At 41.9% G+C, this 144179-nt stretch overlaps 1 protein-coding gene and 1 non-coding gene across 2 annotated transcripts; one reads left to right on the top strand and one right to left on the bottom strand.

Annotated features, from left to right (window-relative positions):
* Positions 1-35841: 35841 nt before the first annotated feature.
* On the bottom strand, positions 35842-115630 carry LOC136885780 (protein takeout). Its single transcript, XM_067158517.2, has 6 exons — positions 115358-115630; positions 51880-51972; positions 45162-45309; positions 44568-44701; positions 43447-43596; positions 35842-37384 (listed from the first exon to the last, which is right to left on the bottom strand). Exons 1-6 carry the CDS (start codon positions 115476-115478, stop codon positions 37233-37235), a joined length of 798 nt encoding a protein of 265 aa, XP_067014618.1. The 5' UTR covers positions 115479-115630; the 3' UTR covers positions 35842-37232.
* LOC136885813 (5S ribosomal RNA) lies at positions 78592-78710 on the top strand. The gene has a single exon (XR_011019008.1). It is a non-coding gene; the product is annotated as a 5S ribosomal RNA (ribosomal RNA).
* Positions 115631-144179: the final 28549 nt, after the last annotated feature.

Raw genomic sequence — 144179 nt, 5'->3', positions numbered from 1 at the left:
ACTAGTTGTACATCCCTAGTCATACACATAATTCATGCACAAATTAACCGTAAAATATATATTTTAATACCCCCAGTCTTTTGCCCTATAAAGGGTTAATAGAGGATGGTTGCCCAGTTGTACTTCCTGTTAAAACAACAATCACCACCACGGAATGGTCAGCGTACAGGCTGTCGTTTCAGAGGAACCTGCGTCGCAGATTTTAATCGCGTCCGTTAATTCTTGTAGGTCGGGGGCTACGTCATCTTCAAATATATACAACACATCAGACGAGAAACACGCAATAGTAAATATATTCCTCCACATAGGTTTGGTGTTAGGAAGGGCATCCGGCCGCAAAACTAGACTTAGCCCATACAAAGTTCAGCGCCAGGTTATTGCGAAAAGGCTATAAAGAAGAGAATTTGTTAAATATTCCTCCTAGAGGCAAGGGTGGATCCTCAAACAAATTCTGCTTTTAATTTTTAAGACAGTGAAAGGCACGGCCAACATAATGCTCGTTTGGAGGTTTATGAACGAGTCATTTCATATTTTAATATTTCATTCTTAATTATTATGATTGTTCAATTATTTTAACGAAAATATTTCCAGTGAGTCCGACTCTGTGGTAGCTACCACCCCTGGAGGACCGGGTTCGATTCCCGGCTCTGTCACGAGATTTGAAAAGTGGTACGAGGGCTGAAACGCGGTCCACTCAGCCTCCGGAGGTCAACTGAGTAGTTTCCCACCTCAGTCATCGTGGAAGTGGTTTTTCCGTAGTTTCCCACTTCTCCTCTAGGCAAATGTCGGGATGGTACCTAACTTAAGGACACGGCCGCTTCCTTCTCTCTTCCTTGTCTACCCCATCAAATCTTCCCATCCCCCACCAAGGGACCTGTTCAGCATAGCAAGTGAGGCCGCCTGAGCGAGGTACTGGTCATCCTCGCCAGTTGTATCCCCCACCCAATGTCTCACGTTCCAGGACACTGCCCTTGAGGCGGTAGTGGTGGGATCTCTCGCTGAGTCCGAGGGAAAAACCAACCCTGGAGGGTAAGCAGAATAATAATAAGATATTTCCAATGAGTGTATTATCTGCGCACTTTTTAGTGATAGATTTACACCCTAGTGCTGAAGTGGTCGACTTCGGTTATCTTCGAGATTCGTATTGGCAACCTTTGAAACACAAACTAAGAATCGCTGTGCGACATCTGGCGTACACTTTAAGTACTCGTACTGTTGTTGTTTACACAGCAAAGCCAAACTATAGAATTCATGCTAGGAACACGTTTCGCAATGGGAAATGTTATATAGTATTATATATTGTGTGTGTGACACAGTTGTTTGCTTAAAATAATAAAGGTTTATAAAATTCATATCGATCGATCATATTATCGATTCAATTCAGATTTCATTTCCATTCCGTTGGCAGTATTAACGGAAGCCTTCTTACTTCTCCAACGAGTACAAAAATCTATCACTAAAAAGTGCGCAGATAATAGATGTATTCCTGTCATCTGTAGCATAGACCGATATCTCGTAGGCCCAGGTTTCAGTATGGTACACCTACCTCGAGAGATAGGTGTTTGTGTTATGCCGATACCGGTGTCTCTTCGAGACTCCTCTGTCGGCCTTTAATGTCAGTAATGCAGTTGTGTGTTACACTAATACAATAATTCATCGGTTGTGTGTTGATTCTTGTATATTGGTGATATCGTGTTGTAGTGGTTTAGGTACGTGTGAGTGTTGTGGTCACCCATCCAGTCGGTGACCACTCCCGATGTTGCTTAACTGTGTGTGTGTGTGTGTGTGTGTGTGTGTGTGTGTGTGTGTGTGTGTGTGTGTGTGTGTGTGTGTGTGTGTGTGTGTGTGTGTGGTACGTCTGAGTGGTAATGTTGTAAGTGTGTTGGTTGCCTGGCAAATCTCACATTCAGTGATCATGGCTAGCACAGTTATTGTGTGTACGATGTTGCTCACCCTATTAGTTTAGGGCTTGCGTAGCTGGTGTTGCTTTCGGAGATCTGCAACGCTACATCGTATTTACGTTCGCAGCGTACTATTTTGTATAATAAAATAGTAGCTATTATGGATGTTAAGTGAAGAAACAGCATTCAGGTGTTAAATTTTGAAAAGTAATTAGCATCTGATATGTGCAGTTATTGGCACACCGCCTCGGCTGTACCCGAGTTCCAGTGCTTAGGAAGTGAGGACTAGTACTTGGCATGGTTCTTCTTGGTGGGAGGGGGGGGGGATTAATTAACGATGAGCTGTCTAGTGGGCATGGGATTTGTAATTTGATTCTGAGTTGAAAGGAGTTTGAGAAGTAAAAGGTTGATTAAGGTTGAGATGTCCTGGTTTGACTGGATGGGTTGTTCTGGAGTGTTGGGTCCTGGGTTCGAGGGAGGAGGGACTGGTGTGCTGTGAGTGAATAAGTGTCGTGAGTGTCTGTGGTGTGCCTTAACTGCCCTTTTGATGAAGGGGCATCCAGGGAATGAGGCGGCGTGGCTGCCTTGGCAGTTCGCACACCTCGCCTGGTCCCGTGGTACCGTGCAAGTAGTGTGGCGGTGAGAACCACCACATCTATTAGAGCGGGTAGATTCAGTGCAATTGGCAGCTGAGTGGTGAAGTTTGAGGCAGTTAAAGCACTGAGTTACAAGTGTGGGTCTGGGGGGTGACGGGTTCGAGTTCCTGTAGTTGAGTGAGGTACTGGTGTTTAATTGGACTTGGGAGCAGGTTTTTTACGCCTGCTCTTAGTCTGAGTGTATTTGTGCTGTGTTTCCGTGCTCGGTGGTGGGGCTGATGAGATCCCACGCCCGTGCTCGGTGGTTGTTTGAGGGGGGAGGGGGGGGGGTATGTTGTGTGTCAGTGCATGCGGGTAGCTTAGAGGCTGTTTCCAGGGTAGTTTCTGCCTCTGTCCCGTCTGTCTGCGTGTTCTTGGTGGACGTGGATGGAGGAGGGAGAGGGGGGGGGGGAAGGGGAGGGAACGTTTGAGAGGATGATTCTGTTGTTTCAGTGGTTACTGGATGGATTTTGATTGGAGTTGGGATACCTGCCTTTTGTAGGGTGTTGAGAATATCAGGGATGAATCTATTTTTGATTGAGGTGATGAGGAGATGACAGTTATGTGTCTCCTCGATAACTGCAATATACCGGCTGATGATGGGCTGAATAGTTTCAATTATGGTCTTGCGGGTGAGTGGAATGCTAATGAGGGAACTGAATGGAGTGAAAAAGGAAGCAAAAGAGAATTATATGAATGGCATACATCAAGAGGGTAATGACCACAAAGGGAAATGGAAAAAAGCTGTATTCATATATCAGGAATCAAAAAGGAAAAGGAATCCAAATTCCTACAATGGTGGGAGAAGGGGGTGAACACTATTTAACAGATACTGAGAAAGCAAACCTATTTAGTACGGAATTTAGAGATTCAGTAGATGATTGTCAAGAGTTGGAAACCGAAACAGAAGATAGAGAGGGAGAGAGAGACAGAGGGAAACAAGAAGCTTCTCATTCACAAACGAAGATATTTTCAGAGAAATCCAACTGCTTCAGCAAGGAAAAGCAGCAGGAAGTGATCAAATTACTGGGGAGGTATTAAAGACAATGGGGTGGTACATAGTGCCTTATTTAAAATTTCTCTTTGACTATGTCATAAATAATAGTGTAATACCAAAGGAATGGAAGGAATCTATAATAATACCAATTTATAAAGGAAAGGGTGATAAAAGGAAACCAGAGAACTACAGACCAATCAGCCTGACCAGTATAGTTTGTAAAATTCTGGAGAGTTTAATATCGAAGTACATCAGAGGGATATGTGATGATAAAAATTGGTTCATGAGGAGCCAGTATGGATTTAGAAAGAAATTTTCTTGTGAGGCACAACTGGTGGGATTTCAGCAGGACATATCAGATCAGTTGGATTCAGGAGGTCAGTTAGATTGCCTAGCCGTAGATCTTTCCAAAGCCTTTGATAGAGTGGAACATGGAATATTATTAAAGAAATTGGAGGGAATAGGATTGGACGTAAGGGTTACACGTTGGATAAAAGCATTTCTAAATTCAAGGGTTCAGAAAGTCAAAGTAGGAAATAATGTATCTCAGGAAGAGAAAGTTTGGAAGGGAATTGCACAGGGTAGTATAATCGGTCCGTTACTTTTCTTAATATACGCAAATGATTTAGGGAACAATATAACATAAAAAATAAGATTGTATGCAGATGACATAATTGTTTATAGGGAAATAAACAACATTGAGGATTGTTCAGAATTACAAAGGGACCTTGAAAGTATCCAACAATGGGTTGAAGAAAATAATATGAAGGTTAATGGAGGCAAATCAACTGTTACAACTTTTACAAACAGGAGCTTTAAAACTGAATTTGAATATACTTTGGATGAGGTAGTTATCCCAAAAGATGGCAAGTGCAAATACTTAGGTGTGAGATTTGAAAATAATTTGCACTGGAAGGGTCATATTGATGACATTGTTGGGAAAGCATACAGATCATTACATGTCATAATGAGGCTACTTAAAGGATGCAACAAAGAATTAAAAGAAAAAAGTTACTTGAGTATGGTTCGTCCATTATTGGAATATGCAAACAGTGTTTGGGATCCTCACCAAGAATACCTAATAAAAGAAATAGATAGTGTGCAAAGGAAAGCAGCAAGATTTGTAACAGGGGATTTCAGGAGAAAGAGTAGTGTATCAGAAATGTTAAAGGAACTTGGGTGGGAAACTTTAAGTAAGAGAAGGGAGAAAACTAGACTTATAGGATTATATAGAGCCTATACAGGAGAAGAAGCATGGGGAGATATCCGTGAGAGGCTTCAGTTGGAAAATAATTATATCGGCAGGACTGACCACAAATATAAAATTAGAAGGAATTTTAGCAGAAGCGATTGGGGTAAATTTCCATTCATTGGGAAGGGTGTGAAGGAGTGTAACAGTTTACCAGGGGTAGTGTTTGATCCTTTTCCAAAATCTGTACAGATATTCAAGAAGAGAATAAACAGCAACAGAGAAAATAAATGAAGTGTTAGAGGGCATTCGACCAGTGCAGGTTATTGTAAATAAAAAAATGTGTGTGAATAAATTAATTCCATCCCCTGGTCTAAGGAGTTTGGACAGCCAAAGTAGGGGACTGCCTGTAGGGGTGAAGTACAGTGGGGACTTCGAGGGCCCTGGGACCGCTACGGTAGCTGTGAAGGCCCTTCAGGAACTCTGAAAAGTGGTGGCAAAAGGGGCTCTGGTTAAGACGCAGCAGGTCGTTATGCTACTTAGGATCCAGAACGGGTAAAAAAAAAAAAAAAAAAAAAAAAAAAAAAAATGCAATGTAAATATTAATGTTATACCAGTTGTATAGTATCATTTGAAGTAATTCCACATACTGTATATCAGTTGACTATATTTGTAAGTAGTACAGGAGATATTATAAGTAGAATTTTGTAAACAATATAAATTTATTAAGGATGAGCTGTGTGTTTAATAGAAAACATTGTTAGCGTAAATTGTATAATATTGTATTATAGGAAAAATTTTCTTCTCATACATACATACATACATTATCATTATAGACTGTTATGCCTTTCAGCGTTCAGTCTGCAAGCCTCTGAGAATTTACTAAACGTCGCCACAATCCTCGATTTGCAACTAGTGTTGTGGCCTCATTTAGTTCTATACCTCTTATCTTTAAATCGTTAGAAACAGAGTCTAACCATCGTCGTCTTGGTCTCCCTCTACTTCTCTTACCCTCCACAACAGAGTCCATTATTCTCCTAGGTAACCTATCCTCCATTCGCCTCACATGACCCCACCACCGAAGCCGGTTTATGCGTACAGCTTCATCCATCGAGTTCATTCCTAAATTAGCCTTTATCTCCTCATTCCGAGTTCCCTCCTGCCACTGTTCCCACCTGTTTGTACCAGCAATCATTCTTGCTACTTTCATGTCTGTTACTTCTAACTTATGAATAAGATATCCTGAGTCCACCCAGCTTTCGCTCCCATAAAGCAAAGTTGGTCTGAAAACAGACCGATGTAAAGATAGTTTCGTCTGGGAGCTGACTTCCTTCTTACAGAATACTGCTGATCGCAACTGCGAGCTCACTGCATTAGCTTTACTACACCTTGATTCAATCTCACTTACTATATTACCATCCTGGGAAAACACACAACCTAAATACTTGAAATTATCGACCTGTTCTAGCTTTGTATCACCAATCTGACATTCAATTCTGTTGGATTTCTTACCTACTGACATCAATTTAGTCTTCGAGAGGCTAATTTTCATACCATACTCATTGCACCTATTTTCAAGTTCCAAGATGTTAGACTGCAGGCTTTCGGCACAGTCTGCCATTAAGACCAAGTCGTCAGCATAGGCCAGGCTGCTTACTACATTTCCACCTAACTGAATCCCTCCCTGCCATTTTATACCTTTCAGCATATGATCCATGTACACTACAAACAGCAAAGGTGAAAGATTACAGCCTTGTCTAACTCCTGTAAGTACCCTGAACCAAGAACTCATTCTACCATCAATTCTCACTGAAGCCCAATTGTCAACATAAATGCCTTTGATTGATTTTAATAATCTACCTTTAATTCCACAGTCCCCCAGTATAGCGAACATATTTTCCCTCGGTACCCTGTCATATGCTTTCTCTAGATCTACGAAACATAAACACAACTGCCTATTCCTCTCGTAGCATTTTTCAATTACCTGGCGCATACTGAAAATCTGATCCTGACAGCCTCTCTGTGGTCTGAAACCACACTGGTTTTCATCCAACTTCCTCTCAACGACTGATCGCACCCTCCCTTCCAAGATGCCTGTGAATACTTTGCCTGGTATACTAATCAATGAGATACCTCGATAGTTGTTGCAATCCTTCCTGTTCCCTTGCTTATAGATAGGTGCAATTACTGCTTTTGTCCAATCTGAAGGTACCTTACCAACACTCCACGCTAATTTGACTACTCTATGAAGCCATTTCATCCCTGCCTTCCCACTATACTTCACCATTTCAGGTCTAATTTCATCTATTCCTGCTGCCTTATGACAATGGAGTTTATTTACTATCCTTTCCACTTCCTCAAGCATAATTTCACCAACATCATTTTCTTCCTCCCCATGAGCTTGACTGTTTGCAACACCACCATGATGATTTCCTTTTACATTGAGAAGATGTTCAAAATATTCCCTCCACCTCTCCAGTGATTCCCTGGGATCTGTTATGAGTTCACCTGAATTACTCAAAACACTGTTCATTTCCTTTTTCCCTCCCTTCCTAAGATTCTTTATTACTGTCCAGAAAGGTTTCCCTGCTGCTTGACCTAGCCTTTCCAGGTTATTACCAAAATCTTCCCATGACTTCTTTTTGGATTCAACAACTATTTGTTTCGCTCTGTTTCTTTCATCTACGTAGAAATCCCTGTCTGCCTCGGCCCTTGTTTGGAGCCATTTCTGATAAGCCTCCTTTTTACGTTTACAGGCTGCTCTCACTTCATCATTCCACCAAGATGTTCGCCTTTTCCCATCTTTACACACAGTTGTTCCTAGGCATTCCCTTGCTGTTTCTACTACAGCATCCCTGTATGCCACCCATTCACTTTCTATATCCTGAACCTGCTTACTGTCTACTGTTCGAAACTTCTCACTAATCATATCCATGTACTTCTGTCTAATTTCCTCATCCTGGAGATTTTTTGTTAATTTAATATTTAGTGCTTGACAATAATGTATTTTAGTGTACCATTTGCCACCGAGGTTGACACCTCATTTGCAAATAAAGAGATTTTTATTTTTTTTATTTTGAATGGGACCTGGAGTTGTTAGGGGTAGCAGAAGGATGTCACATTTCTGAGATGTAGGAAAGGGTGTATTATGCCTGGTGTAGTGGAAGGGGTGTTCAAAGTCGTGTTGTTCCTCCTCTTCTGCCTCTTCCTCAGATGTTTCTTCTGCCTCTTCCTCAGGTGTTTCTTCTTGCACTGGGGTTTGGTTTTCGCGAAATTGGAAGCTGAATTTGTTGCTGGTTAGGATGTTGTCAATTTCTTGATTGTAGGTTGGGTGATAGGTAAAAAGGAAGTAGAATACTCCATGTTTTTGGATGCGGTGGATGAGGTGGGTTTGTTCTCGGATGCTGTGGATGAGGTGGGTGTGGGTTCGGAATTTGGTGGCGAACATTTTTCTGAAACGTGGTAAGTCATTTTCAGAAGCTGGGCAGCCTATTACAAAGTAATTGGTTTCGTCGTGTTTTAGGTTTTGATTGAAAGTAACGGTCATAGGTTGGGTGAAATCAGAATATGGGCCCCAGCTACTCAATCCACCAGGGTTGTCCATATTCCTTTGTTGTGCTGGCTGGTTTGGCAGGTAGGTTGGGATGAGAAGCACTGGAATGGTCAAACTCCGTAGAGGACCAGTCGCCTATTTAGGTGCACGCAGCAGGTACCAGTCGTGCCAGGTATAGTTTTGCCGGATTACGCCGGGACAAGTCACGAACAGGCAGCCAGACTGTGCGCTAGACAAATGCTCTTTTCCTGTCTTCTTTAGTGTGCTCGCACAAGGCAGGCGGACTGCAATGGTCTGTAGTGGCTGGGTGATTGGCGGTGACCGCACCCTGATCACCAAATATCCTGTGATTTACTTATTGTCCCAGTGCCGGTTTCGCTATTGCGATCCTTATCTGGGCTGCAGTGGAAAATAAGTATAAGAATGATAAATATTGTTTTTGTTGATATTAATAATAATAATAATAATAATCGGTGTAATTGTTGTACTGGCATTTCTATGGCGGTATTATTATTGTTGTGTATTTGGGGAGCGTGATTGAATTTTAGGACTATGGCTGTTCTATTAATTTTCCTATGTATTAGGTTTCAGTGACAGGTGAGGTCAGGATGGTTGCCTGTCCATGACTGTACGTGCCCAGTGTTGCTTAACGGAAATTTTTGACGTTCAGCATACAACTGGCCTTGTCACTGTTGTGTGCACGGGATTTAAGGTAATCCCGTGTGTCAGGTGGTCTTGACACTGTAGTTGTGTGGAAAATGTTCTAGTGTAAAAGTGCATCTGAGTGTGATTCCCACCTCGTCTCAGGCTGTGTACTTGGTTTGGAGGAAAAACGGTCCTTATCCTTCGTGAATTTGTTCTGTTTAGGGTTATTTATTTTCCTGTGTCGGGATGTGTCTTGTTATGGGAGGATTATTTTATGGTATTTAGTAGCTATTAGTTACAGGTCTGGATTTTGTAGAATGTCTTTTATAATAAGAATGTATTTTGGTAGACGGTTGCGCTTGTCTAGGCGATTTGGTTCATATTGCCCAAGTGAATGTATGAGCGGGTTAGTGTGTGTTTGTGCTTGATTGTAGAGGTTAATAGTTTGTTTTACGGCAAAATCTAAAATGTACGGGATTTTAGTAATGGAATGTGCAGTGGTGATTGTAGTTTTGTAGTCTTTTACGGCGAGTTTTAGAGCCCAGTTCTGTATGTACTGTAGTTTTCTAATGTTGGTTATTGATTGAAAGCCGATAGCTGGGAGGGCGTATGTTAATATGGGTCGGATAAATGTTGTGTATATGAGCTGGACGTTTTTGGTGTTGAGTGAGCTGCGGCAGTGTATTAATGGGTATAAGATTTTCATTTGTGTTTTTGCTTTGTTTATAGTCTGTTGTGTGTGTTCTTGTAAGTTCAGTCGCTTGTCGAGTTCTATTCCCAAGTATTTGTGGCTTGTTACCCATTCAGTGTTCTGATTATGTAATGTGAGGTGCAGGTCTGGAAGGTGGTGTCTGCGGGTAAATAATACTGCCTTGGTTTTCTGTATGTTTACTTCTATTTTCCATTTTATTAGGCAGGGTTCGAGTTTTTGTAAGTGTGTTTGTAGGTGTTGGGTGGCTAGATCAGGGTTTCTGCTTCTGGCTAGAATGGCCGTGTCGTCTGCGTATATTGCTGTTAATGTGCGTGTAGTGAGTGGCATGTCATTTGTATAAAGTAAAAAGAGAATGGGGCCTAAAATACTGCCTTGGGGCACGCCTGCATGTATGTTTTTAGTGCTTGAGTTAGTACCGTTTAAGTGGGTGTAGTATTTTCTGTTCGTAAGATATTGGTTTATTATTTTGACGTATGTAGAATGTAAGTTGAGTTTAATCAGTTTATAAAGAAGATTTAGGTGGTGGACTCTGTCAAATGCTTGGGTATAATCTAGGAATATTGCAGCTGTGCCTTGATGATGTTGGAAACCTTGTGTAATGTGCTCTGTTACTCGGAGTAGTTGGTGTGTTGTAGAGTGTTGCGGTCTGAAGCCGAATTGTTCATTAGGGAGACTATTGTGAATTGGGTCTTTTATGCGGTTGTAAAGTAACTTTTCAAGTATTTTAGATATTATGCTTAGGAGACTTATTGGGCGATAATTAGCTGGGTTTTTAGTATTTTTATTAGGTTTAGGGAAACATATTATCTTGGCTATTTTCCATTGTTGTGGGAAGTATTCTAGGTTTACAATTGCGTTAAAGATATCTGTTAGTCGTGTTATTATATTTATCGAGAGATGTTTTAGTAGGAGGGATGGGATTCCATCCTCCCCAGGGGCTTTATTATTATTAAGGGTTTTAATAATGTTCTTAATTTCTGTTGGTTTAAATGGTGTTACTGCTGAGTTATTCGGGGTGGTTAGGAAATTTTTAACTGTGGTTTTAACTTTTTCGTCATGTGTTTGATTTACTAGATGATTGTTAGGTGTAAAGTTATTTTTAAGGGTGTTGGCCAAAAGTTCTGCTTTGTCTTTATCCGAGGTGGCTGGGGGGCCATTGGGGGTGTTTAGAGGGGGTATCTGTCGTTCTGTTTTTGTGAATATTCTAACTGTTTTCCATAGGTTTATATTATTATTATTATTATTATTATTATTATTATTATTATTATTATTATTATTATTATTATTATTATTTTTTTTTATTATTTGGTTGTAAGTTTTGAAGTTTAGTAGTCCATTGTTGATTTCTGTATTTTGTAATTTCACGTTTGGTTTTAGCGTGTAGTCTGTAATACTCAATTTTAGCTTGGACAGTTCTGGTATGTTGGTAGGTTGTACGGGCTCTGTTTTTGTCGCGTATCAGTTGTATTATTTCATCGGGGAGTGCATTGTGTAGTGTTGTTGTTTTGGGTAGTGTACTCGCGTGGGCGGCAGTGAGTAGTATGTTTGTGAATGTAGTGATTGCTGCGTCTATGTCTGCAGTGGTGGTGAGGGGCGGTTGTGGGTGTAGTTCATGTAAGTATTCAAGTTGTTCGTTGTATTTTAGCCAGTCAATGCGGTGTGTTTGTACTTTCTTGTGTGTATTTCTGTAATAAGGTTCGACTCCTATTTGTAGTAAAACTGGTCTGTGGTCCGATCGTAGTGCCTGCATGGTGTCAATTGTTGTGTTGAGTGGGACGTTGTGTATTAAAGCAATGTATTTGTGTCTGAGAGAAGTGTGTTGTTGTGCCAGTAGTAGAATGTGGGTTCAAGGGGTGCAATTATGAAGTAGTCTTTGATCTGTTGATGTCTTCGGAGTTCATAGTCGTGTGTATTGTTGTTCTGGCTGTTCCAGTCGGAGTGTTTACAGTTAAGGTCTCCAGCAAGTATTACGTGATCGTAGTTGAGTAGGACTTCAATATCATTGGTGACTAGTTTTTTGTTGGGTGGAAGATACGCTGATATGAGGGTTAGTGTCTCCGGTCCGTAGTTTAGTTGAATTCCTGTTGCTTCAATGGTCTGTGTCTCTGGTAGTAAGATGTGATTGTGTGAAATGCGTCTTTTAATTGCGATTAGTGTACCACCGCCGTCGTTTTCTCTGTCTGTTCTGTAGATGATATAGTTTTGTAATGTAAAACGTTTGGAAGGTTTGAATTTTGTTTCTTGAATTAGAAATATGTCAATGTCGTGTTCAGAGGCATACTGGAGTAGTTCGTCTTTCTTTGCCGGGTCATTAAGACCATTGGCATTCCAGTATGTAACTTGGAGTGGCTGTTTACCCATGATTGGTGGAGGTTATTTGTATTGCCAATTGTACAAGTGAGTGACTGAATTCTGCTAGACTATGGTACAGGTTTTCCACAAATTTTTTCATTTGGTGCTGAAGGCTTTCTATTAACAGTTTTATGTGTTGTGGTGAGTTGTCAGGGATAGGATATTTAACGAAGTCTATTGTTGAGTGTGATTGCGGCATGTAGTCGGAGTGCGTAATGTTTACGGTGGATGAAGGGCGGTTTAGTGTGTGAGTGGCTGGTGTTAGGGGGGGTTTTTGTGTTTGGCGCGTGGTGAGAGGGGTAGATGTAGATTGGGGTGCATTTATCGGGGTGGTGGGCCTTGCTTCTTGGAGGGGTGGGAATTCTTCACGGTTCAGTCGTGTTCGGAATTTACTTGGATTGTGAATGTTAGTGTACGCATCATGTGCTGTTGGCTGCTTGACTGGGGTGTTTTTCTGCTGTGTCCACGGTTCGGTTTCAGAGTCTTCATCCTCTAGATGGGGGCTAAATGCATCAAAGCGATTTTTAGTGCTAATTTGGGGAGGAGTAAGTTGTTTTAGGCTTGGTTGATTTGCTGGTTGAGTGAGTGCTGGTCTGTTACATTGTTGCTCGTTTGGGGCGGTCGTTTCTGTTGGAACTGCCTGTGTTCTTGTTTTTTGCTTTTTCTGGACGTATGCTGTGTAGGCGGGGCATGTTTTTGACGAGGCAACATGTGCCTCTCCACAGTTTGCGCATTTTATGCCTTCGGGCCCTTTGATTGGGCAGCTCGCTGGTTTATGGGGGCCAGCACATTTGACGCATTTGGTTTTGAGGTGACAATGCGTTCGTAAGTGGCCGAAGGCCTGGCAGTTAAAGCATTGTAAGGGTCGGTAGTCCTCTGTGTCAGGTTTCCTTGGTTCGGTTCTAATGGGAATGTTGTGAATGCTGTCCAGTGATGGGAGGTTCTTATTGGTGGGAGTGTCATCATAGGTGATTATAAACAGCGGCATGGGGGCCTCGCGGATAGTGTTGTCCGGTTGCGGAATGTTTCTATGCATTTGAATAACTGAGGTTGAACTATACCCGTTGGTTGTGAGGTAATCCCTAATTTCTGAGGTTTCCTTATCTGAGGGTAGACCCCGTATCACTACTTGCTTTTTCATAGTTTTGCCCAGGGCATGAGTGAAATACGTGATCTCCTTCTGTCTGAGTGCGTTAGTGAGTTTTTCATGATCTTCATTAGACGTTACTCGAACGTTTCCTCCCTCTTTGCTTGGTTGCAGGTGGTACTTTCTGATCCACCAGTTTGCTTATATCTCTCCAGTGGAGAGCTGTTCTGATGTGTATGAGAGGGGGCGGTCTTTGGGTGGTTTGGTTTTGAGTGTTCGTCATGGTGGCGTTTACAGTGCTGTGTATGTAGAGCTGTTAGAGGTTGCGAGTAAGGGCTACTCTGTTTTTCGGCAGCGTCTGCACCCGTTTGAAAGTAGAGGTCCCTAAGCCACGTGCTGGACACTGGTTCGGGCCAGGTATCGTTTTTAGAGTGGTGTCCCCACGACAAGGCCCGAAGCAGTGTTCCGCGTGGATGGAAGATAATATAGAAACTTAAATGCTGTAAGAAGCTTCTTTAGTGAGGGAAGAGCCAGAACGAGATGAATCTTCCCGCGCTGTTGATTGTTGGAGCCGGTCCAGTCAAGAATGTAAGATGTGCAGGTTGCGGCTGTGGCAGGGGTAACGGTGAATCAAGGCGCTCCAAAAAGCCAATTAGTCACTGGAGCAGTGACACATTATCTCTGGACCGTCACACCTCTACTGCAAGCCACATCGCATAAATTTTGTGAGTGACCCTGACCGCCGTGCGCTCCAGTATAACAGGTAGTGACACTAGTATGCTTAGACCCGAGTCTAACCATACCCCAGCCAAATACTTTAATACACCAATACCGGACAGCTCTATCTCAACAGCATTGAGTCGTGTGCGAACAGCGATGGTGGTGACATCTAGCGTGTTGGTGTGAATTGCATACTCGTCTATGCTACAGTTGAGAGGAATGCACACTTCACTCATTGGAAATATTTTTGTTAAAATAATAAATTGAATAATCATAATAATTAAGAATGACATTTTAAAATATGAAATGCCTCTTTCATAAACCTCCAAACGAGCATTATGTTAGCCGTCCCTTTCGCTATGTCTTGAAAATTAAAAGCAGCATTTGTTTGAGGATCCAACCATCCTCTGGTGGAAATATTTAACAACTACCTACTCTCTCCAGTTTTTTCTAGCCTCGCGAAGGACGTTGTATGGACTTAGCCTAGTTTTGCGACCGGATGCCTTTCCTACCACCAACCGTATGTGGAGGGATATATATTCACTACCTCGTGTTTCTGTGGTTGTTTCTCGTATGATGTGTTGTATATATTTGAAGATGCGTATGAATACGAACACAAACCCGTAGCCCCCGATCTACAGGAATTAACAGACGCGAATAATCTCCGACTCAGTCGGGAATCGTACCAGGGTCCTCTGAACCGAAGGCCAGTACGCTGACCTTTCCGTGGTGGTTATTTTTTTAAGAGGAAGTACAACTGGCCAGCCATCCTCTATTAACACTAATCAGAAGGGAAATGGAAGAGATCCAACACTCCGAAGAATGAACGGGGGGCACGAAGCGCTAACCATTCGGCCAAAGCGCCAGAGCGGGTAGATAACTTAACAACATCCATGATTTATTACAATTTTGGAAAAGAGAAGCTGTAATTAAGGAACAGGAGTCCTGATCCATTATTTTTACTTCTTTTTCTTCTTCTCCTTCTTCTTCGATACGGCCGATCTTCCCGAATGCTACAGGAGAACTCAGCTCACGCTGCTCTCTCGTTTTTGCTGTACTTTGAATTTTCTGTTTTACCTCTGAAGACAGAAATACATAATATGTATAATACATTGGGGTTACGGTGAATGAACTAGGATGTTCTTGACAAGGAAGAAGTGTTCAGAATTTCCTAAAGTCTCTTTCACAAATTTATGCATGAAGCATTACCATACACACGTATTAAATTAGTTGGACTGGTGCTCAAGCCTATGCCTGTAATACACTGAAATAATTGTCTTGCCCGCTTCTGTGGTGTAGTGGTTCATGTCATTAGCTAATACCCCCGGAGGCCCGGGTTCGATTCCAGGCTCTGCCACGAAAATGAAAAGTGGCACGAGGGCTGGAACGGGGTCCTCTCAGTCTCGGGAGGCCAACTGAATAGAGGTGAGTTCGATTCCCACCTCAGCCATCCTGGAAGTGGCCATCCTTCTCCAGGCAAATGCCGGTATGGTACCTAACTTAAGGCCACGGCCGCTTCCTTCCCTCTTCCTTGTCTATCCCTTCCAATCTTCCTATGTCCCCGCAAGGCCCCTGTTCAGCATAACAGGTGAGGCTACCTGGGCGAGGTACTGGTCATCCTCCCTAGTTATATCCCCAGACCCAGATTCTGAAGCTCCAGGACACTGCCCTTGAGGCGGTAGAGGTAGGATCCATGGCTGAGTCCGAGGGAAAAACCGACCCTGGAGGGTAAACAGATAAAGAAGAAGAATTTTCATACGCCGGGCTGAGTGGCTCAGACGGTTGATGCGATGGCCTTCTGATCCAAATTTGGCAGGTTCGATCCTGGCTCAGTCCGGAGGTATTAGAAGGTGCTCAAATACCTCAGCCTCATGTAGGTAGATTTACTGGTATGTAAAAGAATTCTTGGGGGACTATATTCCGGCACCTCGGCGTCTCCGAAAACTGCAAAAGTACTTAGTGGGACGTAATGAAAATTATTATTATTATTATTATTATTATTATTATTTTCTTACAGTAAAAAAATGACTGAATTCGAAACTCATGGCCTTCAATTTTCAATTTCAAGACTACCACGATAACCATTACGCTACAGGCCCACAAGTTTTCGTTTGTGAAATTTATGGTACTGTTTAACAATGTGGACCCTCAAGTTTGAGTATACTAGAGTTCCATATATGTTAATATTATTGTTTTTACGTCCCACTAACATTTCAGTAGAGTATTTGATTGATTTTCTTAATATAAGGGTCATAGAATGTAACCTCAACATAGATGCGAGGTCATAACTTTTTTAATATTTGCTGTCCTTATCAGTTCCCATGCCCATTACCTTGTGGGTAATTTGTTCAGCGCATAACACTTTTCTTGGAATATAACTGCAGTGTAAGATTATTTAGTGACAAACACTGATACATTATACACAACACGGCAGTGCGCCAAGAATCATACAGTTGACAATATGTTATTGAAGAGTTGGTCTCACCATCGCCCTCTACTATGACTGCGCTAATACGCCTTCCCAATACAGCAATATGAGCGATATGGGCCTAGTTCCCATTTTTTCCACCGAGCGCTGCTTCGCTGGCATTGAAACACGATTGTTCATTACAGCACACGTTAAGTGTTTAGTATATTTCTGTTCAAATATATAGCCAATCACCCAAAAAACATATATGAATCACACCTTACACCTTAATAAAGAAATTCAGTGAAGAACGTACCCCTGCGCAGCGGAAAAGCTGTACAAAATAATGTTAACGGTTGGTAGTAAATACTGTAGAGAATTATATTCACACAATTTTCTGTTGAAGTGTTTCGCGTTCTCGCGTTCATATCTTTCAAAGATCTCTGTTATTTATGAGACTATGTTATTTAAGAATACAGGAATAGCACCCTCGCAAATAACTTCGCTACTGGGCGAGTTGGCCGTGCGGTTAGGAACGCACAGCTGTGTGTTCGCATCCGGGAGATAGTGGGTTCGAACCCCACTGTCGGCAGTCCTGAAGATGGTTTTCCGTGGTTTCCGATTTTCACACCAGACAAATGCTGGGGCTGTACCTTAATTAAGGCCACGGCCGCTTCCTTCCCATTCCTAGGCCTTTCCTGTCCCATCGTGTTAACCTATCTGCGTTGGTGCGACGTAGGCCTAAAGCAACTAGCAAAAAAAAAAAAAAAACTTCACTCAATAACTATGAATGTCCGATTTCAGAACAACTGAAGTGAGGAAAATCACGCAACACAGGCACTAAATAGTCACTCATAGATGCAAGAGGATTTTTATGCACAAATGGTTGTTCTTTCAATACAAAATCATGAATAACTTTCAAAATCCACAGTGGCAAATCAGATGGGTACTGCAGCCTGCTGTTTTAATCTCTTTTATAAATCAAGTCCATTAGCACTGTTGAACACCTTGGTCTTGTCAAAAGAATCAAGCATCTTGTCCGGATGCAATGTTGCTACATTTGTGCTACGGACACGTATGTCGAATCAATTTTTTATCGATAACTTGTATTTGACAGTAGTACCTGTATTAAAAATAGTGAATATATGTATGCGAATGGTCTTTTAAATATTATAAGGGTGTTATTACTTCAGTCGCGAAAATATCTTTCGGGCGCAGCACATTCATTTTCTTAAACGTAGGCGGCTCGATGTTTTTGCATGTAAGAAAAATGAACCTGTTTCACAGTTTAATTTGATTGCATCTGATATAGTTTCTTGATAAAATCACCATTTATATCCTGGGAAACATCAAACATAGATTTTTTTTGTGTGTGGGGGATTTCTTACTTTTCAGAATGTGCCATTTGTCAAAAGCAACCTTTATTTTGTAGTCACAGCAGAAATTATAAAACAGAAAAGGTTATTGACTAGGGTAATTCGATATCTACTTTCGCTTGCACGTCAATCATCTTGAGTAGTATTTATTCGCTCAACATGGAATGAAGTGTCTTGCTGTTGAAAGAAGGTGTCGAGTTTCTTGTCATATAACAACTGCTGTTTGATGGACTACCAACAAACACAATCTCTCTGCTTCATTTAGGCGCTGACTTTCTGCTAAGAGGCGCTCCTTTACTGAGTGTTATTCCAGTCTCGCAGTTTATATCTCCTACGTAGCGTGAAAGTGTGGATTTATTCGGTGTGCCAAACATATCGTTTCGGTGATCTTGAATTGAAATTCGACGAGAAATTATGTTTTGAAGTAACATTTAGCCATTTATGACGTTACTCATTGAAAGTAAATTCGTGAAACCAAATCCCACTTGCCGATCTGCTTTTCATCTTACATTAAGGCACACAGTAGTAAATATTATGAACATAAACATTAAAACGGTTCACGACCAAAGAAACAAGCCAAATAAGGAAAACACTGGCTCAAATTACACCAGCACTATTAGCAATGATCACTGAGTGTGTCTCGTCAAGCAGACTAATGCCAGCTTCTCAGCGCTCCTAGCGCCTGAACTTGTAACTACGCCGTGTTCGCTCGTTTACATGTGTGACTGGGCGAATGAGAAGGCGTATTAGCGCAGTCATAGTAGAGGGCGATGGTCTCACCAAGCCATGTAGGAAGCAGCACTATCGACTTTCTCACTGAAAATAGCAAGCTGTCCGGTATTATCATATTAAATTATTTGCCCCAGCCAAGAAAACTAGGGCATCCAAAAATTGAAACTTAAGAGTTGATCGAGAGGTTTCTAGATGTCTGCCAACTTCAAGATATAAATTTAGAACGGAATGTTTACCATCTATGAGTACTTTTTACAAATTAAGCATAATCCGTCTTTTCAAGAAACATATTCTAACTGGGTGTACACCTCGATAATGAAAATATTGATATTCACCAAACAAATAGCATAATTTTAACAGGAATGAGTAAGTGATCCAGTATTGAAGAGTAGAATTTGAAAAGTATACAGATCCATTCACACTGTTCATTTTAAGTAATCGACTTTGAAGTGTAAGTTACACCTGTTACATTGTGTTCTTTCACAATTTGGCACATATTTGGAAGAGACAGCAGTGTTGAGATACGGCTTAACGGTGAAGGAATTTCTGCTTCAATAAAATCAGCATTATTTTAATACAGAAAGCTTTGACAAGGAGGCTCACGCCTGACATACGTTGGTGCTGGTGTCTAGCGGTGAATGTTGGAATTGACTGGAACGTTGCGCTGCGTGTCGGCTGCAAGGCGAAGCGAATGCAGTTTTTATACAATAAGACTATACTAAGCAAACGTTTGCAGCCAGATAGCACGAGTGTACTACTTGGACTAGAATGGGAGGCTTTTAAGCCCGTGGCAAAATATATCAAATAAAAGATTAGTGGCAGGTACATTTCTCTGCATTCTACAGGATTCTAATAAAGTATTGATAAAAAGGACTGAAAGCTGTTATGAACATCAATTTGAATTCATAATTTGAAGGTGCTACAATCAACAGTGGAAATACATTTATTTAGGCCTACAGGTTTCTGGACATTGGTGACTCATACAGATTTAGGATTGCTCACAATAGATCAGTGGATTTGTTCCTATTATATGTGATGCCATTCATAGAGCATTACAGCCAGAATTTTTGACAGGGTGAAAATTCCAACAAAAGCCTCACAACAGTGGCTCATTGTACTTCAAATATAAGACTAATACCATTTATGCTTATTTGTTTTAATGATGCTGGATCTTGGGTCATAATTACTGTCTTTTAAAATGATATTTTGAGGTGTTTTTTTTTTTTTTTTTCATACCTCTTGGTGAGATCCCATCTACCAAAATAATAGACATATCAAGAAATGCTTCCAGTCAAAATTTACATTACCTAATGTAGAAATAGTGTGTCAAGTTTCGTTACAATCCTGTAAATAATTTTGAAAGAAAAATGCACATATGCTCTGAATATTGTGAAAATGAGAAAAGCAATGGAGTTCCTTACACTGTTTCTCTCCCTCATGATCCTCTGCAAATCTCTTGTTGCCTCTCCTCTTCTGCGTTATTGTGTCATGTTCAGAATAGTATCATATTGCTTTCATGACAAGCTTGTTGCTGAATTTCTGTAGGCCTACTGTGTTTTGTGCAAATAATTCAGGTCCATATCCAAACTTTGCAAGAATGACAATCCTGTCTTAATTTATATCATTGAAGACTACAGCAGCTTCAAAAGCAGCTAATTTTACCAAATGGCTGTGAAGAAAGGTTGTCTATGGACATCTCTTTCAAAGTAAATTCTCTTTAGGGTTCTGTGTATTCACATATGTGTACATTTCTCAGGTGAGGCTAGTGCTCTGTACACTAGCTTAATAACTATAGGAAAAGCTTCTGGAACATTGTTCTAATAAGTAAGTTGGCAGTGTAATAGACTGATACTCACAATTACATTTAAATTACACACAAGGTCTTGTTTACACTGACTGACAGAGCAAATGCAACACCAAGAAGGAGTGGTTCGAAAGGGATGAAAGTTGGGGAAAAAACAGAGACGGCACGGACGAATAATTGATGTTTATTTCAAACCGATATGCAGGTTACACAATGCGCACGGCATCGACTCAGTAGGATGTAGGACCACCGCGAGCGGTGATGCACGCAGAAACACGTCGAGGTACAGAGTCAATAAGAGTGCGGATGGTGTCCTGATGGATGGTTCTCCATTCTCTGTCAACCATTTGCCACAGTTGGTCGTCCGTACGAGGCTGGGGCAGAGTTTGCAAACGGCGTTCAATGAGATCCAACACGTGTTCGATTGGTGAGAGATCCGGAGAGTACGCTGGCCACGGAAGCATCTGTACACCTCGTAGAGCCTGTTGGGAGATGCGAGCAGTGTGTGGGCGGGCATTATCCTGCTGAAACAGAGCATTGGGCAGCCCCTGAAGGTACGGGAGTGCCACCGGCCGCAGCACATGCTACACGTAGCGGTGGGCATTTAATGTGCCTTGAATACGCACTAGAGGTGACGTGGAATCATACGCAATAGCGCCCCAAACCATGATGCCGCGTTGTCTAGCGGTAGGGCGCTCCACAGTTACTGCCGGATTTGACCTTTCTCCACGCCGACGCCACACTCGTCTGCGGTGAATATCACTGACAGAACGGAAGCGTGACTCATCGGAGAACACGACGTTCCGCCATTCCCTCATCCAAGTCGCTCTAGCCCGGCACCATGCCAGGCGTGCACGTCTATGCTGTGGAGTCAATGGTAGTCTTCTGAGCGGACGCCGCGAGTGCAGGCCTCCTTCAACCAATCGACGGAAATTGTTCTGGTCGATATTGGAACAGCCAGGGTGTCTTGCACATGCTGAAGAATGGCGGTTGACGTGGCGTGCGGGGCTGCCACCGCTTGGCGGCGGATGCGCCGATCCTCGCGTGCTGACGTCACTCGGGCTGCGCCTGGACCCCTCGCACGTGGCACATGTCCCTGCGCTAACCATCTTCGCCACAGGCGCTGCACCGTGGACACATCCCTATGGGTATCGGCTGCGATTTGACGAAGCGACCAACCTGCCCTTCTCAGCCCGATCACCATACCCCTCGTAAAGTCGTCTGTCTGCTGGAAATGCCTCCGTTGACGGCGGCCTGGCATTCTTAGCTATACACGTGTCCTGTGGCACACGACAACACGTTCTACAATGACTGTCGGCTGAGAAATCACGGTACGAAGTGGGCCATTCGCCTGGGCCTAGGAGGATGTTTTCATTCCCCTTCCCGAAGTGAAGGGGCGGGCCACCTAGAAGGTTACGCCTTCTCTCTGGCCAGGAGATTTGGCGGGGTTCGGGGATTTGGTGTGGTTTGAAGAAGAAAGGAGGGAGCTTTGGGTTTGTTGGAGTGGGGGTGTTTGACCTCTTGGCTAAGAGTGCAGTATCCGTTCTTGTGCTTTTTATTGAGATTTGCCGTGGTTACATTTTGATTTACAACTAGGGTTTGCAATTAGTTACATATAGGGTTTACAATACAGATTTACAGTACATATGGGGTTTACAGTACAGTTTTACAAATATATAGTTACTAGAATAGGTGAGTTGATAAGCCTGGAATTAGGTATGAGGTTAGGAAGTAGAGAGTGGTTGTGCATTGTTGGAGATAAGTGATGAGGATGCGGAGAAGGTCGGGTGTGGGGGGTCGTGAGGTGATGTATGCATTGGTAGGAGGGGGGAAATAGACTGGTGGGTATGCTGGGATTGGATTGGGGGGTGGTTGGGTGCGGGGTTGTGCGTGGTCAGGGGTACGACGGTTGGGCTGGGAGTAGGAAGGTTCTACTCTGTGATGTTGACCGAATACTTGAACTCCTGAGCTGATGAGTTGTTGAACGTGGGTTTCGGATGGTAGCTGTAGTCGGACCATGTAAGTGGGTCCGTGGTTGTTGCGTATCCTTATGACCCGTTGTGCTGGGATGCCTGCAGTTCGGAGTTCTTGGAGAATTTGCGGCTCTGCGATGTTCGGTGAGATTCCTCGTAGCACACAGCTGGGTCTGGCCTGGGGCGGCGGTGACTGTTGGATCGATGTTGGCAGGTTCGAATTGTTGACTGACGGCGATGGTGGAGCTTGTTTCTGCGGAGTGGTGGGGGGTTGCTGGGGAGGGAGAGATGATGACATGACAGGGGAGGGGTGGCAGGTTACACTGGTGGTGATTACGGTTGATACCGGATTGCAGGGAGAGGTAGTAGTCGTGGTGGTGGTGGTGGTGGTGGTGGTGATGGTTGTTATTGCCGGGGGTGGGGGTTCCTGGAAGAAGGGTATGAGGCCCGGGTTTCGTTGTAGTTGGTTCAGTATTGTCTGAGGAGGTGGTATCACAGAATAGTTCTTGCCTCGGAATGTTGCTCCGGGGGTGTACAGGCGGCGCTCTGCTTCTTCTCCCCTGGTTTGTATTATTATGTGTGCTGTAGGTTTCCTGGTGCGGTAATCGTCTGGTCTGAATACATTAACCACCTGGGGGTCTGCTGCATTGAGTTCTTCGAAGATGTCACCTTCTGGGATAGTGAGGTCTACTCCTGGTATGAATACGTAGGGCATGGTGGATGGGGGAGGCGACAGCCAACTAGGCGTCTGCCTATTTATGCTTGGTTGCGGTCGGCTGAGCTGCGATTAAAGTTGAAGGCTGCTCAGCCGAAAAAAATCTAGGAGTAGAGATATGTGATGTGACGTGGTGTGGGCGTCGCGACGCCAAAAGCGTTTGATGTGTATACATCCAAGGACCAAGGGGGAAGTTTTCATTCCTCTTCCCGAAGGGAAGGGGCGGGCCACCTAGAAGGTTACGCCTTCTCTCTGGCCAGGAGATTTGGCGGGGTTCAGGGATTTGGAGTTGTTTATAGTTAAAAGAAAGGAGCTTTGGGTTTGGTGAAGTGGGGGTGTTTGGCCTCTTGGCTAAGGGTGCAGTACCTGCTCTTTTGCTTTTTATTGAGTTTTGCTAGAGATACATTGGGTTACAATACATGTTTGGTTTACAATACATATGAGATTAATTTTACAAATACATATAGAGATTACAATACTGTTTTACATATAGTGATGGTATAGTTGCGGGTTGGACGGGGTGCTGAGGTAGAGTTGGGATGTTAGGAAGTGGAGGGTTGTTGTGATGTTTGTGATGGAAGTGGCTAATAGTCGGAGAAGGTCTAGTATTGGGGGGGGTGGTATAAGGTAATTGGTTTGAGGAATAGGTGGATGGATGACTGGTGGAGGTGTTGGGGGTGGAGGTGGGCGTGGGCGGCGGTGGGAGTTGTTGGAAGGTATGCGTGTGGTTGGGGGTGGGGAGCGGGATTGCTCTACTCGGTGGTACTGAGAGTGGATTCAGACGCCGGTGGTGATGAGGTGGTGTACATCTTCTTCAGATGGGAGTTGAATGCGGACCATGAATGTTGGGCCGTTCCTGTTGTATATTCTGTATGCTCTGAGGGCTGGGATGCCTGCTGATTTAAGTTTCTCGAGGATGTCACTTGTGGTTATGGTTGGGTCAATACCCCGTATGACACAACTCGGTGCTGGTGGCTGCTGAGGTGCTGGTGATTTGGCAGTTGCTTCTTCTTGTGTGGCTGGCGGAGTTGTGCGGGTTGCTTCTACTCGGTTGGCAGTTGCTTCTTCTTGATTGGCTGGCTGAGCTGTGGTGGTTGCGTCTTCTCTGTTGGCTGGCGGTTGCTGGGTACTAGGTTGTGAGGGGCTAAGGGGGGTGATGGGTATTGACATTATGGGAGATGGGTGCGTTGTAGTGGTGGTGATGATAGAGGTGTAGGTAGGAGTGATGGCCGAGGTAGTGATGGTAGTAGTGGTAGTAGTTATTGATATGGACGATATGGCGGAGGGAGGTGGTGGGGGTTCCTGGATTGTGGGTTGATTTTCAATAACAGTTGGGAGAGTGTTGGGGTTTTCATCCATTTGCTGCAGAATGTAGTCTGGGGTTGGCACCACTGTATATATCCTGTTGTTGATTTTTGCTCCGTCGACTTCCAGGACTGCTACATCGACGTCGTTTCGAAGGTAGACCAAGACTTGCGTGGAAGGTTGAGAAGTTGCGCGGTCCAGGAGTCTGCGGACATCGTAGACTCGGAGGCCGGCTTTTCGTAGCTGGGTCCGGATGACATGTTCTGAAAGACTGGTGTCTACACCTGTGATGAGGCAGGGATAATACATGTTCTTATGGGGAGGCGACAACCAACTAGGAGTCTGCCTATTTATGCTTGTGTGGGCCGACTGAGTTGCGATTTAGAGTTGAGAGCACCCCAGCCGAAAAAATACAGGTGTATAAGTTGATCTCGAGTATGGAGAGGAGATGGTGTATATATCTTACCCTTGGTATTCGTCATCATAATCCCCTTGTTGAAGAAGCTCTCCCACTTTCCCCTCTCGCTACAGCTATTCTCCGCGACACTCATTCCCATCAGAACTCTTACCTCTTCCCCACCCCATCTCCTTCCCTACCGGTCTTGCATTTATAATTACACATATTTATATTAACCTTATTGTGATCCTGGCTGCGGTGGAACATTGCCTTCTCCATAGACATGCCGTAACGGCACCACCAGTGCCATCTGTGCAGTGTTCGTGTACTCAGTGTAGTGAAGTGTTGCCCCCAGGCTTCTTTTTTTTTTCTGTTTTTCATTCTTTTCGTTATATCCAGTGTATTAAATGTTTCGTTTTTCATTGCATTCTTTGCTGTTCTTACTTAGTGCCCTAGAAGAGGCACGTGAACATTTTTCTTCGGTGCTTTATTGTATATTTATTTTTGTTAATTTACAGAATTGTGCCCAGAGTGGCACGGAAGGCGTTCATTTATATTTGCGCTTCCTTTTGTTTATTTCATTTCCGCCATTCTCTACAGGCAAAGACATGGCAAGAAGACATTGTTTTGTTATCTCTTGTGCATATTTCATTTCTTATTTCATTGTGCCTAGTGGTGACACTGATGGTTTTTCATTTCTTTTGTGATTTATTTTTTCTGTATGTATTTTACATTTCTCAAGCCACAGATGAGGAACACCATATATTCTTATTTAGTGATCTAATGTATTTGTTTACTTTCGTTTTATTACTCTGCCGCAGAAGTGGCACGAACACCAGTGTGTGAGATCTTGTGTATATATATATCTTTGCGCTATTTTTTCTGCCAAAGAAGCAGCAAAATACTTACTTTGGACTCAAATTTCTCGTTTTTCTGTCAGTGCCGTAGAAGAGGCACCATCATGTCTCATTTGTAAAATTATTTCCTTGTATTTCTCTGTATACAAATGTATCTCTCTTTGGAATATAAACGAGGTCTAGTAGGGGGTGCGATGCAGGCGCGCTCTGGGGGCTCACTTGGCGGTTGCGGTGGATCCTGCGCCAGAAAACCTCTCTCACCTACTCCCCTTACGTATGTACGAACATACTTCCCTGCATAATCAATACGCAATATACTTAGTAGTAGTAGTATTTATTCATTCATCATGTCGTTTACATATTTACAGGACTCTGTTTTATATATACATAACTCTTCTAATAACATTATTACTTGAGAAATATTAATCTTATAACTAAACCACATATATTACAGAAGTAGTAGGACATATTATCAACATATTAATACTTAAAATAAATTGAACTACTAACTATCTCTTGCACACATTAAATAAATTATTATTATTATTATTATTATTATTATTATTATTATTATTATTATTATTATTATAATACAAAATCACACCAACCTCATCAGAGTCGAGTAGATATCAGTAAAATACCACGTAAGGTGAAACCTTGTGTGTGGTAATTTAGAATATTAATTACATAGTGAGAAATATATTTTAAATGATGCCTGAAATACGAGTATGGGTATGAGTGAATGACGGATATGATCAACAGCACATGGTGGAGCATTGAATAGAAATTGGATATGGTGACGTGATATTCTCATTTAGTTATTTCTTCCATAACAGTTTTATTATCCCTGACAAAGGATTTAAGACACTTCAGACTCATTTTCTGACCTAATAAAGTAGTTTGTAAAGAACCGGGAAGGACATTAAAGAATTTTGGAATGAAGTACTCCTAATACGTTCGCAAACTTCGTGGAGTGTGACTCATCCATAACCTAGTGTTTCAATCGTACGGCTTTCAGTGTTCTTGTAGAATATTTACTGTCTTTGAACTGCAGCTAACATTATCAGCTGCCCGATACGGGGCAGATTATTCATTCTGCTATATAGACTTGTTACGCAGATCCAGCTACAACACCTTTACGAATAAATCCTCTTAATTTTAAGTCAGATCTTCAAGATCAACAGCAATCAGCCCTCCCAGTGGAGCAACATCACCCTTTACGTACTAGACATCATGAAGCGAGCAACGTCAGCACCGGCAACATAGCAACAGAACGAGAAACATGTACAGGTACCCATAGTCATAATAGTTCTAATATGTAGTGTAATTTAGACCCTAAAACTAAGCGTTTTCGTGCCGATCCCAATTTACATATAGAACATTTAATAGATATGGATACTGAGTGTGATAATGACTCTTCCGACACAACTAATGACACAAATGCATCAAATCAACTTTCTGTTAAAACCCCATTAGCTGCCCCAGCAACTTCTACCGGGGGTACACCGCTGACATCCCGTCACAGTCAAAATACTAATAATTTACCGTTCCTTGTTGTTGTTGAAGGGACTAAGGATAATATAGGGAACTTACATCCGATGTCAATAGGACGACTGACCTTTAATGAAAATATAATTCCCCGTCAACAAGTTCTGGACATTAAACCTTCGGGTAAGAATAGACTTCGTATCGAGACTTTGTCCGGAATGGCAGCAAACACGCTAGTTGAATCAAACTTTTCGAAGGAAAAGGACCTTGATGTCTATATTCCAAGTAGTGTTGTGCATAGGCTAGGGATTATAAATGTTGACACGACATTTAGTGAAAATGAAATTCTAAAGGAAATTCAGAGTGCTGTTCCCGTTTCCCAAGTGAAACGATTTCCAAAGAAGCTTCCCAATGGAGACACGCGACCAATTCCAGTCTGCCTCATAACACCTACCTCAACATATTTATATCCTAGGAACACGCTGCGAAGTTCAACCTTACATCTTTCCAGTAATGCAATGTCACCGATGTTTAAGATATAACCATTCAGTATCTCAATGTAGAGGACAACAACGCTGCAGTAGGTGTGCGGGTTCCCATGACGTAAGAACTTGTACTGACACTGCACCACCAACATGCATGTATTGCCACGGTCCACACTTGGCCACAGATAGGGAGTGTCCCGAGTACAAGAAGTGGTCCGAAATCAAATACCTTATGGCTCAGAATAATGTATCTCAAGTAGTAGCAATCCATACATCCCATAACAGGAATTATTCTACTGCTGTAATGGCCCCGTCTTTCAATTGGCAAAGCAGGGAAGAATTTCCTCCTCTCTCACAATCAGCGGTCCTGCCTCAAGCTGACTTTCAGCCACATGTACCACGCACGGATATCTCGCCGGCTAACATGTAGCCTCGGCATTCAGAACAGGTTTCTCAGCAAGTAAACAACCTGACCAACACGCCGTTAATCTCACAGCACCATACACAACAAATAATGCCTCCTCAAAGACAACAAACGCCGATGAGAGTGCATCCTCGCACACCACAGCAATTGCATCGGCCCCAGAGACCTCCTCCCCCATCTACACTGAAACCGAATTATCCATCGATTCAACAACGTCAGTACATTCCCCCACATTTGCCTGTAACACCAATTTCCCACAATCCCTACACCCCCAACCACATAACATCATGACAACCGCCTCCCAAAATTATGAGCATCTGATCGGAAAGATATTTCACCTTATCGTGCTCCTCATTACTCAAGCTCAATCTACAACGCCTGCGGTCTTTAACTCAGCTATAATACATAACATGATCGCAAGTATATTTACTTCAGGTAATGAATACAATACTGCAATGGGACGCACGATCCGTACTTGCAAATAACGAGATTTTACGGGGAGTTTTATACACTAAAGGTATTGATTTAGCAACCTTGAGTGAAACTTGGCTTAAGAACGATTCCAATCTAACCATTCCTGGCTATATCGCCATCCGACAGGACCGATAAGACGGTTATGGAGGGGTAGCGATATTAATAAAGAATACAATTCCATACGTTGAAGCAGTAATTTATCACTCACAGATTGCAAGTTTTCAGGCCGTTGCCACAAGAGTTCGCATCAACAACCAGGATATTACATTGGTCTCATTATATAGCCCACCACGAACAAAAATTAATCTTCAAGAATGGCATCGGCTTCCGCAACAGATAGAACCACCTTTCCTCTTTTGTGGTGATTATAACGCACATAGCACAACATGGGGTTGCAAGATAAATGATACATATGGCGAGGCTGTCTTACAAATAGTAGATGAGTTCAATTTATTTGTGTTAAACGATGGATTGGCTACCCTGTTACCAGTACCGGGACAACGTCCCTCCGCTGTCGACCTATCCATTTGTACTTCTAATATCTCATCTGATTTTCATTGGAAAATCTGGCCTATTCAATGGGTTTTAATCATTATGCTATTATCATTTCGCCTGTTTTACCATTTCTTCCTGCACCGGTCAAACCCACTATTAAATTGAACGTTCAAAACGCTGACTGGGTCTAATACAGAAGGGTGATAGACGCAAATATACACTCTGTGTTACATCGAAAAACCACGCTTGACAAATACAACGCCTTCGTACACACTATTATTTTAGCTGTCGCCATATCCATTCCTGAACGAAAACAATCCAACGTCTCCAAAAGATTCCCTATCCCATGGAGGAATTCCGAATGCAGTCGACAGATAGCGAAGAGAAATCAGGCCCTCAGCAAGTTAAAACGAGCAACTGCAATGGGAAATTTCCTCAATTACAAGAATATAGATGCGGCAATCAAACGCATTCTGAAAAGGGTAAATAAGAATAGCTGGAGATCTTACTGAAAAACTGATTGACACATCCCTATCGCAAATATGGTCAATGGTTAACAAAATGAAGAAAAACCGCCAGCCCCTAAAGCACTTCAATGTTGGACAGAAGAGTTTTCAGACCTTATTGCTCCACCTACGACCTCGCTTCCCCCAAAACAGCGTCCACAGTTGGAACTTTGCCGACCTACGCAAGATATTCTTACATCACCTTTCACGTTACATGAATTAGAACAAGTTTTAAAAACTACTGCTAACTCTGCGTCTGGATATAACCACATACATCATTGCATCTCGCAACGCTAAGGAAATATTGCTATTACTTTTCACATATATTTGGAATGAAAACAATTTTCCCGACGACTGGAAGACGCAGATTAATGTCCCAATTTTAAAACAAGGTAAAGATCCGAACGAAACTTCTTCTTACAGACCCATCGCTCTATCTTCATGCATAGCTAAAACTTTTGAACGGCTGTTTAAACTTAAACTGGAGTGGTGGTTAGAGTTTCACAAATTTATTGCCTCGCTCTCAGTATTGGTTCCGGAAAAGTCGATCTACTTATGACCATCTCAGCATTCTGACTACGGACATCGAACGTACATTTCTGTCGCTAAAGTACCGGAATTTAGCCCCGCAGTAGTTCTATTTTAGTTCAGAATCGATCTCCGTTTTAAAACTTCAACGAGACTTCCCGATATTACGCCCCCTATAAATAAAGCATTTGTATTACACCTTACACCATACCCCTAGTCTTATGTGTGTAGCCGTCAGCTACCCCCCCACCAATCTCAGCATCAAAGTCCCTGGATCATGTCTCATCTCGTCTAGTTAGGTTGGGCCTGAAACTTTAGATCATAACGCTCTTGTAAAGTTAATCCTGGCGTCAAATGCATGGGTTAACCTAGCACTCTTGACCATAATCACGTTAGTAGTTGGGTTAAGCTAGCATTCTTGGGTCTGTAATGCTAACGCCCTTAGGCCCAGTGTCGAATCCAGGACATGTGAGGTTAAACTTGGCGTCAAATCCGTGCCTGTAAGGTTACGCTTACACTATAATCACGTTAGCCGTTGAGTCAAGATTTTTTGGCATCGAATTTAGGATTTAAGCCTAGTGTCGAACCCGGGGTCTGTCAGATTAAGCGTGTAGTGGAATCGGTACTTAATAGGTTACGCTTACACTATAAGGACGTTAGCCGTTGAGTCAAGATTATTTTGGCATCGAATTTAGTACTTAGGTCCTTAGGCCTTGGGTCGAACCAGGGGTCTGATGGCGTCGGGAAGGGCATCTGGCCGTAAAACTGAGGTTGGCGCCTCCAAGATAGCGACTGTAAGGTTAGGTATGCTCTCTATTGAAAAATCGGTGTCGGGAAGGGCATCTGGCAAGATGGCGTCGGGAAGAACATCTCGTCGAAAAACTGAGGTTAGGCTTGCTCTCTTGCGCGTATGAAGTAAGGTTAAACCCCTCCAAGGTGGCGTCTGTGAGGTTAAGCGTGGAGTCTTAGTTAGCATAGTCACATCGGCGGAGGCCCCTCCAGAGGGCCTGCGGTGGCGGTGGTACCAGAACCCATAAAAATATAACTAGTTAAATTGATGGAGTAATGATGCTCTTCCTGTTGATATCATCAACTGGGAGATCAGTCTCCTTGACCATTGATTTAAAGGAGCAGTAGTACTCATGTGAAAAATTGTAACTGAGAGCTTCAAGCTCTCGTCGTAAAATTGTTATCTGATTAATATACACCTCTCTAAAAGTGTTTTTAAAGTTTAACAACTAACTTCTGTAATTGTTAATTACTTGGCAGATTTGTAGAGAAAAATGTGGGGAAGGTTAAGAGATGAAATAAAACTGCCAATTTTAAAGTTTTAAATCTATCTTTCTATTTTTGTATATGCACCCATTTATGCCCGCACCTTCTTTCACCTCTATGATCCACAATATTTGCGAAACAACAACAACAACAACAATAATAATGGCGAATGGACTCCGAGCTGCGCGATGTCAGGATGGAGCAGTGCCAAAGATGAAATCTAATAGTAAAAATGGCACAATCACCCTGTCCTTGAGCCAAAGGAATTAACGAAGGAAGATTAAATTTCTCCGACTCGGCTGGGACTCAAACCCAGGACCTTTTGTCCAGAGGCTTGGACGCTAACCATTAAGCCACGGGGTTGGGCAGTGCCCTGTGAACATCACGGTTGATTCAATCATCACAATACAATGTTCTTACCATCCTTTTATCCCTTGTGTTCAACGTTGACTGCTGTCTTCCTACATCTCTTTACCCAGGTGTAAAGAAAGCCTAAATTGTCGGGAATAATTGAAATTGAGGCTTTTATTACAATCGTGAGGATGGGTCTGAAGTGAAGAAATGTGTGGAAAATAATCGCACAGTTGTTCAGTTCCGGTGAAAGAGGAGGCAAGAGTTAACAGATGTTAATGTTTTCCTTCCATGATATTTCAGTAACTTTGTAAATATTTTAATATGCTTTTCAACTACATACTCCATTTCAGATATTTCTAAAACATCCAGAAAAGCCCCGGATGGGCATGCATGAGGCTGTATAAAACTTGGTATCGATAAGGTTCAAAAACGAGATTTCCGCTTCCAAATGTGCACATGGCCCCGAGGTTCACTCAGACTACACCAAAAATGAGTACCAGGTTAATTCCTTGGGACAAAGGCGGCCGGGAGTAGAAGTAACAAGTCTGCCTCACCAAGTACACATGTTACGGATACCGGAAGCCTTTAGCTTCTGTCACGCCAAGGGCCTTCGTTACCTGTACGGAGATGTCTTTGATTTATACTTACCCTTAAAGGAACAACAACCATCACCATCCTTCCTTGATAACAGTAAAATCATTACAACAACTACAGCAAATCAAATTGTTTCAGAAGTTTATTTCATTGTAGCATCATGGGTAAACATATTTATTGTTACAGTTTATATAATTTCTGCAATTGCTGCTGACTTGTCGTTTGATGTCTTACTCCAGAGCGAGAATGTGGCAAATATCTAGAATATACAACTATAACGAAAATAATTCAGATTGATGTTTTCACGTCACATAATTTTGTAGACGTGATAATACGCTTTTGGCGTGTCGAGAACACAAGGTGAAATTCTTTATGTTTCACAGAGAATCCTGTTCCGCGTGTTCAGGAGGAAATCTCGTCTCTTCACAAGCAAGACTTCTCTAATAATGGAGGTTTGAGTTTACTGATTACTACCTGTCAAGCTAGAAAGTATACACTTGCTCTCATCACGGAAGAATATTATTTCCCAGCTTCCAAATATATTAAACAGAATGCATAGGTTTCCATGCTGCTAAGAGAAAATGTCTACATTATCTGGAACAGCTATCGAAAGATAATGTAACTACTTAGCAGCCCGCTAAGTATTATGCTACCGAATGTATTGAGGGCTAGGATAAGGATTCGCCTGCAATTAATGGAGTCATTTAGTGATTTTATTTTAGGACTAGTGAAAGTTGCTAAATTGAAAAACTTCCCTGAAGAAAAACCCGCTCATTTGACACTAACCTATGATCTTGCAAGTGAACTATTCTTTATAGAAGAATTGCGATTAATTGCCATTGCCTTCTACAACACAATACCAAGCTTTGCATCGAGAACTGCAGTATAAAAAAGAGAATATATGAATAGATTTTAAAATATGGCATGGTGATGTTACACTGGATGAATTCTGACTGCGAATTGCGGCATACCAAAGGCGCTTCTTATTAAATAGTCATTATACCATTGAAAACGAAGGGGACAGAATATCACTACGACAGGCATATCAAGACAAAATATCCGACCTAATTTTAACGAATGCTGCAGAGCACCATGGTGCCTCTAGTCTATATATTAAAAAAGTTTGCTAAAACAAGCTTTGACCAGTACATCCGACCGTTCTACTGGACAGATTATCATTATTCTTCTTTTATTATCTTCGGAATTTCCTTCTGGTGAATCATCAAACATTGACAGGCCTCTAAGTTAAGTCAACTTTCACTAGTCCTAACATCAAGTCACTAAATGACCACTCCAATAATTGCAGGCGAATGCTTATCCTAGCCCGCAACACAATGTGAACTTAGCGGGTTTCTAAGTGCCTAATGCTTTCGTTAATATTCTGATATATCTGACTGTATGCAGCCTTGTTTGGTTACCACCTGTCAAGCCGGAGTGTGTTCACTTCCTCTGATCGTGGAACAATACTATTCTCTTAGAGATACTCTTTGATCCTCTGACCTTCCCCAGTTTCTAAATATACTCAACAGATGGAAGAACTGTCCCAATAACGTACATGCTGCCAAGAGAAAGCACAGAAGGGAATGTATCAAGTCGATTAGCCTTCTGTACGACCGTTAATAAAGCGCAGGGACGAACACTTGATAAAGTGGGAGTGTACTTACCCGCACCAGTATTCAGCAATTATATGTTGCACTATCTCGGGCAAGCTCGTTGGAAAATGTTAAGATTCATATACGCCCGATTGATCGACACGCAGTGAATATGATATGGCCAGACGTGTTATAAACTATATAAAGAATGCATCAATAATTATTATGTACTAGAATTAAATATTCATGAAACTGTTGACAATGGCAGGGAAAAGAATATGACAGTTTTATCAAGATGAGTTATCTGACCTGTGGAACAGTTCGGGTCCACTGGTTATTAGAGAAGACATCCTCGAGAACATACGAGATTTCCTTCTGAAGGCGCAGAGCAGCTCGGGTCCACTAGTTATTGGAGAAGACGTTCTCGAGAACAGACGAGATTTCCTTCTGAAGGCGCAGAGCAGCTCGGGTCCGCTGGTTATTAGAGAAGACATCCTCGAGAACAGACGAGATTTCCTTGCGGAGCAGCTCGGGTCCACTGGTTATTAGAGAAGACATCCTCGAGAACAGACGAGATTTCCTTCTGAAGGCGCAGAGCAGCTCGGGTCCACCTGTTATTAGAAAAGACATCCTCGAAAACATACGAGATTTCCTTGCGGAGCAGCTCGAGTCCACTGATTATTAGAGAAGACATCCTCGAGAACATACGAGATTTCCTTGCGGAGCAGCTCGGGTCCACTGGTTATTAGAGAAGACATCCTCGAGAACAGACGAGATTTCCTTGCGGAGCAGCTCGAGTCCACTGGTTATTAGAAAAGACATCCTCGAGAATAGACGAGATTTCCTTGCGGAGCAGCTCGAGTCCACTGATTATTAGAGAAGACATCCTCGAGAACAGACGAGATTTCCTTCTGAAGGCGCAGAGCAGCTCGGGTCCACCTGTTATTAGAAAAGACATCCTCGAGAATAGACGAGATTTCCTTGCGGAGCAGCTCGAGTCCACTGGTTATTAGAGAAGACATCCTCGAGAACAGACGAGATTTCCTTCTGAAGGCGCAGAGCAGCTCGGGTCCACCTGTTATTAGAAAAGACATCCTCGAGAATAGACGAGATTTCCTTGCGGAGCAGCTCGAGTCCACTGGTTATTAGAAAAGACATCCTCGAGAATAGACGAGATTTCCTTGCGGAGCAGCTCGAGTCCACTGGTTATTAGAGAAGACATCCTCGAGCATAGACGAGATTTCCTTGCGGAGCAGCTCGAGTCCACTGATTATTAGAGAAGACATCCTCGAGAACATACGAGATTTCCTTGCGGAGCAGCTCGAGTCCACTGATTATTAGAGAAGACATCCTCGAGAATAGACGAGATTTCCTTGCGGAGCAGCTCGAGTCCACTGATTATTAGAGAAGACATCCTCGAGAACATACGAGATTTCCTTGCGGAGCAGCTCGGGTCCACTGGTTATTAGAAAAGACATCCTCGAGAACAGACGAGATTTCCTTCTGAAGGCGCAGAGCAGCTCGGGTCCACCTGTTATTAGAGAAGACATCCTCGAGAACAGACGAGATTTCCTTGCGGAGCAGCTCGAGTCCACTGGTTATTACAGAAGAAATCCTCGAGAACAGACGAGATTTCCTTCTGAAGGCGCAGAGCAGCTCGGGTCCACCTGTTATTAGAAAAGACATCCTCGAGAACAGACGAGATTTCCTTCTGAAGGCGCAGAGCAGCTCGGGTCCACCTGTTATTAGAAAAGACATCCTCGAGAACAGACGAGATTTCCTTCTGAAGGCGCAGAGCAGCTCGGGTCCACCTGTTATTAGAAAAGACATCCTCGAGAACAGACGAGATTTCCTTGCGGACCAGCTCGAGTCCACTGGTTATTAGAGAAGACATCCTCGAGAACAGACGAGATTTCCTTGCGGAGCAGCTCGAGTCCACTGGTTATTAGAGAAGACATCCTCGAGAACATACGAGATTTCCTTGCGGAGCAGCTCGAGTCCACTGGTTATTAGAGAAGACATCCTCGAGAACAGACGAGATTTCCTTGCGGAGCAGCTCGAGTCCACTGGTTATTAGAGAAGACATCCTCGAGAACAGACGAGATTTCCTTGCGGAGCAGCTCGAGTCCACTGGTTATTAGAGAAGACATCCTCGAGAACAGACGAGAGATATTCTTCTGAAGGAGTGGAGCAAAGTTCCCTGTGAAGCGTAAAGAAAATCACCTTGCTTTCTGAAGAGAAGCATAATATCTTGTCTAAAATGGGACGTGTTTGTTTGATTTAAGTGAGAAGTTATGTTCGACCAAGCGGGATATTTTCATATTCTCACACACATTTGGTCACTGAACTGCTTCGCTTCTGTTTGTCTTCAGATCTTGCTCCAAAGTCAAAATTTTCCAACACAATATCTCACTAAGCAAAGGGCTCAAGCAGTGAAATATTCATACAAGAATTGTGAGCTATTCAAATGTAACAGTATTCAAATACGACTTATACTTCGAGGAAATTGTACCGACAACGTGGAGGAGTTTCTACTTGTTGAAGCGCTTGAAGCATAGCAAGTAGAATACGGAAGAGTGGATACGATCTCGCAGGCCGAGCACTAGTACAATACACAATCACTAACAAATCATAATATATTACGACCAGCCCTGTGGTGTAGCCTATCTCTTATTCCAAGGCCCTGTGTTCGTTTTCCAGCCAGATCAAGGATTTGATTTGCAGACTGAGAAGTAGAACGGGGTTCACTTGCCTTTTCAAAACTACATTTCCCCTTTTAGATTGTTATTTTATTTCAAGAATTCATGAAACCTCCATAAATTACTTGTCTGTAATGTTAAAAATGCCATTGTGATTTGTCATTCGCTTGTTGTTTTTTCCTCGCGGACAGTGATTATAATGTCTGTTTCGACGTGTAAACGGTTCGCGTGCTGGCCTTAGGTCACGGTTCGATTCCCAGCAAAGTCGGGAATTTGAAACATTATTGGTTGGTTGCGGTAGCACAGGGGGTGGATTTGTGTGTTCTTCATCATTTTATCCTCATCTCGACGCGCGGGTCACCTACGGGCTTCAAATCAAAAGACCTGTATCTGGCGAGCCTTGTCCTCGGACACTCCCGACATAAAAAGACAAACGCCATTTAATTTTCAGTGAGTATAATTTGCTCAGTAATCCATGGCATATCATCTACATGTTTACATCAGTGCATCCGGCAACAGTCGGATGTAATCACCACAATCGGGCGAGGTAATGACAGTTTCTAGACAACCCCACGTGGCTCTTGCCATGTGCTCCGAAGTAACCCGGTGATTCTCCAATCAACGTGGAGACCGCCAGTGGATATATGACGTTCTTTGTTTACATCATTTTCGGTTCCCTTGATGACGCGAAACATGTGAGCTCCGAATGGTAGATGAATCTTTATCTGCATTACCATCATGCATAGTGGCCGACGGAAGAAGTAGGCACGCTTCCGTATTCTACTGGTTATCCTTGAGGCGTCCGCCTGCTTGTTATAGTCCATCTCAGTGCTAGAGTATCTTTGGCGCTTAACACTCGCACAGCAACACTTCTGTTGCCAACAAAAAGTGGAACACACAAACACACACTCATAAACACAGACACCCAGATTTTAACAGTTTAACACTAAAGTCTGTAACTTCAGTCTCTGAGCCATAAGGCGATAGGAACTTTGAGGAAGGCGTTGTTCAAGAAGGACTTGAAGTGGCGAGCAATGCTCTGGGTTGCTGCGGGCTTCATCTCCTGAATAATCTCCTGGGCATTCTGGTTCAGGAACTGGTTCATGGCTTCGCCTGAAAAGAAACAGAAAATACGTGTATTTTTATTTATTTTTAAAAATTTGCTTTCCGTTGTACCGACACAATCAGGTCTTTTTGGCGATGATGGGATAAAAGGGGCTAGGTGTGGGAAGGCGCTACCGTGGCACTGATTGAGGTATAACCTGGTGTGTAAACGGAAAACCATATTCAGGGCTGCCGACCTTTGATTTCGAACCCACCTTTTCCCGAATCCAAGCCCACAGCTATGTAACCCGAACCGCGTGGCCAGATCGTTCAATTTTAGGAAGTATGATGCTAGGGTAGCGAGGATGCCTCTTACCCAGAGGATCAAAGCTCGATACCTTCCCAAGTCGTCAGGGGTATTTACCCGGGTCTGAAAGCTGGTTCGAGGTCCATACAGCCTACGTGAGAAAAGTTGACCAGTTATCTGATACTGAGACACTGACATCGGTCAAGAAATAAAAAATGAACGGCACAGAAGATTTGTCGGGCTGACGACGCGTCACGTCGTGATCTATAGGCCTTCAGCCTGAGCAGTGGTTGTAGCGACTCTAGTAGGGAAGGAGAATGAAGAGGCAGAGGAGGATCGAAGGATCGGAGTAGGAAAGCTTTCCGAAAGGATGGAGAGAAATAAAATAAGATGTTTTGGTCGTGTTTAGGTAATGGAAGAAGGAAGGATACAGTAGACCAGAGTTGCTCAGCTGGGCGTCCGTTGAGTCTCGCTTGTCTGAAATGCGGGCAGCTTACGTACCAGGCGCTCGTCACAGTCAAGTGAAGAGCGAACACACTCGGCACGGTACTGGAGCAGTGACGTTCGATTGTGACTACGAAGCTCTCCTCACGCCACTCAACGGAACGTTAATATAAAATGCCACTATAATCGCAAGAAAAATCAACCTTTAAAACTATTCGGCTCGATATTAATAGACATGGGTTATTTTCCTGTATTTACAGATTCAAAGAAAACTGATACGTTAAAATTGTATGTGTTACAATGTTCAAACATAGGGGACTGAAGCGTGCAAAAGCGATTTACGATGGGTTTTCGTGGTTTCCCAATTTCACACCAGGCAAATTCTGGGCCAGTACCTTAATCAAGGTCACGGTCGATTCGTTCTTGAATGAAAATTTTCCAACACGTTGTGATTCACGTACGCGCGCCACTATTAACTACGGTGATTAAAAGATGGAAAATATTAAAATTATATAATTTTATTTAAACCACCTATTCAAAAAGCACATACCAGCAATACCGACTAAGGTGCCTTTTGACTGGTCGAACTTAGACTAGCGATGATTTAACGAACCCGATTTTAAATTATGATTTTATTTAATTTAAAGTAATTCCAACCTTACAGTTTTTAATTTAATCCACGCTTCACAATGTCCACAATGTATATTGTCATACTTTAACAACCTCATGATTGTTTTTAATTTACAGATGTTTTATTGTTAATGCATTTCACGATAAATGTTTTGTTTTAATTTGCACATATTTTGTTACAATAGCAAGGCTATTGTTTATATTGTGTTGATCGTTGATGGTCACTCTTTTTTTTACGACACGGTTACTCTTTTGATATGAGGATACTATTTTGATCATTTTTTAGACTCAGGGCCCTGACCTTGTCTTTGTGCATTAATGGCTCATGATATTTGCTATGCGGAACGAAACATGTCCCATTATTTAAGATACTGCATGTTTATACTATAATCCAATGAGTATATTGTAATGTATTGAATACGTGGTTGTAAATTTAAAAAAATATTTTAATATATATAATTACATGGAACATGGAAAATAATCAAAGAAGCACCTTGCATAAATAACAGGACGTCCAGCGAATGAGAAGTCAAATATATGTGTGGTGCTATTTCCATTCAATGTAACAATGGAAATTTACATGTTTGATTGTTTTCTTTGGTTCAGAATGGAAGTCACGTAATGAATACAAATCGAAATCTATGTAGAGCAAGTGCAGGTGCAGAGTAGGCGGTCAATGGGTGCTTCCCGTTGTTTTCCAATCTCTTGCACTAAGGCGAATGCTGAGACCGTTTCTAGTAAATGCGACGACCATTAACCCCTTCACCTTCACCAATTTATTTCTCGTTTTCCTGAGAGACGGCTTCACCTTCCAAGCGGTTCACCATACCTCTTCATGGTAGTAGTAGGTATCATCTTGGGTGGATTTCATATTAGAAAATAGGTATATAAGGACAATTCGAACTCCTTACAGGACATACTCCCAGAATGTTTATATCTTTTGTCTGAGATTTAGTTCTCTGATTACATACTCAACCCATGACCTTTGAGTCATAAGGAGACAGAGTCTTAAATTCATTACATAAGGCACCATATATATTACAAGTCATGAGGAGCCCTAGTTGCATTTTTATTTTTGACCAGAGACGGCACGTAGAGTGAACTCATTCTCAGGGTACAGAAATTACGTCAACCACACGTGTAGAATTTGCAGAGATACGAAGTAATTTGGCGGAACCAATTTTTGTTAAATATCCTTTTTAAGAAGAAATGCATTTGTTTATTTCATTATGTCACCATTTTATTTGTGTTTCTGTGACGCATTTTGGTCACCCTTTTTATTTCATGAAAATGTCAGACGAATACGACGAAAGGTCATTTTATGTTTCTTGGATAATCGGTAGAGCCACGAAACAAGCGTGTGAAATGTTGTACAGTGGTAGTTCTGATGGCTGTAAAACGAATATAATGTCTAGAGCGAAGAATCATTTCCGTACGTTTATTTCCTATATTTGTTGTTTGCCGAGGATAAGATATTAATTTACCACGAAATTCTGTTCAGTGTAAAGATGAAATTTCAGTAAGTGTAATCCGTGTTTTACCACTTAGAGGGAGAGCGTGGTAATGATGGAATGTCAGCTGTTGCGGAAAGCACACCATCCTGCGTTCGGAGCTGTAAATTTGTCAAGGGAAAGCACGAGGCTAAAATGGTGAGTGATTTGTGGAAGGGAAGTGTTATTCCAAAGGTCTGTTAAAATCTGTGCAGAACTGATGAGAGGAAAATAGCGGTAACATTATTGTAAGTCAAGTTATGAGTTTCGGTTTTGGAAATATTGTGTTGTCAAATTCAAATGTGCGAGGAGAGATGGTTAGTTTGTCACAGATTGTTTCATGTAACATAGTGGACCACGTAACTCTCGTGTAAGAATTTGTGGTAGCAAGTGGTTCAAGTCTTGCAGAGATAGGAAGGAATGTGGATCAGGTTGCTGAAATCCTGTAGTGTCGAAGAGCCTTTGTGCTGGGATTTTCATTGTAGGGACTTCGAGGATTCATTTTGTGTAATTTAATGATATGGGAATAGGGTCGTTCCATAGTTAGGACTCCACATGAAACCGTAGGACCATGGGCGATAAGAGTATTTTCAGTGACGTTTTAAATTAAATCTTTTCATATATTCTGTGTTGGTCATGAATTTTATTTCACGCGAGTTGTCAGCGAGGTGAGATTTCCATTTGATACAGTTCAAGATAACGTGTGTGTGTTTTAAGAGATAGCGAGGAGGGGTCTTCTTTCCAGGTAAAAAGTCACCTGTGTTTGTCGGCGGTCGAGCCAGATCGTTGTCAAAAAGAAACTGTAACTGAGGTTTGTCTTTTAAAATAAGTGTTTAGAATTAGATTTCATTATTCAAGAAGAGATTTGTTTAGTAGAGAACTTAAGATTAATTATCGGTGTGACGGAAATTACATGATGTTTAATTATGCTGTGAATAACCATTTTCAGGGGTCTCAAAATTTGAGAATCCGTAGTGATTTGGCTTCGTGTTGTTGAGGGTTGTCCAAAGTGTGAACATTTCATTTGGATGTCACGTTAGCTTGTCAATCCATATAGTTTGTGATAGATGACTGTGGTGTTGTTGTTGGTTTCCAAGGCACAAATGCAGGTTCATGTGATATAAGGTCATGCTTGTGGAGCGCATGGGGTGCAGTAGTCCATCCACCCTAGTGTTGGGTGATGTGCATTACGATACGTGGGTCTGATCGGCCTGAAATCATATCGGAGGAGATGCCGGAATTTGTCCAAGGGATAACCGTAAGCGTTATAAGCGACTGACATGGGTTGTTTTATTTTGCATCGTGTGTAAATTTATGCAGATTATAGGATTTAAGGTTAGGATTATCGAAGCTAGTTTCTTAATAATTAATAGTGTTATAATGTTAACTTGCTGAGTGACATCATGAAATAAATAAATGGTATCGGTAGTTATGAAAATATATTTCGCATTCCAGCTGCGGAACAAGAAAACTATGAGCATAAACCAATAGTAAATTAAATATTTTCTTCAAAGGAATGTTTCTGGTAAACATGTCCAAATGAAAACGAAAAGTTAATTGAAACAGTTAGTGAGTTTAAAGAAACCACTTCGTCCGGAATATATAAATTTGTTGTTAATTATGATCATGCGTTTGCTTCGTTTATTAATTTATTAACTTCAATAGAACCGTATTTTGACAACTAGCTTAAAACTAAGTGACTAACTTGTAAATGTATTCTGGAAATCTTAGTTTTATTTCTTGGGAAATTTCAACTTATTTACGTAACGACTAAGGGATTATGTCCGATGGCAAGGGACTTTACTGTCACAAGTGTTGTGAGCGTTTGTTCTTGTTATTGTTGTTAATTTGAATTTTATTTGTTGAGCATCAGACATGCTGGATATTTATTAATGTGGAAACCTTGGTCATCAACTACTGTAACTTAATTGTGTTAAGTTTTCAGCTTTGAGGTTTGGATGATCATGAGATCATCAACCGCAGTGACCTAGATTAGGGCCATCTGTCAGTATAGCATCATTTTTCTTGCGGTCATCATCCACAATGACTATAATGCAAATCACATAGCTAGATGTCGTTACATGACATAGTCGCAGGTCATTTCGACTCAATCCTGGTTCCATGCCATACAGCCACTGTGTGGCAGATACCGACTGAACTGTCTTAATTATACCAAGAGTCCAGGGGGGGGGGCTGGATCATCACGAATCATTATGGTGGTACATGTGGTCTCACATGGAAACCGATTTTAGAGATCTCCAGACTTTCTTTATTTCATTCTTACATTGAGACAGTGGTTTCTAGTAAGGATGCGCCTCAGGCAATTGAGTTAACGTCTCCAAAGCCACCACCTCTCATTATCGTTATTATTATTATTATTATTATTATTATTATTATTATTATTATTCCTTGTTTAAACCGAACAGGATTTAGTTCACTTAATAGAGCTTGTGAAAGGTCACAAGTTGTCAGATTTCGTCTCGATGGCAAATAAAACATCCAGTTCTTTTAACTTGAGTCCTGTCATACTAGACATTAGTTTAAAATTACTGAAACCAGCCTCGAACCTAAGCAAGTGACGAAGAACACATCAACGACCCAAGAGAAAGATCTAATGCCGATTTGCTGATAGGTAAGGAAGGTAGGTATGCTTCGAAGGGCCTTAAAGTGTTCAATACAAAGAAATAGGTCGACCGGGCGAGTTGGCCGTGCGCGTAGAGCCGAGCGGCTGTGAGCTTGCATGTGGGAGATCGTGGGTTCGACCCCCACTGTCGACAGCCCTGAAGATGGTTTTCCGTGGTTTCCCATTTTCACACCAGGCAAATGCTGGGGATTTACCTTAATTAAGGCCATGGCCGCTTCCTTCCAACTCCTAGGCCTTTCCTATCCCATCGTCGCCATAAAACCTATCCGTGTCGGTGCGACGTAAAGCAACTAGAAAAAATGAAATAGTTCGAACTAATTAGGATGGCCCTTTCATGTCCGGATTTATAGCTGGTGGTCAATATCAGTCTCAGTAACACTATATCAACGATGTCCAACATATTAATATGTAGAATGAATGATATGAAGAGGATTGGAACCAACTCAGTTCCTTGTGGAAACCCACTGAAACAGAGATATCGATAAAAAACATAATCCATCTGTTGCATGTCCTCGATTCTTTAGACCGTGAGAGCCATATTAACTGTTCGTTTTGTCCATGTTGGTTATGAGAGTTAAGAGAATGGTCAGGTTAACATTAATTTCAATTTCCTTACCTAACACATTACCGCCATTCAGATGATCACGAATCCTAAATCGAGATTTTCCCAGGGAAAAGTCAACCAGCAACTTATCCACCTTCATGTAGTTGGTACCATTGTTGACAACTTCTTTACCGTGTATCTTGGCTAGAGCGGCGACGTCGTCTGAAACGGAAGAGGAACAGCATCAACAGTATTCACGTTTGTTCAGAATAATATCTCCTGGATGAAAGTAGGTAAAATGAGAGAAAACAAGATAATAAATGTACATAGTTCCTGGCGAGTTCAAAGAGGATCAAGAGGAGACTCCACACAAAAACTTTAAATTTTCAAAATAATTTAAATGGTTATTTCAGATCTATAGCAGTTGTGTTATGTTAATATAAATGACTCCCAATATAAGTGTTTGTAGTTATATTGGTTGTTAAGATGGAATAAGTGCCTGCAAGAGAGCGACATAAGGTCCCATTGTGTAAAGATAAACTGCTGTTAGTGTAAATACTGTGGAATGAGGGATACCATAGTCTTCAAATTACAAGAAGAAGATGAATCCCTACAGAAGCAGGAACGAGAAATATATGTTATTGGAGAATTATTCACTTTACTGAAAGTTTATTTAAAACCCATTTCCTCGTAGGTTTGTTTTCCTCACTTCACTAGCAACATTTTATCCTAAATATTAACTAATCACAGGAAGATGCTATAAGGTGTCTGTTTTTCTATACATGAATATTATAGGAAACGTAGATTCTCTATTTTACTATGATATTATTTACAGTTGATAAAAGAAAATTTTTAAGTTCAGAATTTGAAATACCTGAACATAAACGCATACAATTTCTAATAAAATGTTCCATTATGTCTTGCCAATGTATTGTACCTAAAAAATCTGTAATGAAAAAATTGAGGTTTGAGTACCGAAAGTTCGTTTTTAAAAATACCATTAAAAATCCTATTAAAAATTAAAAAATAACGAATCAAATAAATTTCTGGACTTCAACATTTGGAAAATATTCAATATTTCAAAATTTGGTTGAAAACGATCTAATTTTTTGGGTGAAGTCTCTCCTTGAAGGCTGAAATCTACAACCATAGGAACTGTATATTTTAATACGTATCTGCTGAAGGATTCTTACAAAACACAGCGTAGAATTCTCCGCGACTTCGGACGGGGAAGAGCAATACATTCCCAGTAACTTCATACGAGCCACTCGCTTCTATTCGAGGAATAGTCAGCCCCATGTCGATACGATAAGCGGCGACGTCAGATCTAAGACACAGAACAATATAATGTTAAAGGATACATTCCCCTTCTTCACATTTGACAATGTATTTTAATACTTTTTTGCAGCCTTTAGATGTTACGTAGTAAATGGATAGATTCGAATAGAATAAGCAAACAAAGAAAAATCTTGATATTAATTTATTATAAACATTCCACATTTTCAATACTTCTTGTGGCCATCCTCAGGTAGATTATATTATATATCTTAATCACATACAGTGACGAGTTAAAAACATGATATTACATATTGTAACGATGTTGTACAAATTAAAATAATTAGGATCATCAAAATAATTATTGCCTAACATAATTCAGTGGCAGGGTGGGCTTTGTCCTGGATGCCAAACAAAAAGCAGCAGAGCCACAGATGTGAATGTGAGGACCTGAGTGCTCTTGCTCCCTGAGTCACGTTTTATGCATCTCTCTTTCTAATAACTGTACTCACTTGACCGCAGCTACGGTATAGTTGCTGGCACCGTGGATGTTCATGTTGGAGAAGACTGCTCGGACTCTCACTGCTCCATTACCGTTCTCCATCGCGAGTTTCGGAATTAGAAGCGGCTCTATGGCGGGAAGGTCGATTTCCGCAATTCCTGAAACACAGAAGACATCACAGTGAGGCTCTTGAAAGGAAGTCAAACTGGATGACCATCCCCTGATCACATTAATTGGAGGGAAAAGCTTGGAAAGGGTAGAACACTCCGAAAAATGTAGGTATCGGCCAACGAAAGACAAGTGCTACGAAGGGCGTGACAATAAAGACGTGAGGTCTCAAATGTTCTAATATGAAGGTGGACAAAAAATAAAAGAATAGTTTTTTAAATCGGACTCGGAACTTTTCGTAAAACGAAGAATAAGCCGCAACATCGTGCTCTGAAATAACAGTGTTCAATATCGCCTGCACTCAAACGGGATTGGTCTAGCAACATTCTGTTCAGAAGTAACAGTGTTCTGTGTCGCCTGCACTCAAACGGGATTGGTCTAACAACGTTCTGTTCAGAAATAACAGTGTTCCGTACCACCTGCACTCCACCGGGATTGGTCTAACAACGTTCTGTTCAGAAATAACAGTGTTCTGTGTCGCCTGCACTCAAACGGGATTGGTCTAGCAACATTCTGTTCAGAAATAACAGTGTTCCGTACCACCTGCACTCCACCGTATTGGTCTAACAACGTTCTGTTCATAAATAACAGTGTTCTGTGTCGCCTGCACTCCACCGGGATTGGTCTAACAACGTTCTGTTCAGAAATAACAGTGTTCTGTGTCGCCTGCACTGCAACGGGGTTGGTCTAGCAACATTCTGTTCAGAAATAACAGTGTTCCGTACCACCTGCTCTCCACCGGGATTGGTCTAGCAACATTCTGTTCAGAAATAACAGTGTTCAATATCGCCTGCACTCAAACGGGATTGGTCTAGCAACATTCTGTTCAGAAATAACAGTGTTCTGTGTCGCCTGCACTCAAGCGGGACTGGTCTAGCAACATCTGTTCAAAAATAACAGTGTTCAATATCGCCTGCTCTCCACCGGGATTGGTCTAACAACGTTCTGTTCAGAAATAACAGTGTTCTGTGTCGCCTGCACTCAAACGGGATTGGTCTAGCAACATTCTGTTCAGAAATAACAGTGTTCCGTACCACCTGCTCTCCACCGGGATTGGTCTAACAACGTTCTGTTCAGAAATAACAGTGTTCAATATCGCCTGCACTCAAACGGGATTGGTCTAGCAACATCTGTTCAAAAATAACAGTGTTCAATATCGCCTGCTCTCCACCGGGATTGGTCTAACAACGTTCTGTTCAGAAATAACAGTGTTCTGTGTCGCCTGCACTCCAGCGGGATTGGTCTAACAACGTTCTGTTCAGAAATAACAGTGTTCTGTGTCGCCTGCACTCCAGCGGGATTGGGCTAGCAACATTCTGTTCAGAAATAACAGTGTTCCGTATCGCCTGCTCTCCAGCGGGATTGGGCTAGCAACATCCTATTAGAAGTAACAGTGTTCCGTATCGCCTGCACTCCAGCGGGATTGGGCTAGCAACATTCTGTTCAGAAATAACAGTGTTCCGTATCGCCTGCTCTCCAGCGGGACTGGGCTAGCAACATCCTATTAGAAGTAACAGTGTTCCGTATCGCCTGCACTCCAGCGGGATTGGGCTAGCAACATTCTGTTCAGAAATAACAGTGTTCCGTATCGCCTCCTCTCCAGCGGGACTGGGCTAGCAACATCCTATTAGAAGTAACAGTGTTCCGTATCGCCTGAACTCCAGCGGGATTGGGCTAGCAACATTCTGTTCAGAAATAACGGTGTTCCGTATCTCCTGCACTCCAGAGGGATTGGTCTAACAACATCGTATTAGAAATAACGGTGTTCCGTATCTTCTGCACTCCAACGGGATTGGTCTAACAACGTTCTCTTCAGAAATAACGGTGTTCCGTATCTCCTGCACTCCAGAGGGATTGGTCTAACAACATCGTATTAGAAATAACGGTGTTCCGTATCTTCTGCACTCCAACGGGATTGGTCTAACAACATCGTATTAGAAATAATGGTGTTCCGTATCGCCTGCACTCCTGCGGAATTGGTCTAGCAACATCTGTTGAGAAATAACGGTGTTCCGTATCTCCTGCACTCCTGAGGGATTGGTCTAACAACATCGTATTAGAAATAACGGTGTTCCGTATCTTCTGCACTCCAACGGGATTGGTCTAACAACGTTCTCTTCAGAAATAACGGTGTTCCGTATCTTCTGCACTCCAACGGGATTGGTCTAACAACGTTCTCTTCAGAAATAACGGTGTTCCGTATCTTCTGCACTCCAACGGGATTGGTCTAACAACGTTCTCTTCAGAAATAACGGTGTTCCGTATCTCCTGCACTCCAGAGGGATTGGTCTAACAACATCCTATTAGAAATAACGGTGTTCCGTATCTTCTGCACTCCAACGGGATTGGTCTAACAACGTTCTCTTCAGAAATAACGGTGTTCCGTATCTTCTGCACTCCAGCGGGATTGGTCTAGCAACATCTGTTCAGAAATAACAGTGTTCCGTATCGCCTGCACTCCAGCGGGATTAGTCTAGCAACATCTGTTCAGAAATAACAGTGTTCTGTGTCGCCTGCACTCCAGCGGGATTAGTCTAGCAACATCTGTTCAGAAATAACAGTGTTCTGTGTCGCCTGCACTCAAGCGGGACTGGTCTAGCAACATCTGTTCAAAAATAACAGTGTTCTGTGTCGCCTGCACTCAAGCGGGATTGGTCTAGCAACATTCTGTTCAGAAATAATAGTGTTCCGTATCGCCTGCACTCCAGCGGGATTGGTCTAGCAACATTCTCTTCGGGATTAACAAGTGGTAGTCGTAAGTGGTGGCTAAAAGGGCTCTTAGCTTGGGAGCGTGAGTTGGCAAACACGGGGCACTCAGCTGTGTCCTAGCATTGCTTCCATTTGCTTGTCCCAGGCTCCTCACGTTCATCTATCCTTTCCAACGTTGCTTGGTCAACACATGTTCCTTTCCCCCACGATGTTATTAGAGCACTCGAGGCCTGGGGAGTTTTTCATTTCCACGCCCTCGTGGTCCTTGTCTTCCTTTGACCGATACCTTCATATATTGATCTGTGGGATCCCTTTCATTTTTCTCTCTGATTAGTGTTATATTGTGGATGGTTGCCAAATTATACTTCCTCCTAAAACAATAATCACCAACACTCAACACTGGTTTCGATGACTTTTGAAACTACAGTAGTGATTGGGTGCAATGAACCGCAGTGGACACTCGAGGATCGGGGAAGGGAACCCGCGAAATATGAAAATGAAAGTTTTTTTAAAATTTGCTTTAGTCACACGACACAAATATATTTTATGCCGACGATGGGATAGGTAAAAGCTTGGCGTGGGAAGGAAGCGGCCGTCACCTTAAGTAAGGTACAGCCCCAGCATTTGCCTGGTGTGAAAATGGGAAACCACGGAAAACCATCTTCAGGACTATCAACAATGAGGATCGATCCTTCTATCTCCCGAATGCAAGCTCACAGCTGCGCGCCCGTAACCCCACGGACAACTCGCCCGGTGAAACTGAAAGAAGTGCACGGTTCATCCGTGGTCCGACAGTTCTGCACTCCGACCTGCCAACCAAGGAAGCGGCTCTAGCGTTGTTCTGCGCCTCTGTATTCGGGAGACAGAGAGGGACTGGTCCCCATTATCTGCTGAGCTGAGAATGGTTTTCCGTGGTTATCCATTGCTCTGTACTAAGGCGAATGCCGGGACAGTTCCTAGTAAAGACCACGGCCGCCAACCCTCTCACCTTCTCCGATACAGATCTTCTGGCCTGAGAGACAGCGTCACCGCCTAGGAGGCCCACTTCCCCCTTCAGAGAAGGTAGCTGTGCGGTTTGGGTCACGTAGATATCAGGGTTAGTTGGTACGAACCCGACCGTCAACACGCCTGAAGATGGTTTTCAGTGGTTTCCGATTTTTACATCAGGAAATGCTAAGGCTGTACATTTACTAAGGCGATGTTCGCTTCCTTCCCAGTCCTAGCGTTTTCTTTCCCTCTCCGTTGCTGCCACACCCGAAGGCCCGAGTTCAATTTCAGGCTGTGCCATGAAACTAGAAATTTGGTACGAGGGTTGGAACGGTCTGCACTCAGCCTCGGGAGGTCAACTGAATAGATGAGGGTTCGATTCCCACCTCAGCTATCCTCATACTGGTTTTCCTCGGTTTTCCACTTCAACTCCGGGATTGTACCCAATTTAAGGCCACGGACACTTCCCTCTTCCCCGTCTATCCCTTCGGATCTTCCCATTCACCCACAAGGTCCCTGTTTAGCCTAGCAGATGAGACCGCCTGGCCAAAGTACTGGTCCTTCTCCCCTGTTGTATCCCCCGACCCAAAGTCTCACGCTCTAGGACACTGTCCTTGAGGCGGTAGAGGTGGGGTCCCTTGCTGACTCCGAGCGAAAAACCAAAGCTGGTGAATAAATTGATTAAGAAAGAAAGAAAGTAGATTTGTGGGACGTTCAAAGAACTTAGATGGTGTTAAATGAGGAATGCACAATTTTATTTATACGGTCGTATTTCGTCCAGTTCGTATGTACAGATTTCAATTAGGATGTATAAGAAGCAAGACAAATCTGCAAGAACTCCTCCGAAAAGAAAAGCAAAGTCACCTTCCCTCTATAAAAATTTCGTTATCAATCTTACCCAAACTTGTCTTTTCACGACTTTGGTATGGTTTGTGTATTCTTATTGACTTATGGCATATGTACTGTACATGTTATATTTGCTTGTGCGTATTATTACAACGTGGTTTCACTTCAGTCCGACAAGTAACACTAAATAACAAGAAGGGAGCTGAATTATTTACATCAGGCAAACACCGAAAAATATGGTAATACGTATATCAACATAGAGACAGAAATAAATAAAAATATATTGAGTGAGGGTGAGAGGGTGTTTATTTCCGTAATTCCTCACTGAGCTTAATTATGAATATCTTGATAGATCATTTACTTAAGCAAGGTACTTACATCGAGATTAGTTTGTTGATGGTTATGTCTGGAGATTTCAAATGTACCTAGTCAAGTTGGCAGCAGTGATGAGCCATTAAAAAAATAGAGTGCGGCGATATTTTGCTTCTTAGTGAACATATAGCCTTGCGTGCCAAGTACTATACAAGAAAGCATGCATCAATACTTTCGCCCTCGTTACCACTTTCTATACACATACACGTAAGCGCTGAACGACTGTCGTTTATTTGTCTCTCGCAGAGCTGCCAACCTGCGTACTTATGAATTATGGGGACAAGGAAAGGACAGGTTAGAAGCTGCGAAGCTGCCTTAAGCCTCTAGCTTCCTGTGCAAAAGACCATTGGTCTGGACTGGTTAGGACAGGTTCAGGACAAGACCATTGGTGTGAACTGTTTAGGGTGGGGCCTGGAAAATACCGCCGGTCTGCACTGGTTATGATAGGGCCTGGAAAATACCATGGGTCTGCACTGCTTATGATAGGGTGTGGAAAATACCACTAGTCTGCACTGGCCTGGAAATACCACTTGTTTGGAATGTTTAGGAAAGAGTCTGGAAAAGACCACTGGTCTGCACTGGTTATGATGTGGCCTGGAAAAGACCACCGGTCTGCACTGGTTATGATAGGGCCTGGAAAATGCTACTATTTGCACTGGTTATGATAGGGCCTGGAAAATGCTACTATTTGCACTACTTATGATAGGGCATGGAAAATACCACTGGTCTGCACTGGTTATGATAGGGCATGGAAAATACCACTGGTCTGCACTGGCCTGGAAAATACCACTTGTCTGGACTGTTTAGGATAGGGCCTGGAAAAGACTATTGGTTTGTAGTGGTTACGATAGGGCCTAGAAAAGACCATTTATCTGGACTAGTTAGGATAGCGGCTCGAAAAGAACATTTATCTGGACTGGTTAGAGTAGGGCCTGGACAAAACCATTGGACTGGATAGGTTAGGGTAGGATCTGGACAAGACTTGTGATATGGAGGAAAGAAGAGGGGGTCTGGGGCGTAAGACCCCGGTTAGAAGTCGCTAAGTGGCCTTAGGCCTCTAGCTTCCTATGGAAAAGACGATTAGTACCGACCTCTACATTAAGGAAAGTTCCATGCTGTTCTGTAATCTAAATTGTTTCTTTCATTTGTTTCATTTACTTGTGCTTTTAATGTGCTGGGTTTGGTTATGCAATCCATTCACGACAATGACGTCACGTGGCAATTTCTGTTGGCCATTAATAATGCAAGCTGCTACTTCAGCAATGTAAATGGTGTGTAATGCTCTTTGCTAGGTTTTAAAAGTAAATGTACTTCTGGGGGCGGGATGGTGGGCTCCCGGACACTTCTCTCCTCGGACACTCATTCCAGGTCAGATTTTTTAAATTTCTACTTCCTTAGAATGTTAGAAACGAGGACTGAATTTTTACCCTTCGAGGTCTGCAAGACCTGCCAAAATCTTTGATTGTTGTCATTGCACTTTCTGCTTTGAAATGGTCATTAAGTATTGTAAGAACCCATCTACGGTGATTTTCTTTGAAATTAATTAAACCCTTTTAGTTGATAGTAAGTAGAATGTATCGCTTAGGCAATCTCTGCATTAAGGAAGTGTTACTATAATTACTGGAATAAGTTAATTAATGACTTACCTTTCTGCAAGTATGGTCGCAAGTGGTTGAAGGAGTTCTTGATACATGAGTTGATGTTCGGATCTGTCCTGTTGCATGGTAGAATGTATTCCGCTATAAAGAACAGAAATAGAAGAATTAAAATTGACATTCTGAAATGCAATGAAATAGTCATTACCTGGAAGAGATGATATGAAAAATGATTGGATGGAAGGAGAGGAGTGGGTATTGACGGAAAGAGAATTGAATGTAGAGGGTGCATTAGAACTATACCGACAAAAAAAAATCTTAATGTTATTTTTAGGAACGGTGGTGCTGTCGGATTGGCGGAGACAATTTTCTTTTTGAGAAAAAGAGGTTACTTCCGGGCGAGGGATTCAAATTGAAAAAAATGCCGTATTTGCTATACCAGAGAGCCGGTCGCTGCCTGTTGCTGTACTTCAGAGGAGGGAAGAGAAGGGAAGGGAAGGGAAGGGAAGGGAAGGGAAGGGAAGGGAAGGGAAGTGGGAGACGGAGGTAATGCTCGGTGTGAATGCACAAGTTTCTCGTTCTTTTCGCGTAGTCGCTTCCCAGCCCTAGTACGCACTGTACAGTTTGCTCTGCCAAAAGCTAACTACTATTTGAACCCAGTACAAAGAGGAGATTAACTTATACCAAGAATACAGACAAGATTTTAGGTCATTCGCGACAAACCACACATCCTGAACAGAGTCCAAAAGTTACTACTACATGAGAACTGTGCATCGAAGTAGGAGGGGGGCATATTGTAATCAAATCATTGGGTGTATTGTCTCCTTCGTTCATTATTTCATTACATTTACAGCGTTGTGAGTGAAGGAATACACAGTCGTGCGGGGGCTGCGTTGCATCTTCGAGCATGTTAAATAATATTTATTTATTTATTTATTTATTTATTTATTTATTTATTTATTTATTTATACATTATTATTTTTCTTCAGATCTACAGTAATATCTACCTTAGTGATCCTTAATGGGGAAAAATAACATTTGACGTGACTACAGTAACCCACACCATGAACCATCGCTAATTAGATTAAATTAATAATAATACTTAACCAAAAAACAGTAATAAGATACCATATGCTGAGAGGTCGAACCTATGTATCGACATTTGTAGACTTCAGGAAAGCATACGAGTCCATCGACCGTGATGTATTGCTTAACATACGCCTACTTGCAGAAATGGGAGTCAATGAGAAACTGTTGGTGATAATAAGGGCAACACTAACTTATACCAAATCCAAAGTAAAGTTCCAACGATGTCTCTCTGAATCCTTTGAGATGAAGACAGACGTTCGACAGGGAGATGGGATGTCACCTCTTTTGTTCAACTGCGTACTCGAGAAGGTATATGCATGGAGAGTATTTCTGTACGGAAGTGAGACCTGTTCACTAGGGATGGCAGAGAGGAAGAGGGTAGTAACCTTTCAACAACGGTGCTATAAAAGAAGACTGAAAATTCTTTGGACAAATAGAGTTACTAATGTGGAAGTAAATGGAAAGAGTTTGAGAAACCCAGACCTTGTCAATTAATACGAAGAAAAGAATAAATATATGGATTGGACATATAATCAGGCATGAGAATTTACTAGCTTTGATCCTGGAGGGCTCTGTGAAAGGAAGAACTTGTAGAGAAAGGCCTAGACTGGAATATATTGGTCAACTGGTGGAGGAGCTGGGATGCCATTCTTATGTAGAACTGAAGAGAATGGCACAAAACTGGAACCTTTGGAGAGTTGCAGCCATCCAACCTTAGGGTTGTAAACTTTATTATTATTACACTCATGTTCATAAAAAAGCCTTTAAAGACTAGAGAGGAAGTTCATATTCGCAGGACATGTTCATTAGTATGTTCTGCAGAAACGATTAGCATTTCAGTCACCTAAGTTCAGCATGTGTCCTGTTGCCTAGTAGGCACTGGGTCCTCCATGGGCACTGATAACTTGTTCCATGCGTGATGGCATCGACTCGTATAAGGCGCGAATGGTGTCCTAGGGTATAGCCATCCATGCTGCATTCACCTGGTTCCACAGTTCATCTTTGGTGGTTGGCATTGGGTCACAGCGCCGCACCCGTCGTTTCACCATATCCCACACATTTTCGATTGGCGACAAGTCCGGTGATCGGGCGGGCCAGGGCAACAGTCTGGCATCCTGTGATAAGAAGGAGGCACGTGTTCGTGCAGCAACATGCGGTAGCGCATTGTCCTGCTGAAATATGGTGTCTGGGGTGTCGTGCAGAAAGGGTATGGCTACGGGTCGCAGGATGTCATTCATGTAGGTCAAACTGGTCACAGTGCCCTGGACACGCACCAACTGTGATTTGCGGTTGTACCCAACAGCATCCCACACTATAAGGCCTTGATATGGCGCTGTATGTCATGTGCAAATGCAGTCATTGTGATGCCTCTCCCCCTGTCTGCGGCGAACCAAAATGCGGCCATCATTTTCAAACAAACAGAACCTGGATTCGTCCGAAAACACTTTGTGCTGCCATTCCTGTCCCCAGTGACGTCGTTCCATACACCATTGCAGTGTAGCATGTTTATGCACATTAGTCAAAGGTAGGCGGAGAATTGGATGACGCGCCGGTAACCCAGACCGTAATAAACGGCGACGGACTGTCACTCCTGATAGTGTACGATGTGTTACACTGTTCCACTGTTGCGCCAGAGACGAAGAGGACGCAGATCTGTCCTGCTATGCTATTCGATCAGGTGTCGATGTTCTCGGAGGGCGGTCGGGGTGGTGTGACCAGACCCATCTCGTTGTGTTCTACGGCCTTCTGTGTACACACCCATTACACTGCCGGCACACTTCGTCCCACACGAGCAGCCTTTTCCCGGATGGATGCATTGCGTTCTCTCATGCCAATAATGCACCCTCTTTCAATCTCACACATTTGACGGTACGGTTCTCGCATACGTCTGAGAGGAATCCTACACACGTGCTCAAGTCACACTGATCCATTACCATCGGTTTATAGCAACAACGAGATCCTCAGGCACATTTTACCAGTCGGTGGTGGTGTGCGGAGATATCGATGTAGATCTTGAACCTGAGGGCCGACATTGTTCAAATGCTAATCATTTCTTCAGAACCTACTAGTGCACATGTCCTGCGAATATGAACTTCCTATCCCTAGTCTTTCAAGGTGTTGTGGTTTTTGTAAACATGTGCGTATTATTAAAGACTTTAGAGAACTTATCATGTATTGCCAGTGATTTGACGAGTAAACACGTGAAGTGTAGAAAAGTCTTGTGAAATCTTGAATTTGACAAACAGGCTTTAAGGGAGTATAGTTGCCCAGTTGTATTTCCTCTTAAAACGATAAACATTACCATCACCAAACCCCAGTCCGATGTATGCTGTAGAAAGTGGTCCGTACTCTTCCTCATGTAATACCTCCTTACATAACAGAAAACCAGTTCTTCCACAGAGGACATCCACACCTTTCAATAATCAAGGAAGTACGCCAGATGTGTCCTTCTTGGAACAGGCGACAGGGAATCTCATCTGAGCCTCGTGTACATCATTCAACCTTACTTAAAATTCCATCTTAACAAATACATATTGTATGTACGAATTACAAGTAAAGAAAGGGTTGAGAATAATGTTATTGTCGTCGTTTGGGTCATCAGTACATAGGCTGGTTTGATGCAGCTCTCCATGCTGTGCTAACCTTTTCATTTCTACGAAACTACTACACCATACATCTACTCTAATCTGTTTCTACCTCTACCGTTCTTACCTCTTCCCTCAAAAACTTACTGAACAAATCAATGGTGTCGTAAGATGTGTCCTATCATTCCATGTCTACCTTTTGCTCTAATTTTACCAAATCGATCTCCTCTCACCAATTCGATTTAGTTATCTCTTCATTCGTGATTCGATCTACCGATAATACATTCTGAATTCTTCAGTAACACCACGTTTCAAAAGCTTCTATTCTCTTTCTTTCTGAACTAGTTATCACCAACCAACCAACCAACCAACCAACCAACCAACCAACCAACCAACCAACCAACCAACCAACCAACCAACCAACCAACCAACCAACCAACCAACCAACCAACCAACCAACCAACCAACCAACCAACCAACCAACCAACCAACCAACCAACCAACCAACCAACCAACCAACCAACCAACCAACCAACCAACCAACCAACCAACCAACCAACCAACCAACCAACCAACCAACCAACCAACCAACCAACCAACCAACCAACCAACCAACCAACCAACCAACCAACCAACCAACCAACCAACCAACCAACCAACCAACCAACCAACCAACCAACCAACCAACCAACCAACCAACCAACCAACCAACCAACCAACCAACCAACCAACCAACCAACCAACCAACCAACCAACCAACCAACCAACCAACCAACCAACCAACCAACCAACCAACCAACCAACCAACCAACCAACCAACCAACCAACCAACCAACCAACCAACCAACCAACCAACCAACCAACCAACCAACCAACCAACCAACCAACCAACCAACCAACCAACCAACCAACCAACCAACCAACCAACCAACCAACCAACCAACCAACCAACCAACCAACCAACCAACCAACCAACCAACCAACCAACCAACCAACCAACCAACCAACCAACCAACCAACCAACCAACCAACCAACCAACCAACCAACCAACCAACCAACCAACCAACCAACCAACCAACCAACCAACCAACCAACCAACCAACCAACCAACCAACCAACCAACCAACCAACCAACCAACCAACCAACCAACCAACCAACCAACCAACCAACCAACCAACCAACCAACCAACCAACCAACCAACCAACCAACCAACCAACCAACCAACCAACCAACCAACCAACCAACCAACCAACCAACCAACCAACCAACCAACCAACCAACCAACCAACCAACCAACCAACCAACCAACCAACCAACCAACCAACCAACCAACCAACCAACCAACCAACCAACCAACCAACCAACCAACCAACCAACCAACCAACCAACCAACCAACCAACCAACCAACCAACCAACCAACCAACCAACCAACCAACCAACCAACCAACCAACCAACCAACCAACCAACCAACCAACCAACCAACCAACCAACCAACCAACCAACCAACCAACCAACCAACCTGATCTGCATTTAGGGCAGTCGCCCAGGTGGCAGATTCCCTATTGGTTTCTTTACCTAGTCTTTTCTTAAATAATTGCAAAGAATTTGGAAATTTATTAAACATGTCCCTTCGTAAATTATTCCAATCCCTTACTCCTCTTCCCATAAACGAATATTGGCCCCAATTTTTTCTTCTTTGAATTCCAACTTTATCTTCATATTGTGATCTTATCTACTCTTCAAAATACCACTCAAACTGATTCGCCAACTAATGTCATTCCACGCCATCTCTCCACTGACAGCTCGGAACATACCACTTAGTCGAGCAACTCGTCTCCTTTCTTCCAAGTCTCCCCAGCCCAAACTTTGAAACGGAATACACCCAGAACAAATCGAGCTGCTTTTCTTTGGATATTTTTACCGGTTCTTGATTCCAGTAACCCTGGTGAGGCTCCCATACACTGGAACCATACTCTAGTTGGGGTCTTGCCAGAGACTCATGTATATACCCTCTCCTTTACATCCTGAATATACCCCTATATACCCTCATAATCATGTGCAGAGATCTGTACCCTTTCGTTATAATCCCTTTTATGTGATTACCCCAATGAAGATCTTTACTTATGTTAACACCTAGGTACTTACAGTGATCCCCATAATGAACTTTCACCCCATCAACACAGTAATTAAACCTGAGAGGACTTCCCCTATTTGTGAAACTCAAAACCTGTTCATCTCACAACATTGTCGAGGTCATTTTGCAGTTGCTCACAATCTTGTAACTTATTTATTACTCCATACAGTATAACATCGTCCTCAAAACGCTTTACGTTTGATTCTAGTTATTTATTTATGTCATTTATATAAATAAGAAAACATAAGGGTCCATTAATACTGCCATGAGGAATTCTCCTCTTAATGGTTACACGATCAGATAATGCTTCACCTACTCCACTCTTTTGTCTAGTCCAATTTCAATCATTTTTGCCAGTAGTCTCCCATTATCTGCCCTGTCAAATACGTTGGATAGGTCAATTGCCATACAATACATTTGACCTCCCGAATCTTGGATATCTCGCTGGAATCCTACAATTTGAGCTTCAGTGGAATAATCTTTCCCCGAACTGCCTTCTATCTAAGTAGTTATTAATTTCGCAAACATGTCTAAAATATATAATAACTTCCATACAATGCCTCGCTCCAGATGAAAGTCTTCAAAAACATCATTCTAATTCCTATATCAATGTTCGAAGTGAGTCAATTTGTTTTCTTAAGAAATACCTTACTGTGCCTCCGTGGTCGAGAGGGCAGCGTGCCGGCCTCTAACCACTGGGTTCCGTGGTTGAAATCCCGGTCACTCCATGCGAGACTTTTTCTGGAGGAAGTGGAGGCTGGACAGGTTTTTCTCCGGGTACTCTGATTTTCTCTGTCATCTCTCATTCCAGTGACATTCTCCAATATCATTTAATTCCTGAGCCGGTCGAGTGACTGGAAAAACAGCCTGGGGCTTTTCAGGAAAGGCTTTCCTTGCTTGTGCTAGTCTGCATGGTACGTTCTCCTTACTTCCGCCATCGTTAGATATTCTACAACGCAGGGAACAATATTCACCTACCTTTATATCTTCCTTTCCTAATTTAATATTTCCTCCACCACCTGACTTGTCCGGCTCCATGGCTAAATGGTTAGCGTGCTGTGGCCTTTGATCCACCGAGTCCCGAGTTCCATTCCCGGCCGGGTCGGGGATTTTAACCTTAATTGGTAAATTCCAGTGGCTCTGGGGCTGGGTGTGTGTTTGCCGTATTAAGCGTTAGAATTCATCGTAGGTAGGGTCCCATCCTCATAGACGCGCAGGTCGCCCATATGGAGTCAAATTGAAAGACCTGCATCAGGCTTCTTCGGAGGCCAGACGCCATTATTATCACCTGACTTCCATTCGACTGCACCCCATTACTTTTGTTTTGGAGATATTTACAAATCATTTTCATCTTGCATTCGTTCTCCAAGACTAAGTTCATAACGTTCAGCAATTGCTCCAGATCTGCTGCAGACTCAGCTATAATAATAATAATAATAATAATAATAATAATAATAATAATAATAATAATAATAATAATAATAATAATAATAAAATGGCAGGCGTGCCACCTTTCAAAAGTAAAGAAATACGGAGACTTTTTCGGCATACCGTGACATATTACGACACATCATTTAACACATTAGGCTACAGTACTCAATTACGCAATTTCTCTTATTTATTTATTTATTTATTTATTTATTTATTTATTTATTTATTTATTTATTTATTTATTTATTTATTTATTTATTTATTTATTTATTTATTTATTTATTTATAAATACCGAAACACAGCATGCCTTTGAGCTTTAGAACACATGACTATTCATTATAACTGCCTTAGACGTCTTCATAAATGTCTGAACTAAAATTATTCTCAAAGTAGAGAATTACTTTTCGGAAAGCATTGAACTGAACTGTGTTACTGTCCATGTAAATATGCTAAAATAGTCTCACAGTTGGCACTGGTTAGAGATTCTGTCATATTTCAGAATACCACCAGATGATTGCATCTCTCTTGCCAGTGCGCACTGAACGTTCGTTTTCTCCAGCTACTTAAAGAACGAGGGAAAACCTGGGATTTTAAAAAGTACAGGAAGACTAAATCTGGTCTGAAAATCGGGAGATAAATCTCTGCGATAAGAAGAGAGGGAGGAAGGACCAAAAAAACGGGAGTCTCCCGCTTAAATCGGGGGAGATGGCATTACACAGATAGTTTAATCGAAACTGTACGGAGGAGTCGTTTGGAATTTTTTGGACACATTTTTAGGAGGAATAATAATAGACTCACACAAAAGTTATTCAGATTAATAAATTCCCCAAACATGAGAATAAATTGGCTGGAGGAAACAAGAGGAGACCTGAATGAATTGAACATCAGGCAGTATTAATGGACCTTTATGTTTTCTTATATCTATCAATGATATGAGTAAAGAAGTTGAATCAGAGATAAAGCTTTTTGCAGACGATGTTATTCTGTACAGAGTAATAAATAAGTTATAAGATTATGAGCGGCTGCAGGGTGACCTCGAAAATGTTGTGAGATGGACGGTGGACAATGGTATGATGATAAACGGGGTTAAAAGTCAGGTTGTGAGTTTCACAAATAGGAAAAGTCCTCTTATGTTTAATTACTGCGTTGATGGGATGAAAGTTCCTTATGGAGATCACTGTAAGTATCTAGTATTAATATAAGGAAAGATCTTCATTAGAGTAATCACATAAATAAAGGGTACAGATCTCTGCATAGGGTATTTAGGGGTTGTAGTACGGATGTAACCCTCACCATGATTACTTGATTCAAGAACTGGAAAAAAATCCAAAAAGAAAAAGCAGCTCGATTTGTTCTGGGTGATTTCCCACAAAAGAGTAGCGTTACAAAAATGTTGCGAAGTTTGAGTTGGGAAGACTTGGGAGAAAGGAGACGAACTGCTCGGCTAAGTGGTATGTTCCGAGCTGTCAGTGGAGAGATTCCGTGGAATGACGTCAATAGACGAATAAGGTTGAGTTGTGTCTTTAAAAGTAGGAAAGATCACAATATGAACATAAAGTTGGAATTCAAGAGGACAGATTGGGGCAAATATTCATTTATAGGAAGGGGAGTTAGAGATTGGAATAACTTACCAAGGGAGATGTTCAATAAATGTCCAATTTATTTGCAATCATTTAAGAAAAGACTAGGAAAACAACAGATAGAGAATCTGCCACCTGGGCGACTGCCCTAAATACAGATCAGTAGTGCAGTAATGATTGATTGATTGATTGATTGATTGATTGATTGATTGATTGATTGATTGATTGATTGATTGATTGATTGATTGATTGATTGATTGATTGATTGACGACATCAGGACTTCAGTAAATAAACACACATTTGTAGTGAAAACTAGCAGCGGAACTGGTACAAAATGTTCAGAAGAACGGAAGAGGCAACACAGCGAGTTTGTGAAGAAATTTTGGAAGAAAGAAAGGCGAGAGTCATCAAGCCAATGAATAAGTTCCAACGCGCTCTGTGAATGAATGTAACGAAACATGATTTTAATAATAATTTTACTGGTTTTACGTTCTACTAACTATTTTTAGGGTTTTTGGACGTACCGAGGTACCAGAATTTTGTCCCGGAGTTCTTTTACATGCCAGCAAAACTACGGACACGACGGTGGTGTATTTGAGCACCTTCGAATATCATGGGACTGGGCAGGCATTGAACCCACCAGTCTGACCTTAGAAGCCTAGCTCTGCTGTGGTCTGAGTCTCTCAACCCAGACAGTTTCAAAAACAATACTTTATTTCCTGGTAAGGACTAAGAACGAGGTGTTGTTTGCCCTTCGTTGGAAGAGTCTCGACTCGCGACACGTGCTCACAAGGGCATGTGAGCACACTTCAGACATGCTGGTTCCAAGGCGCGGTGCCATCACAATATGACCTCTATTGAATTCGGGGAGGTCGCCCACTTTTCCCATTCTGACGCCAGAGTCTCATTCACCACCAGTGACAATCGCTTCCAGTCCATTAGCTGTTTACATCTGCGCGTGATTCACTGTCCGGTTCCCGCCCCTGAGACAAAAACTAACCACGGGAAATTCCACAGGACTGTTCATTTCACTCAAAAAATTGCACTAGCCTGCTAGCCCCACTTCCTGTCATATTCACTCCGAGTGTCATAATGTTCTGGTCACAATTACAGGGTCTCTCACATAAACTCAGACCGAACGGACGGGGTTCTACTCTGCGCTACAGCAGCTCGCCTCAGCCCAACTTCCGTCGCGCGCGGCCGCCCTGCTTTAAGCGTAGGCCCTATATGCAATCTTCTTTACGAAATCTTACCTTATAAAATATGGTGGAAGTGCCATCTAGTGATGGGATAATCGAATACAAAATAATCACTCATTCGATTATTTCATTTCATTCCACTAATCGATTATTTTTTCGGTTATTCGATTATTCATTTGAAATTCCATTCGAATGATTGGAGCAATTGAATAGGGAATGCTTTCGAAATAACGGAATGAAAAGTAATCCTAATGTTGTCATCAACTCATTAATCTAATCACGGGGAAATTAAAATTGCGTATCTCCAATCCCTTACAGGAAATGTGTGGGTAAGACGAACGGCCTCCGATAAGCCTTCCGAAAATAAGACGAACTCCATACCTATGAATGAATCATACACTCAGATACCATCACTTAAAATGCACTGATTGATATATTTATTGATTACTTGGTTCACCAAATTTATCAAATCATGAATTAAAATTCGTCAGAACTTTCTCTAAAATATGGCAAAGTCACTAGCTTCGAAATTCTGTCGCTATATAACTTCAAAAATACTCCAGATCGCTAAATAACGAACTTTATATTACGGATATTAAAGTCAGTTAATTCTGTAATTAAATTACAACATTTGGGGTGGCGTGCACCAACCAAGAGTAAGTTCTACTTCCGTAGTAAAGTACTCTTGGGTTGCGTTCACAAAATACTACTCTCCAACTCCGAGTAAACTCGGAGTTAACTCTATCCGTTCATAAAAGTAAAGAGTTAACTCTACAAGGCGTTCAGAAAATGCTTTCGAGTTAACTTAGAGTATACTCTTTTTACTCTGCGTAAATAGGTGGGTAAATTTAACTCGACATGCGCAGCAATGCATTCATTGGTGGCGGTGAGACATATTAACTGCGGCTATAATGACATGGCAATGAATTCAAATTATTTTCAGTTGTTGACAAAGAAGGGCGTTATGTATTGAATAAGGGGATATTTTCATTTAAAACAGGAAAAATAGGCACCGTGCCAATTTTAATAATCGGCGGAAATAACATGATTGAATTTTTATAAGAAAACCCATGTTATGAATGAGCACCTGATTTATTAACCTCAACTTTATGAGATTTCCTTGGGAAAATGCAACGTAACTTTTTAATATTTTAGATGACCTTCTGAATGAGACCATTTAATTATACGATCAGAAATACCACACTGCGCATTTATAATTCTCACGAAACCGATCTGTACGAATCAGGTGCTAAGAGCCAAATTACAACCAGATTTTTTTTCGTGGGTCTTGCAATGGTCTATCTCGTTCCCCGATTTTGGATTTAGAAAGTTTAGGGCCAATGACTCTGAGTAGATGTTCGAATGCTGATCCGGCAATCGGAAATGTTGTTTAAATTCGGTTTCGTCGTAGTTGTTAACAACATAATCTTTACAGTTAGTTGTCCTAAATGGCTTATCGTGCATCAGTGCGGAGCCGATGTATTGGTATTCATCATCAATGTAATCAGATTGTTCCTACGAGGTAAAGAATAACGGATACTGTTTTAAGGCACAACTTGGCGAGGAAAGTAGTAATAACTCATATAGCACGCTGCTATGAGGAAACTCGCCTGGAAATTAGACATTAAATTCCTCGCAAATGAGGTTATGGTAAAACAAATAACCTTCCTTAATTGATTAGCCATATTCTGTTACTCTGTATTCACTCGAAGCGTTCACGAAATACCGTTACTCAGAGTTAACTTTACCAGTTACTCCGCGATACTCTACTCTACTCCAACTCTACTCGAAGTCGTATTTTGTGAACGCAACCTTGAAGTCAGCATTCGGCGACTTCCATACGAGAGTAAATTACTTCCGAAGTATTTTAGTCCTCTAAGATACTCCTGGACTAAATTACTACAAGAGTAAAATGTTGAAGAGCACCATCTTGTAGTATATTACTAAAGAAGTAAATAACGTACGAATATAGGTTAGAATTTACTCTCACGTCGTGCATGGAGTAAGCTAAGTTTAGACTTGTTGACTAATGATAATATCGTGCCGTATATGAGAGGAAAGACGTTTCAAACGTGTTTATGGATTGCTTAGATTATATTGACGATCTCGACGCAGTAAACGATGGGAAATGTAATAGTGCGTAGACCTACAGTGAGTGAAAGGCGAGAGCCGTATAATGTGCACACGGAGAGTTTCAGGAACGTTTTTGGTCTTAGGAAGGAATCCTTTACTTTCCTTCTAAATCTACTTGGAGATCACTTACAGCTGAATTCTTGTCTTAATTTTGTTGTATCTCTAAAATTACAGTTGCTGTGTGCCCTACGAGTGTTTCGTACCGGAACATTTCAGTACGGTACAGTTGCCGGTGATCTAATTAACGTTTACCGCACAACTGCTGGCCGTATCTTTCATCGCGTGGTTAAAGCACTAGTTGAGGCTAAGAGGGAGGTACGCCTGCAAATGATGATCGTTCGGAAAATAAAAGGATATTCTTCACGTTGGCAGGTTTCCACACGTCGTGGGTGCAATTGACTGTGACTGCGCGCATATTCCCATTTATTGCCCTCTCGGTGACAACGGTGAACTTTTCAAAAATCGGAAGAGGTTCTCTTTTTTTTTTTTCAATTTGCTTAACGTCGCACCGGCACAGATAGGTCTTATGGCAACGATAGGGCAGGAAAGGCCTAGGGATTGGGAAGCGACCGTGGCCTTAAGGTAGGGCCTACAGACCCAGCATTTGCCTGGTGTGAAAATGGGAAATTTTCGCTGTGGATGTAGGCCATCTGTTTGAAGAAACCGCCATCAGTTTTAATTTTTCCCGCGTGTCCATGACTTTCTGCTTTGCTTTTAAGTCCTTCTACAGAATCGTAACTTGCTTTTCACTGCGTTTTCCGTCACTCGAAGCATTGAATTCTTTCGCCACGACTTTCCATGAATTTCCTTTCTTATCCAGCATCTTTATGTAGTGTTTCTTACACCTTATATCCTTTGCATAGATCGTCATTATCTCTATTAACAAGCATTTATCTTTTTCGCTTACATTTTTCCCCCGTTTCCTATCGCACATAACCTTATCTATTTGGATTTCTTTAAAGAAGATACACGAACACAGCACTACTCCGCGAGTAACGAACGCTACTTCTGCAGTAGTAACTAAAAGAGTAAATAATTGTACTTCAACTCTCCGACGTTACTTCCGGAGTAAATAACTCCCGTAGTAATTTACTTCTGTAGTATGGACTTCTTTAGTAAACGCTACTTCCGTAGTAATTTACTCCAAGATGGTGCACGACATCCTTGGAGTCATATTTAAAAAAAGCGTACCGTATTTCTGTTTTTCGTAAGAATTCATCAGTTCGCTTATTTCAATCGACTTTTCATCCGATACACTTAAACCGAAAAAGATTATTCTGCGCGATGCAAGTGAATGTTATCTGAAACACATTCAATTATTGTATTCCATTATTTAAATAATCAGATGGAGATACTCGATTATTAAAAGTATACCATTATGTCATCACTACAACTGACTGTACTACCTATACTGTAGCGGTGCTATCCTGGTCTGCTGCAGTCGAGTTGTAGTAGAATCTCGATATCTCGAATCACCTCGGAAGCTAAATTTCATTTCGAATTATCGACATTTCGACATATGGAAAATACCGTTTTTGAGCATGCATAGCACGTAATTGAATCATATGTATCTACGGGCTAATGCCTGTTGCTCACAGTAAAATTTTCTGTCAAATTTATTGTACAATAATTTAATTTTATAAAATTTCTGTTGCTCACGGTCAATTTCAAGTTTTATAAAACCTTTGATAAAACTTTACATAAAATAGGACAGGTTCTATTCCGTAAAATTACTTTTACGAAACGAACCAATCAGTGAAGCTGACATCACGATGATGCTGGCGCTACGTTGTGAGAAGATTGTGAAGCTCGATTGTAAACAAACACTTCTTTCTAAAATGGCAGGAGTAAGGAAGCTGTTAGTGTTTTACTGGACGAATACCAGAAATATCCTTGTTTGTACGAAGTTAAAACGCCACTTTACCACAAGAGAAATGCAAGAAGAGAGGCAGAAAACACAATCGCCGAATTCCTATATGAATGCTGGTCTTCTAACCTCAACTAATTTTCGACCAAGGACAGCAATCCTCTACCTTCTTCTCTTCCTTCGATCCAATCCCGAAGCCCGCATTTCCTGGCATTTCTTTTCTTCCTTTTTACCACTGTACAACATATAATTTCAGCTAAAGCAGCAAGTCTTGCTTTGTTTGTTGGAGCCATACTCTCAAACACACTGTAAGTTGAACAGCTGATTCTTGGTTTTAAAGTTTATCGATAGATGGCAGCACATGCACATCTTAGTTCAGAAGTGAGTTTAAAGATGGCCATCATGATGCTTCCACGGATTTTATAAAATAATTTTACCGTGAGCAATAGGCATTGCACTGAATACATTACCTTCCTTCTTTCTTTCTTTCTTTCTTTCTTGCGAACTGGCCAATCTTAGGACCACGCTAATACCATTTCACATCCTTCTTATCATCCCTTCTTCCTTCCTCTTTCTCCACAGTGCCTTCATTCTTTCAGAATGTTGCACTCTTCTCTTTGCAGTCCATCTTCCTCCTCTGTGCTCTTTCTTTTCTTCAGCAAGAACATTTATGTTGGAAAGTCTTTTCCTGAATTGGTCTCTATCACAACATTCTTCATCTGCAATTCCTAACCTCTTGAGTTCTTCCTTCATCTGCTTGGCATATCCCCCCTGGTTCTTCAAGTAGCATATTTTATTAAAAATTTGTTTATTTAACCTTGCTGGATCCATTCTGACCATGTGTCCATAGAATCGCAGCCGTCTTTTCCTTATTGTTGTTTCCAGGTCTTCTGTTCTTTTGTATATCTCCTTAATTGATCGTAATCTGTAGTTTCCCTCTACCACCCTTGGGCCGTAAATCCTCCTTAATATTCTCCTTTCAATCTTTAGTAGTTTTTCCAGGTTCGTTAGTGTTGCTGTTTCCACCCCATACAGAATCACTGGTTTTACCACAGCGTCATAATGTCTTAGTTTGGCATTGATGGAAAGATTATTTTTGTTGTAAATGGAACACGGTCAAAATCTGATACACTCTTATCTATTCCACCTCACCGCACCATACGATACACAAACTCATTTGTTATTTCTTCGGCACGACAGTGGAATACACTACCCGTCTCTGTTAGAGGAGCCTCACCTGCTAGTTTTAGGCAACTTTGTCACCGGTACCTAGTAAGTACTAGATGAAGTCCTATATTGTTATTTGTATCTTATGAAAATTTTGTAGATTTAGCCTTCCTCAAACTATAGACTTTATATAATCTCACTGTTATTATCAATATTAATTGAAATTAGGTAATCATGTCATAATTGTGTAAATAATCATCTTCTTCATCATCATCATCTTCATCATCATCATCATCATTTTCCTATTTTTAATTTTTTCCTTTTCATCATAATATTGCATTGTATAGTAGTTGCAAGATGTTTCAATTGTAGGCCTAAGTCTATTTATTTTAATTTGCACATGTAGATACTGTATTTTCTGGTTAGATGGAAGAGAGGGCCTAATGGCCTTAATCTTGCCAGACAAAATAAATCCATTGTATTGTATTGTATTGTATTGTATTGTATTGTATTGATTTAGTGGCAGTGTTTAGCCTTTCCAACTTAAGTCTTCTATTTTCCATGGCCTCTTTATCCATCCCGTTGCTGATGATAATCTCTCCGAGGTATTTAAACTGCTTTGTGACCTTCACTTCGCCATATTTCGTCTTCATCGTTCTTTTCACATAATTCCTGTCCGTGCACATCATCTCTGTTTTTGTGAAGGAGATTTTTAAACCTGTTTTCTCGGCTATCTCCTGTAGTTCATTTATCTGTGTTATTGCTTCCTGTTCTGTCTCAGCGAAGAATGCCAAATTGTCAGCAAAGGCCAAACACTTGGGTTTGACATGTTTATTTTTACTACTGAATACATTATTTTTAACAGTATTTAAATATATACAAACAAACTCTATTTTGCTGCACCACTTTAATTATAATCCTTATTATAGTAACTTTTTAGATGACAGGATACAGTACATACAATAGTGAAACAAGAAACATATCTCGGTTAAGACCTTTGGAAAAAAAATCCGTTAGTCTCTTCTGTTTGTTACTATTAACCTATCCTCACTTCACTTTGTAACTTCTCGTCAATACCACGTAGCCGAGATTCGAAAATGGAGCATGTCATCCGTGAATTCGGGGGTTGCTTTCGTACGTGACCGAGAAACAGCGAGGCTTCGCCGATTTTCCCATCATTAGAAGTTTTAGTTTTTCGGTTCCCGTCATATTAGCTCCCAGCATCATTTGTAAACCTTTCTTTACTTGTTAACTGTTCCTCACAAACGACACATGAGGCACTGCACAGTTAATTTTGCACAAAATTCCAGTTACAGAGTACTTCTTCTTCTTCTTCTTCTTTATCTGTTTACCCTCCAGGGTAGGTTTTTCCCTCGGACTCAGCGAAGGATCCCACCTCTACCACCTCAAGGGCAGTGTCCTGGAGCTTCAGACTCTGGGTCGGGGATACAACTGGGGAGGATGACCAGTACCTCACCCAGGCGGTCTCACCTGCTATGCTGGGCGGAAAGATTGGAAGGGATAGACAAGGAAGAGGTAAGGAAGCGGCCGTGGCCTAAAGTTAGGTACCATCCTGGCATTTGCCTTAAGGAGAAGTGGGAAACCACTTCCAGGATGGCTGAGGTGGGAATCGAGCCCACTTCTACTCAGATGACCTCCCGAGGCTGAGTGGACACGGTTCCAGCCCTTGTACCACTTTTCAAATTTCATGGCAGAGCCGGGAATAGAACCCGGGCCTCCGGGGGTGGCGGCTAATCACACTAACCACTACACCACAGAGGCGGACGTATTTTTTGGTTGAAGCGAGGAAATGTTCGCTTCGAGAAATCGAGAAATTCGTGTAACCGAATTTCGAGTAAGAGAAGTAAATACACGTGGAGAATAAGACATACGGCCGGGAAATTTAAGTTACTTCGAGATACCGAAAATTCGATTAATGGGGTCGAGATATCGAGGTTCGACTGTACTTGTACAACAAGCTCCATCTAATTTCCCTAGTAAAACAAGTGAACCGTTTCGTGCGTGGAGAAATGAATCATGGTTTTATGTAAGAACAGTGAGTAATCTTTCCTCGTAACGGTTGTGTGTCGGCGTGGTCACTCATGTGGGAGAGAGCTTTCTCAGGATATCGCTAAGATTGCACCATCATTGCAAACGTTACGTTTAGCAGTCCTAGAGCCGAATTAACAGCCAGCACTTGTACATAAATGGAACCCTTAAGTAATAAGGGATCACTTATAATAAGTATTCACTTATATGAGTTTAAATTTCATAGACAGCACTTAAAGAGCACACTCATTGATACAGTAAGTATCACTGGAGATGTGGCAATGCTGTATATTATGCCCATGCTTCCTGGATCATGTAGTTCTGGCTACCGAATAGTGGGATGATCTATTGTGCTTTATTTATCGAAAGACATCGCGCGACCGCATGCGACATTTTTGAGGTTAAATGATCGTCTATATTGTATTTGGTTATCAGAATGGATAACAAAACAGCGAGCTGAGACGGCACCTGCAAGAACATGCGCATAATATAGCACAAGCAGACCGGCACAGTTTCTCGTCAGAATATGAATGACGTGGGGAAAACTTGTTGTGGACAATGCAAACTACGAAAATGCCCAGAGTCTAATTTTCTTCTTAATATAATATGTTTATAGTTATTCAGGTACTAGAACCTTTACAAATATTCATCCAAATGTGGAATATCTAGCCTTACAACGCTCTTAGTGATTTGACAAATATATCCGTAGTCGTTACGTTGTAATAGGCCTAGTTACTTCCCCAATAAAATGTAAATAGTATGTTTTGACGTACGATGCCATAATGTCAGAAACTTCTGATATAATCCGGCAAACGATTGGTTGACTAACCTGATATAATTAGCACAAATAAACCTTAAAATAAATGGTGGTAGTGCAACACGTTAATTTTTCTAATAACTCAGTACAGTTCTTCACTGTTCCATAGGCCTACAGTCTTGATTACTTATCAACTTGTAACACGTTTCCAATTAATTAAGCGAAATACCGATAGTGACGATGGTGATGATAATAACAATAATAATAACAACCTGAAATTAAGAGGTGGCATAAAATCTCAAAACAATATCTTCATTAATGGCGAGATAGTGAGTCCTTTAGAGGTTATGTTCACTCTCTCACACAAAGGAAGAAAAATATTCATAACTTTCACTTTACTAAAACGAAACCTTCTTTAAATTGTTGGTCACATTAGATTCCGACAGGATTTTCCATCTCTACTGTGTGCACGGAAAGCATTCTGTGAACGAAATGCAACATATTCATCAAAATCATTATCCTCCATCTTGCTGCAACATAAGTGAGTCACTTAATTGTGTGTGTGTGTGTGTGTGTGTGTGTGTGTGTGTGTGTGTGTGTGTGTGTGTGTGTGTGTGTAACACTTATATAGCAATAAGTGGGACACTTAAGTAGGTAATATGAAATGAAACCTGACTTATAAGGGGGCACTTATGTATAAGTGTTGTCCATGAATTCGGCCGCTATTCTCCGGGTCACCTTATGAAGAGACTAAAGCCGAAGTAATGTCACTGCCTCGTCACACTCGACAAATGAAACGGTGCACGAATGAAATTTTAGTGCAGCACTACGACACAGCAAGTTCACCGTTTGTAAAGTGGAGTGATACTGCCACTAAACGGCTATATCTTAATTCAATTCAGTAAATTAATTATTTTACTTATTAACCACAATGTCACGCATAACATGTTGCGACCGAATTCTCTTGCCATGTACAAAATACATTATATAGAGTACATTGAATTATTATTATTATTATTATTATTATTATTATTATTATTATTATTATTATTATTATTATTATTATTATTATTATTATTATTATTATTATTATTGGGATACCCGCGGAGCTGAAAGAGGTTAAAGAAGGTGCCTGGGTGAATGGGTCTATCTACAATATCAAAATTACTTTAAAACTGAAACTGACGGTTATATTTTCAGAACTTCAAAATTAACAATTTTTCATAACAATGAAACATCAGGTACAGAGATAATCTTAAAACAAGTCTAGGAAAAGACAAGATTAGTGGTCTGAACAGATCCTAGGCTTCAAGCCCATCGCTTTACATTTTCTGAGCTCCTAGCTCAAATTTACAAAAGAGCACAAGTTATTCAAGGGCAGAAATCCCCTAATTGAAGAGCACTTGGTCTCAAAAAAAGTATATATATATATATATATATATATCCAGCCTTCCAAAGGCACTCTTTACTATTACAACACTTGAAAAAGAGCTAACAGGCTCTCAGTTTTCCAAGCCTACTCAAGGCAACATCAACTTACAATTACTGGCCTCTCAAGGCACAACTTACAATTTGAAAATAATTTATACAGGGGTATTTAATACCCAACCTACTGGGCCTTCATGGAAAAAGAACAAGTTAGATAACTGGCCCAAACACATAGTGAGTGGAGGCACACTATGGTCCAATATAATGGACACTTAGAAACCTAAAAGGCTCTAGGCCGATGAAACAGGGGCTATTCCCAAACTACTGAGGTGTCTCGTATAGAAATTACTCTAAAATATTACAGAAGGAAGAACAGTTACAAAACGTAGTGACCTCCAACCAAGATGAAGGGGAGCTCGAGAGGGTACGTCACTCTCTATTCCCGGTTTACAGTTAAATATTTTATGAAGTTTTTACATTAGCCGGAAGAAAGTTACATTTTAGAAAAGTAGATCACATAACTAAAGATTTGGGCCTTTCCCTCGGATTAAACTGCGGAGGTAGCAAAAAAGAACAAGGTTATGTGGCCATTACCTTATAGATGTTCTAGTTGCCGACGAAAGAGGCCGCCCGCCTCCTGCTTGACACACACACTCAGACGACGATCAATTGGCCAAGAAACGTGAAAAGCCGCAGTTTATAAACCCTCAGGGAAGGTTCGAGATCATTCAAGACTAAACTAGCCACACCCTCTCAATTTTATTGGTTGAGTTCAAAAGTAACACTCAGAATCGAACAAGAAGCCTGTGATAGGTGGAAAATTAATTACAGAAATTAGTGATTGGCTAGATTCATAACTGGTGGAAACAAAAAAAAATATTGCCAACCCAAAAATAAATGAACATCAATCAGTTACAAAAACCTAGAAATACAAAACCTTTCAATTATAAGTTCTTTCACTTTGCACCAGAGGGCATGATCATAAATTTTTTTAGTGGTGTCATCCGTAGAAAAATGTCCAAACTTCTTGATGAATATCAAAACAAAACAAGGAGAAATTCACTCAGTTTAGGAAACTGCACCATAACAAAATTACATAATATTTCGGTGGTGACATCTTCTGCTTAAAGTTCCAAGTTCCTGTTGTATTAGTTTCCACTTTTGTTCGATAGAGGAGTTCATTAAGGCGCTTATTTTGAATGCGCGGCGTTGAGGTGTACCTCCCGGTACAATTATTATTATTATTATTATTATTATTATTATTATTATTATTATTATTATTCGCCCTGTTGTTATTTTATCAGCTGCTGAAGTTAGGCAATCAGATCGCTTCGCGGGCGAATTCAAATGGGCTGTACGAGGTGGTGTTGCGAAGTCTGCACGTGGCTTGGTCGGGCTTGAGAGCCATGCCGAGAAGTGAGCATCAAACGCTAACACACCGTGGGTTTCAGCCAGTGATGCGATAATCGAATACAAAATAATCGCTTAATCGATTATTTCATTGTATTCGATTATATTTCCCATTCGATTATTTTTCGATTATTCATTCGAATGAGGCAATCGAATAGTGAATATTTTTTTCCATCCGATTTTTTCCATTGTTCATTCGAAACTTTATTCAAATCAATGAGGCAACTGAATAGTGAATGCTATCGAAATAATGGAATGAAAAGTGATGTCATTACGACATTTGATTCACAGCATTTGGAGGTATGTTTGGAAAAAGGCGTATTTCTATTTTTCATTAGCTGAAGTACCCGTGCTTCTCAACGGGACATAAATAAATTACAATGTGAACGTGACAGTTAAAAGAATACTGAACAGTAAAATAAAAGGCTGATTGGATTGAAAATAATTGTAATGCGTATGTGATTGCCTGTGAGTTCAGCATGTAATGCAACGCAAGCAATTTTGTAAAGGTGAACAGATGAAGTGTGAAAGGAACAATGTTTAATGTGGGCAAACGCAGCACAGGATAGCGTGTGAAAGAACAATGTTTAATATGGACAAACGCAGCACAGGATAGCGTGTGAAAGGAACAATGTTTAATGTGGACAAACGCAGCACAGGATAGCGTGTGAAAGGAACAATGTTTAATGTGGGCAAACGCAGCACAGGATAGCGTGTGAAAGGAACAATGTTTAACGTGGACAAACGCGGCACAGGATAGCTTACTCCGTACAGGCTGATAGCAGCCAGTTCATTGAACACCTGCCCAACCCAACGCTAAGTGCACGGCTGGCAGGTACGCGTGGAGGGAATAGGCGAGGGGCGGCGCGGAGGCCGTGTTTTATAACATAAATTTAGGTTTTACTCGCTAAACGTTCAAGATACACGAAAAGTGATAAGGACCTTTCGTATAGGAAATTAAATTTTAAACCTCGTATAATATGCCATCAAAAGTTTGCTATTTCTTAGCGTTCTCTTTTTATTTTAAATGGAATTATGAACGTTTGAAACCAAAGGTGTAGTGACGTCACTTAAATGGCCGCCATCCTTAAATAGTGCAAAATGTCGAAATCAAAATTAGCCTGTATGTTAATCATGTAAATAAGCTATATTTATGCAAAATTTCATGTAAATCGGACCAGTGGTTCTTTGCGTGATTGAGTAACACAGAGACACACGCCATTTCATTTTTATATATTAGTATAGAAGTATAGATAAGAGTCGATCTATTCACTTATTTCAATCGATTATCTATCCGACACACTTAAACCGAAAAATAGATTCGTGACGCATCCAAATATTCCATGCGATACAGCTGAATGATATTTGAAACTCTTTCGATTATTTTATATTAATATTTATTCGATTACCTAAATAATCGGATGGACCTTATTTGAATATTAAAAGTATTCGATTATCCCATCACCAGTTTCAGCTAATGCGTGCTTGCTATGGGCCGAGCCTATCAGCAGGGAGGTCCTTGTTCCAGCCCCTCCCCTGGAGAAGTTTATTTCTTCTATTGGTGCCCTCAAGCCGGTCTTAAGCCATGCGCAGATTTAGCAACACCGCCTCGCAAAGCTCATCTGAAGTCACCCGGGAAGCGATCTGATTGGCTAACTTCAGCAGCTGATAAAATGACAGCGCGAGATATCGACATTTATGTTTTTCAAGTTACCTATCAGTATGACCAACCTTCTAACTCTCATATATCCGGTACACGTTATTTCCGACCACGCTGTATATTAGGCCTACATTTTTTAAAATTAATCACTAGGTAAGGTAAGGGTGTATTCTGCACGAAGGCAGGTCCGAACCTCCGCAGAGGTGTGCCTGAGCCGGTAGGGTGACCACTTTCTTTCCTCTCCTCCATTCCCTTAACCCCCACCAACAGGGCGTGGCAATCCATCCAAATCTTGACCACGCCCAATGTCGCTTAATTTCGGAGATCTCACGGGGTCCGGTGTTTCAACACGGCTACGGCCGTTATCTTGTCAATCACTATTATTATCTAAATATATGCTCTGATTCCAGTCGAAGACTGGACCAGGAATGGAATGATCGTTCCTTTTCTATGAGTTTCGACTTGACAGTTAACCAACAGTCAGACATTGGTGCCAAATTGTTACGAATACAAACAGCTGATTCCCATCACACAACACGAACGGAAATGTACATAATCGAATATAAGTCCAGAATCCATTATTCTTTGAGCAAAATGCATAACTCACATAAGAAGAACAATAACACATAACAAATTAAAGATAAGGCTATAAGATATTAAAAAAGATCAATCCTGGAACAGATAAAAAGGGAATTAAATTTCTACTCACCATCTAAAAGAGCTCGCGTTGCCGATAGATTCCATTTCTCCTAAGGAAGGGGGAAAATCCTACAAAGGGAATACATCGCTCATTTCTGAGTCACTATCGGCATTGCCATCGTCTGTTGAGGTTTCACCCTCCTGGCTATTTCATCCACCACGTAAACTGGGTAGTAGGGCTTTTTGTTTCACAAGGCGCACGAGTACCCCCTTCTTTATGTTATCGCGAACCGAAATATTGTGTTCCTTCAACCACTCAATCAACTCATTATGTGTAGCCGCCAGTGTTGGTGCTTTGTCAAGAATGACCGAGTGAAATGGCAAAGACCGCGGAAAGAACTCAGCACAATACAATGCACAGGTGATAGCACATGGTTACAGAAAACAACAGATCGACAACACTGGTAACTGGAACTAGAATATAACGCGCTCTATCGGAGCGATCGGCTACCTATAATTGGCTGTTTATTAATTCACTTAGCCTCCATCAAAAGGCAGCGCTCAAACGTCAAGTTGAAACTCATAAGAAGTGAACTATAACTCCAAGTATTTTAATTGTGCCGGCTGGAGAGGTCTGCCAGTAGTAGTAATCCCGCCGACAATAGTTTTCGCTCGGGAATACTTATAAATAGACATAATTTCTCTCTCGCGAAACAAAAAAAAACATCTTGCGTTTCTTTTTCAACTGATAATAGTGTGGTGAGTTTTTGTTCGGATCCATTGCACGAAGATTCTATATACACACAATAAAAAACTGCGTATGCATTTTAGTGCCGGGAGTGCCCAACGACAAGTTCGGCTCACCAGATGTAGGTCTTTCGATTTGACGCCCGTAGGTGACCCGCGCGTCTTGATGAGGATGAAATGATTGAAGACGACACATATACTCAGCCCCAGTGCCAACGAAATTAACCAATTATGGTTAAAATTCCCGACCCTGCCGGGAATCGAACCCGGGAATCCTGTGGCCAAAGGCCAGCACGCTTGCCATTTAGCCATGGAGCCGGACTATACACACAATAATATTCAATAACGAGAAAGGGTAAGAATAAACCAGCAAACGTATAAGAGGCTCGAAGAATTAATAATCAGTTAATCAGTACACAATATGGACATAACGAGGATTTCTTGATAGCAAAGCACACTGATAAAATTCTCTCAGTGCTGTAACTGCACCCACGCGGTCAAGATAACTAAGGAGTAAGTAGGCTATGGCTGCTCTGCATTCGCGACACCATTGCCGTAACTCGTGTTGATAATAGGCATGACGCGCTCCCTTGCCCCTCGCCTACCATGTGACAACACCGTAGACGTAGGCCCTCTCACCCGAGTCTGCCCCTGGCCTATACACTCTCTTCTGCCATATCTAACATTTTTACCGTTCTGGGCCTTTAACAAAAAGCCATTCCCCCTCCAGCCAACACAACAAACCTTGCCGTATATGCGAAAACACATTAAAACATGAAACACATTAAGAAGTAGAAGATAAACAGAAAAAAGAAAAAGAAATCACTCTTCCCTTTGCGAAAATCAAAATGTTCGTAAATATGTCTCGCAGTCGTGGCCATCCATCAACGGCTGCTAATTTCAGATAACCAGCAATAAGACATAGCTTGTATGATTGCTATACTAAGGCCCACGAGAGATGGAGTCTGACGTCTAGCGCCGCTGGTGGGTCGGGGCAGTAGAATAACACCCACGGTATCCCCTGCCTGTCGTAAGAGGCGACTAAAAGGGGCTCCAGGGGCTCTGAACTTTGGAGCGTGGGTTGGCGACCACGGGGCCTTCAGCTGTGTCCTGGCATTGCTTCCACTTGTTCTTTTCCGACCTCGACGCTATTAGGTGAACGAGGGCTAGGGAGTCTTTTATTTTCACGCCCTTCGTGGCCCTTGTCTTTCTTTGGCCGATAAGTTACTTTCATTTTTCGAAATGTCGGACCCCCTCCATGTTTCTCTCTGATTAGTGTTATATAGAGGACGGTTGCCCAGTTGTACTTCCTCTTAAAACAATAATCACCACCACCACCACCCGGTGAGAAAAAGTTGACTAACGCTGCTCGAAAATGCTCTGTTGCTATGACAACGATAACAGCGATGCCACTCGCGGTGCAGCCCCAGCATTTGCCTGGTGTGAAAATGGGAAACCACGGAAAACCATTTTCAGGGCTGCCGACAGTGGGGTTCGAAACCACTATCTACCGGGTGCAAGCTTACAACTGCGCGCTTCATACCGCACGGCCAATTCGGCCGGTAGTATTAGAACCGTGAAACTAATTGTGATTAGTACCATTACGCGGGGAACACCATCGCCTTTACTTGCGAGTAGTACCACTATATTAGGTACACAGTAGGTTTGTGATTAGTAGCAGCAGAGAGCGGTTCACTGTGGGTTTCCAGTACCTGTGATAAGTACCATTGTGAGAAAATCAAATACAATCTGTACGGACCAAATGAATGCTTAAAAAAATGAAATACTATTAAAGAATTTTTTTTTTCTAGTGTCTTTACGTCGCACCGACACAGATAGGTCTTATGGTGACGATGGGATAGGAAAGACCTAGGAGTTGCAAGGAAGCGGACGTGGCCTTAAAAAAAATACAGCCCCAGTATTTGCCTAGTGTGAAAATGGAAAAACCACGAAAAACCATCTTCAGGGCTGCCGACAGTGGGATTCGAACCCACTATCTCCGGGAGGCAAGCTCACAGCCGCGCGCCTCTAACCGCACGGGCACGGCCAACTCGCCCCGTCAAGAATGAATTAATTCTGACTTGGGTATATGGAGGGTATAAAAATTAATACATTTTTTTACTAGGTATGAAATATTTCTTTGTAAAATTTCCTCACATTTCTTAAAATATTTATTTGTTACAGTCCTCGCGGGCCGCAAAATATGGCGGCCATTTGGAAACCCCTGATCTAACCTATCAAGTGCCCTGGAAAGGTCAGTATCTATAGAATCAATCTATACTGCTGAAATCGTACGAGTTGAGCCTCTCAGAAATAACCTTTCCTAAACCAGAAGAAATCCATAATTTTCATTGGTTACTGATTCAACATTCATTCTTCAAGCGTGGTTGTACAGTACAATTGATCACTTACTCATGTTGCGTTCCGAAGCCTTTCCGCTACACCTAATGATGTGGAAATTGTTAAGAAGAACCTGACTGTACTTTCTCTTCACCGGTAATAGGTGTTACGGCATAGGTCGCTTGGCCTTTTCTCTCTCGCTTCCTCCCAAAGCTAACTCGTGCTTAACGCGATCTTTTACACGCGACCTTGGGAAAGTATTACCTCTGCTGCTATCTTCCCCAGTTCTTATTACGTAACTCTGATATTACGTCGGGAGAAAGTTGAGGCCAAGCATTGGAACGTACAACTCCGTGGAACAAGGTGGTGCGGCTATTCTCGCGAGAAATATGCTGCTATACGGTGCTGCTTCCGTGCGACGGAACATTGCAAGTGGGGCATGCTACAGGGAATGTACCATAGCAATGTTATCATTAGACAAAGGACTCTCTGCGCATGGAAAATCAGACTGAAAATTGTTTACCTGTATTTCCCTTTGGGAATCAACGGCCATACCATGTTGAATACACCGGTTCTCGTCCGATCACAGCAGTTAAGCAATATTGGGCGTGGTCAGTACTTGGATGGGTGACCGCCTGGGAATACTACGTGCTGTTGCCTCAATTCCCTGTCGCCGGCTCCGCGGTAGGGGCAGTGTTTTTACCTCTTACCCGGATGCCTGAGGTCCGATTCCCGGTCAGGTCAAGAATTTTTACCTGGATCTGAGGACTGGTTCGAGGTTCACTCTGCCTTCGTGATAAAAACTGAGGAGCTATCTGACGGCCTAGAAAGCCAAGAATAATGGACGAGAGGACTCGTCGTGCTGATCACGCGATACCTCGTAATCTGCAGGCCTTCGGGCTGCGAAGCGGTCGCTTGATAGGCCCAGGCTCTTCGTGGCTCTTACGCCTTGATTTTTGGTTTGGTTTGGTTTGGTTTGGTTTGGTTTGGTTTGGTTTGGTTTGGTTTGGTTTTCTTTATCTCCCCTGTGGGTGGAGTGAAATGATGCCTTATCTGTACTCCCTGAATGTCGTAAGAGGCTACTAAGAGGGGAAAAATAAAAGAATCTGCACTCGAACTCTCGTCTTCTAAAGCCCAAAACATATCAGAAAAATCTTAGGACCAAAATACGACAATGAAATTGGAATGAAAAAAGAAATCACGTGAAATCTGTCAAGTTACAGAAAAAATCACAAATATCAAGGCATTAATGAAGAAACCATAAGTGAGAATATTTCAGAACCTTAAATTCACAAACACAAATTTTATGTAAAGCCCACACGACTAAATACAAGGATGAACTGAACAACTTAAAAAGGAACACAGAGAGAGGATGAAGAGATATTGGGGAAGAAAGTAAGAAAAACAAGAAAGTGCTAATGAGTTCAAACGCGCTCCCTAGGTGGGCACATCAAATAATAATAATAATAATAATAATAATAATAATAATAATAATAATAATAATAATAATAATAATAATAATGCCGCCTCTGTGGTGTAGTGGTTAGTGTGATTAGTTGCTACCCTCGGAGGTCCGGGTTCGATTCCCAGTTCTGCCACGAAATTTGAAAAGTGGTACGAGGACTGGAACGGGGTCCACTCAGCCTCGGGAGGTCAAATGAGTAGAGGTGGGTTCGATTCCCACCTCAGCCATCCTGGAAGTGGTTTTCCGTGGTTTCTCCACTTCTCCTCCAGGCAAATGCCGGGATGGTACCTAAGTTAAGGCCACGGTCGCTTCCTTCCCTCTTCCTTGTCTAACCCTTCCAATCTTCCCATTCCCCCCCCCCCCCGCAAGGGCCCTGTTCAGCATAGCAGGTGAGGCCGCCTGGGCGAGGTACTGGTCATCCTCTCCAGTTGTATCCCCGACCCAAGTCTGAAGCTCCAGGACACTGCCCTTAAGGCGGTAGAGGTGGGATACCTCGCTGAGTTCGAGGGAAAAACCGACCCTGGAGGGTAAACAGATAAATAATTATGAAGAAGAGGAAAAAGAAGAAGAAGGTTAGCGAGCGAGTTGGCAGTGCGGTTAGGGGCGCGCAGCTGTCAGCTTGCATTCAGGAGATATTGGGTTCGAACCCCACTGTCAGCAGCCCTGAAGATAGTTTTCTGTGGTTTCCTGTTTTCACACCAGGCAACGACCGCTTCCTCCCCACTCCTAGCCCTTTCCTATCCCATCGTCGCCATAAGACCTATCTGTGTCGGTGCGACGTAAAACACATTGTATTATTTGTTAAATACAAAAACCTATTACTAGAATAATACAGATCGTTAGCAAAACGCCTTCAACGTTTCCGATTTACGCTACAAGTTACCTGTAACTCTTGACCAGCAAACTCGTCCAGGCAGGATGTCAGTGACCTTAAATGCCATGGTGAGACTGTATCGTGCTTTATTTGCCGGTTACACACAAAAGGCAAATGGTATTTTTGTTCCTTCCCCTACACTCTCCAAGCATAGCTTGACTGGTGAAGTATTCTCCTGTGAATGTGGCTGTATTATAGAGAGTATTTTAAACCTTTCCTTAGGATCACGAATATTTAATGAGGAAAAATAATATTATTTCGAACGGCAGATCAAATTTTGAATTAAAGGACTTGAAAACTAAATCACATAGAGGTTTCGAAAGACATGTTCATGTATCATGGTGGCTGTACGGTAGTGAAAAGTTACCAAGACTTGACGTGTTCTGGTCGTAAACGACTGCAGTGCTAAAGTGAAGTCCAGTAAATTACGAAGAAGAAGAAGAAGAAGAAGAAGAAGAAGAAGAAGAAGAAGAAGAAGAAGAAGAAGAAGAAGTAGTTTTCTAGGAAAAAGATAAATGAATTGAATTGAGGTAAAAGTACTAATAGGCGTAACACAATTTCTGGCGAATCTTCAAATACATTCCCCTGTAGATGGGGGCGGTAGAATATCATTCACGGTATTCCCTGCCTGTCGTAAAAGGCGACTAAAGGGGCCCCTAGGGCTCTTAACTTGGAAGCGTAAGAACCGTGCACGGGGCCCTTAGCTGAGTCCTGGCATTTTTTCCACTTACTCGTACAAGCCCCTTCATTTTCATTCATCTATCGTATCTGTATCTGACCTGGTCAACTCTTGTTCTTTTCCGACTCTGACAGTCATTTTCACACCCTTCGTGGCCCTTGTCTTTCTTTGGTCGATATCCAATTTTTTCTAAGTGTCGGACACCTTCCATTTCTGTTCCCTCTGGTAAGTGTTACAGGAGGATGGTTGACCAGTTGTACTTCCTCTTAAAACAATCACTACCACCACCTCTTGGCTTAGAGTACTTTCAGGTACTTTCTTCCAAATTTATTATTAAATATTGAACCCATGACCTTTGTGCCCTAAGAACATTATGCATAAATTAACAATTAAACTAAAAGTTGGATTCTTGATAGCATGGATTTGACACGTGACGAGGGGGTGATTACCTTCGGTCCCACGCTCTGGGGTACGTGACGTCAGCCACACGTGTCGATGGCGGAAGAATCTCAAGTCATTTTTGTGAACTATTTCAAAGCGCGTGTACATGGCGTGATCCAAGCCAAGTCAAAAAAATATAGTGCCTATCAAAGGAGGTCAATCATCTCACAAATCGAACCCGTATACATTTTAAATGTCCATGAACACTACCGCCAGAAATGTAGCAAGCATGTAGTCACTTTTAAAACTCTTGAAATTACAGTTTAGGTAAGTCAGAAAATTTATAGAAATTTTCTTGGTGGCAAAGGGAGATATCTGAAGAGAGGGGGTAACTGCTATAAATATGAAGGGACGCCATGACGAAGTCTCCTTCTCCGGCATTTGTGATACAAAGCGGACGAAAAATTGTTGAGCTGCTCTGCGAAATCAAACCAACGAAAGTAGACTGAGTTCAGCTGCAGATTTTAGCCATTGTGGCTAGGTCTTGTCTCCATGAGGAGGTAGTTTTCTTGAGTGAAATAATTGTATCAGATAAGACGGTCAAAGTACTGAATAAATTCTAATGTGATTAAGTAATTCGTGTGCGGAAATAATTATAGTCCATCGTGTGCGCTCAGCAAACAAGTGAAGGGTATTTTCTTTTTTTTAATGCTTTATTCCAGGAAACCTGAAGAAAATTAATAATGAACTGTGAAGCCATGAATGTAAAAATGGCTAAATAAAATGCCAGGGTCGCAGGTGAGCCCTATGACGAACAATGGTGTGACTACATGAGGTAGGTGACTTTCCATCTTACTACCTCTTATATCTTGTCTCATGATCTCTAAAAGTGTATTTGAATGGGGATATACGACGCAGTGGTCACCCCTACTAAGTTTTGTAAATGTGAGAATACGACTAAAAGAGTCATTTGTTTCATTTTCCACTTGGATAAATTTTTGAAGTCTTGCGAGTGCCGTATAATGTTGTAAAAAGTTATTGAATAGGGTTTCGAAGTGATATCACGTTCAATGTAGATCGTCATCCGTGTGAGTGTACTGCCTATATTTTGTGATGCCAAATTATGATGTTCAGTCGACGTAAAATTTTTCTGTCTGCAATTTGACGTTAATAAGGTAGGAATCCATGGTTACTCATTTTCAATCGAGTGGAAGCACGCTGTCGGGTGAGAATCTAGGGTATGAATATGGTCACGGAGAGAAACGTTTTCTAGGCCAATTTTTAAACTGTGTCTGACTGACAATAAAAAGATCTAGTAGAATGTTTCAGTCAATTTCTCGTAAAAATCAAGTTATTAAATACGATATCCTTTATGCGAAGTTATTCATGATTAATGCATTGTGCGATATTAGACGTCGAGATTTCTAGTGAGGATTTTATTCCAGTTCTTTGTCGATGATAGTTGTGGAGCTGGGAAACAGAGGTTAGTTTTGTTGATATGAGATTTGTGAATCAGGTTGGACCTGTCATTGAAGCCGGGACATGGAAGCCCGAGGAATGTTTTATATGAGTTGAGATGAGATGTGCGAATCAGGTTAGAGTCCTGTCATTGAAGCCGGGACGCGATAGCCCGAGGTATATTTTATAATGTTGGGAATGGAAAGAAATTCATAGAAATCCATAGCGGTATTAATTGGCGACCCGTATAATTAGTGTGGGCATCTTGAAGCTTAATCTGTGCATTTTGTTGGTTAGAATATCGTATTTGTTTAATTTTGTCGGCAGAGTTTAAAGAGAGCATTTTGAGAAGCCAGTCAACTGGAATAAACCAGGTGTTTCATGTTACTGCCAAGCGAACTTGGGGACGAGAGGCCTCAGCTGTGATAACGGGACAGGCGTGGAATTGAGATTGTACTGTATTCTCGGCCGGGGAAAACGTTAAAATGCTGGATTTAGTTGAAATTCATAGCCGGTAATGATCTGAGTATTGTGAAATACTGTAAAATTTGTTTGATTGGGGACGTATTGAACATTTGAAACCATGAACTTCGAGTATAAGGAACAGAGTAACCAAATTCAGGGTTGTCCAAAATATAGAGCGATGGTCGTGATGATTGGTTTGTCTGTGAGGGGTGTGCAAAATTCATAAATGGTATGACGAGATATGACATCGTAATTATATGGCGTGTTGTTTGGTTTGTACGTAGATTCTTAGGATATCCAAGTGTTAATAACGGTTAGGACTAGATTAGATTTTAAAGTGTGAAATCATGAGACAAGATATATAACTGGACATGAATTATGTAACAATTCTTTTCCAGCCAGATAAATATCACTAGATTGAATTTACGTCACAGCTGCGTAGAAATTTGTGAAGAAACCAGAGTCCGCGGAGATAAAATTTACTGTTCTTTAACATTTCGCTAAATCATTTAAATTTATTTAATTATTAAATTCAGTGAAACCGCATTTTGAAATAACTTTAATCAAGCGAATAACTTGGAGATGCATTCTGGAAATTTTAGTTTGTTTTCTGGGGATATTCAAATTTAAAGTAACGATTAAGGGGACATATCCGAAGGAAATGGATTTTACTGCCACAAAGTTTGTGAGCATTGCTATTGTTGTAATTATTGAACTTTGATTGGTTGAGCAGTGAATGTGCTGGGATAGTAAAGTGGAAACTTTGGTCATCAACCGATGTAACTTAATTGTGTTTAGCCTTCAGCCTAGAAACTTGGATGGTCAGGGGGTCATCAACCTCAGTGACTTAGATTAGGGCCGTATGACATTGTAGCCTCATTTCCTTGCGGTCATCATCCACAATGACTTTAAAGTAACTTAGAAGACTAGATGTTGGTCCATGACATAGACGCAGGTCACATCGATTCAATTAAGGGTCCATGCCGTAGAACCACTGTGTGGCACACACCAATTGGACTGCCTTAATTATACCCAGAGTCCAGAGTTCGTGTTACGAGGGCTGGACCATAACGAATCACTATGATGGTACATGTCGTCTCACATGGAAGCCGAATTTAAGGATTTCCAGACTTTCCTTTCTTAAATAATTAATAATTGAGACAATGGTTTCTAGTAAGAATGCCCATCAGGCAGTTACGTTAAAGTCTCACACCAGTGTTCTGACCATTATGTTAAAATGATTGTGGTGTCCAGTGGACACAGTTGACTTCTATGATACCGTTGACATATCAGATTGCTTCAGAATTTTCCTGAATAAATAGGAATCTTTTAAATAGACCTTTCATTCCAGTAGATAGATTAGAATTACTGAACCCTATCTTTACCTCAGCACGTGACGAAGAACCCGATACGACCCAAGAGACAGATCTCATGAACTTTGCTGATAGGTAAGAAAGGTAGGTATCCCTCTATATGGACCTAAAGGGTTCAATATTTAATAATCCGTTTACCCTCCCGGGTTGGATTTTCCTCCGGACTTAGCGAGGGATCCCACGTCTACCACCTCAAGGGCAGTGCGAGACATCTGGTCGGGGTTTAGGTGGGGAGAGGACCATTACCTCGCCAGGTGGCCTCACCTGCTATGCTGAACAGTGGCCTTGTGGTTGGATGGGAAGTTTAAAATGGATAGGCAAGAAAGAGGGAAGGAAGTGGCCGTGGTCTTAAGTTAGGTACCGTCCCAGTATTTGCCTGGAGAAGAAGTGGGAAACCACCGAAAACCACTTCGAGGATGACTGAGGTGGAAATCAAACGTCCTCTACTTAGCGGACCCAGTTTCAGTCTTCGTACCACTTTTCAAATTTCGTGGCGGAGCTGAGATTCGAACCCGGGTTTTCAGGAGTAACAGCTAATGACTAACCACTACGCCACAGAAGCAGATTTTTTTACATCGGTATGCCCTACTCAGGAGCACAGTTGAACTTGCTTAGCTGATGTGCTGGCCTTCTTTTCCTCCCAAAATCTCTTCATCTTCTCGCTGAGCTTCTTCCTTCGTTCTTCTGTCCAAGTTATAGTAGCTCTGGTGTTGGGTTTGTCTTCAAAGTGGCGATTGTCGATTTTGGTTCTGAATTTACATCTGTCCTGTACAATGTCTTCTGAGATGTTGATTTCCTGGAGATCTGTTTCAATTTCACGAAGCCAGCTGTTCTTGGTTTTAGACGAAAGGGCCAGGTTGAGAATTCTTTTAGTTAGCCTGTTAGTGTTCATTCTGATAATGTGTCCATAAAATTTCAATCGTCTTTTCCGAAAAGTTTGAGAATTTTTTTTCAGAATGACAATATTCCTTCTTCTCCTTTTTATTATTATTGTTACGTGCCAACCCCTTGACAGCACCTTTCGACACTTCCAGGATGGGTCTAGTGACTCACACTTGGGATCTCCCAGCCGGCTTGTGGGGTGGGGCCGGCCTTTCCGTGTATTGTTCTCGTCGGCCGGCTTACCTGTGAGTTTTTTGGAGATTCAGAGGGAATGTTCTGCCTCTAGTGATCTAGTGACATCGTGAAATTTCTGGCTCAAATCACGCGAGCTATAAAAAGGGAGGCTAGCCGCGGACAGTCAGACAGTGTTGGACTCGGAGTGACAGCTGGGCTCCGAGGTGGAGTCAGTGCGACACTCAGTGAGTTGGGGTTCGGTGGCTGGGCTGAGCGCGACGGAGGTGTTGGCTGTCGTTAGTGTCCCACCGATGTCCGAACCAGGAGCTGTGGTTGTGGTAGCGGAGAGACCAAAGAGTGCGTGAACTGGAGACGACAGAACGGAAGACTGTACTGAGTGTTCGAGTAATTCTGTGGACTGAGGATCCCCGTCAGCCAGCGAGGAAAGCCCCTATCGCGAGTGCGAGGATAAATGGACCTGTGTTAATGTTCGCTGTTGTGAGTATCGTCCTGCTGTTGAGTACTGTTGAGCCGTTCACTGCATGGGACTGTCTGAAGTACTGGACTATCTGTGGAGTCGAACCAACGAACAGTCGTCGTGTGTTGCGTAGTCAGTGGCACTGTGTTCAAATCCAGCGATCTATACACAACCGCTGTATAAGTTGATTGACTGACCTGGGGAAAGTGAAAGTAAAGATTATAGACGTTCCCAGATAACAACCGGCCGCGACTCCCTGGTGTATGTACAGAAGAGAGATTTGTAAATAGACTGTTGGGTAAGTGTGGCTATTCATAACTGGTTAGAATTGTTTGTGTTTAAATATTTATTATTGTAGTCACTTTTCCTGTTTCAATTCATGTATTTTATGGCGAAGAAACATCCTTGATGTACTTTAGATCGTTATGTTTTTCTGTATTACGTGGATATCTGATCATTATGGTCTGTCATGTTCAGAATGGCGCGAAGCAATCAAGATGACAGCTATCGTTGTTGCAGTTCGCTCGTTACCGGACAAGTCCTAAGACAACACACTCTATCGGCGTTATCACAGAGAGCACGAAACACTTTCCCATGACCTGAGTGCTTGTCCGTTCGGAGATGTTTTAAGGAATAGTCGACACCACAAGATTGGACACATGATGACCGGCACCCTCAAAGAACGCGGCTATATGGTCTACGAGAAAGTGTGTGGATTGACGGCAAATGGAAGTATTAGACAAATAGATATCATGGCCCTTAAACCGCAAAACAAGAACGGAAAGATCATTGACCCAACTGTGCAATTTGAATCGCATTCTCATCAAACCAGAAGAAGTTGATTTAGAAAAGAAGAGTACTTATGACCGTACAGTCTCGTATTATAAAGAAAAATATGGACTGCAAAATACATCATTCACAGACTTGATGTTGGGAGTCCGGGAAACAATTCCTAAATTCTTATCGCAGTTTAGACTTCAGTAGGTTTAGAAAAACATCTGGCGACAAACATAGTGGTAGCTGCCATCCGCGGTTCAATATTAATTTTAATAATAATAATGTTATTTGCTTTACGTCCCACTAACTACTTTTGCGGTTTTAGGAGATGCCAAGGTGCCGAAATTTAGTCCTCAGGAGTTCTTTTACCTGCCAGTAAATCTACCGACACGAGGCTGACGTATTTGAGCACCTTCAAATACCACCGGACTGAGCCAGGATCGAACCTGCCAAGTTGGGATCAAAAGGCCAGCGCCTCAACGGTCTGAGCCACTCGGCCCGGCATATTAATTTTAAGAAACCATTTATACAGTCAATAGCATGGTGTACATACTTTTGCTTACTAATTCCTTCTTGTACTGTATGTGAAAGACATTTCATATCTAGGCTCATATGGTTTATTACATAGTATTGTTTGTATAACCTGTTAAACAGTCATGGTAGGTTTTGTATTGAAAAATGAAGTATATTTTGTCATAGTGGCAACCCTATAATTTAACCCATAAATCGGATGATGGTCTCAGTAATTTCTTCTTTTCATTCTTCTTTCTTATCTTTATTTTCATTATTTTTATTTTGTATTTATTTTTACTTGAAAATGTGTTATAAGCATTGTTGTGTTAAGAAGGTACTGTATCGCGCCTACTGCTTATGTATTTTCAAATAAATAAATAAATAAATAAATAAATAAATAAATAAATAAATAAATAAATAAATAAATAAATAAATAAATAAATAAATAAATAAATAAATATTGTTCATATAATTGTTATACAGATGTTGTACTCCCTTTCTTAAAAAATAATCGGTGCTCCTTAGGGTATTTATTATTGTAATCACTTATTATTTTCGTTCTTGTTTAAATTCCTGCATTTTTATAGTATAGAAATCTCCTTGATGTACTTTAGATGGTTATTTTCTCTGAATATGTATTGAACCCATAAATCGGATGATGGTCACAGTATTCTCTTCTTCTTGGATGTTGTATTTGAAAAAAATCTGCGTAAAACTTTAGTACAAATGTGGAAAGAGTGTTATCCTGCCCTCGAATGTATCGAACGGGCAAGACGCAGAAATTCGCACGCCACGCCACTGGTACTAGCGGTGTCCTCAACATTCCTGCACTCATATAGCACACACAACACTATCGTCCATGACAACACCGCACAGTTTACCATACATGGTAGACAATGCCCTCCGTACAAGGGCTGCATCCGGCTCTTAAGAGCCATACGAAGTTATTATTAGAATTAAGAAGAAGCACTTAAAGGATAAGGGGAATTGGTATCAGAAAGGAGGGGTTAGACGGGGGAAAATGTAGGCCTCTCTTGCTCTAATATTACTGAGCGTGGAGAAGAACAAAGTGCGATAGCCTGCTATGCCGAAGCTCCTAAAACTGATACACAGTTGAGTGACGTTGTTAGCTGACGTGTTATTTGTCTTTTCTAATGCCACTCATTTCCGGTAGATGGCGTTATTGTTGCATCTGTACAGGAAGTATCCCGTCAATGCACTTAGTGCGGGAGGTTTCGGCCCACAAGTGTCCGCGGCTGATCCGTGGTCCGACAACTCTGCACTCAGACCGGACGACCGAGGGGAGGAGGGATGGCCACGGCTCTACCGCGGATCTACGCCTCTGTATTCGGGACACGGAGAGGGGAGGTTGTCCATTCTTCTGCACTGAGGCGAATGCCGGGACAGTTCCTAGTAAAGGCCACGGACGCCAACCCTCTCACCTTCCCCGATACAAATCTCCTGGCCAGACAGACGGCGACACCGTCTAGGAGGCCCGCTTCTCCCTTCAGAGTACGAATGAAAACATGTAGTAGTCAAATCCTTTCTACAAACCTTCCACCCGTACATTGGGGGACAGTGTAGGGGCAGTTCATTCATCCATTATAATCATTATTTTGTCCGGCTGCATGGCTAAATGGTTAGCGTGCTGGCCTTTGGTCACAGGGGTCCCGGGTTAAATTTCCGGCAGGGTCGGGAATTTTAACCCTCGTTGGTTAATTTCACTGGCACGAGGGCTGGGTGTATGTGTCGTCTTCATCATCATTTCATCATCACGACGCGCAGGTCGCCTACGGGTGTCAAATTAAAATACCCGCACCTGGCGAGCCGAACATGTCCTCGGATACTCCCGGCACCAAAAGCTCTACCTTGATTTTAATAATGGCGCATGGCCTCCGGAGAGGCCTGGCGCGGGTCTTTTTCTCGCAGACGGCCTATCAGGCGACCTGCATGTCTGCGAAGATGAGGTCCCTACCTAGGATGATTTCTAATGCTGAATACGCCACACACTCATCCGGCCCCCAAGCCATTGGAATTAACCAATTAAGGTTAAAAATACCCGATCCGGCCGGGAATCGAACCCGGGACCCTCTGACCACTCATCAATGAGTCGAGAAATGGAAGTGCACGAAGTGACCTTGAAATTACATTTTCTTCAAGAAAAGTCATATGCATTTTCTTCGTAACTCTGACGGTTTTCGAGCAAATTCAGTTTGTGTTTTTGGCTTCACTACTCAATTCGCGCGTCGTTGTTCAATTTTTCACAGGCCAGCTGATGAATGGGCGTGCCATGCTACAGAGGGCGTTTGGATTCTAGCGTTGAATTGATGACAGTGCTATACGTGCTAATCCATACTTGAGAGTCCGGCTCCATGGCTAAATGGTTAGCGTGGCGGCCTTTGGTCACAGGGGTCCCGGGTTCGATTCCCGGCAGGGTCGGGAATTGTAACCATAATTTGTGTCCGCCTCCGTAGCGTAACGGTTAGTGTTATTAACTGCCGTCTTGAGGGCCCGGGTTTGATTCCCGGTACTGTCAGGAATTTAAAACTGGCAGAAGGGCTGGTATGTGGTTGAAGTGGTACATGCAGCTCACCTCCAATGGGGTGCGCCACCTCGGGATGAGGACACGAGTTTACTTTGTCCGACTCGCTGGATGAATGATCAGCGTACTGGTCTTCGGTTCAGAGGGTCCCGGGTTCGATTCCCGGCCGGGTCGGGGATTTTAACCTTCATTGGTTAATTCCAATGGCCCGAGGGCTGGGTGTTTGTTCTGTCCTCGACATCCCTGCAACTCACAAACCACACAAACACTATCCTCCACCACAATAACACGCACTTACCTACACATGGCAGATGCCGCCCACCCTCATCGGAGGGTCTGCCTTACAAGGGCTGCACTCGGCTAGTAATAGCCACACGAAAATATAACATACCATAATTTGTTAATTCCGCTCTCACGGCATCTGGGTTTGTGTGTGTCGTCTTCATTATAATTTCATCCACATTACGACGCGCAGGTCACCTACGGGAGTCAAATCAAAAGACTCTCATCTGGCGAGCCGAACTTGTCCTTGGACACTCCCGGCACTAAAAGCCATACACCATTTCATTTTTTCATACTTGAGAACTGCTCTGGACTGATAGATCAATTTTCATTACGTCATTGGTATCCTCTGACCTCTTGAAGCAAAAACTACTCTGTGACTCGAATTTCTTTACAACATTAACTGTGCAATATGGCATTTGTGGTTTGTGAGGAACAGTTAACAAGTAAAGAACGGGTTACACAGATGCTGAGAGCTAATATGACGGGAAGCGTAAAACAAACGTATAGTGATCGGAAAATCAGCGAAGCCTCGTTGTTTTTCTGGCGTGAACAACATTTTAAACCATGCCAATCTCTTAGAATGGACAGTCCTAAACATGCTAAATGAGAAGCGAAATGTTAACCCAGCGACTTAACTTCAGTGATAAAGCGGGAACCGAAACCTTTCTTTCTTTCTTTCTTTCTTTCTTTCTTTCTTTCGTAATCTGTTTACCCTCCAGGGTCGGTTTTTCCGTCGGTCTCAGCGATGGATCCCACCTCTACCGCCTCAGGGACAGTGTCCTGTGTTGGGAGACTTTGGATCGTGGTATACAACTGGGGAGGAGGACCAGTACCTCGCCCGGGATGGGGAGATTGGAAGGGATAGACAAGGAAGAGAAGGAAGTGGCCGTGGCCTTAAGTTAGGTAGCATCCCGGCATTTGCCTGGAGGACAAGTGGAAAACCACTGCGAGGATGGCTGAGGTGGGAATCGAACCTATCTCTACTCAGTTGACCTCCCGAGGCTGAGTGGACCTCGTTCCAGCCCTCGTACCACCTTTCAAATTTCGTGGCAGAGCCGGGAATTGAACCCAGGCCTCCGGGGATGGCGGCTAATCGCGCTAACTACACCACAGAGGAGAGCTGAAACCCACCAACTAGAATCAACAACCAAACGGCAAATCTCGTTATTGGGAGCCGAAATCGCCCCACCCCATTTTTAGCAACAACAAAAAGAAACCGGTTTATGCGACTATCACCTATAGCGACCATTAATTGGCGGTCGTTAAAACCTATTTCGACTGTAAATTAATAAATATTAAGTATTAAGTAATAATAGACTGTACTGCTCTCACCGCGCCCAATATCAGTAATAAATCATGTCATGTTCACTGGTCTGCTTATACTGTGAATGTACTCATGAGTCGTTGGTTACAATTACATCAGTTTCTTCCGCAAATATTATGCAAGCTTTCGCCAGCGACTTTCTGCTCTCGCCAGTTCACAGACATATCACGACGGGAAATAGGATACGAGCGAACTAGTCCAATTAGGGCAGTTACTAAAGTGTAACAGAATTCGGCCAAACATAGATTAATTAGAGGATATCGTATTGCATGTGAAATCATAATACTAATGCAGCACTGCGATATGCAGATTATGTATTGTGATCCCATTAACAACGATTATTATTAGTATTATTATTATTACTTCACATGCAATAAGATATCCTCTAAAAGATCTGCAAACTCCCACCCGACCTAACTCACCTCGCCACCGCACACGTCCCCGGTCTGCACCCCCTCTTCAATCTCCCAGTCCACACATTCGTCTTCCACCATCTCCACCCAGAAGCTATCCACCATCTCCACCCAGAAGCTATCCACCATCTCCACCCAGAAGCTATCCAACATCTCCACCCAGAAACTATCCACCACCCCCACCCAGAAACTATCCAACATCTCCACCCAGAAACTATCCACCACCCCACCTAGAAACTTTCCACCACCCCCGCCTCCACCTAACCTCCTCAGCCTCCTACTCGCCTCCCTGGTAAACGTCTCATCCTTTTAGCACATCCCAGCACTCCACCTTCCTCCTCAACCTCGCGAAACCCCTCACTTCGTCGCACCACCATATGCAACCTGGTTATAAAACGCACATGTATCCTTGTATGTATGTATGTATTAGAGATGGGGAGATTCTGAACGAGTGATTCAAAATGAACGAATCATTGCACTGAACGATTGAATCATGATTCAGTGAACGAATTGAATCGACTCGTTTGTGAATCGAAATCTGAATCGAGAGATGGCAGCCGCAACGCCGCAACTCGCTCCTTGGTTCCTCGTTCGTTCTGATTCATATCGCCAAATCGGGTATCCACCATTTTTTAATCAATGAATACTTGTGAAGAACGACTCTGTTATTTTTTATTTAACCTGAACTAAAAGTCCGGTCCACAAGTCAAATACTCCTAACCTAACCTTACAGGAATTCTTTTTTTTTTAAATAAGAAGTTATCACGTAGTTTCAAGTTACACGCTTCTCGGAACTTTAATATACACTCAACTTCCAGCTCGTTGAGAAATGTTAGGTTAAGTTTACTTCAAGGTTCCCGTTCACGTTCTTGTTCTTGTGAACTAACGCGTGAAACATGGCCACAAAAATGTTCATATCTACTATAAATTTCAAATTCGATTCTCGTATAGTTTCGAATGGTAGCTACTTAAGTTTGGAAAGGATTAGTCAGATAGTTGTGTAGCATTTTTCGACTGTAATCTCTAAAAAAGGATATTACTCTTCTTAAAATGCTATCAATTATTATTATACCTTGAACATTTCACTTCTTGTAACCTGTAAACATGTAAAGCAGTAGCAGTTATAACGAAAATAACGGAATGGTTCATCTGAGTCCATGGTTTCACTTTCGGCTCTCCGGCACGTGGTATTGGAATGAACGAATTAAATGAACGAATCTAATGAACGAATCATTTTAGTGAATCGGTTCTTCTAAAATCATCAGATTCCCCATCTCTATATGTATCTATGTTTCAATAAAGCACTGAAGAACGGCACTTCCCTTAGCCAAGAGGCCAATTCTCCCTCTTACTGTAACACATCACCATTTCCCCCCTCTTCCAACTCCATCAATCCTCCAAACCCGATAATCTCCTGGCCAGAGAGAAGTCGTTACCTTCTAGATGGCCCGCCCCTCCCTTTCGGGGGAGGGGAATGAAAACCTTCCCCAGGTCCTAGATCTGCAGACATTACTGAGCTGTGTGGTTGAACACAGTGCTGCAGCAAGTCAAAGTTTAGTCATGGAAAGCCCAAAGTAATGGTCATAAGCAAACATCTCATTGAACCTGTTAACTTGACAGTAGCTGGCACATCACTGCAGCAAGTCCAACGCTTTAAGGATCTCAGCTGAAACAATGATGTTGAAATTAGGTCTCGGTTTCAGGCAAGGACTGCATTCAAGAGAATGAGCAAACTTCTCTGTAACAGGGACTTGAAGATCAATCTCCGTGTCCGTTTACTTCGGTGGTACGTATTTTTTTGGTGTTATTTTGTGATGCCGAGACTTGAACCGTAACAGAGAACACCACCAAAAAAACTTCGATCATTTGAGATGTGGTGCTGGCGACGCCTGCTCAGAATAACATGGGTTGACAGAATACGTAACACTGAAATACTGCAACACCCGAACAAAGAGCTAGATGTTATGCACAACATCGAAAACTAGAAACTTCTGTACGTTGGCCATGTCATTCGAAACGATAAATATAGACTCCTACAGCTTATCTTACATGGTAGAATTGAAAGGAGAAATAGGGGGAAAAGGAGGGTATCTTGGCTACGGAATCTATGAGAATGGTTTGGACTCAGTACCCCCACTCTTTTCCGAGTTGCTGAGAACAAGAACCAGATCGCCCTGATGACAGCCGCCATCCAATGAGGATATGGCACAAGAAGAAGAATTCCTTCCTAAAGCTCTTAACCTAGTAAGATGAGGAGTACCTACTTAAGAGATTAGAAATGATGAAACGAAAGATTCTCTAGAAGATACTGGGACCACGAAGAACAGAGGACGGTCAAATTAAAAGACGAGCGAACCAAGAACTGTATACCAAGATAGAGAATATCTCGGACGTCATACTGAAGAGATGGAACGTATTCTTCGGACACATCCTGAGAATGGACCAGGGGAAGTTAACACTGCAAATAACACAGTTTCTTATGAACAAGAGAACCAAAGTACGCTGGATCCAAGAGGCACAAAGAGATCTAGAAGAAATGGGTATACATGAACCAGAGATATACAACAGAGTGATTTATAAATAAAATACCGCATTCACGCGAATAATACCCGCATATTTAAAAAAAAAATTGAGGCATGAAATCGGGGTGCGGGTTTTATTTGCGTCAATGTTGGCATTCTTTTTTCAAAATCAGCCTTCCTAAAGTTAGTTTGCGGGGATTATTCGGTGGACGGAATTATTCGCAGAAATACTGTATTCAGGCTTGCACAGGTTTCCGGGACAGAACTAGGCAAAGAACAAAATCATCACAGATAGAAAAGCGAAGAAGGTTGCAAAGTATGAGAATGAAAGAATATTGGACAAGGAGAAAGACCAGAAGAAACGAAGTTGATACGAATTAACGTGGTTCTCCGATGGCCAAAACGATAACAATAATAATAATCTCTCAAATTTCAAAAATTAGACAACATACTGTAATTAGACCTGAAGCAGAATGCAGCAGAATGTCCAACATTTCAAACATATAGCCTGCTTGAAAGACTGGCAATTAAGGAAAGGAGGATTATCCGAGAAATTCTTGGTCTCATTGTCAAAGACGGTATTAACAGACTTCGGAGATACTTATAAATATACACCACACTGAAAAGATATCAGGTGTAAGGATAACTTTTTACGATTACCTCTTCAGATTGCCGGGTGAAAGAATCAGTAAACGTTTGCTGTCCTACTTCAGAAGTCTGAAAACGATTCCTCCTTGGTTGGTGGAGGATCTTCAAAAGTATGGAATCACAGAAACAGACAGTCAACTCCAAGCACCGCTCAAACACAAACATAGACAGGTTCACCAAGAAGTTCCAACTCGACTGAAGCATGTCCATTCTGATGCATGGAAGAAAGCGGACTCTGAAAGGATGAAAACCTGGTGGGCCCCCAAGAAGACAAACAGTTCAGATCTCGCAGTCCTTAGTGGCCCTAACGAATAATAATAATAATAATAATAATAATAATAATAATAATAATAAACAACGATCCACACTCGTACATCTTTTCCGCTACACGGAAAAGCTAATCATGGGCATGTTTCTGCGCTTAGCAGACAAGAGAGAGAGTACAGATTCTTTGGTTGTTTCCCTCTTAGTAGCCTCTTACGACATTCAAGTTTACTCCATCCAAAAGGCAGATAGAGTTGCGATATATCGAAAGAAAAATGAGTGTATCCACAAAAGAATGGAAAGGTTTAATATCTACTGTGAGAAAATGGAAGACATATCTAATTATCAGAGCCTGCGTGGCTCAGGCAGCAGAGCGCCGGCCTCTCACCACTGGGTTCCGTGGTTCAAATCCGCGCGGTGTAGGGGTAGCGTGTTTGCCTCCTACTGAGAGGCCCACGGGTTCGATTCCCGGCCAGGTCAGGGATTTTTACCTGTATCTGAGGGCTGGTTCGAGGTCCATTCAATCAACGTGATTACAATTGAGGAGCTATTGACGGTGAGATAGCGGCCCTAGTCTAGAAAACCAAGAATAATGACAGAGAATATTCGTCGTGCTGACCACACGGTACCTCGTAATCTGCAGGCCTTCTGGCTGAGCAGCGGTCACTTGGTAAGACATAGCCCTTCGGGGCTGTTGCGCCACAGGGTTTGGTTTGGAAAATGGGAAACCAAGGAAAACCATCTTCAGGGCTGCCAATAGTGGGGTTCGAGCCCACTATCTCCCAGCCACTCGCTCGGTCGAAGAGATTAAACACATTGCAAATGTTCCTCTGCATTAGAATGGCGGAAAATAGAGCTGTATGGCTCATTACAAATAGGATTAGAAAATAATCCGAATTTCAAGATACTCGAATTGGGATGATCGACAAAGAAGCAGTAGAAGAAGAAAAAAAGAAGAGTCCAATCATCCTCTATTAACATTACTCAGAAGGAAAAGGGTACATCGACGAATGAAGGTACGGCCAAAGAAACAGAAGGGTCATGAAGGGTGTGAAAATGAAAGACTCCTTAGGCTTCATACTTTGTCTTCCAACAATTTGATAATACGTCGAAGATCTTGTTCGTGGGTGACTATAACAGTCATCGTACCATGTGGGGAAGCAGCTCTGACACGCTCAAAGGCTCCCACTTGCTTAATGCGTCCCACCGACAAGACCTATCCATACTCAACGATGGTTCACCTACACGACTAACTCCACCAGGTGCTCCCCTAGCGCCGTAGATCTCACTTTGTGTCGTCGTATTATGGTTCCAGTCACCTCGTGGCATACATTATCCGATACCTACTCAACGATTATTTTCCGGTTGTAATTACTTATGGACAAGGGTTGACCAAGGCAGGTCGCATAGGACGCATGAAAGTGAGGAGCCTGTCAAAAATAATCCACACCCTGAAATTAAGAGCCCCCCTTTCAGTCGCCTTTTATGGAAGGCGGAGGATACCATGCATGCTATTCTACCGCCCCATCCACAGGAGAATATATATCCAGAATTCCTTACAAGAATCAAGAGCAACTGTAGAAATTTCCTCCTGACTTTTAAACGAGCGCGCGCGCACACACACAACTATCAAACGATGAGAGAGACCAGTTAATTGCTCTGTAAGGCGTTCCAAGTTCACAGTTTATTGCCAGACAAGGAGGTCAAGTATAGGACAACCAGTGGCGTATAGAAAGGAGAAAGGTTACCGGGTTTAACGCCGCAAAATAGAACAATATACAGTATAATAAATACGATTAATTGACTTTGTTTAGTTCTCACTTTCAAAGTAACATCTCTTACTAGAATTAACAATAACCTAATAATAATAATAGTCGCTCCATGTGAGATTTGTGCTGGACAAAGCGGAGGCGGTACAGGTTTTTCTCCGGGTACTCCGGTTTTCCCTGTCATATTTCATTCTAGCAATACTCTCAAATATCATTTCATTTCATCTGCCATTCATTAATCATTGCCCTAGAGGAGTGCGACTGGCTTCGGCAGCCGGCACAATTCATATCCACGCTTCTTTCATTCCATTTCTGACCCGGTCGAATGACTGGAAACAGGCTGTGGATTTTCAATAATAATAATAGAAAGTGGTCGAGTAAGGAAGGTAAAGAAATTCAAATATTTGGGAGAAACAATAATTCAAGAAAATGGTTTGGAAAAAATCCGCTGTAGAAGAAAGGATCTACAAAATGGAACTAGAAATATCTACAACAAAAAGTGCTTATCTAAAAACGTCAAAATACAACACAGTATCAATCAATCACTACTGATCTGCATTTAGGGCAGTCGCCCAGGTGGCAGATTCCTTATCTGTTGTTTTCTTAGACTTTTCTTAAAATATTGCAAAGAAATTGGAAATTTATTGAACATCTCCCTTGGTAAATTATTCCAATCCCTAACTCCCCTTCCTATAAACAAATATTTGCCCCAATTTGTCCTCTTGAATTCCAGCTTTATCTTCATATTGTGATCTTTCCTACTTTTAAAGACACCACTCAAACTTATTCGTCTAATGATGTCCGCCCACGCCATCTCTCCACTGACAGCTCGGAACATACCACTTAGACGAACAGCTCGTCTCCTTTCTCCCAAGTCTTCATAGCCCAAACTTAGCAACATTTTTGTAACGCTACTCGGAAATCGCCCAGAACAAATCAAGCTGCTTTGCTTTGGATGTTTCCAGTTTTTGAATCAAGTAATCCTGGTGAGGGTCCCATACACTGGAACCATACTCTAGTTGGGGTCTTACCAGTTACATACAGTAGTCAAACCGGAATGCCTGTTCGCGAGTAAATGTCTAGTACGGAATTATAAGCTTAATAAGTTAGAAGTACTGGAAAGAAAAGTTACACGGCAAATATTCGGTCCGCTAAGAACTACAGAAATCAAGAATGATAAAATATACCGAAGCAGAGAAAACATAACAAACAAATTGCGGAAAAGGCGATTGATATTTTTTGGACATTTATAGAGAATGGATGGCAACAGGTTAACCAAACAGATCTTCAAATATCTTTGGAACAAGAAGTCAACAACAACCTGGATTCATGAAGTAAAGAAAGATTTGGAAAGAAACAAGATAAGGGAAGAAGAAGTAACAGAGAGAGAGAGAGAGAGAGAGAGAGAGAGAGAGAGAGAGAGAGAGAGAGAGTTTTAGAAAGAAAGTGTTAAAAGTGGAAGGATTCCATGGTCGGAAGGGAAAGAAAACAGGCTGAAAATGGTGCGAGGAGAGGAAAGGGAGGCGTAGTGAGCAGATGGAGCCTTGGAGGAAGACGAAGGAACAACTAAGGAGATGAAGCATAGAAGTTGTCATGTGTTCCCTAGAAGACCCTAACGGAGAAATAATAATAATAATAATCATCATAATCATGAAACCGGAATATCTATACGCGAGCGAATGTCTAGTGTTAAATGATAGATTAGATAAGCTGGAAATGCTAGAAAGAAGAATCATTAGAAAAAATCCTGGGTCCAATTAAAAGTACAGAATTGAGGAAATTAAGAAGTAGTAAGGAAACCTATCAGAACATAAAAAGACAAACGGAAACAATAAGAAAAAGGAGACTGTTATTTTTCGGGCATCATTTTAGGAAGGATAACAACAGATTAACAAAAAATGATATTCAAATACCTCTGGGAGAGAAAATCAACAACATGCATTTAAGAAGTCAAGAAGAAATTGGAACGAATTAGGATAAAGAAGAAGAAATCAAAGAACCAGTTTTTCTTTAGAAATAGAGAGTTTTATAAGGAAGGATTCCAAGGCAAAAATGAAGAGAAAACTGGTACAAAGTTGTCTGAGGAAAGAAAGAGGAAACACAGTGAAAGGTTGAAGGAGTATTGGAAAGAAAAGAAGAGGAAATATTAAATGCTAATGAACTGAAATCCTAACAGAATATAGCGGGAAGAGAAGATATAATAATAATAATAATAATAATAATAATAATAATAATAATAATAATAATAATATACAAGAGACCTCGATCAATGCAGATCTCAGACACTACCAGACAGTCATCCGCCCGGAGGCTTTATATGCAGCTGAATATTTGAACCTCATAAAAACAGGATTGGTCAAGAAGTTGGAACTGGTGGAGAGGAACATACTGAGACCCCAAAGAACAGAGGATGATTCATACAGAAAGAAAGGAAACAAAGAATTATATCTCAAGATGGAAAATATCTCAGATACCACTCGGAAGAGGAGAGCCATATTCTTCGGACATATCTACAGAATATACCCGGGAAGACTTAGCAATCAGATAATAAGATTTTTTTGAGATCAGGAAAGCTATGGTGCGCATGTATTAGGAGGTGAAGAAAGACCTGGTAGAAATGGGAATGCGAGGACCGGAAATCAGCAACAGGGATGCTTACATGTCGAGGATCAAGGCAACCAAGTGTTAATAATAATAATAATGCTACTTGCTTTACGTCCCACTAACAACTTTTACGGTTTTCGGAGACGCCGAGGTGCCGGAATTTTGTCCCGCAGGAGTTCTTTTACGTGCCAGTAAATCTACCGACACGAGGCTGACATATTTGAGCACCTTCAAATATCACCGGACTGAGCCAGGATCGAACCTACCAAGTTGGGGTCAGAAGGCCAGTGCCTCAACCGTCTGAGCCACTCAGCCCGGCACCAAGTGTTAGATCCCGTATCCAAGCGCCGTGGACAGGATGGAGTGCTGCACGAGGATTGAAGCCCAGAAACAGAATAAGCTGAATTCGAATTAACATGGCCCATAGTCGGCCAAAACGGGAGATAATAATAATATTGAACTTCAGCATTCAAAACACACGTGTATTTAGGAGCTAAGATATATAAATGATACCCACCTCCTTGACGAAATTCTACTTGCTCCACTATGGACAACTGCCGAGTGTCTAACCCAAATCAATATTTCCTCCTTAATATCTCGAAAATTATCTTCAATACTTTCTCGGGACTTGATGTTTCACTTACTACAATGAAAACAGTCTTTATCAGCATACATTAAAATTATTTAATAAATTCATTACCGGTTTTCGGAATCTTAGCTCCATCAACAGCGAATTATTAAAATAAACATATGAACATTCACAGTCCCCCTCTGTAGTGTAGTAGTTAATGTGAATAGCTGTCACCCCAGGACACCCGGGTTCGGTTCCCGGCTCTGCCACGTGGTCCACTCAGCCTCAGGAGGTCAATTGAGCACAGGGGTGTTCGATTCCCACCTCAGTCATCCTCGTAATTTTCCGTGGTTTCCCACTTCTTATCCAGGTAAATGCGGGGATGGTACCTAACTTAAGACCACGGCCGCGTCCTTGTCTATCCCGCCCAATTTTCCCATCTCCCAATAAAAAGGCTCCTGTTCAGCATAGCAGGTGAGGCCGCCTGGGCGAGGTACTGTTCTTCCATCCCAGTTGTATCCCCGGACCCAATGCCTCACGCTCCAGTTCGCTGTCCTTGAGGCAGTAGAGGTTGGACCCCTCGCCGAGGCCAAGGGAAAAAGACAAAACTTAGTAGCAGATGTAATGGGAAAATAAAGACAATAAAAAATCCATTGAAATTAAAAAAAAATCACCGAGGGTGGTTTCTTAAAATATTTATTTACGATTTCAACGGAGAAATTGCATTGTCACTAATCGAAGAAATGTCTTGCAGAACTCAACGAATTTTCGAGGTATCGTGCTCTTATTCCCAATTATCAACCCTACGACTTGAATCCTTGTTAGGTTGTATGTTTCCTTTTAGAACAGGGACTCTCAAACGCCCAAAATCTCACGCGTGCAGATAGAGGCGCAAGAGCTCCGTGCACCGTGCATCGCTGCCGCTCGGCATGGCTCGGATCAAGGCTTCGTCTCTGGGCTACTCGGCTAAGCTCGGCTCAATTCGCCTATGCTCGGCTCAAGTCAGCCTGGATTTGGAGCGCTACGGCGCAAGTGGGGCAGAGGGAGACAGGCGGAGCGAGCGAGACAGGCGTGAGGAAAGAGAGAGTAAGCGCTATTGCTCCATATCGAGGAGTGCGGGGTCTGCACTCTTTTCGACCAAGCCAAGTCGTCTCTTGCACCGTGCACAGTGCATGCACCATGCGCATGCACCCTGAGAGGCCCTGTTTTAGAACGAAACTGTGGGCTGGTATATTCCTTTCTTCTCAAGATCAACATCATCAGGTTGACTTGCCGAGCAATCCAAGCGCTGACTGTTGGATCAATGATAAATCCTACATTGTTGTCTTTGTAGGATATCGATCTTTAGAGTGCTTCCATTACCTGCCAAACCACGCTCCTCTCTTATATTACTATATTTCGTTCCAAATATATATCGTGTTAGTTATTGTCTTTCATCGAGCCCGAAAAAAAAATTGACCGTCTATATTTCTTATTGTTTCCGTATACGGTTCCATTGGCTAAATGGTTAGTGTGCACTCCTTTGGTCATTGGGGTCCCGGATTCGATTCCCGAAAGGGTCGAGAATTTTAATCATAATTGATCAATTACGCTGGCACAGGGGCTAGGTAAATGTGTCGTCTTCATCAACATTCCACCCTCGTCACGATGCGCAGGTGACCTATGGGCGTCAAATCGAAAGACCTGCATCTGGCGAGCCGAACTTTTCCTCGGACACTCCCGGCACTAAAAGCCATACACCTTGTTTCCGTTGTTTTCTACGTTCTGATAGATTTCCTTATGCCGGCCCCCGTGGTGTAGGGGTAGCATGCCTGCCTCTTACCCGGAGGCCCCGGGTTCGATTCCCGGCCAGGTCAGGGATTTTTACCTGGACCTGAGGGCTGGTTCGAGGTCCACTCAGCCTACGTGATTAGAATTGAGGAGCTATCTGACGGTGAGATAGCGGCCCCGGTCTGGAAAACCAAGAATAACGGCCGAGAGGATTCGTCGTGCTGACCACATGACACCTCGCCATCTGCAGGCCTTCGGGCTGAGTAGCGGTCGCTTGGTAGGCCAAGGCCCTTCAGGGGCTGTAGTGCCATGGGGTTGGTTTGGTTGGTTGGTTGATAGATTTCCTTATTATTTCTTAAGTTCCACAATTCTGGACTTTTCATTGGACCCAGTATTTGTCTAATTATTCTTCTTTCTAATATTTCAATCTTTTCTAATCTACGATTTAATACTGGGCATTAGCTTGTGTATAGATATTCCGTTTTCATTATTATTACTGTATTATTATTATTATTATTATTTCTTAATCCAGGGTTGGTTTTCCCTCGGACTCAGCGAGAGATCCCACCTCTACCGCCTCAAGGGCAGTGTCCTCGAGTGTGAGACTTTGGGTCGGGGGATACAACTGGAGAATGGAACCAGTACCTCGCCCAGTCGGCCTCACCTGCTATTGCTAAACTGGGACCTTGTGGGGGCATGGGAACATCGGAAGGGATAGATAAGGAAGAGCGAAGGAAGCTTCCGTGGCCTTAAGTTAGGTACCATCCCGGTTTTGCCTGGAGGAGAAGTCGGAAAGCACGGAAAACCACTTCGAGGATGGCTTAGGTGGGAATCGAACTCAGTTGACTTCCCGAGGCTGAGTTGACCCGTTCCAGCCCTTATACCACTTTTTAAATTTCGTGGCTGAGCCGGGAGTGGCAGCTAACCACTAACCACTACACCACAGAGGTGGACTATTATTATTATTATTATTATTATTATTATTATTATTATTATTATTATTATTTAGAGGAAAGCCGATTGTTTCACATTCGTGAAAGGCTACAGAGTATGAAGTATTGATTTGATATATGTAGCATTAGGCAACTGGCTGAATGTGCAGAATGGTGAGGCGAAGCATTTCGCCACGCAGACTGGGCGTAACTAATTTAAAATTCACAACACCGTCCTCAGTGCACTCATGGAATGTTCGTATCTTATTGTTGATGATGTAAGAACATCGCCACGGAAATCGGCAATATACCAACCAGTTTCGCAAAAACTGAAACCACTTTTTCCTTTGCGAAAATCAAATGTTCATAAATATGTCTCCCGGCCATGGCCATGCATCATCGGCTGCTAATTTCAAATGGCAACCAGCCATAAGACATAGCCAGGATGGTTGCTCTTCCCTTACACATTTTGTCGCGTCACGTAACACACATTTTCGAATCAGCCCCAGCCATAAGGCAAGTTTATGTTAAAATACTATTAGAAAAATGTCCGGCTCCGTGGCTAAATGGTTGGCGTGCTGGCCTTTGACCACAGGGGTCCCGGATTCGATTCCCGTCAGGGTCGGGAATTTTAACCTTAATTGGTTAATTTCGCTGGCAGGTGGGCTGGGTGTATGTGTCGTCTTCATCATCATTTCATTCTCATCACGACGCGAGGTCGCCTACGGGCGTCAAATCAAAATACCTGCACCTGGCGAGTCGAACTTGTCCGCGGATACTCCCGGCACTAAAAGCCATACGCCATTTCATTTCATTAAGAAAAATGACAAGCGTATTCAGAGAATAGATTCTCTCTAATACCTTAACTATTGAAATCTCATCACTCGAGCATTGAGAAATTAATTGTATATTTAGAACTTCTAGGAAACCTGTCCCGGATTACCAAAGGAAGTCAGAAGTGGTCATCTAATAATAATAATAATAATAATAATAATAATAATAATAATAATAATAATACCGAGCTCGATAGCTGCAGTCGCTTAAGTGCGGACAGTATCCAGTATTTGGGAGATAGTAGGTTCGAACCCCACTGTCGGCATCCCTGAAAATGGTTTTCCGTGGTTTCCCATTTTCACACCAGGCAATTGCTGGGGCTGTACCTTAATTAAGGCCACGGCCGCTTCCTTCCCACTCCTAGCCCTTTCGTATCCCATCGTCGCCGTAAGACCTATCTTTGTCGGTGCGACGTAAAACAACTAGCAAAATAATAATAATAATAATAATAATAATAATAATAATCATCATCATCATCATCATTCCGTGTCCGGACAGCATTTCCAAAATGTAGCAACTCCGATGGCCTTGTTGTTCGCCTCGATTAGGTCCTGTGTAGTGCAGGGATGTTCTAGTAGGGGACAAATGAGCAGGTGGTTCGGATCTTGTGTTACACCACACTCGCAGGATGCGTCTCCATCAGCTGGAAGTATGGCCCATTTTTGCATGTTGGTCTTGCAAAGAGGTACGCCCACCCTAAGACGATTAAGTGATCTCCAAATAGGGTAGGGCAGGTCATTTCCTGGAGCTAGCTCTTCCTTTGCAGGAGTATCAGACGGCAGCATGCTCTTCCACCTGGTGATGCGGTTATACTCAGGTGTTCCTACCAGTGGTTGAGTCCTGGTGATGAAGCTCTTTCTCGACTTCAGTCGACAGACTACAGCCTGGTGATCATGCAGTGGGTGGCGAGAATCATTAGTCTATAATAATAATAATAATAATAATAATAATAATAATAATAATAATAATAATGTCCGCCTCTGTGGTGTAGAGGTTAATGTGATTCGATTCCCACCTCATCCATCCTGGAAGTGGTTTTCCGTGGTTTCCCACTTCTCCTCCAGGCAAATGCCGGCATGGTACCTAACTTAAGACCACGGCCGCTTTCTTCCCTCTTCCTTGTCTATCCCTTCCAATCTTCCCATCCCCCCAACAAGGCCCCTGTTCAGCATAGCATGTGAGGCCGCCTGGGCGAGGTACTGGTCATTCTCTCCAGTTGTATCCCCTGACCCAAATTCTGAAGCTCCAGGACACTGCCCTTGAGGCGGTAGAGGTGGGATCGCTCTCTGAGTCCTTGGGGAAAACCAACCCTGGATGGTAAATAGATCAATAATAATAATAATAATAATAATAATAATAATAATATGTTTGTCCAGCCATTGTCCCATTGCCCTGCGAGGTTGGGTATGAAGTGAGATGAATCTTCGTAGCGACTTTTTACGACCTCGTGCCCTTCCTAATGTCAACTTCATCAGAGTTAATGAGGAGAAAGGAATGACGTGATGCATGATACTAGGAAGGGAGAGAGTGAAACCCGGTGCCGGCACATAGCCCACTCCTGTCGAATGGCACCACGGCATCTGATCAAGAAATAACGTCCCCATCGTCGAATATGGGTCTCCGTGCTGGGATCCGTACAGGGTAGGTTTAATAAATTCCCTAGAAGCAGTTCAAAGAAGAGCGATGCGTTTGGTAAACGGGAACAGGGGAAATAGCATTAATTGGGAAAGTCTTGGATCTAGAAGAACTAGAGCACGCCTGTGTAGTCTTTATAAAGGCTGGTACACACCAAGCGACAAAGTGGCGGAACACGTGTATCGCGACAAGTCCCAGGGATGTCCTGCGACATTTTTTCCTTGTTTGGGACTGTCGCCATACAAAAGTTGCACGTCGCAGGTCTCCCATTCGAAATGGGATACATGATACAAATGTTGCGCAACATGATGTAGTCAGGGCGTGTCGCGAGACAAAGTCCCGGGACACACGGATGCCAGTGTGCAGATAGCCGCCACGTGTGTTGGTGTTGTGTTTCGTGTTCTGTTGTTTTATGATGGAAACTACTCTAAAAATCATTGAGGATTTACACACCCTCCCTTGTCTTTGGGATGTTATGTCTACCGGGTATAAAAACAGAGACAAAAGGAGGGAAGCAATGGAGTCTCTGGCTAAAAAGTTCACTACAGTATGTCCATTCACGAGATGGAGAAAAATATTCACAACATTAAAAGCACATAAAGCAATTTCTTGCCCCATTTGGCGCCACTTCCTGTAGTGCAACTGGCTCTATAGATGTGGACGCGGGGCATTGTATCGCAACAGTCTAGGGACAGTGTCCCGCAACTGTCCCCATACAATGTCCCGCGACTTTGTTGCTAGGTGTGTACAAATACAGTAGAGACAATACGCGACACTGAGCGAGATATCGAGGGACAGCTATTGGAGCTCACTCTAGCGGACAGACCTGAACAGTACTGATTCTCTCATAGGAGCACGTGTATTTTTGTGTGAAGTTTTTGGTGTTATTTATGCATTTTTAGTGAGTTGACATAATAAAATAGTAGCGTGTGTCATTCCTTGATATTTCCTCTCAACATGAGGGGAAAGGTATGTGCTGTGTTTGACTGCCGTAACTATGAAGTAGAGAAGAATGCGCGGTCGTTCTTCAGGTTCCCTCGTGACAAGAACATGTAAGTAATATTGTGTTTGCATATATATTCTCCCAGTGACAGAGATTTTTATAGTACTTCATAATCTTCTGACCTGCTCGACCCATATTTTAACTGGCATAAAATGTAATACGCATATTTTATTGTATAGTGCAGCAGTTAACCTTCAATACCGATGTGTTGTTGTAGGTGTGATCTGTGGGTTTTGAAATGTCACAGAAGTGATTTGGGTAAGGTATACAAGAAAGAAGGGACGTTACGCTTATATAAGAATTATAAGATATGTTCAGATCATTTCCAGGCCAGCGACTTTAGAAATCCTCGACTCTACTGCCAAGGGTATGTTACAGTTTTACTCTAATTGTACGTAAATATTCCTCAAAGAATCACTATCGACAACATTTTCATACTTTTCTTTCTTTAATCCCTCTGCTCAGATTAAAGTCGGAATTTTATAGATTTTCTTTCTGTTAGTAGGCTTCATGTTAAGAGGAAAATTGTCCAGCTTTTAAATGTTAACTCATTGCATCATGTGGGTAAGGAATGTGCCGATATTTTTATTGACAAGTGTCTTAATGTGATCATACAATGTTTTTTAAATGAGAAAAATGACAAATCCAACCGTAAAAGTTCAGGCACGAATGCTAAAGCTAAAAAAGTAATGCATAAATGAAAGATTAAGCCATTTCACAGCAGCCCATTTCATATCTTGTTTATGTGTCTAATTTCAGTCTTTGAATAATAACCTTTTAAATAATTCTTCATTCATTTATCCAGAATTGCTTTAGCAACTTCGAAGTTAATATCTCAATACCACTTTCTTTCTAGACGTAATTGATTTATCCGTTTCCGTATATGCATTTCCATTGATATTTGAATTTAGCGCGATTTGTTCAGGTCAAGTCACTAGGAGCGCCACCGTCGAATTGTCTCCCATTTTAGCAAGGCGAAATCCGTAAGTGTCGTGTATTGTCTCTACTGTATTTGGTGTGTAATAGCCTTAAGAGCTGCTCGGGAGGGAACTGCCTGGAGCAGTATTAGGAACAGGTTGGAACCTCCCTCGCACTTATCGAGAAATGTTCACAAGCATAAAATTAGGGTCAGAAACCAGCACACTGGTGTAGGCAAGTTTCCTTTCGTAAACAGGACCATAAGGGATTGGAATAAATTAATTGCAGCAGTCATTCCCTTCCGGTATCAAATCGTTTAAGATCATTAGTACTGAAACACTAAATTTGTAATTTTCTACTAGTTTTAGAATGTTAAACTGGTAGTATTTCTTGTAATATTTTATCTCCATGGAATTGCTTGTTGTACTATAGTTGTTGTTGGATAATTATTTTTTTAAGTTTACTTTATCAATATATGTAATTAGCTAGTAGTAAGTTCAGCCTATAGTATTGCAAGCCGTAGTGTTAAGCACTGGAAATACTTAAGTTGTGTGTGGACTTGTATATGATGATGCTGGATTTAGAATGTTAAACTAGAAGTATTTATGTAATATTTTCTTCCCATGGAATTGCGTGTTGTACTCCTGTTGTTTGATTGTTGTTGTTGTTGGGTAATTATGTTAAACTTAATTTATTATTACACTACTGTAAGTGACCATTGCCACCGCGATATTTCCCATTTGCGATATAATAATAATAATAATAACTGCTAAACTGCAAAGGGCTTACAAAATCACATGGAACAGATACAACAAAAGATGTATATAAAAAAAATGCAAAATTACGACACTACAATACAATCATCAAACCAGAGGCACTTTATGCATCTGAAACACTGATCATTGGCGGTAGGTCACAAATGAAAAGCATTGAGAAACAAGAGAGGAAAATTCTCAGAAAAATCCTAGGACCAAAGTTCGAAAATGGAATTTGGATGAAAAAAAAACCACACGACCGGGCGAGTTGGCCGTGCGCGTAGAGGCGCGCGGCTGTGAGCTTGCATCCGGGAAATAGTAGGTTCGAATCCCACTATCGGCAGCCCTGAAAATGTTTTTCCGTGGTTTCCCATTTTCACACCAGGCAAATGCTGGGGCTGTACCTTAATTAAGGCCACGGCCGCTTCCTTCCACCTCCTAGGCCTTTCCTGTCCCATCGTCGCCTTAAGACCTATCTGTGTCGGTGCGACGTAAAGCCCCTAGCAAAAAAAACCATATGAAATTTTTCAATTCACAGAAAAAATCACAGATACCATCAGAAAGAGACGACTAAAATTCTACGGACACCTACACAGAATGAATAAAGAAAATTCTAAATCTAGCTCTAACCCTGAAAATCCGCAACAATTGATTAGCAGAAATTCATGAAGATCTACAAGAAATGGGTATTGAGGACGAAACCATTCAAGATAGAATGAAATTTAGAAGCTTAGTAAACAAACATAAATTTGCAAAGAAACCAACAAGAAAAAAAAATACAGGCTGGACAGAAACACGCAGAAAGGAACACAGTGAAAAAATGAAGAGATATTGAGAAGAAAAGAAGAAGAAACATTGTGCAAAATAAGTTCAAACGCGCTTCACAGTTGGGCACAACGAATCAAAATAATAATAATAATAATAATAATAATAATAATAATAATAATAATCCCATCCGACGGACGAATTAATATAAACAGCATCATATGCCCTCACTCGATATGAGCAGTGCGGAAAGGTTTGGAACTCAATCCAGAATTTTAGCATGCTATCTAGTGATTAGAAATTTTGTACCACCACCTATCCTGCCTTGCAGGTGATGATCTTTTTTTTTTAATTAACGGGTCTCGAACCGGCTCACCACGGTGTCAGATCATTTAGCATGCAATATGATTTAGTAATAAATGGAAACTGTTCCGAAGTTTGTTTCAGAAAAAGGGAATTATATTTCTTCGCCGTAATAAATCATCAAATCTTGAATGGAAACTCTATGGGGTGTCGTAATGATAACCAATACGGCAAATTGAACTAATTATTATTACAGAAAAAAGTAACGCTGTCTTTGGCTGTATCACATGAACAACACTTTTAAAAATAAAACTGTATTAACAACTGTTTACAATATCTGAAGTTACGCAAACCACTCCTGATACCTCCAGTCACACGGCAGGTAATAAGGGACTTACTTACAGCGGCTCATAGCGACCAACTGCAGAAGCAATATCCTGAAACGATGGGAGTTTCAGAATATATTTTAACTTTTGCACTCATTAATTTTAAATTGGGAGTAACAATTAACTGATCGGCAGATTGGGAAGTGATGTAAAAAACAACAAAATCGCGCGAGTATATATTCTCTGCTACACGGAAAAGCATAGGATCATAGATATATTTTTGAGCTTAGAAGACGAGAGGGTGAGTATTGGTTCTCTAATTGTTCCCCTTTTAGTAGCCTTTTACGACATGCATCCTTTGACTCCATCCACAGGGGAAATAAAGAGTTGCGATAAATTGAAAGAAAAAGGAGCGTATCCAGAATGGAAAGGCTCATAAATTGCGAGGAAATGAAATACGTTCTACGTCTCGTAAATCTAGCAATTATTATTATTATTATTATTATTATTATTATTATTATTATTATTATTATTATTATTATTATTTACTAGTTGCTTTACGTCGCACCGACACAGATAGGTCTTTGGATACTGGCCGCACTTAAGCGACTGCAGCTACCGGGCTCGGTATTATTATTATTATTATTGTTATTATTATTATTATTATTATTATTATTATTATTATTATTATTATTATACATTTTAAGTTATTTTTTTGCTTTCGTTTCGGCCACCTAAGAGCCACGTTTGACAATCTATGCATTATTTTCAGCCTTCTCTGGCTCCACTCTTTGCCAATATCTTTTCATCCTTTCTCTTACTTCCTTCTTCCTTATAATATCTCCCTTTTCTCACCAGTGCTTCCCCAGTCTCCCGGAAACAGAGGAACTATTTCTTTGAAATCATTTAGGAAAAGGCTAGGAAAGCAACAGAGGGAATCTGCAACCTGGGCGACTACCCTAAATGCAGATCAGTATTGACTGATTGATTGATTGATTGAGTTGTCCAAATCGATTTCTGCGAATTATATCATTTTCCGTAACCCCTATCTTAGTCAAATTCAACCTCACTTCCCGAAACTAGTTCAGTTCTCTCTTTCAAAGATTCTCTTCGTTAGTCTGTTATCGTCCATCCTCAACAAGTGTCCAGCCTTCTCTTCCTCAACAATCCAGCCATTATTTTAATTATAGAAAATGAAAATCCATAGCCTGTTTCCAGTCATTCGACCGGGTCAAGAATGGAATGAATGAAACCCCTATCTAGCGGCGAGGATAGGAATTGTGCTGGCTGCTGAAGACTCGCCCTCTCCTCTAGGGCAATGATTAATGACTGACAGATGAAATGATATTGGAGAGTGTAGCTGGAATGAGTCTGGCCCCGTGGTGTAGATGTAGCGTGCCTGCCTCTCGCCCGAAGGCCCCGGATTCGATTCGCGGTCAGGCCAGGGATTTTTTCTCTCGACCTGAGGGCTGGTTCGAGGTCCACTCAACCTACGTGATTAGAATTGAGGAGCTATGTGACGGTGAGATGGCGGCCCCGGTCTCGAAAGCCCAGAATAACGGAGAGGATGCGTCGTGCTGACCACACAACCCCTCGTAATCTGCAGGCCTTCGGGCTGAGCAGTGGTCGCTGGGCAGCAGGCCAAGGCCCTTTCAAGGGCGTTAAGTGCCGTGGGAGGGGGGGCGGGGGAGGGAGCTGGAATGAGAGATGACAGGGAAAACCGGAGTACCCGGAGAAAAACCTGTCCCGCCTCCGCTTTGTCCAGCGCAAATCTCACAGAGACACAGAGGCTCGAATACAGTATTATTATTATTATTATTATTATTATTATTATTATTATTATTATTATTATTATTATTATTATTATTATTTGCCTTTGACGGCGGGACCTAATGTTTACAGTGCACTATGTCTTCTGGTATGGGTTAGAGCAATTTGTTACTTTCATTGACCTGTTTCTGTCTTATTCTAGTCTTTGACAAGATGAAAGTGACTGAGGTATGAGCGACGCTAGTAATACCGCCGGGCTGAGTGGCACAGACCGTTAAGGCGCTGGCCTTCTGATCCCAACTTGGCAGGTTCGATCCAGGCTCAGCCTGGTGGTATTTGAAGGTGCTCAAATACCTCAGCCTCGTGTCGGTAGATTGACTGGCACGTAAAAGAACTCCTGCGGGACTAAATTCCGGCACCTCGGCGTCTCCGAAAACCGTCAAAGAGTAGTTAGTGGGACGTAAAGCAAAATAACATTATTATTAGTAATACCATTCCTTATGAAGCCAGTCCCTGCTATGAATGGTGTGAAAATGTTGCTCATAGGGTTAGTTGATGCATGCACTTGGGCTTGGCAGACTGATATGTAATAGCAACTTCTGGCTCGGTGAGGAAAGCAACGGGAAACTACATCACTCCTCATCACGTCTGTTCATTGATGCCTAGGCCATCTATGACAGCTGATGGCAGAGCTGTTGAGGATCCAACCAGCCTGAGGGTTGAGGACTGAACATACATACACATTATTATTATTATTATTATTATTATTATTATTATTATTATTATTATTATTATTATTATTATTAATAGCCAGCCCTGTGGTGTAGATGTAGCCTCCTGTGTCTTATTCCAAGGCGCTGGGTCCGTTCTCTGGACAGTTCAAGGATTTTAATTCTGGACAGAGTAGTAGAACAGGGTTCACTTGATACGAGATTTTCTCAAGGTCTTGGTTCCATGAAGAAAGCGCACAGTGAGAAGATGATGCTACTGACCTCGTGTACATATAGACGAACACCTGTTGTCATGGTAACAATAGTATAGAGAAACTGATGACACTAATACCAGACAGACCAAAAACATAATCCATGTTAATGTAATACTCTTCCAACATACTTCCCTATACACATTTCCCCCGCCCAACACACAACCACCGAGCTCGATAGCTGCAGTCGCTTAAGTGCGGCCAGTATCCAGTATCCGGGAGATAGTGGGTTCGAACCCCACTGTCGGCAGCCCTGAAGATGGTTTTCCTTGGTTTCCCATTTTCACACCAAGCACATGCTGGGGCTGTATCTTATTAAGGCCACGGCCGATTCCTTCCCACTCTTAACTCTTTCCTGTCCTATCGTTGCCATAAGACCTATCTGTCAAAAAAACCACAACCGGCATACTCATCATGTGTCCCGTCTACGCCTAACCTCGCAACGTTCTATCTTCCACCGTCTCCCTACTCTTGGTAACTCACTTCCCGATACTGACATATTCACACCCATTGCATCCTTCAAACACAATATTAAAAGATTCCTTTAAAGTCCTCTCCAGGTTTCCATTTTCTTCCGCCCTTCCAACCCATTAACTGTCTGACTCGTTGGGTGAATGGTCAGCGTACTGGCCTTCGGTTCAGAGGGTCCCGGGTTCGATTCGTGGCCAGGTCGGGGATTTTAACCTTTATTGATTAATTTCAATGGCTCGGGGTTTGTAATGTCCCCAACAGCCCTACAACTCACACACCATACATAGCACAATAACACGCAGTTATCTACACATGGCAGATGCCGCCCACCCTCATCGGAGGGTCTTCTTTACAAGAGCTGCACTCGGCTAGAAATAGCCACACAAAATTATTATTATTATTATTATTATTATTATTAATTTTATCTGTCGGCAATGACAAGGAAAATTAAAATGATTATTTAAAGAAATGAGAAAAAATCGTAAAATCTCTTGAAGAATAAAACAAGAGGGAATCATGAAAGAGAAAACCTTCACATTAGATGATCTGCTTAATATTGCAGAGATGGAAGAAAGCTAAATGTGAAGGCCCACATTATCGATAGCTCATAGAACTAATCAAGAATAACGTTACATTGACTATCGTTGTGACTGATGTGATTTGGCTGCCACTCATCTCTGATAGACAGGATTATTGCTGCGTCCTGAATATTGGAGGAAAGTAGCTGGGGAGTTAGATAACTTTGCACATGCTATATGATTAGCCCGTCAATTAGTACTTATTTTATATTGTTATTTAAGTAGTGTAAAATGGCCCTCCATTGGCTGTATCTAATAAATAAATAAATAAATAAATAAATAAATAAATAATGACGTATGGTCTCCGGAGAGGCCTAGTGTGGGTATTTTTCTCGAAGACGGCCTATTAGGCGACCTGCATGTCTGTGAAGACGAAGTGTTGAATACCCCACACACACACCCATCCCCCGAGCCATTGGAATTAACCAATTAAGGTTAAAATCCCGACCCGGCCGGGAATCGAACCCGGGACACTCTGAATCGAAGGCCAGTACGCTGACCATTCAGCCAACAAGTCGGACAATAAATAATAATTATACTGGTTTTATACTTCATTAAGTAGTTTTATAGTATTCGGATATACGGAGATGGAGTAATTTTGTCCCAGGGGAATTCCTTGGCGTGTCGATAGAGCTGGGTTCGAACCTCTCAATTTGGGCTCAGAATGCCAGCGCTCTATGACCTATATATTAGACCCTTTTGATCAACAATCATCATCACAAGCACTCTACCATCTAAGCCAAAGATCAAAGAGAAGCATGTTATCAAAGAGTTTTGATATAAAATTCTGCCCTTTGCGCACGGATTTCTCAACCATTAAGGTTGGTTGGCTCCCGAATGAATCCACCATTAGGTATCATAGATAGCCCAAGTGGCACGGAAGAGTCATACTAAGGTTATGAGGTATGATCCGAGAGAAACAGTCGCTGATTTCTCCCCAAGATGGACTCAGTTTGAATCCCACAAATTGCATGTAGGATTTTGGAAATGAAAAGTTATGTATCTGTGGTTTGAATTTTACGTTATACTGGAAGCCACGTGACTACGATCACGTCTGGAATAACACATTTACCTGCTTGCGAGGTAGTTCCCTGTTGCTTTCCTCTCCAAGCCAGACTAGCTCAGGCAGTAGAACTCTGATTCTCTGACCCCAACTTAGCAGGTTCGATCCTGGCTCTGTCCAGTGGTACTTAAAGGTGTTCAAATACGTTAGCATCGTGTCAGTAGATTTAGTGGCACGTAAAAGAACTCCTGCGGGTCAAAATTCCGGTATCTCGGCGTTTCCGAAACCGTAAAAGTAGTTAGTGGGGCATAAAGTCAATATTATTATTATTATTTCACATTTATTACAATCGAGGTAAAGGTATTCTAACATTCGCGAATCAGATAAGGTACAAAACAAAGAATAAATTATAAACCCAAATATCACGAATGTGACAAAAATTCATTTATGGAAGGTAGAGAGAGATGACTAAACGAATTAGTTTCCACAACTGTTGTTTTAAATGCTAACTGGATGCACACCAGCGAGAAGAAGATGCTAGGCCGAAAAATTGAATTTTAAATTGACTTCGAAACTAGTAAACCGCACATTCATGGTTCTTGCTTAAATGGGACAATACTAGATTGTAAAAGCCGCATCTCGCCACAGATGTAGCCTATTTAACCATTATTCTGCCCTAAGACAAGCAAATACATCGTCAAGTTCTTGGGAACAATGTATATACTAGGTAATCATGAACAGCTACTAAAAATACACACTTCATACTTATTTTTTTTAAAAAATTATTGAATGAATTCTTACGTGTATCAATTGCAGTGCTGACATATGTTGACTCCAGCAGTACGAGAATAAGCACGGAAACAATGGAAGACGAAAACCATCTTCTTTGGCAACAAAGACATCCCACTCTTCCGCGCGACATGGTCAGGTAACAATACACTGTCGGTTAGCGCAAACTGAACTGTGTTTAGTGGAGGGAGAATAGCACACTGCACGAGGTAGCGAACTAGCGCGCCAACGGTCTGTAGGCAACGGATGGACGGAGACTTGGGAAGTGAAAGTGAATTGAAGTGTTTCTTTAGCTGCACAAGTGAAGCGGCGAATGTGTCCTGTCCCGTATTATATAGGTTTCAGCCAGGGGAAGGCGGGGGGACGAGAGAAGTCCGGGAGGGAGTTATCCATTGTTCAGTTGACCAAATGAGGAAGTTCAAACGCATTTCATTCTGCCTTTTTTCGATTGTCATAATCATCGTTCCTTCCTCCTCTGCTTTTGGAATCATACACAATCAGTGCCTAACAGAAAATTTCCCAAGAATACTAGAATAGATTTTTTTTAAGCATCGGATCTAAATCAGAGAAATGTAAATATTCATCTCGCATAAGGGAGAAGGAAATCTTCTTTTTCTAAGGATTTTCCCACACCTCTGGGGTAGTGGGTGCGAACTATGTCACACAGGGGGATTTGGCCCTGATTTACGGACGGATGCCATTCCTGACACCAACGGTATATGGAGGGATGTAATCACGATTGCGTGTTTCTGTGGTGGTTGGTAGTGTTGGGACAAACACAAACACCCAGTCCCCCGGGCCAGAAGAATTCATTAGAGGCGATTAAAACTCCCCGGCGCAGCCGGGAATCGAACCCGGGAGCCTCTGAACCGAAGGCCTCAACGTTGACCATTCAACCAAGGAGTCGGACAGAAGGGATAAGGAAATACAACCAAATAATTCGAAATCCATCCATTTCTTCCATCGGCTCCACAGCCTAGGGGCAAAGAGACCGCCTCTTGATGGTAGGTGAAGGTGTTGTTGGTGGTGGTGGTGATGGTGATTATTGTTGTAAGAGGAAGTACAACTGGGCAACGATCCTCTATTAACACTTACCAGAAGGAAGAAATTGAAGGGGTTCAACACTTCGGAAAATTGAGGTATCGGCCGAAGAAAAACAAGGGCCACGAAAGTAGTGCCAGAATAAATTCTTTCAGCATTGGGTCTAGGTCTAAATCAGGAAAATGTAAGTATTCACCCCGCGTAAGGAATAAGGAAAACACAACGGAATAATAAAAAAACATCCATTTCTTCCATCGGCTGGCAATGGGGGTAGCGAGACTGCCTTTTTACTGGAAGGTGGTGGTGGTGGTGATGATTATTGTCTTAAGAGGAAGAACAACTGGGCAACCATCCTCTTAAACACTAATCAGAGGGAAGAAATAGAAAGGGTCCAACATTCGAAAAATGAAAGTATCGACCAAAGAAAGACAAGGGCGATGAAGGGCGTGAAAGTGAGACTCTCTAGGCTGGCATTCGCAAACGGAACAGAACAATAGTTTACCAAGAAATGATAGATGAAATTGAGGAGCCTGACACAAGTAAGTGGATGCAATGACAAGACTCAGCTAAGGGAACCGTGGTCGCCAACCCACGCTCTAAAGTTGAGAGCCCTTGGGGCCCCTTTTTTTGTTGCCTGTTACGGCAGCTCAGACGGTACAGCGCTGGCCGACTAAGCCCAACTCGGCAGGTTCGATCCTGGCTGAGTCCGGTGGTATTTGAAGGTGCTCAAATAAGTCAGTCTCGTGTCAGTAGATTCACTAGCACGTAAAAGAACTCCTGCGGAACAAAATTCCAAAAATCGCAAAAGTAGTTAGTGGGACGTAAAACAAATAACATTATTATTATTATTATTAATGACAGACAGGAGATACCATGGATGTTATTCTACCACCTCCACAGGTGGTCTTACTGGAAGGCCTCGGGTATAATTTCCGATCAGGTGAGGGAATTTGACCTGAATCTGAGGGCTGATTCTAGTTCTGAGGTCCTACGTGGGAACAGTTATCGAGGAGGTATTTGACACTGAGATAGCGGTCCCGATCTAGAAAGGCGAGAATAAAAATGACAGCAATGCAACGGATATTACGTGAAAACATATTAAGAATGTCCGCCTCTGTGGTGTAGTGGTTAGCGTGATTAGCTGCCACCCCCGGAGGTCCGGGTTCGATTCCCGGCTCTGCCACGAAATTTGAAAAGTGGTACGAGGGCTGGAACGGGGTCCACTCAGCCTCGTGAGGTCAACTGAGTAGAGGTGGGTTCGATTCCCACCTCAGCCATCCTGGAAGTGGTTTTCCGTGGTTTCCCACTTCTCCTCCAGGCGAATGCCGGGATGGTACCTAACTTAAGGCCACGGCCGCTTCCTTCCCTCCTCCTTGCCTATCCCTTCCAATCTTCCCATCCCTCCACAAGGCCCCTGTTCAGCTTAGCAGGTGAGGCCGCCTGGGCGAGGTACTGGTCATTCTCCCCAGTTGTATCCCCCGACCAAAAGTCTGAAGCTCCAGGACACTGCCCTTGAGGCGGTAGAGGTGGGATCCCTCGCCGAGTCCGAGGGAAAAGCCGAACCTGGAGGGTAAACAGATGATGATGATGATGATGACATATTAAGAATTCCATAATAATAATAATGATAATAATAATAATAATAATAATAATAATAATAATAATAATAATAATAATGTTAGGAAGAGGAAATAAAAGGATTGAAATAAATTGTCTTGCATTTGCAGATGACTTTGCAATACTTTCTGAAAATGTGACATCTGCTGTAACCCAAGTAAATGTCCGCCTCTGTAGCGTAACGGTTAGTGTGATTAGTTGCCGTCCTCGGGGGCCCGGGTTCGATTCCCGGTACTGCCAGAAATTTAAGAATGGCAGGAGGGCTGGTGTGTGGTAGAAATGGTACATGCAGCTCACCTCCGATGGGGGTGTGCCTGAAAAGAGCTGCATCACCTCGGGATGAGGACACGAGTTTACCTTTTTTACCCAAGTAAATGTCTTGGAAAGAATCGCCAGCAGAACTGGCTTACGAATTTCTGCAGAAAAAACAAAATTTTTAACAAATATTTGGGATGCACCAAAATTTCTGAAAACAGATATTGACCAAATAGAGAGGGTAAAAAATTCGAATATCTAGGGGAAATAATCCAAAAAAATGGTTTAGAAAAATCTGCAGTAGAGGAGAGGGTACATAAAATGGAGAGAGCTTATGGTGTCACCAAAGATATCTACAATAAAAGATGCCTATCCAAAAATGCAAAAATAAGGCATTACAACACAGCAGTGAAGCCAGAATGCCTATATGCAAGCGAGTGTCTGGCATTAAACTATAATTTAGATAAGCTAGAAATACTAGAGGTCCGCCTCTGTGGTGTAGTGGTTAGCGTGATTAGCTGCCACCCCCGGAGGCCCGGGTTCGATTCCCGGCTCTGCCACGAAATTTGAAAAGTGGTACGAGGGCTGGAACGGGGTCCGCTCAGCCTCGGGAGGTCAACTGAGTAGAGGTGGGTTCGATTCCCACCTCAGCCATCCTGGAAGTGGTTTTCCGTATCGAGTATTGCTGATGGTGCTCAGTTACAGGTAATAAAGATAAAAGCTATCCACTTCCTTGAGATACTTCTCTTGCAAACTTCTCGTACGCTGCTGTTTCTTCATTTTATTGTGCTACTCTAAGGAGAACAAATTCTTTCAGCATCGGGTCTGAACTAGGTAAATGTAAATATTCACCTCGCATAAGGGGTGAGAAAACACCAAAAAAAAAAATTCGAAAAACATCCCTTTTTCCTATGGGCTTCGCAATATACGGATATCGAGTCTGCGTCTTACTGGAAGATGGTGGTGGTGATTACGATTTTTGTTTTAGGTCGCACCGACACAGACAGGTCTTATGGCGACGATGGGTTAGGAGAGCCCTAGGAGTGGGAAGGAAGCGGCCGTGGTCTTAATTAAGGTACAGCCCCAGGGTTTGCCTGGTGTGGAAATGGGAAACAACGAAAAACCATCTTCAGGGCTGCCGAGGGTGTTGTTCGAACCCACTATCTCCCGGATGCAAGCTCACAGCTGAGCGCCCTTAACCGCACGGCCAACTCGCCCGGTAGATTACTGTTTTAAGAGGAAGTGCAACTAGGCAACCATTCTCTACTAACCCTTAACTATCCGGGTACCACAATACGGACATTCAAACCCGGGTCTGGTCTTAAAGATCTGTGTCAGAATTTACCTTTAATATAAAAAATAGCTATCTTTCCTTTGTTATTCCCGTATGTTATTATCTATGACATATTTCAAAGTTATACAACAATGAAAAAGCGAAATACTGTAAGAACAGACGAGCAATATTTTTTGTGTAATATCAAGAAAAAGGAACATTAATCTGCGTATGTTTGCTTCTCTGCACATCTATATATATAAAATAAGAGTTTTGTCTGTACATTGCTCAGAATTTGAAAAGAATGGTATTTCTGTATCGATCATGTCCACAGTAACAAGAAAATGCAGTTTTTACTTTTCCATAATTTCTGTCTGTCTGTCTGTCTGTCTGTCTGTCTGTCTGTCTGTCTGTCTGTCTGTCTGTCTGTCTGTATGTATGTATGTATGTATGTATGTATGTATGTATGTATGTATGTATGTACACGCATCACGAGAAAACGGCTGAAGAGAATTTAATAAAAATCGGTATGTAAAGTCGGGGGGTGAGCCGCTACAATCTAGGCTATAAATCATTGTATTCACGCTGAGTGAAATGGTAGTTTAGGGGAAGGCCTAAAATTATTTCTCAAATATTTATATTATTAGTGGTCATATCGATAAATACTACATAACTAAAGTTATATAGAATTTAATTTCCGATCATTTACGTCTTATGCCTTTTTTACCGTACCGGCTATGATGACAGATATTCATGAATTTGGATTTTTGTTGTTAAGTCCATATCGACGCCGAGCCCCGAGAAAATGGGTAAACAGAATTTAATGAAAATCAATATATTGAGTCGGGGAATAAGAAGGTACAGTTTAAGCTATAAACAATGTTATTCACCCTGAGTGAAATGGTAACTTAGGGGAAGGCACCTAAAATTTCATTTTTAAATACCCATGTTCTTGGTCCTATGGAAAAGTTATAGAGAACAAAAGTTAAAGAGAATACAATTTCCGATCATTTATGTTTTATTCAGTTCGACCGTACCGACTATGATAAGAGTGGTATTTCAGAACCAGAATACAATAATGTGACGGCCTACAATATCGAAAGCGCGTAACATAGATCAACAATAACATTACACTGACCGTTGTTTGTTGTAATGTTCTTTGTCTCTTATGCTGACATTCAACTCCGATAGATGGGACTACTGCTGCGTACCGAGTATAACAGCCTAACTGAATATTGGCGGGAAATAGCTGAGGAGTTAGATAACTTTCTTCTTTAGCATGTCATTCTTCTGGTTCATACATTTTCTGATATTGCTGGTACGTAACACACTGGTTCATTATAGTATTCCAGCTATTCGATACCTACTTTGACGCGCTGATTTGAATGAGCAGAGTGCGCACTTAAGTCAGAGGCTCAGTTAGTAGTAGTAGTAGTAGTAGTAGTAGTAGTAGTAGTAGTAGTTTGAACTGGTCTAGAATGACAATTTAGCCTATTCCAAATTATAGTACCACAATTCACTAAATAACTCAAAATTCAACCCTGAAAAGAGCCGTTTTTTAAGAAAAGCTTCTTCCTCTTCACTTTTATTAAATCTACATTCATTTTATTCCAAATTAGCAGCGAAGATGTGGTTTCTTCTCTGGCTTGGAGGAAAAATTGCCTCCACATCAGATAGTTCTTTCCCCCGCCAGTGTGCTGAATTGAGATTTTCCGACTCATCGGGTACTCCCAGGAAACAGATAAGTAAACGGGCATAGTTTTTGCCCTGGGACTATGCACTATTCAAAACCCCCCGCCGAAAAAAGGACGAAGATTGTTCACGGATCACGGATGTCTGCGTCTTGGTCATTCCAGCTCTGTAGTTTTGGGCTGTTAGTTCTGCAGCGTAGTATTGTTCGTTAAAAGTGAGAAAATGTGTGGGTTTTTATTTGATCGAGTATTTCATATGAAAGCAATTGCTTTTAATCGTGCCATTCCTACTGACGTCATTGTAATGACCCATATTCATTTCAGTTGGGAAAACCACTAAGAGAGTCTTTCTGAGAATCTATAAAGGCAGGCGGAGAGAGAGTGTTTGCCATTATAATGAAAACTCCCCCAACCTGATTGTGACTGTGAAAATTCCCTAACCCAGTCTTCATATGAGAAAATACGTTGGTGACTTCCCCGTCGTGTTTCTAGGGCAACGTTAAGAGCTATGCAGCTTAATACAATCTTGCTCACAACGTTTACACTACCTAGCCTTATTCTGTATAGCCTACAGTTTAGAATTCCGTAGCGAAGCACGGGTACATCAGCTAGTAAGAAATATTAATAATATGGCAGAGACGACATTTACGCGTATTTGGAAATCTAATACATTAATAAAAAACAATGCAAAAGACCGTTCGAAATACACAATGTTTTCTTGAAAATACCAAGCGCTTTACATGCACATATTTTCAGACTTACATCACAGTCGCTTGCTGGTCCTATGAGTCCAGGAAGTTTCACCACGCTGTTGTGTTTCCCCGTTCTAGAGTGGCTAATGCAGGGAGAGGAATTCCATTTTAACTTGTTTTTACCATAAAATGCTTCGGGAGATGTGCTAAAGTCGCCAGTATCATCTGATGAATTGCACGAATCATCATCACTCTTTTCAGAATTTTCTCCTCCTACACAACCGTCTTCTTGTTCCGAAGCACTGCCATTATCTGAGGTAAAATACAGTATATATCCTCTCCTCCAGATACTTCACTTTCTGAAACATCATCCACCCACTATTGTACTATTTTATCAAAGTTACTGTCACCAAACGAACCATTTTCCGACATCCTCGTAATCCACCATATTACACTTACAACCGGGTCCGATCTGTGAGATGTACAATCGCGATTACAAGAATTCCGGGTGGAAAAGGAAACATGCCAACCCTGAGGATGAAGGAGAAGTAACCAAGGCTACATCACATGTGTTCGTCCTCCAGGAGGTGTGGCTTGCGACGTTGCGCACTCCCAAAACCATTTCTTCGGGAACTGTTTAAGATGTTTCTATGGTTAGGCCTACTAGCTTTTCCTAATAAAGGAAAATAATTAATTAACTGTATTTTAATTACGATGAAGTGTGCACGATGTAATCCCACCCCAATATATGGCTTTTAATTGTTTGATCAGCGCTGACAGTAACTTCATAGGAACGGTTTTCCAAACGCCCTTGCGTCTCTGATAATCATAATTTTATTTAATGCCAGGTTATTTTTACTTTGGTTTTTGAGGATAAAAATTATAGTATTATTATTAGTAGTAGTATTTAACAGGGCCTATATTGCCGAAAATAAGGGTCATTCTTTCTTTACAGTGGTTGAGCGCGATACCATTTGATAATGGAGTCATAGCCAAGACCGCTAACATTTCAGCCGGACCTCGCACACAAGAATTACGAAGAAACTGGAGAATTTGACCCTCAGTGAGTTGACATAAACATTACGTCTGTTGCCTTGAAGGAGCCGTGTGGTTCCTACCTTCATTCCCCTCTCCCTTCATTGTCGAGCCATTGGGGAGTGTAGGCAGGCGGAGAAGCTAGTACCTTCCCCTCCGCGTGTGTTTCGTTCATGCTGGATATCCTCGTACTTCGTTTGCTCCACCTCCCCTCACTCTTCAGATGCGTGCATGTGTTAATCCGTCTACTGGATGTGACCAATGAGAGAGAGTGTGTAAGCAGTTACTGGGTGGTTCTGAGGGCTGTACTGATTTCTTGCCTGAAATGAAAATTACAGAGCTAAGCGGTTACAAGGCCGGACGAGTCCACACTAACTACGGAAGGGAAGTTATTGAAATATTAGGGATGTTGCGCGGTTTAGAAGACCGGACCTGGGCTTAAAGGTTAAACACTGATCGGAGGGAAGAAATAGAAGTGGTCCGTCATTTCGAAAAATTAAGGTATCGGCCAAAGAAAGATAAGGCCCACGAAGGGCGTGAAAATGAAAGCCTCCCTAGGATTCGCAAACCTAATGTCGTCTAGGTCGGAAAAGATAAGAGTTGACCAAGAGAAGTCGGTTTGGATAGATGAAAGTGAAAAGCCTGATACAAGAAAGTGGAAGCAATGCCAGGACTCAGATAAAGTCCCCTTGATCACCAAACCACGCTCCCAAGTTGAGGGACCAGGGGCTTCTTTCAGTTGCCTCTTACGACATGCACGCGGCTGAGTAGCTCGAACGGTAGAGCGCTGGGCTTCTGAGCCCAACTTGGTAGGTTCAATCCTGCCTCAGTCCGGTGGTATTTGAAGGTGCTCAAATACGTCAGCGTCGTGTCGGTAGATTCATTGTACCGTACTAAATTCGGGCACCTCGGCGTCTCCGAGAACCGTAAAAAGTAGGTAGTGGGAAGTAAAGCCAATAACATATTATTATTATTATTATTATTATTATTATTATTATTATTATTATTATTATTATTATTATTATTATTATCCGATTTTGGCCATCTAATGACCACGGAAAGTTACCCTATTCATTCTTTTAAATCCTTCTTTTCTTCACTTCCAACAGTTCTTCATTCTTTCACTTTGCAATTTCCTCCTCTCTTGAGTCCAGATGTTATTATTACCTTTCCTCCTTTCCTTCTCATGGAAACCCTTGAAATTTTGTATCAATATTCTGAAAGTTGTTCTGTCTTGTCTGTTTTTCCAATCTCTGTCATATCTTTTTTTACTCCCTGGATCCACTGGCTACCATTCTTGCTCTTGTAAACTTGGTTAAACACTTGTTTTGTCAATCTGCTGTTATCCATCCTCATTATGTGACCAAAAAATGTAATTCTCCTCTTCCTGATCATATCAAACAGCCTTTCATTTTCTTCATGCTTCTTTATTTCTCCCACGTCTAAACTCTCCTTCCTTCGTTTTCAATGGTACTCAAAATTTCCTCAATATTTTCCTTTCTTTTTCTCTATCTCTCCTATTTCACCAACTTTCATAGAGAACATTATTATTATTATTATTATTATTATTATTATTATTATTATTATTATTATTATTATTATTATTATTATTATTATTATTAGTATTCACTGGCATCTTGGAAAGGAGGATGCAATGAGTGGCTGAGAGGAAGTTGGATGAAAAATATTATGGTTTCAGACCACAGAGGGGCTGTCAGGATCGATTTTCAGTATGCGCCAGGTAATTGAAAAATGCTACGAGAGGAATAGACAGTTATGTTTATGTTTCGTAGACCTAGAGAAAGCATATGACAGGGTACCGAGCAGTGTTGTCAGGTCTCCCGAAATTTAAGGAGATCTCCCGATCACAGCAGAAAACTCGAAAAAGCAAGTAATCTCCCAACACACCTTCCAAATTTAAGGAAAATAAATAGTAATGATTTATAGTACTTCCCCGCATTCACTTTAGGCTCGAATTATGTAACCTCTCCCCTCTTCTTGAACTAAAAACTCACCCTTGACTGCATCATTCGAAGGGGAATTCCCGACCCGCATATAGAATCAAATCAGGATGTTAAGTGAGTGAGCCACTGTCAGTTGTCCTTCAAATCAGACCACTTCTAGCTGGGTGTTAATTTCTGTCACAGTTACTAATAGTCAGCTGGCAAGCTTTTTTTTAGAAATATGGATTCTAGTTCAATTTCCGATTCGGCATCTGTGTCAAAATCAATAAAGAAAAAGTGAAGTACCATAACCTATAGCATAATGCAGAATGGGAAAAAGATGCAACTTTTCCTGGATGGATTATGTGCGTCATATGCATGCCTAAAATTACCAAGGGGCGCAGAAGATCTTTGCAAGGGATGTCTACAGCTACTTTCATTGTAGTCCTAAGCACATAGGTGAACTAAAAGAATTCCAATATTTTGTGAAAGTAAAGTCCCGTAAATTACTTCACCCTAGTCAAACACGTTGGCTTTCTCTACATATTGTTGTATCTAGGCTTCTGAAACAATATGATCCCCAATAAAACTACTATGGAGGGAGGAGGATATATTAGTTGTAGAAACAAAACCATGTGTGATAGTGGCGGCTTGTTTTAAGCCTGAACAAACCGCTACGGACATGATATACTGTCTTGGAGCAGCTTTGAATACTTTTCAACGAACAAGAAAGGCTGTTCTAGCTGGTGATCTAAATTGTAGAATGGATATAGAAAATTCGAAGAGTAATGAAGTAGTCAGTTACCTAAGAATGGAAGGTGTTCATGTCCGTAATCGAAGCCAAGACTGGACATACATAAGTCACAATGGGGCTAGTACAATAGACCTCATATGCACCAGAGGAATGCCTGTCAGAATACTATACTGTCAGAAGGAGCTGCTATCCGCAAACATATCCCAGTCACCTTAGAAGTAGATGGTGAAGTTAAGGACGATATTCCGGCAACAGCAACTAACAATACAATCAAGAAAATAAACATAGATAAAGTGAGAGAAATTATGGAGGATCTACCAACGGTAGTAGAACAGATCAAGGAAGGAGATATTGATGACGCTGCAACATGGATCCAATACTCCATCAATAGTGCAGCAGCCCCATATGTACAAGGGAGAAAAGCAAAACCATGGTTTGACGAATCATGCTATATTCAGAGGAAGGAGACCCTGAAAAAACTTCACAATATGAGACAAAAGAAAGACAACAAAACATTGGAGGAATACCGGCAGCAGAGGAAAAGCTATAAAGACATGCTCAAAAAGAAAAGGGAATACATAGAAGAGGCACAAAGAAAGGTCATTACGGAAGCAGAGTCAGACCCGTATAGGGCCCGACGACCAAAAATTCAAAGATTCCAACCCAGCATATCAATGGAAATCTGGGAAGACCATATCAAGAAAGTAACCTGTGCAAAAGAATCAAGACCCAAAATCAGACCCCCAGAAGACCAGGATATGACGGAATCCTTACAGAAATTGAGATTTTAAAGGCTATGCAGAAAATGAGGAATAATAGATCCCCCGGACCGGATGGAATCAGGACTGAACATCTTAAGCAAACTACAGATGAACTGTTACCAGTATGGATGGCGCTGTTAAACAAATGTTTAGAACTCGGGAGAATACCAAGTGAATGGAAGAAAGCTACTGTATAAGGGAAAGGGGAGTACTGATGATCTAAACTCGTACCGAGGAATTGCATTGGAGTCGGTAGCCCTGAAGCTATTAACAGGGATACTGACATCCAGGATAAATGTAATTATAGACCCATTGCTGCCAGAAGAGCAATGTGGCTTCCGTAAGCAAAGGTCAATACTCATGGCAGTAGAGAATCTACTACAACATATAACAATGACGCTGGAGAAACCTAACGGCAAACTTTATGTAGTCTTTGTTGATTACTCGAAGTCCTTTGATTTAGTCAACAGAACTATACTTATGAAGAAGTTAGAAACGCTAACAAGCAGAACAAGAACAACGACCCTCATATCGAATATATTAGCAGAAAACTTCATGCAAGTCTACGACAGAGTTGGGAATTCAAACTGGATAATGCAAACAAATGGCGTACTTCAAGGTGATCCCCTGAGCCCCACTCTATTTAGTGTGCTCACATACAATGTTGGTGACAGAATTCGAGAAACAACAAAGGCAAAATTTTACATATATGTGGATGATATGGCAATAGCTTCAGAGCAGATAAATGACTACAAAAGACAGTAGACATATTAAGTGACTGGACCCAGAAACACGAAGTTACAATCAATGAGGACAAGAAGTAAATTATAATTTTTCGAAACGGTGGAAGGCCAGCAGTTTCTGACGAAGTGACCTGCAACGACAAGGAACTGAAAATAGTCAACAATTTCAAATACCTAGGCATTACCCTACAGGTTACAGGAAGAAGCTTTAGGCTACACATAAGATCAAAAACTGCTGCCGCAATAAAAGCTATAAACGACATTGGACATATAAATCTCATTTTATTGGAAGCAGCAATGGCACTTTTTCAAACGAAGGTGCTGCCCGTTCTGACATATGGACTTGAGCTAATATGGGAATTATTTAACTACAGCCAATTGGAAGAGATAGAAAAGGCAAAATACAGATTTCTCAAAAGAGCCCTTGGTGTATCAAAGACAACCAGATCCGGACTGGTGTACGAGCTTGCAAGAGAAACGTTCCTAATAGAGGATCTACGGATAACTCTACTACTACCGACTACGGAAAGTTACAACAAGCTGCTCCAAGTTCTACAGAATAAAAAGCGGGATATACCGATGGAATTCTACACAACAAATGCAATGCTAGACAGAAAGTGGACGCAACCTCTGTGTGAAATGAGGCAAGTAGTGACCAGGCTTGCAGTTCATGGTTTCCACCACAAGATTTGCTCCCGAAAAGTGTTCCATGATCCAGATGACAATTGCGTGTGTGAACTATGTAACAATACATGCGGAACTTACCACTCAAACCGAACCAGGTCAATAGTGGAATATAGCAAGGAGTGAGTGACATGACTGCCCAGAACTGCTGTATTACTATGTAGATCAAATTCTAAAAAGAATATGACATATATGTATCATTATGGCCATTCGGTCGCAATAAATTCTTTATTGAAGCAATATGATGCAAAATGCATCCCAAAGTGCAATCAGAAAGACCTCAAATCCATACCATATATCGTGAGGTTGAGGGGACCTTGAGAACAATTCTAGAGGTCACCTCTACCGCCTCAAGGGCAGTGTCCTGGGTCGGGGATACAACTGGGGAGGAGGACAAGTACCTCGCAAGGCGGCCTCAACTGCTACGCTGAACAAGGGCCTTGTGGGGGATGGGAAGATTGGAAGGGATAGACAAGGAAGAGAGAAGGAAGCGGCCGTGGTCTTAGGTTAGGTACCATCCCGGCATTTGCCGGGAGGAGAAGTAGGAGACCACGGAAAACCATTTCGAGAATGGCTGAGTTAGGAATCTAACCCACCTCTACGCAGTTAACCTCCCGAGGCTGAGTGGCCCCCGTTCCAGCCCTCGTACCACTTTTTAAATTACGTGGCAGGGCCGGGAATCGAACCTGGGCCTCCGGGGGTGGCAGATAGTCACGCTAACCACTACACCACAGAGGCGGTTAATAATAATAATAATAATAATAATAATAATAATAATAATAATAATAATAATAACAATCCGCCTCTGTGGTGTAGTGGTTAGTGTGATTAGCTGCCAGCCCCGGAGGTCCGGGTTCGATTCCCAACTCTGCCACAAAATTTGAAAAGTGATACGAGGGCTGGAACGGGGTCCACTCAGCCTCGAGAGGTCAACTAAGTAAAGGTGGGTTCGATTCCCACCTTAGCCATCCTGGAAGTGGTTTTCCGTGGTTTTCCACTAATCTTCCAGGCAAATGTCGGGATGGAACCTAACTTAAGACCACGGCCGCTTCCTTCCCTCTTCCTTGTCTATCCCTTCCAATCTTCCCATCTCTCACCAAGACCCCTGTTCAGCATAGAAGGTGAGACCGCCTGGGCGAGGTACTGGTCCTCCTCCCCAGTTGTATCCTGCGACCCAATGTCTCATGCTCCAGAACACTGCCCTTGAGGCGGTAGAGGTGGGATCCCTCGCTGAGTCCGAGGGGAATACCAACCCTGGAGGGTAAGCAGAATAATAATAATAATAATAATAATAATAGTAATAATAATAATAATTGTAGCAAGTATCAGTATTAAATACTCTCCGAATACTGGCAGTATGTATTTATTGTTCTTGTGTCCATTCGTTGGTGGCGAATGTGGGATTTCCGAGACGAAGGATCTGGCAATGAAAAAATCTCCTTTTGTGGCCTTGAGTAGGCTGGTTCTCCTTTTGTCGCTTTGTTTTTACACCGGTAAGTCATAAATCCTTCCTAAAATCATGACTGCTTTCATAGTTTAGGATTTAACGTCTCCTTTCTGGCTTGTAGGCGGTAACCCTGGAATGTCTTAATTACCACTCCCCTGTTTGCTGTGCGTCGCCATCCCAAATTGGAAACAATGACGACCCAGCCACGCTAAAAGATAGAAGTAGCCAAAGCCATCCGCTAAACACACTCAAGCATTAGTCACGCTACATCGGAAACCGTGACAGGAATAACTCAGGTGTATTTAATTAAAATTTTCAAGCGGTTATTCAAAAGATCAGCCGTTATGTCTTATGATTATACTTCTGTGTCCGGCTGCATGGCTGAATGATTAGCGTGCTGGCCTTTGGTGAGAGGGGTCCCGGGTTCGATTCTCGGTAGGGTCGGAAACTTTAACCACTATTGGTTAATTTCGCTGGCTCGGGCGCATCCTCATCACGACGCGAAGGTCGCCTACGGGCGTCAAATCCAAAGACCTGAACCTGGCGAGCCGAACATGTCCTCGGACACTCCCGGCACTAAAAGCCATACGCCATTTCATTTTTTTTAAAATTATACTTCTGTCACAGCCTTCCCGATCTGTGGAATCGCTTCAACGATTGGTATTTTCATCATCATCATCATCTGTTTACCCTCCAGGGTCGGCTTTTCCCTAGGACACAGCGAGGGATCCCACGTCTTCCGCCGCAAGGGCAGTGTCCTGGAGCTGCAGACTCTTGGTCGGGGATACAACTGGGGAGAATGACCAGTACCTCGCCCAGGTGGCCTCACCTGTTATGCTGAACAGGGGCCTTGTGGAGGGATGGGAAGATTGGAAGGGATAGGCAAGGAAGAGGGAAGGAAGCGGCCGTGGCCTTATGTTAGGTACCATCCCGGCATTCGCCTGGAGGAGAAGTGGGAAACCACGGAAAACCACTTCGAGGATGGCTGAGGTGGGAATCGAACCCACCTCTACTCAGTTGACCTCCCGAGGCTGAGTGGACCCCGTTCCAGCCCTCATACCACTTTTTCAAATTTCGTGGCAGAGCCGGGAATCGAACCCGTCCTCCGGGGGTGGCAGCTAATCACGCTAACCACTACACCACAGAGGCGGACGATTGGTATTTTAATGTTCAAAACATGCCTTAGCAAACAAAGTAGGGGCCCCCTTACGACGAAAAACGTAAAATTAAGAATTTTCCTCAATTGAGCCGATAATCGAAAAGCTAAAGGGCCCTGAAAGGCTTGAAATTTTGAGTCTTGAATAGCTCTATCAAACTAAAGAAATACATTTCGAAAATTACTTCTGGCTAAATGGAGTTGCGAGAAAAAAGTTTAAAATCGCTTGTTTTTTTCCTCTCTTCTTTTTTATTCAAATCCTAGCCAGAGTAACTTATTTACTGTATTTCTGTAACGTGTTCCTTGGTTCAATACCCTCAGGCGTTTTTTGAATTTTTGGAAAATGTCCACACCAAATGTAGTTATAAGGGCTTAAATGAAACTCTGCATTGTCTCACATTAGCGCTCGTAGTGGTGCTCAAGTGAAACAGTGCATTGCCTCATATTAGCACTTGTAGTGGGAGAAAAAGGCAAACTGCTAATCAAATTGACCTGATAACGGTGATTAAGGAAAGGATGGTAATTTTTTAAGAATATATTTCATACTTTATTATATTTACCTGAAATTCGTAGCTCATATTCCTAGGATGTTTTTTGATGATGATGATGCTTGTTGGTTTAAGGGGCCTAACATCTAGGTCATCGGCCCCTGATGGTACGAAATGAGACGAAATGCAAAGACAAAATAAACATTCAAAATTCTCCACTGACCAGAATTCAAAGCGTGAGGACGAAAAATGAACGGATGGATATGAAGTTAAAACAATCAGTGCAGCAGACCCGCAATGCCTCAGGCTCAGAAACTGACGGAAAACAATAGTAATACTGACCAAGGAACAGCTTCTATAGCTCAATATTGAATCGAGGATGCTTACAAGTTAAAGGGGTCCAAAATATAGGTCAGCGGCCTCTCATAACGGTACTTATCGCTTGGAAAGTAGAAACATGGTATTTGACATGGTGCGGTACTAATCAAAAGTATCGTAGACTCGCGGTATTCCACACATTATGGTAATACGCACAGGTAATGAAATTCGCACATGCAATACAGACCTATGGTGTTTCACACATAGCGGCGCCATTTACAGGCAACGCAAACCTATGGTGTTCATTACATAGGTGTACTAACCACAGGGACTCGTACTATCCCGTGGTGTTTCTTATATAGTGGGCACTAATCATAGGCAAGCCAGAATCCTGGTGTCGCTCATATTGTGCTGCTAATCACAAATCCATTTCCTACCTAACATAGTGGTACTACGCGCAAGTAATAGCGACCCATGGTGTTCCCCGCCTAGGCCTTTAAGCACCCTGCTCCCAACCATGTGGTGGCCATCACCGCTGCCTACTGGGCACCCTCATATTTCCACACAATGCCATGCTCCAGACGAAAGTCTTAAAAAACGTCTTTATAATTCCTAAATCAATGTTCGAAGTGAGCAAATTTCTTTTCTTAAAAGAAAGCTCTTCCTTGCTTGTGCTAATCTGCATTTTATGTCCTCATTACTTTTGCCATCGTTAGTGATTGTACCATCCAAGTAATAATGTTCATCTACTTCCTGTAACACTTCATTTCCTAATCTAATATTTCCTACATCATCTGACTTCATTCGAATGCACTCCATTACTTTTTCTCTGGACTTATTTATTTTCGTCTTGTACTTCCTATCCAAGACTCTGTCCATACCATTCTGCAGTTTTCTTTCTATATTCTGCAGCCTCGATAAAATAACAATATCATCGGCAAATCTCAGGGTTTTGATTTCCCCTCTTTGGACTGCGATTCATTTTCCAAATTCTTCTTTGATTTCGTTTATCGCCTGTTCTATATAAACCATGGAAAAGAGAGGGGACAAACTTCAGCCTTGCCTCACTCCTTTCTGGATTGCTGCATCCTTTTTATAGCCTTCGATTGTTATCACTGCAGACAGATTTTTGTACAAACTGTAGACAATTCTTCTTTCTGGGTATTTTTAAACATTAGAGTGAAATAAATTATCCGTGAAGGAACATGGAAAAATGCAGTTAAAAACAACGGCAAGGAATAAAATTAATTTTTGGGGATGTGCTAGTTGAAGGACGCAGCGACTGATGACAATGGTTTGAATAAGTGCAAATACTAGTGGGATTTTTGGGATGAAAATGTACGTATCTGAAGTTCGGATTCCACGTACAAGTGGAGATATCGTGGCCACGATGACCAGTGATGGGAAATGTACAAGACAAAGGTAATTGGTCTGAATTATAGTTACCTGCGAAAATATTTTACTCAGTTACAAATTACTTTTTCGACAAGTAGCCAGTAAAATCACAATTACTTCCCAGAACGCTAGTCTTAAGGGAATCGCGCATTTTTCGCATGGGGCTGCAATGATATATTTCAACTTTCATTGCAGTCCTTTAGTAGGTGTGTGGAGGTTTTCACTTTTCTTAGTTTCGTGTTTCGCAGCTTTATAAAAGCGCAAACTTCATTTTTTTTTTTCAAAACAGGCACTCGAATTTCTCTTCTCTCGAATATTTACATCTCTCAGACGTATGATGGAGCATCAGTTAGCGAGGTGCGTCTAGTGAAAGTCAATCAGAAAGGTGCACTACGCACTTTACAGTGTTGTTGCCGACTACAAGGTTAAAACTACAGTTTGTATGCTTACTTAGGGCGTGTTTTAGTGCCTTATTGTGTCTTCTTTAGGAACAGACCTTCTCTTATTAGGAGATGCCACACATCATCATCGTACTTTTGACCTCTAACTTGATGTCTTATTTATTCTTGGACACTTCCTGTACTGTGTACCCTCTCAAAACACGCAGTATGCGCGCAGATTTGTTTCTTCAGCACACAGAGATTGTGAAGGTTAGTATAAAGCCTTAGCAATGAGATTAGCTGAGCGTTTTGGAGGCCTGCAACCTTGAAGACGAAGCATTGTAATCTCACCCCAAGCCATGCGCTAACTTGTCCTACGTGATGTCATCTTTCGGAAAATGCTGGGATTGAAATGTTTTCAAGATAACTACTGCATCACAATCCTATCGCTTGTGTTTATGTGCAAATAAATAAATAAATAAATAAATAAATAAATAAATAAATAAATAAATAAATATTACAACAGCTATGAGGAAGAGAAGACTTGTTCTATGGTCACATAGTCAGGATGGACAGCCAGAGACTCACTTCAAGGATCTTCAACACTGCATCTACAGGGAAAGCAACAAATGCCAAATGGACAAATTTAGTTCGGAAATAACTACAATACTTAAACATTGATCACACTGACATTTACAACCGAGATTAGTTCAGAAAGTTAATGAAGATATCTGACTCTCTCCAGTCACTAACAGCTAAATCACTGCGTCCAGGAGTAGGAGTGAAATGGGCTCAAGAAAGAAAAGACATACATAGCGCTAGAATGAAGGAATACTGGGCTAATAGGAAGTAAAAAGCTCACTAGAGTTAAGAATCACGTGGTCCATCGTAGGCCTAAACGAATAAATAAATAAATAAATAAATAAATAAATAAATAAATAAATAAATAAATAAATAAATAAATAAATAAATAAATAAATAAATAAATAAATAAATCTTCTTCGTGGCCTTTTCTCTAGAGATGTACGTGAATTAAGCCCAGTTTTAGGGATGGATGCCCTTCCTGACGCCAAGTCCATAGTATGGAGCGATGTATTCCACTACTGTGTATTTCTCCAATTTGTAAAGGTTGATATTTACATTGTTATTGTATTGTCAATAACTACTTTTACAGTTTTTTAAGACGCTGAGGTGCCGAAATTTTGTCCCACAGAGGTTTCGTGCCCGTAAACCTACCGACACGAGGCTGGCGTATTTGAGTACCTTCAAATACCACCGAAATAATCCAGGATCGAGCCTGCCAAGTTGGGCTACTCAGCATAAAGCAAATATGAGGGAGAAGGAAAAACCGCAAAAGTGACATTAAAATTATTTTTCCTTTCTAGGCATTTGTAAATTTGCAGCCACAGTCCTTGACGTTTTTCCGAGCTTGTAGTACGAAGCAGTGCCGGTAGGTGGGGTAGGAGCTGAGTAACAGCTGATTCAAGGTGGCGGCACCACAACGCAGTTGCACCAAGCAGGGACAGCGTGGAGTTATTCGATATTTATGGTGTGAAACCGGTTGATATTCATCGTAGAATGCAGACGAAGTAGGGGGATTGCTGAGTGCAGGTGTTTTGCTTCAGCATGATAATGCCCGTCCTCATTCTGCTCGTGCAACCATGACGACAGACGACCTGCCACAACTGCCATACTGGCCAGATTTGGCCCCATCTTATTTCCACATCTTTGGTCCATTAAAGGAGCACCTTGGAGGGCAGAAGTTCAAATCTAATGAAGACGTCCAATCGGCGGTGCGCAAGTGGCTACAGTGTCAGCCAAAATAGTTTTCCCTGGAATACGATCTATGCCACTTTTATTACGGCTAGGGAGCACTCCAGTCTCTACTTCGTACCCTAGCCGTGACAATAAAGCAAAATGAGGCCAAGACACCAAACTGGAAGTCGGCCTCCCCCCCACCATGCCCAACTGCATTTTACCTGGCATAGATCTATCCTTCTCAGAAGCTGCCCTGTTCACATACCTCAAGAATGAAGGTATCCCCATAACCAACCTAAGCCGGATACAAGTGATTTGCCAACCCACCGACAGAGTCCTCATCCAACTAGCATCAGAACGCGCCGTCCAGACAGCCATAAGATTTGGGATCTTCATATATGGAAAGCCGCATTTTGCAGAGCCATGTCCACCACACATGGCAAACGACTTCGGACCGGACCCGGGAACCAAGCCACCCCAACAATTCCAACCACCATCACCACGACCACCCCCTCCATATACCCCTCCACGTCATCCGTTGACCTATCCACACACCACCACCACTACCACCGTCACCACCACCATTGCTACTTCTCCCCTCCACCCCTCCATTCCCATAACCACCACAGTGATGACACACTCCTCACCCATAATGATGTCCCCTCAACCCTCCACACAGCCTAGTCCAGTAAACCCACAGACCGAAGAAGGAGACACTACCAGCATTACCATGGAAACAAGAAGAGAGACACCACCACCAGCTTCCGAGTCCAACGAAGCAACTCCACCGTCACCTCCACCACCACCAACGCCTCTGTCCAACGCCAGCTGCGTTATCAGAGGAGTCAACCCGGCCATCCCCTCGGAAATCATCACGCAGGAAATACAGCGATCAGGACTCAACCTAAAAAAAGCAGCTAGGATCCACAACACAGCCGGGCCCACCTATATGGTGCGGCTCCTTCTCCATAAACCCGAGGATGCTCAAAGGCTAGTTCAGCAAGGGATCCAGCTCTTCGGAAAACAACACAGGGTGGAACCTTCTCGCTCCAATCCTCAACCACCCACCCGCCCTAAACGTAACCCGCCTCCCCCACCAACCTAACTCACCTAATAACTCTAACCTTCTCCTCTTACTACTCACTTCCCTCGTTAATATCACCTCCTTCTATCAACAAATCATTCACCTTCTCCTATCCAACAACACCACCTTCAACTAAAATCTTTGTAACTTGTAATTAATCTGTACTGTATTCAACCAATTGTAAACCATTGTAACTTATGTAACAATAATCAATAAAAAGCACAAGAGCAGATACTGCACCCCTAGCCAAGAGGCCAACACCCCATATCACTAAATTAAAAGCACCTCCCTTCTTTCATCCAACCCATTAAAATCCCCAAACCCCGCCGAATCTCCTGGCCAGAGAGAAGGCGTTACCTTCTAGGTGGCCCGCCCCTTCCCGAAGGGAAGGGGAATGAAAACTTCCCCCTAGGTCCTAGTTTTCCTCACGCGGTATCAGTGGCGTAAGTGCATTGGCCTAGGCGGAAACTCTGTAAAAAATAATATTCCTCCATTAAAATAGTGGAAAAAAATAATTAATTGCGGTGCCGTCTGTTAAATAACCTTACAAGTATTTTTAACCTGTATGCTCTTGTAACGGTTATAACCTGTAACGATTACAGGACATAAATACAGTAAAAGCGGCGCTGCTTGTGCGAACACGGCTAACGTGGACAGCGCATTGCCGTACTACCAGAAACCAGCTCAGTAACCAGTATTTTATTAAACAGTAGGCCTATTGCATTGTTAAAGCGTATTTTGTCCGGCTACGTGGCTAAATGGTTAGCATTGGTTTAAGGGATCCCAGGTTCCATTCCCAGCCAGGCTGGGGGTTTTAACTTTCATTGGTTAGTTTCTTAGTAGTCTTCACTACTAGAATTCATCTTGGATATGGCCATACCTAATAGACGCGCAGGTTACCTATAGAGCGTCAGTTCGAATGTTTTGCCCGAGGCCTCTACACACGCCATTTAATTTAACGCGTATTTTTAATATTACAGGAATTATGAAGAGGGCAAAGCAGAGCTCTTGATATCTTCCTCATAAACCGTTAAGCCTTTCAGCGTCCAGTCTGCAAGCCTCTACGATTTTACTAAGCTCCACCAAAAACAAAACCCCATGGCACTACAGCCCTTGAAGGGCCTTGGTCTACCAGCGACCGCTGTTCAGCCCGAAGGCCTGCAGTTTACGAGGTGTCGTGTGGTCAGCACAACGAATCCTCTCGGCCGTTATTCTTGGCTTTCTAGACCGGGGCCACTAACTTACCGTCAGATATCTCTTCAAATTCTAATCACATAGACTTAGTGGACATCGAACCAGTCCTTAGGTCCAGGTAAAAATCCCTTTCCTTGCCGGGAATCGAACACGGGACCTCCGGGTAAGAGGCAAGCACGTTAACCCTACACCGCCGGGCCGGCAAACTCCAGAAACATCGTCGTCTTGGTCTGCCTTTACTTCTCTTACCCTCCATGATTGAATTATTCTGCTAGCTAATTTATCCTCCATTTGCCTCACATGGCCGAAGCTAGTTTATGCGCACAGCTTCATCAATCGAGTTCATTCTTAACTTGTATCCTCTTTCCGAGTACCCTCCTATCATTGTTCCCACCTTTTTATACCAGCAAGCATTCTCGTTACATTCATGCCTGTTACTTATGAAGAAGATATCCTGAGTCCACCCAGGCTTCACTCCCGTACAGCAAAGTACCGATATAAAGATAACTGTAGTTTAATCCGTGAGCTGACTTCTTTCTTACAGAATTGTGTTGATCGCAACTGCGAACTCACTGCATTAGCTTGATTCAGTCTCACATATTTTACTACCATCCTGGGAGAACACTGAAATGATCTACCTGTTCCAGCATTGTATTCCCAAATTGCCATTCAATTCTCTTAGGTTTCTTGCCTACTGACATCTCTTTAGTCTTGCAAAGGCTAGTTAATATTCATATGATACTCATTGCACCCCTTCTCAAGTTCCAAGATATTAGATTGCAGGCTTTCGGCACAATCTGCCATTAAGACCAAGTCGTCAGCGCAGGCCAGACTGCTTATTACATTTCCACCTAACTGAATCCCTCCCTGCAAATTAACAACCTACTTTTCAGTAGACGATCTATGTAAACTATGAATAACAAAGCTGAAATATTACAGCCTTGGCCACCCCTATCAATCAATCAATCAATCAATCAATCAATCAATCAATCAATCAATCAATCAATCAATCACCTCTGATCTGCATTTAGGGCAGTCGCTCAGGTGGAAGATTCTCTATTCGTTGTTTACCAATTTTTTCTAAAATATTTCCTTGACTCCTTTTCCTATAAACGAATATTTTCCCCAATTTGTCCTCCTAAACTCCAACTTTGTCTTCATAATGTGAACTTTCCTGTAAGTACGTTGAACCAGAACCCATTCGACCACCAGTTCTCACTGCAGGCCAAACGTTAATATGAATACCTTTGATTGCTTTTAATAATGTGGCTTTAATCCCAAAACTCCTCACAACGGCTAACATTTATTCCCTCGGTACTCTGTCATATGCTAGAAGAGTTCTATATGGTCATATTTGTCCAGAGGCGTGCATGATTCATAAATAATTTTAAGTGCAAATAACTTATTCACTGCCCGACTCGTTGGTTGAACGGTCAGCCTACTGGCCTTCGGTTCAGAGGGTCCCGGGTTCGATTCCCGGCCGGGTCGGGGATTTTAATCTTAATTAGTTGATTCCAATGGCCCGGGGGCTGGGTGTATGTGTTGTCTTCATCATCATTTCATCCTCATCACGACGCGCAGGTCGCCTACATGCGTCGAATAGAAAGACCTGCACCTGGCGAGCCGAACCCGTCCTGGGATATCCCGGCACTAAAAGCCATACGACATTTCATTTACTTATTCGCTAAAATGGAGATGATGTTTTGTTGTATTTTGTACTGTTACTTCTGTTAGAAAAGGTCGTATTAAGAAATTGCCTTGCATTTCTATACATAATTCTTGTCGACAGGAATTAGTACGTTCGAATTTATTGTAATCTCCAAACACTGGTAAAGTTTTAGTCCCCAGTACCTGTGGTTTTCGTGTCAACGGATAACAACATTCCTCACTAAAATCGTGAGCCGTAAGTTGTCCTGACAGTAATGAAAGATGGTCAAGCTCGGGTAACATACCTGGGTCTTAACAGGATTCTATTTGTCTTAGCTTACCGTTAGAGAATCTCCTCTGGTAGAAATAATATGTCACATCTTTTGCAGAAATGATTTCAAGTTTCAGTGCATGAGATTATCTTTTATCTTTCTTAGTTCGTAGTCAGAATTAATCCATTATGAGGTCATCTTGTCGTCTGTTTGGTAAAAATCTATCCATACATTCGCTTTTTTTATTCTGCAGCTCTTGATTGTGTCGTAGAAGGTAATGGTATTTCTAATCGCAGTTCTATATAGAACGATTGTCTTGTGAGCTCATAGGTTAGTCTCGAAGGAGCGTTTTTTTGCCAAGCAGAGTGCATTTTTAAGATACAGGGTCTTCACTCTTTCTAGTAATGAAATGAAATGACGTATGGCTTTTAGTGCCGGGAGCGTCCGAGCACATGTTCGGCTCGCCAGGTGACAGGTCTTTTGATTTGACGAAGTGGGCGACCTGCGCGTCGTGATGAGGATGAAATGATGATAAAGACGAGACATACACCCAGCCTTCGTGCCACGCGAATTAACCAATGATGGTTAAAATTCCTGACCCTGCCGGGAATCGAGCCCGGGACCCCTGTGACCAAAGGCCAGCACGCTAACCAGTTCGGCTCCATGGCTAAATGGTTAGCGAATCTCCTCTGGAAGAAATATTTCACATCTTTTGCAAAAATTATTTCAAGTTTCAGTGCATGATATTATCTTTTTTCTTTCTTAGTTCGTAGTCAGAATTAATCCATTCTGAGGTCATCTTGCCGTCTGTTTGGTAAAAATCTATCCATCGATTCCCGGCAGGGTCGGGAATTTTAACCATCATTGGTTAATTTCGCTGGCACGGGGGCTGGGTGTATGTGTCGTCTTCATCATCATTTCATCCTCATCATGATGCGCACGTCGCCTACGGGTATCAAATCAAAAGACCTGCAACTGGGGAACCGAGCATGGCCTTGGATACTCCCGGTACTATAACAAACGCCATTTCGTTTCAGTGTAGTGTTCCCAGATGATATCTAAGCCGTATGTTATGACGGGAACTGTCTGTACATAAACCATTTTTCTTTTAGCAGCATGTAAGTTAGTAGGAATGCTCTCCCATCTGTTGAATATATTTGGAAGCTGAGAAAGGTTAGACAATCAAAGAGTATCTAGCAGAATATGGTATTCTTCCATGATCAGAGGAAGTGTATACTCTCTGGCTTCACAGTAATCAAACATGGCTGCATTCAATGACATAATAACATAATTTCGTGTGGCTATTTCTAGTAAGGCAGACCCTCCGAGGAGGGTGGGCGGCATCTGCCATGTGTAGGTAACTGCGTATTATTGTGGTGGAGGATAGTGTTATGTGTGGTATGTGAGTTGCAGGGATGTTGGGGACAGCACAAACACCCAGTCCCCGGGCCACTGGAATTAACCAATGAAGGTTAAAATCCCCGACCCAGCCAGGAATCGAACCCGGGACCCTCTGAACCGAAGGCCAGTACGCTGATCATTCAGCCAATGAGTCGGACATTCAATGACATTACTAAAGATGAATATAGCATACTGTATATCAGAATATTAATGAAAGTGTTAGTCGCTTAGCAACCGTTGAGTACAGAATGGATTACGGGTTAGGGTAAGCGTTCGCCTGCCATTGTTGTGATTTTATGAATCCTCAAAGTTGGCTGAACTTAGAGACCTATCAATGTCTCACGGATTCACCAGTAGGTAATTCCTGAGATAATAAAACAAAAATGAATAAAACCAGTCCAGTAGAATAGACGGACGAATATAGGCTATAGATTATTATTGTTATTATTATTATTATTATTATTATTATTATTATTATTACGACTTATGTCCGACTCATTGGCTGAATGGTCCGCGTTAAGGCCTTAAGTTCAGAGGGTCACGGGTTCGATTCCCGGCCGGGTCGCGGATTTTAATCGCCTCTGATTAATTCTTCTGGCACGGGGACTGGGTGTTTGTGTTTGTCCCAATACTTTCCTCTTCATATTCACACAACACATTACACTACCAACCACCACAGAAACACGCAATAGTGATTACATCCCTCTATATAGGGTTGGTGTCAGGAAGGGCATCAGGCCGTAAAACAGGGCCAAATCCGTATGTGCGACACATCCGCGACCCCACACGTGTGGGAAAAGCGGTAGAAAAATAAGAAGGAAGAAGAAGAAGATTATACTGCACCCGTCCACCTCCCGAGTCCCAGACTAGCATTTATCTCAGGGGTGTCGGTTCATTATTTAAGTCATCAAATATAAATATAGCAGCATCAATGAACACGGGAATGAACGGAACAATTTAAAATTAAAATGGGGAAAGCTCGATTGTAAACTTGAATTTAAGGACTCCATGATAGGACTAGGAAGTGACTGTTAACTTTAAAAAAAGACATCATCTAACTACAATAAAAAGATTATGAGAATGGTTTCCTTTGAAATAATTTGCCAGAAGGAGCAGTTTATTACGCCATCCGACGTACGAAACTTTGATACATTTGGCAACGATATTTAAATTCCCACACATGTTACATAAATAAATCACTTGCTATACCGCAAGTGGTATCAATATGTTGCTGGGTTGCTTCTGAAAGAAATTACAAGTGGAGTATAACTTACGGATCGATTCCATTTGAATCGAACCGTTGTTCAAGGATATAGCTTCCTTCTATCGGGAGCCCGAGCATAACCCATGTTACGGTCGGCTTCTCGATTTAACTAAGATGATGTACCCCGGCTATATACATTTTTCCGAGACCGGTACTCGGACTGGGTAATGTTTCTCGTGAATTACGAAAAATGGATTACACGGACAGTTCCTATCTTACGATGTCCAGCTGATGCCATACCACTGAATTAGCATTTATATTTTATTTACACATGATCTGAGATATTACAAAGTAGCCTCAGTAGACTACTGCCACAGATGAGATAACGAGAAGCGGTGGGAAATACCGTGACAATGACATCCCCTCGCATCGCCAGCGAAGTAAACAAACACACCAAGTATTACTGTAACTCGTCCCGTGCGGAAACCGTACAATAACGAGGTAACAAATGACTATAATATTTATCACTCTTATTATTCAAACATACGAATCGAGGGATGCTGTTACCAATTAATTAATTAATTCACTATCGTCAGAATATTCATTTATCCACGAAGTTATCATCATTGAAATTATTATTATTATTATTATTATTATTATTATTATTATTATTATTATTATTATTATTATTATTATTATTATTCAACGGTTCCTGGCACTGCCACGTTTGATTAATATCGTCATTATTATGTGGGACGCAAACACAAATGGTTATTAATGTTATTATTATTATATCCCTCTTGTGGTTATTATTATTATTATTAAATAGGTGACTTAAGATATTATTATTATTATTCACGTCACTCAAGAGGTTATTATTATTTATGAACCGGTCACTCCCGCCAAAATATATTAAGATATCGGTCGCAATCACAATTATTTCACTGATCAACCAACGTCATCATTACTGTTATTATTATGACAATTATTATTAATTTGACCGCGGCGATTTGACATCGTCCTAACATTGTTACAATGATTATCGGTTGCATATTATCATTTAGATTCCCGTTTAACATTTTTATCAACGCCCATTTAATTACGGCGGTCCAATCCTTTATCTGCAATATTTATTATTATTATTGTCACGACATCATGATTGTCATCACTCGTCATTACAATGATTACAATATACGATCATTTATGTGGAATCTGAACTCTCATTATCCTTAAATCCGTAGTAAATCGACGAATAGCGGTGCAGTCTATTTATTTCGTACATGCTGTCACGGGTTCGAATTCTACCCGCTACGTAACTCAGTATTTCTCTGTGACTCTGCCCGTACATTTTACACTCATTTATATCCTAAGTGTCTCTCGTACGGAATTTATATCCCTTTCTATCTCAATATTCCTTGATTCATTTATTTCTCACAGAATTATCAACTGACTTATTTATTCACTTCTGACATCATACGACCTTTTATTATCTGACTGCAGATTCTTTAAAACATTTTTCTATCTCATTTTGATCTACGCCTTAGTTCGTTCTCCACAAATAATCGTAACATTTTGAAATTATATTTACCAAAATTTGACAACCATGGTTTCGTAATATTAGTCCTACGTGTTCCGGCTACTGTATTGCAAATTTAAGACACGACATTTATTCGTAAAGAAAAATATTGGACCTTAATTTAAACCACACGTTCATTAACATGTACGGATTATTAGCACCGATCTACATTTCAATATTATTAATTTATCAAGTTAAATTACCACACACTTTAATTCCGAATTAAAAACGACATACCGTCATTAAATGATTTCCGACAAACTCAACACCTGATCACTTAAATTTTATTATTACGCACTGATCACTAAAAATTCCAATATCTCATGAATTATTATTATATCCAAATTTAAAAAAGTAAATTCTTCTTAAAAAAGTAGTTTTATTATATTTATTATTATTATTAATTTTAAAAAAATTAATTTTCGCCTGTTACATGGTAGTCCACTCTTAATATGTTTAACGCATAACCCCTTTTACAATTTCGATTTATTTTGGCACTAATCAATCCAGATATGATTTACTTGGAAATTTTATTATTATTATCGCTTCTCCCAAATTTAACAACTTCACTTTGAAAATATGAACATACTAATCAACAACAAAACACAACTGGTATGACGAGGCTGGACTTCCCTTCAATGTCATTACATCGCTCGTTAAAATGACAAACAGAAAAGGACATATCGGGTCTATTTAACTATAATAACCAAAACCAAATGTAAAGAAAATTATTCTTGACTACAAAGAAAATATGAATGCATGCATGACTTAACGTACTACCCTATATCCACAAAATTTACATCTCCAACAAACTGAATACATAAAAAAGACCCGATTATTTACATTGTTATATTTACTACTGTCCGTGCTACAAATTTAGGATGGGGTCGTTAAGCGACTCATCTTGTTACAGAAGGTAACCAAGTCTAATCAAATAATCCCCATTTTTCCCATCACGATAACATTTCCCAAATATTATTTACATTATGTACTCATCTTAGTTTCTCGGTATTCCATTACAGCTT

The sequence above is a fragment of the Anabrus simplex genome, chromosome 14 (genome assembly GCF_040414725.1).
Source record: "Anabrus simplex isolate iqAnaSimp1 chromosome 14, ASM4041472v1, whole genome shotgun sequence".
NCBI classification, from domain to species: domain Eukaryota; kingdom Metazoa; phylum Arthropoda; class Insecta; order Orthoptera; family Tettigoniidae; genus Anabrus; species Anabrus simplex.
Note: the sequence above shows the minus strand (reverse complement) of the source record. Positions and strands in the feature narration are given on the sequence as shown.

Bases quoted from the DNA above. Each gene is read 5' to 3' on its own strand.
- LOC136885780 (XM_067158517.2), bottom strand. From the start codon at position 115,478: ATGTCGCGCGGAAGAGTGGGATGTCTTTGTTGCCAAAGAAGATGGTTT. The intron at 44,702-45,161 runs GTGAGTACAGTT...TCTGTGTCTTAG, and splicing joins TATACCGTAGCTGCGGTCAA to ATCTGACGTCGCCGCTTATC. The intron at 43,597-44,567 runs GTAAGAATCCTT...CTTCCGTTTCAG, and splicing joins AGAATTCTACGCTGTGTTTT to ACGACGTCGCCGCTCTAGCC.